This window comes from Dendronephthya gigantea, unplaced genomic scaffold (assembly GCF_004324835.1).
Source record: "Dendronephthya gigantea isolate DGI-Jeju-01 unplaced genomic scaffold, DenGig_1.0 000014F, whole genome shotgun sequence".
Lineage (NCBI taxonomy): Eukaryota > Metazoa > Cnidaria > Anthozoa > Malacalcyonacea > Nephtheidae > Dendronephthya > Dendronephthya gigantea.
Genome location: NW_021163024.1, coordinates 2,295,476 through 2,419,310, shown reverse-complemented (window position 1 = coordinate 2,419,310; position 123,835 = coordinate 2,295,476). Strand labels below are relative to the sequence as shown.

The window sequence follows — 123,835 nt, the reverse complement described above, 5'->3', positions numbered from 1 at the left end:
GTGGTTGTCTACACAAAGATTGCATACACATGTACGAAGAGAAAGACTTTTACTCTTGTCGCAAAAGGTTAGAATAATTTGCTACCGATCAATTTTTTGAGTGTATGTCCGCAGTACATTAAAAAATATCACGAAAGATTGATAAAACCATGATATGATGAAACAATATTTATGAAGCATGATGAAAGAATACGCTTTTGCTTAAATCTCATTTAGCTAATACATTTGATTCATGATTTTTAGTAAAATTAATTTACAGTTTTTCATCTATATATTGAGGCCTTAATTATTGTTATATAAGCACAGAGACATAAGTTAAAGTCCCGTTGTTTACACGACAGTAAATTTGTCAGAGCACAGTACGGCTAAAATTGGTACCTGTGCCCAATTTTATTAGTGTTCACGCTATACCAAAACAAAGGCCGGACTCGGATAAAATGGACACGCGGTAGTGTAGTGTAAACGGGGTAAAATAAATCGAGTGTAAACGGGGCTTAAGATAGGGATTCATATCGTCTTCAGAAGACTGAAGATAGTCGTTTATTTCATGCATGCCATGAAAAACGAAATAAAATTTTCAGTTTTATAACATGTAAATATATAATTATATAGATTTTTATAAAACACTGAATATGTGCACAGCAGTGGGTATGAATAAACGAGCGTCCTAAAATATTATTATGAATGACTGTATATATATATATATAAGGTGTGTAAACAAGCTATAACTGTGTACATAATTTAGAACCCTCGCACGCCTCACTAGAAACGTAGCGTAGACAGGGTATAATATTCATATATATTCGTCTAATTCCCCATTCAATTTTCTGACGAGCTTTTGTTGCGGTATCTCGTCTGTTAGTTCGTGCTATTTCTGTCGAATCCCTTCTTTTTGGGAAAAAAACTATATACGTGAAACAACTTTTCTTTGTTGGCATGCTCGCTCTTTACGATGTTCTCAATATATAGCTACGTTTGTTGCTCCATATCATGTTACGCTGATAAATTAGTGGACGCTAATCTCCTCCGAGTTGTAGCTACTTTTATTTCATTCATTTTACAGCTGTTATGATCTTTTCAAAATTAACAAAATTGTGTAAGTTTTTTGCATTTAAACGAGACAATTCTGGCACTGGGAAGCGCTATTAGCCAGACTGATTTAATTTGCATGTTTTTTAAAACCCGTTGTCCGGAATAACTTAGCGCTACAGCTTTTGATTTATTTTAATTCAGGTTTATTTAAGAATTTTTTCCAATATCTTAAATTTTATTGCTTTAAGATGCATATTCATATAATCTGCTTTGGGGATTTGTTGGTTCATTGCATGACTAAAACGGCTATCTTTAAAACAGGGAACGGGGAATGGGGGAATGGAACGGGGAATGGAAGGGAATGGAATGGCTTCGGGGAATGAGCCGGGGAATGGAATGGCTTCGGGGAATGAGCCGGGGAATGAGCCGGGGAATGGAATGGCTTCGGGGAATGAGCCGGGGAATGGAATGGCTTCGGGGAATGAGCAGCTTGTGCGTCAGTGCGAGTTTGTTTGGCCCATTTGGCGTGATTAAAACCTGTAAACGCTTCCATGTCACGAATCATGAGACAGCTACTCACAGTTTGAATTCCTTGAGGTAAAAGACAAAGCGATTACAAGCTCATAGTATAAATGCGATGTTTGCATTGTCATTGTGATGTACATTGATGTACATTATATAGATAGAATTTGGGTAGGTGGTTCAATGTAAATCCTCCAAAATCTGAAGGCAATTAGTATAATACTGTAATAGTATTTTTTGCAGAAATCTTTTTAGTTCTTAATATGCCTTATAAAGCTCAATGTGTGTGATTAAAAGGTGAATAAAGATACTGACACAGTGTCACTTGTTTGTTTTTTATTTCAGGCTATGTGAACAAGACCTCTGCACAGTTTTGTTTAAGCAGGAATAATGGTTGTGGTGGAAATGTGGTGAATGCATTCTTGACAAGTTAATGGGTTTGCTTCCAAGAATACACTGAAACTTGGAGCAACAATGACTTTGAATATAATTATGTAATTAATATATTATTTATTAATCTTAATTTATATGACTTTTTACCTCACATAATTCAAATAATGTTCAGATAAAGAGGTAAATATTTCACTGTTAATGGTGTAATAAATATTTTATATGTTGATTATTTTCATAATGAATTATTTGTCCTGCTCCATACTTTGGCAATTCTGTTTAAGAAATCCCACCATAGTAGATCTTTTTTGAAAAAGTTACAGTCAAGTTGTTGTCTAGTTTTAGTACAAAATAATACAAGTGCTACAATTAAACAAGGGAAAATAATAAAAATTACATAAGCAAGCACATTTTTTATTTTAAAAAGGTCTATGCACCTGCAGGAATTTCAGTGGGATGTCACTGGGAGTATTGGACAATATTAAAGAACCCACAGTAATAATACAATTGTCTTTAATTAATGCACAAAATTGTTAGTACATGTCATCTCAATTCATAGACCTTTTTAAAATAAAAAATGTGCTTGCTTATGTAATTTTTATTATTTTCCCTTGTTTAATTGTAGCACTTGTATTATTTTGTACTAAAACTAGACAACAACTTGACTGTAACTTTTTCAAAAAAGATCTACTATGGTGGGATTTCTTAAACAGAATTGCCAAAGTATGGAGCAGGACAAATAATTCATTATGAATATAATCAACATATAAAATATTTATTACACCATTAACAGTGAAATATTTACCTCTTTATCTGAACATTATTTGAATTATGTGAGGTAAAAAGTCATATAAATTAAGATTAATAAATAATATATTAATTACATAATTATATTCAAAGTCATTGTTGCTCCAAGTTTCAGTGTATTCTTGGAAGCAAACCCATTAACTTGTCAAGAATGCATTCACCACATTTCCACCACAACCATTATTCCTGCTTAAACAAAACTGTGCAGAGGTCTTGTTCACATAGCCTGAAATAAAAAACAAACAAGTGACACTGTGTCAGTATCTTTATTCACCTTTTAATCACACACATTGAGCTTTATAAGGCATATTAAGAACTAAAAAGATTTCTGCAAAAAATACTATTACAGTATTATACTAATTGCCTTCAGATTTTGGAGGATTTACATTGAACCACCTACCCAAATTCTATCTATATAATGTACATCAATGTACATCACAATGACAATGCAAACATCGCATTTATACTATGAGCTTGTAATCGCTTTGTCTTTTACCTCAAGGAATTCAAACTGTGAGTAGCTGTCTCATGATTCGTGACATGGAAGCGTTTACAGGTTTTAATCACGCCAAATGGGCCAAACAAACTCGCACTGACGCACAAGCTGCTCATTCCCCGAAGCCATTCCATTCCCCGGCTCATTCCCCGAAGCCATTCCATTCCCCGGCTCATTCCCCGGCTCATTCCCCGAAGCCATTCCATTCCCCGGCTCATTCCCCGAAGCCATTCCATTCCCTTCCATTCCCCGTTCCATTCCCCCATTCCCCGTTCCCTGTTTTAAAGATAGCCTGACTAAAACCGCCTGCTGTTTACCGTCTGCAAGATGAAATTGGAAGCAAACGAAATATATTTTTACGTTAATTGAAAGCTCTCAAACAGGCGCATGCATGTAATAGCATTGTCAGAATATGTGAAGGCTGGTGTATTTCACCCAATAATTTCTGTACATGCATTAGTTAGAAACTCTTTTATTCGTTTGGTAATTTGTGTTTTAGGTCACATTTTGAAGAATTGTTTAATAAAAGAAAAAGATGTACACAATTTGTTAGAATGTGCTCTGCTATGTCTGACACTACAACACAAATGCAAATCCATCAATTACCAGGAAAAGAAAACTGAGTCAAATTGCCAACTGAACAACCAGACAAGAACAACCAAACCCGGTGAACTGGCGCAAGCTCTTGATTTCAACTACTATGAACCAATTCCTGTTGTAAGAAAAAATCTTATTTCATTATTCCTTTTACTATCCCTACTACTTTGGTGTCAACTTAAACACAAAAGCGAAAACTTTTTGATCACAGTGATGTTGCAAATGCTTTCCGGGTCAGCGATGAAAGAGTAAAAATCCTCTTATAGATAGGGATTTTGAGAAATGGTCTTTTGGGTTGAAATGCGTTTGTAATAGTCATTCGCGAAATTGTTCTAATTAAAAATAATTTACAAACAATTTGCCATGAGGCTTTATTCCTAACATGAATGCCCTGGGGGGAGAAATCCCCTGAAACTAGGGATGATAGTCTCCTGAAAGTATGCCGGAGATTGTAATAATCTCCGGAAAATTGTCAAAGGGTGGTAATCCCCCTGAATTAAAGATGGGAATGCCAACATTGAACCATCAGTATCTTGGTGGTTTTCGTTTTTAGAAATCGATTATTGCATTTCAAATTTAATTTTTGACACCGGCCAGGCCGTGAAACGGGGTTGTCGAGCTAATTTTATAAAAATTAAAATCAGAATATTTTCCCGACATGCAAAAGTAAATTGTTTTTTATAATATTTTTATCACTCGCGTGTCACTCCTATCACTGATCGGCACCCCCCTATTATCTAAAGTTTTCTTTGAACTGTTTGACTACCGTGGACAGACAATTCTGTTTTTGATGCTGGATTGTCACCAAGACGTCGGCCTCAAGCCCTCGAGATCAACAGCACGTAATTCAGCAATTAATACTTAAATTTGATTTCGCGAGTGCCTTCTTTATTGTTTTTTATATCGTATTTTCATATTCCATACGTGCTCTTTTGCATCGAATAGTTCTGGGACCTGCGTCACAGGAAATTCCCCCCACCCCCGGGCCATATTTCCTAGGAAATTTGGGGGCACTCTTTAGAACCTTCGTCATTTGGAATCTGCGTCGTGCTTCATCTGCGTCATTAATTTCGTCTTTGTTTTCTAAATCCCTGAAATTTGAAATTTGATTCGTTTTCATACAGAGTTTTCTTGTAAGATTGCCCATCTACCTCAACATAGAGGAGTTTCAAACCAAATGCCGTTACACGATGCAATTTTTCTTGGATCCCTTAATACTCCCTATCAAAGAATCCCTTAATACATTGTCAGTTTGTCCCTGTTTTGTTAACATTGATATTCCGATAACATTTTCTCTCTTTATTTAAAAACAATAAATATAGGCATTTCAATGAACTAGATTAACCCCATATAATTATACAGTTCATGTGTATCTTGTATATATAGGTTGAAAGCGCTATCAATGGAAATCTAATGTACGAAAATATCATATTTAAAGGTAAGCTATCACACCAAAAAAGAATGCTTTTTCTACAGAATGCAGTTTTCTTCTACCTAAATGAAATTTTGGTAGTTGCTTGGTCTCTTGGCAATTGATTAACGAACTTAAAAGACAAGCCACAAGTTTGTCATGATAGCATAAGCAAGCAACTAAAGCCATTTGTCGGGCTTTCATTTTTATCATCCGATACGCTTCCCGCCCGGCACATTACAAATGCAAAGAGCATTAAAACAATGAAATAATTACAAAAACACGAAATTTGAAATGCACAGGAAACGTCAAAGTGAATATAATATCTGGGAACTAGTGGCGTAGTCTGCCCGAAGATTAATCCTGCTTTTCTTATATATTATGGTGTGTTTTGAGTTTTGACTGTGAAACTATATTTAATCCAGTTTAAGCAACGAATAATGATGGCAACACATGTAAGCATGCATGTAAGATAGGCTGGTAAAACTAAATATATTTCAAAAATCAACGCCTGTATTTCATATAAAGCACACTTACACTCAAACACATCTAGGACAAAGTTAAAGAGAAGGGGAGTGAAAATTTCATTAAAACTCGTTTTATGTTTCTGGAGGTTTATTCATCATCAAAAGCGTGAAAACAAAAAGATTGTTGTTTTCAAGAGGCACTATCCTGAAAGAGGAACGCGGATCTGAAGGTGGCGCCAAAAATGAAAACGAAATTCTTGGCAGTGCTAATAACTTTTACAATCAAGCGTTCTGGAAAATATCGAAAGATGACCAAGGAAGATACTTATTTGAAAACTATCGAACAAAGCGATATCTTTTCTCAATGGGAGATGAAATACCAGGTGATCGTGGGTGTGAAGGAGGGATAACAGATGCTCCACTTTGCCTCGGTTCTGATGATAATTACGATAACCGCGCTCTTTGGAGGATAATCAACAAAAATGGAAAATATCTTATCGAGAGTGTGGTCAATTTGAGATATGTTTTGTCTGAAGGTGAGCCACCTACTCATCCTGAAGGCGGTTGGATAGGTGCACCAAGATGTGTTATGGCTGATGCGAACTATGAAGATCGTGCTTTATGGGAAATTATAAAAAACTGAAACACAATTTAGATCGAGTGTCAGTATTTGTGATTTACTTGTCTACTGTTGAAAATGTACTGGAAACCAGGCCGAATTGAACCCTTTACTTTATTAATTTGCTGTAATATAATATGTGTATGAGGAATAATGAGGGAAATTAAACCTTGTAAATAACACTGCGTGTCAGAATTATGCAAAGCGTGTTGTAAATCCGGTAGTTTTAAATAAAGAATAATGTAAAGTTTTACGTTATATGCATGGCAACACAAATACACGCGAAGAACTAAAATTTCAAACCGATATACGTAACAGTAAACAGCGGCGACTATTTTTGTCACTCATCCGTGAACAAAACTTTAATGTGATTTTTCGCCCAATCCATCCCCTTCATGTGATATCCATCCTTTAATAGATAGGTCCTTTTAATAGATATCCTTTAATAGATAGCCGATTGCGAACCTCCGGTTTTCTACATTTTGGCACATTAGGAAAGCCAGCGCTTTCAAATACTTTTTTACTAGTTTGAAGAGGGTTACGGCGGACTTCTCTCTTCATCTGATTGCCCGATGCGATACAGGTACTATTTCTTTCCCAAATTAGATACTTTCTTGTAGCGTTTTTGAGCTATTTTGAACTTCTCCTCTTCTCTATAAGTACCTTTACGTCTCATCTTGAATAAAACGTTAGCATACACATGGTAGATTTAAGCAAGACGTCACAAAAATGGCCGCCGTTTGTTTACTTTTACGGATATCGGTGAACATTGGAAAATACCGGAGTTACAACAAAAAATCTATTTGCATATAATTCAGGGATGTAGTGTATATACCAATACTGGATGTCGTTTTATTCCAGCGAAAATTTCATTCCTTCCTAAAAATTTATTCGTGTATCCATATTGTTTTTCTATCATTTTTTTGTGTCAAAATTTTTTTTCCTGTGTCCATTTTTTTTCCTTTCAAAATTTTGTTCTTGTGTCAAAATAGTTTCCTGCCCATTTTATTTTTCGTTGTCATTTTTTATTATTGTGGGAATTTTTTTTAGTGTCCAATTTTTTTAGTGGCAAAATTATTTTCTTTTGGTCCAAATTTTTTTGCTGTTTATTTTAATCGAGACTAAATTTTTTCTTGTCATTTTCTTTTTCTTGTGGCTAATTTTTTCCTGATATTTCTTTTTTCTTATGACGTTTTTTGTATCGAAATTTTGTATCTCGCTAATTTTTTTGGTGTCAAAATTTTTCTCTTGTGCCCCTAAATTTTTTTCCTTGTATACAATTCTTTTTTTCAAACGAATTTTTTTTCATTTCAAAATTTTTCTTCTTTAAAATTTTTCTGTGTCATTTTTTATACTTGTGTCAATATTTTTAATATAGTGTAATTTTTTTTCCTGCGTCGAAATTTTATTCCCGTCAATTCTTTTTCCTGTGGTTAATTTTTTTTCTGTCATTTTTTTTCTGGTGTCAAAATTTTTTTTTGTCAAATTTTGTTTGTTTGGCTCTTCTTTCTTTCGGACTGAGCTGGGTTCAATGGGAGAAAGACAATTATGTTAGCCTGGCTGATTCAAACATGGATTTAAGTAGAGCAATAGTTGCCTTTTATGCCGGCGGTCTTCTACAATCCGCTCTTGTTTTTTTTTTTGAAGTATTAACATCTCAAGGGAATGCTGTTTTGTTGTGAAGTGTAAGTTTAGATTATTAAATTGAAAAAGTTTTAAATTGAAAAAAGTATCCTTTTTTTCTTGTTTCCAAATTTTTTCCAGCCAAAATTGTTTGTCGTTTCGCCAATTTTTTCTCCTATCATTTTTTTCTTGTGCCCAAATTTCTTTTCCTACAATTTTTTTTTCTTGCGTCAACTTTTTTCGTTTCAATTTTTTTTTCTTGTGTCTTTTTTTCCTGTGTCCAAACTTATAGGCCAATTTTTTTGCGCCAAACTTTTTTCTTGGATCGATTTTTTCTCATGATTTTTTTTTCTTTCTTGTTTCAAATTTTTTGGGCCCCAAATGCCTCAAAATATCTAAGATAGCCTAAATTGCCTAAAATGTACTAAAAAGTAAAATCCCCAAAATGCCTAAAACCACTCAAAACGCATAAAATACCCTTAAATCGCCCAAGATACTTAAAATGCCCCCAAATTGTTCTAAAATGCGTATAATCAACCAAAATACCAAAAAGGCGTTAAAATACACAAAATGCCAAAAATGAGGTAAAATGCCCCCAAAAATGTTCTAAGATGGCCTAAAATGCGCGAGAATGGCTAAAATGGTATAAGATCCACTAAATACTCGAAAATTGCCCAGAATACCTAAAACGCCCCGAAATGCCCAAAATGCAGCGAAGTGACCCAAAATGTCTAGAATACCCCAAAATGTCTAAAATTGCCTAAGATGGTATTAAATACCTAAAATGCACCAAGATACGGCATAACATTAAAACATTCTCTTAAAACATCCCAAAATGCTTAAAATGCTCAAAAATGTCTAAAATGCCCTAAAATTTCTAAAATTACCTAAATGCCATGAAATACCTAAAATGCGCCAAAATGGCTAAGACTCGCTAAAATCCATAACATGCCCTGAAACACCCCAAAATGCCTAAAATATCCCCAAAATGTCTCAAATGACATAAAAGATCTAAAATAGCCTAAAATGCCATTAAATGCCTAAAACATGCTAAAATGGCTGAAACACGCCAAAACCCATAAAATACTCAAAAATGCGTTAAAATGCCCCAAAATGCAGTAAAATGTCCCAAAATGCCTATAATTGTCTAAAATACCATTAAATACCTAAAATGCGCCAAAATGCCAAAAATGCCCCCAAATACCCTAGATGCTCAAAATCCTGTAAAATGTCCCAAAATGTTTAAAGTGACATAAAATGTCTATAAATGACTATAAAACGTGCCTAAATTGCTGAAACGCACCAAAATCCATAAAATGCACTAATGTGCCCTGAAGTGCCCCAATATGCCTAAAATTACCTGAAATGGCTTAAATAGCTAAATCTCGCCAAAATCCATAGCATGCCTTAAAATCACCCGAAATACAAAATTAGAAAATCCCCAAAAAACTCAAAATGCCCAAAATAATGTAAAATATGTAAAATGGTTTAAAGTCCGTTAAATCACCCAATATGCCTTAAGGTGGCTCCCTACAAATTTTTAAAATATTGAAAACTTGTGGTTTTGATTTAAAATTTTAGCACGAGATTTCTTGGTAAGGAAAAGAAATTTCCCAGATATATTAACCAACATTCTAACAGTCAGAAATTGCCCATAAGCATGACGTCATTACCGTTGTTATGGTAACAATGGCGATTCAATATGGCAGACATTTTACCTATTCACGCATTTTACTCGAAAACAAGTTCGGTTACCCCAATTTTTTATTTTATAAAAAGTTTTCTTACAAAAAAATAGAAAATATGAGCCAGTTAAAAAAAATTCTATAGAGCCAAAATTATTAAAAATTATAAAACGTGATTTTTCGTTATAGAAATTTTTTGGCTCTATAGAATTTTTTTAACTGGTTCATATTTTCCATTTTTTTGTAAGAAAACTTTTTATAAAATAAAAAATTGTGGTAACCGAACTTGTTTTCGAGTAAAATGCGTGAATAGGTAAAATGTCGGCCATATTGACTCGATATTGTTACCATAACAACGGTGATGACGTCATGCTTATGGGCAATTTCTGACTGTTAGAATGTTGGTTAATATATCTGGGAAATTTCTTTTCCTTACCAAGAAATCTCGTGCTAAAATTTTAAATCAAATCCACAAGTATGGAGCCACCTTAAATGCACTAATTCAAAACAAAATACCTAAACACACTAAAATGCGAAAAATGCATCAACGCCAATACACAAGAATAACTCAAGACACAAATATAATCTCTAGTATAAGATAAGTCTGTTTCGAATGCAATTCGTATGAACGGCAACGAACGTAAGAAAGCGCGCGAAAGCGCCGGAAGTGAGTCTAACATGCTATACTAATTACCTACTTCATGTAACATGCCACAAAGGTGTGGCGCGAAATACCCAAAATGCGGTAAATGTCCCAAAATTCCTAAAATGCCCCAAAATGCTTAAAATTACTTAAAATTCCATTAGATACCTAAAATGCGCAAAAATTGCTAAAACGCACTAAAATCCATAAATGCCCTTAAATCACCTGAAATGCCAAAGATGCAAAAAAATAGTCACGATGCCCAAAATGGTGTAAAATGTCTAAAATGCCCTAATATCCGTTAAATCGCCCAATATGCCAAAAATGCACTAAATCACCACAAAATACCTAAAACGCAGTAGAATGCGAAAAGTGCTTCAAAATATGCCAAATGCGAAAAATGCCTCAAAATGCCTAAAACTACCTAAAATTCTGTTAAATACCTAAAATGGGCAAAAATGGCTAGAACGTGCGAAAATACGTAACATGCCCTAAAATCACCCAAAATGCCAAAAATGCCCAAAAATACTCAACATGCCTAAAATGATGTAAAATTTTTAAAATGCTTAAAATTACTTAAATGCCATTAAACACCAAAACTGCACAAAAATATCTAAAACACGCCAAAATCCATAACGTGCCCTAAATTCAGCCGAAATGCCAAAAATGCCCCAAAATACTCAACATGCCTAAAATGATGTAAAATTTCAAAAATGCTTAAAATTACCTAAATGCCATTAAATACCCAAAATGCACAAAAATGGCTAAAATGCGCCAAAATTCATAACATGCCCTAAAATCACCCGAAATGCCAAAAATATCCCAAAATACCTAACATGCCTAAAATCTTGTAAAACGTCCTAAAATGTTTAAAATGGCATAAAATGTCATCAAAGGCTTAAACGCGCAAAAATCCATAAAATGCCCTAAAATCACCTGAAATGCCAAAAATACCCCAAAATACTCAAAATGCCCAAAATTATGTAAAATGTCTAAAATGCCCTGAAATACCTAAAATTACCTAAATTGAGCCGAAATGCCAAAAATGCCCTAAAATACTCAACATGCCTAAAATGATGTAAAATTTCTAAAATGCTTAAAATTACCTAAAATGCCATTAAATACCTGAAATGCACAAGAATGGCCAAAACGGGCCAAAATGCATAACATGCCCTAAAATCACCCGAAATGCCAAAAATGCCCCAAAATACCTAAGATGCCCAAAATCTTGTAAAACGTTCCAAAATGTTTAAAATTGCTTAAAATGTCATCAAAGGCTTAAACGCGCCAAAGTCCATAACATGCCCTAAAATCACCCGAAATGCCAAAAATGACCCAAAATACTCAAAATGCCCAAAATGATGTAAAATGTCTAAAATGCCCCAAAATGCCTAAAATTACCTGAAATGCTGTTAAACACCTGAAAGCCGCAAAAATCGCTAAAACGCGCTAAAGACTATAACATACCCTAAAATCACCGTAAATGCCAAAAATGTGCCCAAAATACCTGAGATACCTAAAATCTTGTAAAACGTCCCAAAATGTTTAAAATGGCATAAAATGTCAATCAAAGGCTTAAACGCGCCGAAATCCGTAACATGCCCTAAAATCATCCGAAATGCCAAAAATGCCCCAAAATACTAAAAATGCCAAAATTATGTGAAATGTCTAAAATGTCCCAAAATGCCTAAAATTACCTAAAATGCTGTTAAATACATGGAAGCCGCAAAAATGGCTAAAACGCGCTAAAAACCATAACATACTCTAAAATCACCCAAAATGCTGAAAATGCCCCAAAATACCTAAAATTACCAAAAATGCTTTTAAATACCTAAGATACGCAAAAATAGCTAAAACGCACTAAGATCCATAACATGCCCTAAAATCACCCAAAATGTTAAAAATATCCCAAAATACCTAAGATGCCTAAAATCTTGTAAAACGTCCAAAAATGTTTAAAATGGCATAAAATGTCATCACTGGCTTAAACACGCCAAAATCCATAACATGGCCTAAAATCACCCGAAATGCCCAAATGCTCAAAATGCTCAACATGCCCAAAATGATGTAAAATGTCTAAAATGCCCCAAAATTCCTAAAATTACCTAAAATGCTGTTAAATACCTAAAATGCGCAAAAATGGCTAAAACGAGCTAAAATCCATAACATGCCCTAAAATCACCTGAAATGCCAAAAATGCTCCCAAAATACCTAAGATGCCCAAAATCTTGTAAAACGTCCCAAAATTTTTAAAATGGTATAAAATGTCATCAATGGCCAAAACGGGCCAAAATGCATAACATGCCCTAAAATCACCCGAAATGCCAAAAATGCCCCAAAATACCTAAGATGCCCAAAATCTTGTAAAACGTTCCAAAATGTTTAAAATTGCTTAAAATGTCATTAAAGGCTTAAACGCGCCAAAGTCCATAACATGCCCTAAAATCACCCGAAATGCCAAAAATGACCCAAAATACTCAAAATGCCCAAAATGATGTAAAATGTCTAAAATGCCCCAAAATGCCTAAAATTACCTGAAATGCTGTTAAACACCTGAAAGCCGCAAAAATCGCTAAAACGCGCTAAAGACTATAACATACCCTAAAATCACCGTAAATGCCAAAAATGTGCCCAAAATACCTGAGATACCTAAAATCTTGTAAAACGTCCCAAAATGTTTAAAATGGCATAAAATGTCAATCAAAGGCTTAAACGCGCCGAAATCCGTAACATGCCCTAAAATCATCCGAAATGCCAAAAATGCCCCAAAATACTAAAAATGCCAAAATTATGTGAAATGTCTAAAATGTCCCAAAATGCCTAAAATTACCTAAAATGCTGTTAAATACATGGAAGCCGCAAAAATGGCTAAAACGCGCTAAAAACCATAACATACTCTAAAATCACCCAAAATGCTGAAAATGCCCCAAAATACCTAAAATTACCAAAAATGCTTTTAAATACCTAACATACGCAAAAATAGCTAAAACGCACTAAGATCCATAACATGCCCTAAAATCACCCAAAATGTTAAAAATATCCCAAAATACCTAAGATGCCTAAAATCTTGTAAAACGTCCAAAAATGTTTAAAATGGCATAAAATGTCATCACTGGCTTAAACACGCCAAAATCCATAACATGGCCTAAAATCACCCGAAATGCCCAAATGCTCAAAATGCTCAACATGCCCAAAATGATGTAAAATGTCTAAAATGCCCCAAAATTCCTAAAATTACCTAAAATGCTGTTAAATACCTAAAATGCGCAAAAATGGCTAAAACGAGCTAAAATCCATAACATGCCCTAAAATCACCTGAAATGCCAAAAATGCTCCCAAAATACCTAAGATGCCCAAAATCTTGTAAAACGTCCCAAAATTTTTAAAATGGTATAAAATGTCATCAATGGCTTAAACGTGCCAAAATCCATAACATGCCCTAAAATCACCCGAAATGCCACAAATGACCCGAAATACTAAAAAAGCCCAAAATGATGTAAAATGTCTAAAATGACCCATAATACTAAAATTTCCTAAAATGCTGTTAAATACCCGAAAGCTGCAAAAATCGCTTAAACGTGCTAAAAACTATAACATACCCTTAAATCACCCAAAATGCCAAAAATGTGCTCAAAATACCTGAGATGCCTAAAATCTTGTAAAACGTCCAAAAATGTTTAAAATGGCATAAAATGTCATCAATGGCTTAAATACGCCAAAATCCATAACATGCTCTAAAATCACCCGAAATGCCAAAAACATGCTAAAATGGCTAACATGGCCTAAAACGTGTTTATGGCATTTTAGGTAATTTTAGGTATTTTGGGGCATTTTTGGGCATTTTGGGACATTTTACCGAATTTGGGATATTTTGAAGCATTTTTCGCATTCTACGGCGTCTTAGGTACTTTGTCGTGATTTAGTGCATTTTAGGCCATTTTGGTACGTTCTTGGCACTTTAGGGATTTTGGTGTATTTCAGCCATTTAGGCAAGTTTTAGGCATTTGATAATATTTTATGCCATTTTAAACATTTTGGGACATTTTGCATCATTTTGGGCATTTTGAGTATTTTGGGGGCATTTTTGGCATTTCGGGTGATTTTAGGGCATGTTATGGATTTTGGCGCTTTTTAGCCATTTTTGTGCATTTTAGGTATTTAATGGCATTTTAGGTAATTTAAGCATTTTTGAAATTTTACATCATTTTAGGCATGTTGAGTATTTTGGGGAATTTTTAGCATTTCGGCTGATTTTAGGGCATGTTATGAATTTTAGCGCGTTTTAGCTATTTTTGCGCATTTTAGGTATTTAACAGCATTTTAGATAATTTTTGGCATTTGGGAGCATTTTAGACATTTTACATAATTTTTGTGCAATTTTAGGTATTTGATGACATTTTATGCCACTATAAACATTTTAAGACGTTTTTCAAGATTTTGGGCATCTTAGGTATTTTGGCGCATTTTTGGCATTTTGGGTGATTTTTGGACTTGTAATGGATTTTAGCGCGTTTTAGCCATTTTTGCGCATTTTAGGTATTTAACAGCATTTTAGGTAATTTTAGGTATATGGGGGCATTTTAGGCATGTTACATCATTTTGGGGATTTTGAGTACCTCGGAGCATTTTTGGCATTTCGTTTGATTTTAGGGCATTTATGGATTTTAGCGCGTTTCAGCCATTTTTGCGCATTTTCGGTAATTTTAGGCATTTTGGGGCATTTTAGATATCTTACATCATTTTGGGCATTTAGAGTATTTTGAGCATTTTCGGCATATCGGCTGATTTTAGGGCATGTTATGGATTTTGGCGCATTTTAACCATTTTCGTATATTTTAGGTATTTAATGGATTTTAGGTAAATTTAAGCATTTCGAGTGATTTTAGGGCATGTTATGAATTTTGGTCCGTTTTAGCCATATTTTTGCAGTTTAGGTATTTAATGAAATTTTAGGTAATTTTAAGCATTTTCGGGCATTTTAGGCATTTTGGGACATTTACCGCATTTTGGATGTTTTAATGCATTTTTAGCCATTTTCAGTTAGTGTTTTTAAGAATTTTTGGTGATTTAGTGCATTTTAGGCATATTGGGTGATTTAACGGACTTTAGGCCATTTTAGACATTTTACATCATTTGGGCATTTTGAGTATTTTGGTGAATTTTAGGCATTTTGGAACATTTTACCGCATTTGGATGATTTAAATTTTTTTTCCCATTTTAAAGTGTTTTTTGTTTTTTGTGGTGATTTAGTTCATTAATAGGTATATTGAATGATTTAACGCATTTTAAGCCATTTTTACCCATTCTTGCTCGTTTTAGGCATATTGGGTGACTTAACAGACTTTAGGCTATTTTACACATTTTACTTCATTTTGGGCATTTTGAGTATTTTGGGGCATTTTTGGCATATCGGGTGATTTTAGGGCATGTTATGGATTTTGGCGCGTTTAAGCCATTAATGACTTTTTATGCCATTTTAAACATTTTAGGACGTTTTACAAGATTTTGGGCATCTTAGGTAATTTGGGGCATTTTTGCCATTTTGGGTAATTTTAGGGCATTTTATGGATTTTAGCGTGTTTTAACCATTTTTGTGCATTTTATGGATTTAATGGCATTTTAAGTAATTTTAGGCATTTTGGGGCATTTTAGACATTTTAGAAATTTTACATCATTTTAGGCATGTTGAGTATTTTGGGGCATTTTTGAGGGTACCTAAATATCGAGGCAGGATTCAAGTCAGGACTCAAGTCAGGACTCGAGCCAGGACTCGAGTCAGGACTCGAGCCAAGGACTCGAGCCGACAAGCTCCGATTTAATGACTCACCTACGTCTTGCTGATGGAAACTTCTATTGCCATCTTTCCCGCGTGCCTGTTGGCGTAAGCGGGTTCTTCCCAGTTCAACGGTTCTTCCCGTGTGCGGACAAATTTTAAGCGCTTTTGTTCATTCGTTCCAGAATAAAGTGCCACGAATGAACAAAAGCGCTTAAAATTTGTCCGCACAGGAGAAAAATTTGCTTACGCCAACAGCCACGAGTGATTATTAGCTCGGCTAGTCGCTCTCGTGTGCGGCAGGTTTTAAGTAGACTAGAATTTTTCCGAATTCGTTAAATGTGATTATTTATGATACCATTTTTTGAGTCCACAATTTTTAAATCGCTAAATGAATTCAAAAACAGAACTTTGCAAAACTTCTAGTTAGTCAGCAACATTGTATTGGTCGCATAGCGTTAGAAAGGCTAATTCTTTTACCATTACGGTGCATGCACCATTAAATCGTAAAGATTTGAAAGTTAAAACGATGGATAATAGAAACACAATGTGTTTTTATTCTCCATGCCATGGTCAGAAATGAAAATTAACGATTCGCATCCGATATTTTGGACAGCAATTACCTGTTGGTTACGAGTTATGTTACCCCCAATTTTTATTTCATAAAATGATTTATTATAAAATCAACTATATGTCATCCAAATATGGCGGATTGGTCGCACTGCGTGAGAAAGGTTAGTTGACTCGAGTCCTTGACTCGAGTCCTTGACTCGAGTCCTGGCTCGAGTCCTGGCTCGAGTCCTGGCTCGAGTCCTGCCTTGAATCCTGACTCAAGCAATAGTATATCTCGGCATTTTTGGCATTTCGAGTGATTTTAGGGCATGTTATGGATTTTGGCGTGTTTTAGCCATTTTTGCACATTTGAGGTGTTTAAAAGCATTTTAGGTAATTGTAGGCATTTTGGGGCATTTTAGACATTTTACATCATATTGGGCATTTTGAGTATTTTAGGGCACTTTTGGCATTTCGGGTGATTTTAGGGCATGTTATGGGTTTTGGCGCGTTTAAGCCATGGATGACATTTTATGCGATTTTAAACATTTTGGGACGTTTTACAAAATTTTTGGCAGCTTAGGTAATTTGGGACTTTTTTGCTTTATGGCTGATTTTAGGGCATGTTATGGATTTTGGCGCGTTTTAGCCATTTTTGTACATTTTAGGTATTTAATGGCATTTTAGGTAATCTTGAGCATTTTGGAAATTTTACATCATGTTAGGCATGTTGAGTATTTTGGGGCATTTTTGGCATAATTGGGTGATTTTAGGGCATGTTATGGATTTTGGCGTGTCTTAGCCATTTTTGCGCATTTTAGGTATTTAATGGCGCTTTAGGTAATTTTAGGCACTTTGAGGCATTTTAGACATTTTACATCATTTTGGGCATTTTGAGTATTTTGGGGCACTTTTGGCATTTTGGCTGATTTTAGGGCATGTTATGGATTTTGGCGCTTTTTAGCCATTCTGGTGCATTTCTGGTATTTAATGGTATTTTAGGTAATTTTAAGCATTTTAGAAATTTTACATCATTTTGGGTATTTTGAGTATTTTGGGGCACTTTTGGCATTTCGGGTGATTTTAGGGCATGTTATGGGTTTTGACGCGTTTAAGCCGTGGATGACATTTTTTGTGACTTTAAACATTTTGGGACGTTTTACAAGATTTTCGTCAGCTTAGGGTTTTGGGGGCATTTTTGGCATTTCGGGTGATTTTAGGGCATGTTATGGATTTTGTCGCGTTTTAGCCATTTTTGTGCATTTTAGGTATTTAATATTTTAGGCATGTTGAGTGTTTTGAGCAATTTTTGGGATTTTGGGTGATTTTTGGGCATGTTATGGGTTTTAGCACGTTTTAATCCTTATTTGCACATTTGATGTATTTAATTAACAGAAGTTTAGATCATTTTAGGCATTTTGGGGCATTTTAGACATTTTACATCATATTGGTTATTTTGAGTACTTTGGGGAATTTTTGGCATTTCGGATGATTTTAGGGCTTGTTATGGACTTTGGCGCGTTAAAGCCATTAATGACATTTTATGCCATTTTAAACATTTTGGGACGTTTTACATGAATTTGGGCATCTTAGATATCTTGGGGCATTTTTGGCATTTCAGGTGATTTTAGGGCATGTTATGGATTTTGGCGCGTTTAAGCCATTTTAGCGCAGTTTAGGTATTTAATGGCATTTTAGGTAATTTTCAGCATTTTAGAAATTTTACATCACTTAAGGCATGTTGAGTATCTCGGGGTATTTTTGGCATTTTGGGTGACTCTAGGGCATGTCATGGATTTTGGCGTTTTTTAACCATTTTTGTGCATTTTAGGTAGTTAATGGCATTTTAGGTAATTTTAAGCATTTTAGAAATTTTACATCATTTTAGGCAAGTTGAGTGTTTTGGGGCATTTTTGGCATTTTTAATTCATTTTTAGCATTTTAGTGTGTTTAAGAATTTTTTGCTGATTTTGTGCATTTTATTCACATTGGGTGATTTAACAGACTTCAGGCTATTTTAGACATTTTACATCATTTTGAGGAATTTGGGGCATTTTGGGCATTTTCGGTGATTTTAGGCATGTTATGGATTTTGGCGTGTTTAAGCCATTGATGATATTTTGTGCCATTTTAAACATTTTTAGACGTTTTACAAGATCTTAGGTACCTTAGGTATTTCGGGGAATTTTTGGCATTTTGGGTGATTTTAGGGTATGTTATGGTTTTTAGCGCGTTTTAGCCATTTTTGCGGCTTTCAGGCATTTAACAGCATTTTAGCTTTTTGGGTAATTTTAGGCATTTTGGGGCATTTTAGATATTTTACCTCATATTGGGATTTTGAGTATTTTGGGGCATTTTTGGCATTTCGGGTGATTTTAGGGCATGTCATGGATTTTGGCGCTTTTTAGTTTATTCTCCGCACATTTGGTAGTAATGTATTTTAGGCAATATTAGCATTTTGGGCCATTTCGGGACATTTTACAGCATTTTGAGTATTTTAATGCATTGTTGCGTTTTTTGTGTGTTTAGGTATTTTGTGCTGATTTAGTGCATTTTAGGCACATTGGGTTATTTAACAGACTTTAGGCCATTTTAGCCATTTTGGCATGTTTTAGGCATTTTGGGCGATTTTAGGGCATTTTTCGGCTTTTGGTGCGTTTCAGCCATTTTAAGCGTTTTGAGACATTTTGCAAGATTTTGAGCATCTTAGGTATTTTGGGGCATTTTTGGCATTTTGGGTGATTTTAGAGCATGTTATAGATTCTAGCGCGTTTTAGCTATTTTTGCGCATTTTTGGTATTTGACAGCATTTTAGGTAATTTTAGGCATTTTGGGGCATTTTAGGCATTTTACATTTTTGGCATGTTGAGTATTTTGGGGCATTTTTGGCATGACAGGTGATTTTAGGGCATGTTATGGATTTTGGCGCATTTTAACAATTTTGGTGCATTTTAGGTATTTAATGGCATTTTAGGTAATTTTAAGCATTTTAGAAATTTTACATCATTTTAGGCAAGTTGAGTGTTTTGGGGCATTTTTGGCATTTTTAATTCATTTTTAGCATTTTAGTGTGTTTAAGAATTTTTTGCTGATTTTGTGCATTTTATTCACATTGGGTGATTTAACAGACTTCAGGCTATTTTAGACATTTTACATCATTTTGAGGAATTTGGGGCATTTTGGGCATTTTCGGTGATTTTAGGCATGTTATGGATTTTGGCGTGTTTAAGCCATTGATGATATTTTGTGCCATTTTAAACATTTTTAGACGTTTTACAAGATCTTAGGTACCTTAGGTATTTCGGGGAATTTTTGGCATTTTGGGTGATTTTAGGGTATGTTATGGTTTTTAGCGCGTTTTAGCCATTTTTGCGGCTTTCAGGCATTTAACAGCATTTTAGCTTTTTGGGTAATTTTAGGCATTTTGGGGCATTTTAGATATTTTACCTCATATTGGGATTTTGAGTATTTTGGGGCATTTTTGGCATTTCGGGTGATTTTAGGGCATGTCATGGATTTTGGCGCTTTTTAGTTATTTCTCCGCACATTTGGTATGTAATGTTATTTTAGGCAATATTAGGCATTTTGGGCCATTTCGGGACATTTTACAGCATTTTGAGTATTTTAATGCATTTGTTGCGTTTTTGTGTGTGTTTAGGTATTTTGTGCTGATTTAGTGCATTTTAGGCACATTGGGTTATTTAACAGACTTTAGGCCATTTTAGCCATTTTGGCATGTTTTAGGCATTTTGGGCGATTTTAGGGCATTTTTCGGCTTTTGGTGCGTTTCAGCCATTTTAAGCGTTTTGAGACATTTTGCAAGATTTTGAGCATCTTAGGTATTTTGGGGCATTTTTGGCATTTTGGGTGATTTTAGAGCATGTTATAGATTCTAGCGCGTTTTAGCTATTTTTGCGCATTTTTGGTATTTGACAGCATTTTAGGTAATTTTAGGCATTTTGGGGCATTTTAGGCATTTTACATTATTTTTGGCATGTTGAGTATTTTGGGGCATTTTTGGCATGACAGGTGATTTTAGGGCATGTTATGGATTTTGGCGCATTTTAACAATTTTGGTGCATTTTAGGTATTTAATGGCATTTTAGGTAATTGTAAGCATTTTGGAGCTTTTAGGCATTTTGGGACATTTACTGCATTTTGGGTATTTTAATGCATTTTTCGCATTTTAGTGTGTTTAGGAATTTTTTGGTGATTTAGTGCATTTTAGGCACATTGGGTGATTTAACGGACTTTAGGCCTTTCAGACATTTTACATCATTTTGAGCATTTTGAGTATTTTGGGGATTTTTGGCATTTCGGGTGATTTTAGGACATGCTATGGATTTTGGCGCGATTTAGCCATTTTTGCGGATTTTAGCTATTTATGGCATTTTAGGTAATTTTAGTAATTTTGGGGTCTTTTAGGGCATACTAGTGTATTTTATGGATTTTGGTGCGTCTCAGCAATTTAGGCACGTTTAAGTCATTAAACATTTTGGGACATTTCAGAGGATTTTGAGTATCTTGGGTATTTTGGGGCATTTTTGACATTTTGGCGCATTTTAGGTATTTTGGTATTTAATGGTATTTTAGGCAATTTTAGGCTTTTTGAGTGTTTTGGGGCATTTTTGGCACTTCGGCTGATTTTAGGGCTTGTTATGGATTTTGGCGTGTTTAAGCCATTGATGACATTTTATGCCATTTTAAACACTTAGGGACATTTTACAAGATTTTGGGCATCTTAGGTATTTTGAGGCCTTTTTGGCATTTTGGGTGATTTTAAGGCATGTTATGAATTTTGCTGCGTTTTAGCCATTTTTGTGCATTTTAGGTATTTAACAGAATTTTAGGTAATTTTAGGCATTTTGGGGCATTTTAGACATTTTACATCATTTTGGGCATGTTGAGTATTTTGAGCATTTTGATAAAAAAAAATTGTACGCGAGGTAAAATATTGCAGGAAAAAATTGAAACGAAATAAAATTTTGACACAAGGATAAAATATGACAGGACAAAGAGAGCTTTCTGGCGGTTTTATTGACTGTTATTATCTGTGAACTTTCATTATTGGTCAATTTTTCAAAATTTCGAAACTAACTGGAACTATATTCTTTAAATAAGAAAATAACTAGAAATAACTAAAATACGAACAGATAAGATAATGTGATTAAAAAATTCAAATTTCGAAAAATAATGCATGAACGAGGATTTCTATATACAGGGTGTATAAAAAAAATTCGAATCGAAATTTTGCGTGTAATAATGCAAAATATATTTGACGAATTTGGTTGATTTTTGCACCATTGTTAAGTTCATTTATTCCTCTTCAAATGACACGTTGTACGTGTAATTTAGTTGAAGAATGAAGAAGTACTGGTTCGACAAAAAAAGTTCATAAAAATCACAATTTTCCGCCGATGGGAACTGGTCGTTTGTTTTTTTGAAAATTAATCCCAAAGGGTTTTAAAATCTAATCATTACTGAAAACTAAAACGCAAATTTGTCTCAAAAATTCTGCTTAGTCAATGTTCAACGATAGAAGTTTGAAGAAAACATTGCCTCCATTATTTAAATTTGCATTTTCTTTTGTCTGGAGGTCTCATCTCGAATTCCCATCGGCGGAAAAATTTTATTTCGAGCAACAATTTTTAAAAGACGATAACTCGGCCAGTTTTGGTCGTGTCGATATAAGAACGGTATAATCGCAAACTAAATAAGCTAATCTTTGTTGCCATGTAAAATTATATCGTTTACTTTAGTATTTTATACACAGCAGCTTGTCAAAGTTGGATTCGAATTTTTTTATACACACTGTATATAATGGTCCAAAACCCTCGAATACGTGGTAATAAATTTGCGCATGCTTCGCATCTTTGTCCCGTCATCATCAGAGAAAGCAAATCTGCTATCAGGGAACGATTGCAAGAACTCTAAACTCGTACAATTTTATCTACTCTTATCTACATTTCGTTGTTCAAGCTCAAAAAGAAACTATCCAAACTGGTGCTGATTTGGTAACTGAATATAATTAAGAGTCACAATCTTAGTTGATATATATTTTAGAATATATACATTACTAAAGTGCCTTACAGTCGACTAACTACAATTATTACACAAATCGTTGATATATAGAAATACACTTGATTATAACTGCAAAAAATATTTAAAATTACAGTAAAAGAGAATGGTTAACTGTTAACAATTCCGTTTTCATTGAGTTTAAAAACCTATCTAACAAATATTGCACTAGAAATTACTTGATTATAGAAAATGCTTTAAAAAGTAATGTCTTACATATGTTCCTGGATCATTCTGTGAAGAAAAAAGAGTCAGGGTGAGAAAAAATAACTTGATAATATACATTATTACATATTGAAAATAATTCACAGCCTCTGATTGGCTAATAGCCATGACGGAACAATGGAAGGAACAATGTTGTGCTGCCGACATTGTTCAGAGTTGTTATTAACATTGAACAATATTCATTTTCAACAATATTGTTCAATGTTGTTGACAAGTGTGAACAATAATGGCAGCACAACAATGTTCCATGCTGATAAACCGCAGGCTTAGAGTTTTTAGGCGTGTATAAAATACATGTTATACATGACATCAATAACGATTTTTTAATCATGATTGCGTGTTTTACTTCATGTAAGGAAATTATAACGGATCAGCATGCTAATTGTGAATTAGTACCATGAAAAAACACATTTTCGGGTAATCGCGATAATTGCGATGGACTTTTTTCTTGCACGCTATCACGTCATAACGTGTGATAAATCCCACGTTATAATTCCACGTTTGACGTCATAGCAATGGCGAAAAGGAAGCGGAAGAAATGTGCATCAAATAAAGTTGTAATGCTCATTCTTTCAAATCAATAATAAACAATTATTGAATTCAGTTTTCACATGAAATGAAGAATTATCAAGCTTAAGTTTGTTGTTCGGCTTCGGTTGATAACCACAAACCTCAGCTTGATAATTCTTTATTTCATGTGAAAACTGAATTCAATTAAATAGCCCATGATATGAATATCGAAGTACACTTTGTTGTACAAAATCAACTTAACAATGACTCAATTATGATACGCACTTCGCTTCTAATCTTGTTTATAATACCTGTTTAAACTAAAACTTGAGTTAATTAGGGCCTTTCATCCGTAAATTGCATGGCCATTTTGAAAACCGGCTTAGGTGATGATAATCGCGTATAATAATCCAAAGTCGCGCGATCAACTAAAGGCTTCAATTTACAAACGAAGAATCACCTTTGTAATTATACTAAAATGTACTAACTTTGATGTCATCAATATGTAAAGCATTAACATGAAACGGAGTACTTACCTTTGAGAAAGTCTTTCATCTAGATGCAAACACACTCACCATTCTGCCGTGTTGGGCTAGCGCCATTGTCACATTCTACAAATTAGGATTGTAAAAAAAGTTTCAGAAGCAATTCTACTGATTTTGTGTGATGAACGCGTGTCTAATTAGTACAGCCTAAAGCTAATCATGCGATGGCGAAAACAGCTCGGAAATAATAGTACGAGTTGACGTTTTAAAATTGAATTTTTAAAAATCACGAGCACTATTAAACCCTAAGTGTACGAGCAATATCGCATTATTAGTTTATTCACTGCACGAAAATAACTTTTAATGTGATTAATAAAGGCCTGTTTAAAAACAAAAAAGATATTCCACATTTACCTTTCCACTTGCAAAGTGAAATTCTTTTGATTGAACCGCACTCCACTCGAGGAGTTTCGTCTTGTGGTGATCTAAATGCATCTTTTTGAATAGACACGATACCAGCAACATTATCACAATACAGTCGAGACAAGCTGGCTCTTCTGATCTGAACAAGTTGCTCTGCTGTGAAAACACCGTCATTTGCATAGTAGAAACGGTCACCATCTCTAGAACGTAGGAACTGCTCGCGTATGATGCATCGCAATGTTGGACCTACGGTTGCTCCTGGGACTGGGGCCTCGGCGATACCGGCTAACCACAGATCCACTAAATTTGGATCGCCGTACAACCGCTTCAAAATATCTCTGTTGTTTTTGTCCGTAATTTCATTACTCGTTTCATCAAAATTACTTGCACTCGGAAGTCCGCAGTATTTTCTGAATGCATTGTAACCAGGGAGACCATGGTCTCGGGACCTCTGTAGATTCAGCGCTGCAAGGTTCTCTCCGTGCTCGTTTCCACGTTCAAACAAATGTTCCGTGATCTCTGGTGTCAAGTGTACGTCAACTTTTTCTGAACCATTTCCGACAAGCCCCAGCAATATTGGTTCGATCCCCAAGGTTCTCGTGATTGTATTATTGAAGAACAAAAAACGAAGTTTTACAGCCGGAAGGATTGGCTCAAAATATTTGTCCAGGAGTTCAAATCTTGAACGGATGGTACTGTGTCCAAATCTATACGCAGCAGAGGCAAAGGCGTTGGATATGTCTGGTTTAACACTATCATCGTGTCCAGTATACGCAGGAAGCGCGTCTGGACCAAGAATAATCGGCAAATAATCTTGATATACAATCTTTTGTATAATAGCTCCAACGATTTTCCTCGCTTCCTGGAAAATAATTTCGCCACTCCAGTGATTGTTCAATTGTTTAAGCTTTCTTGCAATGCGGTTGTGCTCTCTCAGAAACAGAGTATGGAATGACGTCAATCCTTGCTGTTCATTGGCTCGCAGATCACCAGCCTCGAAGCATCCTTCAATACATATTGGGTCATTGGGATTATCAGGCAAGTACTCTTGCCCATCGCGCAGAGATACACGCATCAGTCCAACGTCGTCTAAAAATAAATCATTCTGTTTACACGCGTAAAAATCATCATGTTGATGCAAGTTGTTAAAAACAGGAGTGAACAATGTTGTCCTGCACCCAGTGAACAGTATTGTTAACAATGTTGTTTAAGCTTTTTGAATCATCAATGTTGTTGCAACTTGTTACAACAATATGCATCAACATTGATGATTCAACAAGCTTCAACAACATTGTTAACAATACTGTTCCCAGGGGGGCAGCACAACATTGTTCACTCCTGATGCGAGAACCTGATCAATTTTTGGCCGTGTAGTAGAACGGAAAGCTAGGGTATACGAGAGGAAGGACTGTCGAACAGTCGAAGGGCATGGTGCTGAGTTGTAAATTCAAATATTGTAAATCTATATTTTTGTAAAGTGTATTGGTAATAAAAATCATTTGTTGGAAAAAAAAATTACTGTCATCATGCATAAGAACGCTTATGTCATTTATACACTTGGGGGTCCCAACAGCGTGCTTATTGGGCATTCAAACTCCAGGTATTACATTGTTATAAGTGATTTCAATGGTTTTCGGTTCTTCTAGGAAACTCTGTATTTTCGGTCTGCATGGGTGGGGAATCCGTCGAAATAAATTTGTCGAGGTCGATTAGTCATCGGAGTCTTTGACCTCCATGCACCTTGACTTAATATTCATAGAGATTATGTAAATAAAGATTAATATCTTAGCATGCTTACTTTCCAAATCTCTTAGGCGGAGAGTTGTGTTTTCTGACGAACCGTAGACATTATTGCCATCAATGACTGCTGTTATGATGTTAACTTGCTCTCTTTTCGTATCTACCGAGTAGTTGTGGCACATTGCAGAAGATCTCACAAATCGTGTGCACGGAGGTTGACCGTGGGCTAACGGGAGTATTGGGTAGCAAGGCGATGCAAAATCGGCGGCAGATCCGTCACATCTGAAGAGAAAAGTAAAAATTATATTCCTGATACTCCAGGGGCCGGTTGTTCGAAAGGCGCTTAGCTTCAACGGTGAATAAGTTCAAAATGGAAAACAAAATGATCTATTTATTGAACAACTGAGCTGAAAAATTTCGATGTAAAAAGTTCAATTGTCAATGAGAGTACATATCAAAGGCATAAATTGCAAGTTCAGTCATTCACAAGATCTATTGGAACAATTTTAAACTTTGGCTTATCCACCGTTTAGGCTAAACGCCTTTTGAACAATTAAAAACAAACTAAAACAAAGGTTTTTATCTATATTAATTGATTCACCAGTCACTCTGAGAAAAACAATACGGCGTTATTTAAAAAATTCGCTTGGGAGTTTGAGTTTAATGAATTATCATAATTTATAATAAATCTGATTAGTATTCGTGTAATAAATTCCACCGCAGAATATAAGACACCAGAACAGTCACTCAAGCTAAACTTGCGGTCTCTATAAAAACAATCTCTATCAAAACAAATCAGTGGGGCATAAGACAAATATATGAATATGCACCCCCTCCACCAGTCTATAGCTTCTAGCAATGTCACTGGGAGAAAAAAATTATCAAATACATACGGTATTGCGTTGCAAGCTGTGCTTCCTTCCCCCCCGGCTGAGAGATCCAAATCATGGTCAAGAAATTGTCCCATTTGCATCACAGCTTGGGTCAGACTTGGGTCAGCAGACGAGGCTACTTCGTCTCTGATGAAATCTCTGCTCACTGCATATGGCGAAGGAATGTTTGGAGCATTTATTTGTCCAGGGAAGCCGATAGGGTCATTCAAGCCATCCGGATCATAGTATATCTGGGAAGAAAAAACCCCAAGAAAATTCAATCGTCACACCCCAAGAATATAATCGTTCTCAATCATGTATATAAAAGCCGGTTGTATGAAAGGTGGATAGCGCTATCCATTGGGTAGTGGTTATTTCAACCGTTCTAAAAATGCTCGAAAAGCGATAAAATTTTATCTTTGGGACCAACAATTATTGAAGAGGATCCTCTATTTAGGAATACTAAGATTTAATCAAAGCTATACCCAATGGCCGATTTTAAAGCGATTGAAAAAGAAACACTATCCGGTGAATAGCGCTATCCAGCTTCCATACAACCGGCTCCAGATAATTAGTTACTCTTTATCCGGAAAACATGTGTGGATTTAACGTATAAAATAAGAGACCTTTAATACGTTACAAAATATGTGCTATATACATATCAAAAGCAAGTAAATTACAGTAACCCTCGTTATATAATAACTACAATGAAACACGCGTTTTGATTGGTTAGTATAGGAGTGCAGGACGAGACAATCTTGCACGGTAGACAAGTTAAAGAAAGGAGTTAGGGTCCCCCGACAAAAAAGCTAACTCTAAGAATTGTAGCAGATTTATAGGGATTTTGATAAATGGTATACGAGTAAATAAGATAATAAGTATAGCATTTGATTAGAGGATTCTTTGGAAGCATGGCCTTGAGTATGAAAGCTTTGATCAAATATGATAAGGCCTGTTACACGATACAATTTTTCTTTCAACGTGCTATGCAATTCTTCTTTTCAGAGATGTAAACTTGAAAACTACCGAAACTTTGCCTTCATTACACTCTCTACAATCTCTAAGAAGTAGAATTGCAATGCAAGTTGCGAGGAAAATTACACCGGCTTCAGTGAGGACTGCGTAACACGGGCTTCAGTGAGGACTGCGATTGAATGATTAGTAGATTAGGGGGGGGGGGGGAGTGAAAAGTGAAAGATAAATTTCGAGGTTACTATTGATTTTCCTGCATTCTGATCGGTCAAGATTCACTGTCTCTCTGAAGTGATGGTCACTGGTCGGGGACTATAGCTTTTTGTTGTTGTTTTTCAACTAAGAAATTTGAATTAGAATTTTTTATGACTTCGAAATTTATGCTAAAACGATTAGTCGATTGTTAACTATAATTGATACAAATTGTTTGATTTCGACGAGAATATTCCTGGATAAGATCTGCCGTACGCGTGGGTTTTACTTTAACCTATAGCCTGTTCATACATATATAAAGCTTTGTAATAATAAATAAACTATCGGTTAAATTAATCTACTTACCGCTTCTAATAGTCTTACGTAAGGCGTGTCTGCTCCGCCAGCCTGGGGAAACCTAAGATTACTGCATCTTCCATCACTTCGCCTATATTTAGCATCTGCTGGGCAGTCTATGACCTCGTTTGTTGCATGACAACCCGATTGGGCGATCAAATGTTGTAAATAGGTTGGGGAGAACAGGTCTTGCAGATGGAAAAAAGCCTGAACTGCTCCTCTGCCATACTCGTTTTCTGCAAATACAAAAAATAAAACGGTCAACGGTTATTATTGCATGCATGAGATAAGTACACGTCCAAAATAAATTACATCTCAAGTTTGAGTGATCCAACCTGAAACTTTATTTGTTGTCTCGATTTGTATCACATGATATTTTTAAGGTCTGTTCACACGATACAATTTTGTTGGACCCAATTCACTTCTCTTGGATGTTTAAGGGTCTGTTGACTTGCAATGAATGTGGGCAACAAATCCACTGAAGCCAATTCAGTAGGGCTTTATCGATAATACACTGCATCCCATACGTCAGAAGTGAATTGGATCGTGTGGACAGACCTTTAAACACCATCGAACGAATGTCTCCAAACGTCCGCTCAAAGATACGTGTAAGGATTTACGATTTCTTAACAAAATACGAGCGACTTTATATCCAAAACGCTGAATATCAAGGGAAGCTTTGTTGGTTTTGACAAACTTGTCAATTATTTCTAGCCACAAAGATTACACACTTAGTTTGGGGGAACAGAAAAATATGTGACAATTCTTTGTCATGTGGGTCTACCCTACCATGCATAAAATCTCATATATTATAGATATGGAATAAGATAGGTTTGGGTATAGGTAAAAAACAAGTGGTGAACAATATCATGCCAAAAATACATAGTCATATTCAATATATCCCCCCATTTCTGTAACCATATAGAGGCCGTCTATTTAACAATTGGTCGCCGATGTGATTACAAGCCAATATTCACTGAGCCGAAGGTGAAGTGGCTTGTAATCAACGAGCCTAAGGCGACTAATTGTTTTAGTATAAATTTCGAGGTGTTTACAAATAATAGTCAGCACAATTTCATAAAAAAATAGAATTATTTCAAATATCTTATTTGAAAAACAACAACAAAAATTGTTCAGACCAGTGACTATATCACTTCAGAGACCCAGTGAACTTCATAGTCGGTCACCCCCGAATTTATACTCTAAGGCTATATAACTCTAGAAAGTCAATCATGCGCCTGCAGTACACTTGCTACAAGAAGTGGACGGAAAATTACTCACCAAATGATCCTATAATTATCACTTCCACCAGTTGTACTGTTCTTTCTTGTGTTGTTGCCTCTACAGCATTACCAGCAATCGGATCATCAGCTGGTATTTGTTTCAGCGATCTGTCCAGTAGCTGTGGTGTTATCTCAGCTGTAGGACCGTAGTTTAGGGTGATAGATTGAGCAGTTGTTTGACCTGTCCGCACAGCTTGCAATGCAGGCAATAACAGAGCATCACCATGATAAAGTGGAAGCACATAAATGACAACTGCAACAACAACCTCCTCAGACGCTATCGTTGCTTTGACAGAAAACCTTGAGTTATTTACCAGATGCACATTTGTCTCATCAACATCTACTGATGTGCTTAGTTCGCCGGTGCTTGGATGAATCCACACAGGGGACGAGCAATCGGTTAAACTGTATCTCACATCTGGATGATCTAACGTGACTGTAATTTTGCCAATTCCTCCCTTCGGGAATTTGTCCGTTAGAAGTATGGCGTATCGTTCCTCTGGGAATCGTAAACCTGGAGAAATAAAAAAACACATTGATATCAAAATTACGCTGTTTCCATCATTAATGGTTACAGAATAAGAACGGAAAATTCCAAATCGAATTTCATCATGATAAGAAAAGGATAAGCTTAAAGAGGACGTTAAGTCAGTTCGGCGCATTGGTTCTGCTCGTTCTCGTACCAGTATGCGAGGTTCAAATTGCTCATGTTTTAAATTTTTCTGAAGATAAACTCTAGTTCAGTTGAAAGCGTAGCGAACCTTAATATGGTGTTAGATATTCCGACAGTATAGCTACAACGCATTTTAAAAAGTATCAAAGTACACAATGAAAGCAAAGCGTTTGTTCACTTGCGAACTAAACTTCTACTTTAACTGTAAATTTGAAGGATTAACTAATCACTTTACAGAAGAAACGAATGAACGTCCGATGATATGATATTGCGATATAAATGGCACTCATTGAAAAAAGGGGTATATTTCCGTTATAAAAAGCAACAGTAGCGGAACATTATTTGAACTAAAATGACCACAACGCCTTCCATGTATTTCCCGATAATTCAGGCAAAGCATGGGATCAATCGATTCTCGTACCTTTCTTACTACGCAGCGTAGCGCAATCATGTTAACAAATAAAATAACCCCCTCCCCCCTTACCCCACTGCTTGCAACTCTGTCTAAACTGATCACTATGCACTTATTATCATTTATAGACCTGGAGCGAGGGGAATTCGACGAAATATTACCCCCAAGGGAAGATATATCCCGAGGGCTTCGCCCAAATTATATATTATATCGAAACAACGTGTAGGCAGCGCAAAAGCTGAAATGGCTTCTTTTGCCTCCATTTTGAAATTGTTGACAACCTCGAGTCGTGTGCGAGGCATTCACGCGTGGTACACGCAAACTCGAATACCCGGGTATTCGACTTTTATAGCATAATGTGAAAAAATTCGATGGAACTCCATGATTAATTTACTGATCACGTGGTACAAATCGAGCTTTCTGATTGGATGATTTACAGTTGAGATATAATATTCTAACTTATCGCACTGTGATAACTGCTTGTGATGCAAATACAACACTCTACTGTATTCTCATGCGCTTAATTCATATAATACTTATTAGTATAAATTTCGTGGTGACTATTGATTTTCCTGCATAATGATTGATCAAAAGTGCTAGCAACCTGTATAGCTTTTTGATTGTAATTTTTTTGAAATTGTGCTGATTTTTTGAAACACCTCGAAATTTATATTAAAACAACTAGTCGCCCCAGGCTTGGTGATTACAAAACTATATTCAAATCGCTTTTGGCGACCAATTGTTAAATATCATCTATCGAGAGAAAATATGAAGAAATATCTCACCAGTAAAGTGATAAATCTTGTCGTTTTGATCAATGGAATAAATGTCTAAAGGCCCAGATGCCACGTGATTTATGGATGGTGGTGCAATGAATTGCTTCCAATGCGTTCCCAATGGACGACTTGGCGTAATACCAAGACGAACGTACATTATCTTCGCACTATTAACTCCATACACATGACCCTCGCTGCTCACCTGTTAAAAATACACAAGCGTTTGAATGAACTTTAGTTTATCTGGATTAAGTGCCTACAAGTTCCATGTCAAATGTGCCCGCACAAATGGTGGTAAAAGGATGTTTTAGTAGCGACTGCAATTACAAGCACGAGAAACGTCATTCGCGAGTTGTTTGCTCACGCCATCAGCCAAAACTCGTAGTCGCCGGGTTTTTAAGTACGAGCTTGTTGGCAAATTTTGTACTCGAAAGAGATCCAGCAACGACCACGAGCTAAAACGCCCTAAAAATAGCCCTCAAGCGCACGCTGGCCGATACCTCAACGACTCTCCATTCGCTATGATTTACCGGTAGGTCAGTTTTGCGGATAAAAAGTTTCTCAATAGAATTCGTCGGCAAATAAAAGTTTTGTGTGCGTTGGCCTTAGAGTTATATATTTATCATTTTTCGTACAGACACATTTTGACCTCGAGCTCTCAGTCCAGATGAACTAATGAATACTCATACATATATAGATCAGTGCTGTGAATATTTGTCAAACTGCTCGATATATCTTCTTGTGACTAATATTTGCAAGATATTAGTAAGCAACAGTCGTGGGAACAGGGTCGTGAATCTTAATCTACCTAATTGCCTAAGGCAGATGTATGAGGTGGGTGTCCTAATTCCGTTTTGCCATCTAAGCGGTGGCGGCGCCAAGTTAAAATGAACGGCAAGGGGGGGGGGGCAAGTACGGGTCAAATAAATATTTTCGGGGTAAATTTTATTATAAGTGAAGCGAACATCGCGTGAACTACTCTCGTTGCATGAAAAGAACGTGGCCAAAAATAGGGGGAAGACGTCAAAAAAGAGGTAAAGAGATCACGCTCTCCCCTCATCCCCCCCAGCGCTGACACTGCGTACACACATATGAACAGAGAAAAGAAAATTAAAGTAGACAACTTCGGTTACATGGCCATTGCTAACTGCCCAGTGTTCATTACTGAATATTTCATCACAGCTATGATACGTCGTACGCGCCCTTACCTCAACCTGACTCAACAGTCCAGGAATTCGAGTCCACTTGAAACCCTGACACCTGTCGGCAGTCATTCCAGTTCGAACCCAGATGTGATAATTCGAATTCACTCCCCAACATCCATAAGGACCGCATGCAACATACTCCAATCGTCCACCCACCTCTACCCAACTGGAACCTTTGAGATTATCGCTAGTTATACCAACTCGACAGTATATATGACCACCATTGTTAACACCATACACAATTCCTGTTGGTCCAGAGTCAATTTGTTTCAAGCCACCTTATATGTAGAAAAGACACGAAAGGATCACTAAATCAGTTTTCAATGCAAAGAAAAACGAATAATTGTAAAGTGCATCAATTATTCTCATATTCTTTTACCGGGTGTTAAATCAGGTCAAAGTACTTTTATTATTATTTATTTAAAGGAAATCGTCATGTCCAACGGGTGACGTCATAACGTGTTATACGACTTTTTTCGTGCACGCTATTACGTCATAACGTGTGATAAATAGTCGTTTTCCACGTTTGACGTCACACCAATGGCGGAGGCATCAACGCAGTGAACTCAAATAAGACTGCAACGCAAGCTCTGCGAAAAATTTGAAGCGAAGATGGCGGAAGCCTTTCTTGTAGGTATGATCCAGGCGTCTGGCGCGGAAATTTCGTAAGTAAAATGGCGGGAATGATGATTTACCTTTGCAATTTCCGCGCCAGAGGCCTGGATCATACCTACAACAAAGGCTTCATGATCCGCCATCTTGGCCTCACTCATTAATGAGGGAAAGTCAGAATCAGCGTTCCAGCGACACCGCGGAAATTGGTATAGGCTTAGCCGCAATTCTCGATACTTAGACTTCAAACTTGGTGAGGAAAAAGATTTATAAATATTCAAGAAAATATGTCTTGCACAAAAGATTTGAAGCTTGCTCACGGTAAAAACGAATCGTCTGAATTAATAACCTTGTGTATACTTTAAGCCTCAAAATGGCCATTTCACAGCGGTCAGATGTGTATGATGAGCTGTCAAAAGATTGCAGAATGCGTATTCAGAAGAAAAATTGAACTTTTTTAAGATATTCAAAAGGTTTCTCTTTGATAGGGCGATACAGAAATGCACAATTGTGAACCAGCGATTAGATTTTCGGGTTGAAACGTCTTAAACACCAATTTCTGCGGTGTCCGTTCCAGCCTTATTTGAGTTCACTTTATCAACGTCCCAAAGGAGCGGGAATGTTAAACCGACAAAAATTCAAGGGAACAATTCAAAGTTTTAATGTTCGTCCTTTTAAATAAATAATAAAAAAATTATTCAATTCGGTTTTCACATGATATGAAGAATTATGAAGCCTAAGTTTGTCATCATCAACCTCACCCTTCGGCTTCGGTTGATAACCACAAGCTTCGGCTTGATAATTCTTCTTATTATATACACAAGCGCCAGATATATGAGGTATGCTGCAATTTCACTGGTTGGCTACTAGACAAATATTAGCTCATATCTGTCTAGTAGAGAAAGTAAACAAAATGGCTGAAAGTTTGGGGAGTTGAGTGAAATAGAAATCCAAGCTTCAGTTGATAACAGCTCACCAAAATGCACCAAAAGGGCGACAAAGTTTGTGTATAAAATACGCGCCGAGTTGGCTATCGGCCATATACGACGAGAGTGAGCAGAATAACTGATAAATATCATGTTCAACCTCATTCAATAATTGTTAAGTATCAGACAATTTTTTGTGAACGAAAAGTGGAGTTGCTGCGGTCCTCAAGATTGAAAGCAGATTGAAAAATTGCAAAGTAGCGGCAAAAGACACACGGTTCTTTCTTCAGCTCCTATCCTACACTATTTTACCCCGTAATCCATGTCTAATGCTCAGAAGACTGTTGTCACAGACTTCAGTGATGTAAATTTTCTTACCAGGTACGTGGGACCAAGATGTTCCTGCAAGATTACTTGATGTGACACCCTCGCGATAAAAGATATGGTTATTGCTATTTACTCCCCACACTCCTGCATTTCCAACTGAAACATGTTTCAGCAGACCAGGAATGCTGCGCCAAGTATCAGGACCATTGAAAATTAAATGTGCACTGTTCACCCCCCAAACAACTCCAAAATGATTGACGTCCAGTTGGTCCAAATTACGGTTAGGAATCAACGTCCATCTTGGGGCGACCACTGAAATGATGATACATATGTTATTCACCGGCAGCAACGTCCGCATAAAAAATATTTTCAGAGGTCTCAAGCTTTTGAGACCGAAGTCAACATTGGGTAGTATTTTAATTATGCAGTCACACTCAGCCACGGTGAAAAACAAAACACTTCCGCATTCGTTTCATTTAGTAAACTTCACTTTTATCGCGTGAAAACAATATTTTAATCCATATATTCAGTAGTGTAAAGTGCTCGAGAGTTGGTAAAGAAAAATTAGGAAAACAAAACAGTCTTCGCCTGAGCATTAAATATATATTCCGGACAATTCTGGACTGTGGTTAGATATTGTAAAATTCTGCGCGCATATACCTACAGCCAGTCAGAATGCGAGATCCGATCCTAACCGAACTGGTCAAGAAATGAAGAAAACGCGGCGGGAAAATGAATTAACGATGACTGCAATATTTCTCGTTTATAGACCTGGAGTGAGGGGGACTCGGCGAAATATTTCCCAAAGTGATGATAGCCCAAGGGAAATATAATTACTCAGGAAAATATCATAAAATGCTAAAATAGGCCTACAAGAAATTTAATTTGTAAGAAAAGAAGGACATGTTCAAAGCGATGGTGCTTCAGTTGTAAATTCAAATATTGTTATCCATATTTGTAAAGTGTGTTGGTAATAAAAATCATTATATGTGGGTATAGAAACAAATTTTTCTGTCATCATGCATAAGAATGCTTATGTCAAACATTTATTTATATACTAAGTCTTGTGGGTCCCAGCAGGGTGCCCAGATATTCAAACTCTTGCTATTACGTTGTTATGGATGATTTCAATGGTTTTGGTCTTTTGGGACACCCTGTATCACAAACTAAATTTTGTAAAAGCAGTAATTTATTACTACAATAACAAAAGTGTGGCATCTTTTTTTCTATAGCTATAGCCCCGTTTAAACTGCACTCGATTTATTGGCAAGGCACGGCTAAAATGGTTACGCGTATACGGGTGTACCCGTCCTTTGTCTCGGTAGCTTGAGCACCAATAAAATTGGGCACGGGTGCCCATTTTAGCCGTGCCATGCCTGTTAATTGAGTGCATGTACAGTGTAAACGGGGCTTATATGCATGAAGATATATCTTACCATTCGTATAGAGTATGTAATCCCCATGGGTTATACCCCATGCAGTATTTTTACCGGGTGAAACATGTTTATATGCACTACCAATAAGTTGCCAGCCTGTTCCATCTGGGTCAGCTGCTGTAATACCCAATCGACGATAGAGGTTGTTTCCAGAATTGACTCCAAGAACAACTCCATTCGCGCCAACCTGTTAAAAGAGTTTAAGAATTATCAACAAGTATAATGCTAGAGCAGATATGAAGTAATTGGAGCTTTAAAATGAAACATACTCTAATAATATTTCAGTTAAAAGAAAAACGTATACAAGACACAATTATTCTAAATTATTCGGAAGTGGAATTGAACTATCGCCAATTGAATAATTGCGTCGTGTCGTAATTACTGTCGCCCGAGTGAACGCCTGAGCAGGCGTCTTGTTGCATCTTTTCCACCCAAATGGTAGCGCTCCTAGTCTTTTTTGCATGTTCCTACCTCAATTTGCTTCAGTTTCCCAGGAATATGCTGCCATGATGAACCTGCGCAGTTTGCAGCTGTAACTCCATGTCTGATAAAAATATCATCGTTACTGTTCACCCCCCAACATCCCAAATTACCACAGCTTATATACTTCAGCTTTCCCACAACATGCCTCCAAGAGTTGCCAAAAGGTAGAGCATGTGATATTCCTGTCCTGCAAAAGATGTCGTTGTTGGAATTCACACCATATACAATTCCCCGCGGTCCTGAATCAATCTGTTTTAGCAAACCTAAAAGTTTTAAAGATATCAAGTTAAATAGTTCTGAAAAAATAATGTGTGATTAGGTTTTAAATTGTGTGAAAATATTTATTACAACAAATTTTTAGCTATAAAAGTGAATTAGCTCGTTGAAACTGGGCTCAAATGAATTGGAAAACATTGATTATTATTACCCGATATATGAATGAACTACTTGTGGTAAACACCTTCAAGTGAAAGTGAAAGTGAAAGTGAAAGTACTATTTATGCTAGGGCAGGGGACGGAGGGAACGCCCTGAAACTGAAATTTTGCCTCCCCCCCTGAGAAAGTGAAGTAAATCATTTTTATGCTGCACAAAAAGTCTGCATGTGATCTTGCCCATCGAAATCGCCATCAATAATGCCACATTAAAATTCTGCCCAGAATATTTAGCATGAACCTTGCATCGAGCAGCCTGACCCCACATAATTTTTGCCTCCCCCCCCCATGCATAAAATCCTGGCTACGCCCCGGGGACAATTTCAGCATTTCATTTACAAACAATCATGCCCTCACCACTCGCTCGTACCCAACCAACACCCGCTGAGTTCTCTACTGATTCGTAGTCTTTACGATAGAAGATGTGATTATCTTTATTTACTCCCCAGACTCCTGCTTCACCAACGGAGACATGATTTAATAATCCTGGAATTCGTTGCCAGTTTTCTTGAGAATGACGATAGTGCCATATTTGGTGTCCAGAACTTACCCCCCAGACCTCATCATCCACTGGACTAACATCAACTTGCATCAGTCTTCCTGGTACAACCGACCAAGTGGCTGAAAATGTATTGAAATATTATATGTCAGTAATTATTTAAAAAGCGCAGAAAACCTGTTTTAAAGACGAGGTGAGAGTCTAAAAAATTGCCTGCTACAGCAAGAATGTTTACGTCACTGTTACGATATTTTACGCACTAGTTAAAATACGAGCGGCTGATCTGTATGGGTATTTACCATAGCAAGTGCGTAGCACGAATAAATCCCGTACAGATCAGCCGTGTAAATCCCATACAGATCGGCCGCGAGTATTTTAACGTGCTGGTGAAATAAATTAAGGTTCACGCATATTAGGGCATGTGTGTGACAAAGTTATGAATACTAATTAAGATTGATTGTATCAAAGTTAATATATGAATTACTAACTTCTTATTAACTGAGCGCGAGGTCTGTACCGAGAAATATCGGACCGAGGTCTTTTTGTAAAGACCGAGCTCGAAGAGCGAGGTTTGTACAAAAAGATCGAGGTCCGATATTTCTCGGTGAAGACCGAGCAAGCGAGTTTAATAAAAAGTTTATTATGTGGCATAAGGCATGTATTTGAACTTGAAACAAACAAGAAATGCATGAATTCGTATTAATAGCCTGGTACGCATTGGATAAAAACAAAATCTCAAATGAATACTTTACCTCCATCGATACTGCTGATCGCGAAAAACAGAAGTAATATGGACAAAATTTTCATCTTGAAACTTGATTTGGACACTGACATTTGACCCAGTTCGAACGGTTGCTTCTATATATGCCTATAAAAGTAATTATGTATATTAAGGAAATCTACTCACGTTTTGCATGCCGAATTGCATGAAAGCAATCATTGACATCAGACTTGTCGAAGTGGGAAGTTGTTGCTAAGATGGAGTGACCGTGTCCAGGATCTGCCGGATACTTTTTTCGATCTACTGAGCGAAAATAGGTCGACAGAGGGTATATTGGGATAAAAGGCGGAACGGAAAAGTAGAAAAACGGGAAACACGTAAGAAAGTTCAGTTTGCTATTGTAAATGTCACAAAATGTTAATTGACACAGCGAAATGAAAAATGCTTAGAAATTACAACCACAAATTTATATGGATAATGTCATAAAATATTCAATGTCGATTTTTAGCAAAAATAATGTTGTACTTCTGTCGGTAATAAGTAAACATAATTTAATAAGCAATTAGGCATTTTTATGGTAGCAAAATGGGAGAATCCGAGGATAATTCAAGATAATTTAGCAAGTAAAAACCATTAAAAGAGTCATATAACTAATTAAGTCGCTTCTAAAGATCTGTGTTTTAAAGAATGAGCCGTCTCTGTATCCAAGGCTGGTTTTAACCGTTGTGACTCATGAAGACGACGTAGCTTGGCGGTTTACAGCTACATCTGAAATGAATCTCTAGTTGAACTTGTCGACTAATCAACTATAATCTTTTATTGGGACATGTCAGCTGCCGAAAAAAGGCTTTTCGGCGTTGTCAGAATTGCCATTAAAATGAAAGCAATTCTATAGAAAATGAGGCGGCTAATCCGGCCTAAACAACGCAAAATAATTTATAATGTTCTCCACTACATGAAGGACCTGGGTTTAGGGCAATATCAAAGATCCGTGGGTGGAAATGAACTATCAATTGATATGGGTAAATCAGTTATGATTTTTGGCACTTCACTCGATGAAATGTGTATAATTCCACTATCATTTGATATGTATATCCGTATTATTTTTTATCTATCCCACCACGCAGTAGCTTAGTCAGCCTAACAATTTAGTCCTACTATGCGGCACGATATGTTTTCGTGTAAATTGACAGTGAAAACAATCAATTTCTAAATTTAAAATTTGACTAGCAGGATCGCCAATAAGCTGACTACGGCACAGCATCGCACCCCCATAAAAGCATCATCATTTTAAACATCCATCCTTAGAAAACATCCCTCGGTAATCCCTTATCAAGCTCTGATACTTATATACTTATAATCGCTTATACTTGTAAAATGCGATATACTTCATGTAAAAATATCTTGATGTTGGCACAAGAAAACGAAGTTTTTTCACTGATTATTAAAAGCAAACAAGTGGAATATTGCGAGAGAGAAACTATACGATGCTACAGTGCTACAGCACTATAGATCTGGTAATTCGAACTGTCGTGGGCGTTTGTTATATTGTAATCGAGAAATACTTAAATACTCATAAGACCTAACCAGAAGCTTAGCAACTATCTGCCTCCGGCGAGAATCGAACCTACGTCTTGTGTTACCGGTGCATTGTTCAGGCCAAGGGTATACGGAAATGACTGCCACTTAGGATGCTACGTTGCACACTATTAAAAGTGGCCTAATGCGAAGTTCAGATTATTATAATTCAAAGTTTGCTACATGCTGTGCGTGGAATTAACTTCACATTCCTCAGTGCTAAGAATAACACAACAGTATCCTGGGCCTGGGTGGTAACACCAGGATGACACATCACTCAGAGCCAGGCACTGCGGTCAAACAACTTCTAAACAGTTTATAAGTACACCAATTGTGGGAAAAAAGTCAATATTGTCTTACAAGTAATAAATTACAATAATTTGATACTAGTGACTACGTGGGAGAATCGATTCAATATATAATGTGATTTCATGCACGTCAATAGCTAACAGTAGAAAAGAGTATTTTTTATTTTTTTCTTGCAATCCGAATTCATATTTTAGCGTTTCCTGCAATCTGATTGGCCGTTGTGATCCGAATTCATATTAGCGTATTATGCAATCTGATTGGCCGTTGTGATCCGAATTCATATTAGCGTGTTCTGCAATCTGATTGGCCGTTGTGATCCGAATTCATATTAGCGTATTCTGCAATCTGATTGGCCGTTGTGATCCGAATTCATATTAGCGTATTCTGCAATCCGTATGAGGCCGCAAGGACCGCGTGAGGTTTAAAAACACGCACACACAGGGCCGCCCCCCTTTAATTAAAAAATATCTATTATTTACCAGTTTAGTCGGTCCGTATAGGGAAATATTATACGGGGAGAGGGGTTGGGGTGGGGGTTAAGCCCTACTCTTTTTACCGAAGATAATTTTTCTACTATTTCTTACACTTGCGGCAAAGTCAGACACCAGGGCGAGGTGAATTTTTTACATCAAAGTTAAGACGTTCCTTTTCGCGTCGTATGTGTCAAATAGTGTTTCATAGTGACTCCTACTATGGTGGGTTCTATGTCCGTCAACTCAACTCCTAGACCTCCCCCGGTTCAATATCGCGGCGCCGTGACTTTATACGTGTTTGGATTTTTTGATCACAAAATTAGGGACTCTAAAGCTTTTTAATTTCCTAATTAATCTTTTCGGTTAGGCCACCCACCCACTTTTTTATAATCATTAATATTCATAACACGCAAAGTCACATGGGAATGTGACTGGATTCTTCCAAACAAGGCCGTCGAAAGGCAGGGAAGGGGGCTGGTAGGAACATCTTAGTCCTTGTCTGTTTGGCTTTCTATTCGTATTTTATTTTTCACAAGATAATACTAAGCACGTCAGGCTCATTTAAATTTATAAGGGAACATAATTATGCGAATTGCGAGATTCAACAAATACTAAAGATTTAAAAGATTAAAAGATTAAATACGTTTAACCCCTCCCACCTATTTCGTCATTATCGACCAGCCCTTGCGCCTCAACATTCACGATAACTCCATATCAGTAAAGCGTATTTAAAATCTATTTTTTTTATTAGGGTTATTCAAGTGTTACGCGTTGTCAATGAGTTATGCACCCCGCAGTTTCTAGTTTTCTTTCATTAGACCTCATCGTCGACACTATAATACATTTTGCTTCTAAATATTACTGAATTACCAAGCGAGGCTAACTGTAACCTTTCCGAAGATTGCGACTCTGTATGGGCAATTTTGTTGAAAGCATGTATATATCTACAGCTGGTTTTTAATTAGCTCAACTAATCAGCGCCTAGCAACCTTCTTCATTTAAATTTAATGCCTGACCAGAGATAGGGAAAGAATGCATAAAACACTCCTAAGATAATTTTAGTGGAAAAATTGCAGTAACGTTTTTGACACTGCTGTTCGCTCTGAGTTCAATCTCCTTGTATCCCTTCCAATGAATACAACTTGAATTTTTAGTTGATTTATCAGTAGGCAATAGCATGCAATGCCGAATTTATCCGCGTTTACACTACATTAAATGTACCAGCACAGCACTACTGTAATTGGAACAAGTTGCAAAGTTTTCTCGTCCAAAGTTCGAGCAAATATGAAAATGGTAGGACACATGATGGGCTTATATCGGTAGTATTGCATGATTTATAATTTAATAGAGATTTAATAAGCTACTGTATAAGTTGTTTGTTCAAATGATACTGATAATCTGGAGACAGTAAGACATCCACAAATGCACGCTGATAAACTTACCAACAAACGCTGCTTATTCTTGAGATGCACTTCGGGACACGACCTTGCATAAAATGAAAAACGCACTTTGGGATTGTGCTATTTCTAGTATTAAATTATTCATGACGTGTCGCATCTCTTAATTGTAAAGGAAAAATGTTTCGTGAAGCATCACACCCCACAACAGGACATCGAGTGATTTTTATACAATTTGTCGACACAATGCCTCCGGATCTTTGTCATGAACGCAGCTTTGTGATTTTATGGTTCTTTATGACTTTTTTAATTGATCAAATTTGCATGCGCGGAATGTCATTATAATTAATATACTGCTTTACAATGATAAAAATATTGAAAAAGTTAAGTATTGAATGCAAATTATGTGCAGCAATAGTTTCATAATAGTATTGCAACAAATATCGTCTTACGCATAACCAGACGGTCAGTTTATTTTGTAACTTATACAAACAGACCTCGCAGATAAACTCCAGGGGCCGGTTGTTCGAAAGGCGATTAGCTTGAACGGGGGATAAGTTCAAAATAGAAAACAAAATCTATCTATTTATTGAACTACTGAACTGAAATATTTCGATGTAAATAGTTCAATTTTCAATGGAAGTAGATATTTAATGCATAAGATGCAGATTCAGTCATTCAAAAGATCTGTGAGAGTATTCATAATCTTTGGCTTATCCACCGTTTAAGCTAAACGCCTTTCGAACAACTGGTCCCTGCATGATATGATATTAACATGCAGTACCAATATAAAATATCTTGATAGGAATATAAAGATAGCTAAGCGAAAACCCATGCAATGCACTAAAATGCCAATATGACTGATATAACGGAGGTGTGTATTGCATAAGATCAGATATTCACAACCATAAAACATACGATATTAGAGTTTGGTATTAAAACGATCGATAACTTGCCATGCAGTGGGGTAATAATGCCCATTAAAAGTTTATTTGTTGGAAATAATAAGGTATAACTTGTTACGTGTAATGGTCATATTAGCTAAGTTTGTGTCTCTCATAGTGAGAACAATTAGCCACTTAAAAGGAGATATATGAAGTTATAATTTATCTAGCTGCATATAATATATCACAGATAAGTAATACTACATACACGCACGCAACCGTTTCGGCATGAATTATGAAACATTTTTATACAACCGCAAACTAATTAATATAGTTATATAATTTATAATTCCTACGCATTGAACGAGGGCAGAGACAGTGTGATATGGCATTCTCAGCTGGTCAATAGAAATTAGGGTGTAGGTAATCTACAGTCATGAAGTTCAAAATTGTTAGACGTAGTTTAATGGACATATGACGAGAATAGCGATAATGGACATAGACGAAGATCGCGAGATTGCAGTGCGTGTAAAATAAAGCTCTTTTTCAATTCAGTTGAGAATTTTGATGATGCCAATCTATTCAAATTAAAATAAGGATTAGTCGCAAGTTTAATTGTTTTTACATAGCTTAATTATCTTTTTAACTGCTCAATAACCTTGTTGCTAAGAGCCGTTAAAAATAGCTCTTTCTTCCCGTATTCATGCATGTCAATAATTGTCAACGTGGATGATAAACTGTTCAAACTTTCTAGAGATTTTAGATCGATTAAATTGTTATTTTGAGGACTGTTGACTCCTATATCCTTTGTTATGGACATCCTTTCATTATTAATAATAAGCTCATGCAGTGGCTCAGCTAACAAAACAGTACTAAATATACGTATCGCGGCATGCGCATCCTCGGAAATATATAAAAGATTCTGTAGATGAAGAAGAACTAGGATACTTAGCACATTTATAAGCGATTTTCCAAGCGCAGAATACGTTATTAAATCAATTTGAATCGAGGTCACGTTCTTCAGACGTGATTCCTAATCACGACTGGATAAAAAAAACAGGGTTTTGTAAATAGAACGTCAATGAGGATTACGAATCCTCTCTAGAGCATTGAACACAATTGACTGTTGTTAGTATTGGGGGTATATGTATTCTTGTTACTATAGGGGGTACGTGTATGTATGTATATTATTATTATTATTGTTATTGCACGTATAGTTGACTCATTCTTCCTTCAACTGTTCCCGGCTTGAATTTGCAGTGTGAATAATTCCACTCGAACTTAAAACCATTTTAAACCCTAGAATTATTGTTATAGTTTATATATGTATTCTTGTTAGTAAAAAAAATTATACAGTGGCAGTGATCCTATATCAGGTGTAAAAAGCATGCATAAAATATCATAGGTTCCTAATCATAACCTGTTAAATATACCGTTAGTACACGGCATTATACAGGATTTTCAGTGTTTACAAATTAGCTAGTGAGCCTTTGAGATACAAATTAACATCTTTAAGTTCAATTACAAGCTATATTTAAGTCACAATAAATACAAATTCAAAGCTTTTGATACACACACGTTATAGAAGCCAACCGGCAATTCCTACGCACTTTTTTTACCTGCATTTGTTTGCGTTTATCCCTACGCATTTTTTTTGGCTGCGTTTGTGGTAAAAATGTAACACGTTTCACCGGGCAAAATATTTCCCAATTAAAGATTGAACAAAGACTGTTTGTACTTTGACGTCTTTGATGTCTAGTGGGACTTCAACCGCCTCCGCATTTCACAGGAAGGGGTTAAGACGCTCTTGAAATATGTTCTCAGCAACAAAAAAGAAGGAAACGAAAGAAGGTTGAAATCACTGGATTACGTGCTCATTCAGAGCGATTAAATTATGCACATAAAAATGATATTAGTTTATAAATAGCCATGCAGAGGGAGGGGTTGTATAAAACTACTTGACTACATTTTGACATATAGTTAATTAACTCAGAAATACGCAACTCTAAAATTTAACTAGTCTTTCATACAACTGGGGCTAGAAGGCATCGTTTTGGTATCTTTAAATCATCTGATGTGCTTCGAGCTTAAAATACACTATAATTATGTAGTAACTATAATTATGAACGTAAAGTGTTTATATTCTCTTGGCAAGCCCCTTTGTCGATACCATTTTATTATTATTAGTTTATTGAACATTTCATTATCTAGAGTTTTTAAAATTCCTAAGACTGTTCTCGATGAACAATCCCATGCGTCATTAATTCGTTCTCAACTTTTAATAAAACCGATGTGAATTTCGACACTCACCACAATACTGCAAACTTTCTTCAAAGAAAACTATTTTAGTCGCATGCAAAATATGGATACAAATTTCATTTTTGCAATGCTCTCTGAAGTACTAGTTTCTCCGAGAGAAAATTCGCAAATTATATATAGACTATACCGACTATTCCAAACAGTAGGGTTGCAAGAATAAAGAAAATATTAGATGAATATATCTCTATAACTTTTCATTTCTTTGTTCGAAACAAAAAAAAATCAAACCTACGCCCGCCATAATATACAACAATGTTTGACCTGATTATAATGTCTGGCAACCATGGATTTGATACAGAATATTGACACTATATATATATATATATATATATATATATATATATATATAAATATATATATTATATATATATTATAATATATATATATATATATATATATATAATAATATATATATATATATATATATACAATTAAGTAAAGTATCCAAGAAGAAAGAGTGCTCGATATCAAAATTTAATAGAGCGATTAAAATAAAATCAATGAAATATTACAAAATTTTGAATATATTGTTCGCTACACTCACAGAGTGTAGCGAACAATATATTCAAAATTTTGTAATATTTCATTGATTTTATATATATATATATATATATATATATATATATATATATATATATATATATATATATATATATATATACACCCATTTGCAAAAACGTTGGCCGCAGATAGATATATAGATAGATAGTCGAAATCTAATTAGAATTGCATATGTTGTGTAATATGATTGAAATCCCATGCAAATGTATTCATATGCAATTCTAATTAGATTTCGAGTATCTATCTATCTATCTATCTGCGGCCAACGTTTTTGCAAATGGGTGTATATATATATATATATATATATATATATATAATATATATATTATATATATACTATATATATATATAATATATATATATTAATATATATATATATATATATATATATATATTACGGACTAATATGAAATATCACATTACAGAAGCCTCTTGTATTAGGCCCGGAACACTGGAAATTTGATATTATGTATCAACAACACTGTAAATAACAAAAAAATATTTTGCTGCACGATTGAATGAGAATACAATTGCCAGTTAGATCACGATAAGGTAATAACCCTGGAGGAAACCAATGTGGGTCTCGGTACTTGAACGTAATTATTTTTTATGTTTTATAATTAGGACAATTGTGGTTTGTTTACTTTGTTATGAATTGCACGACAAACAACTTAGCACTTGCACTCAAGAGTGATTCCTTTCGGCATGACTCTTGATAAAAAGACAAAAACACTTTTTCTTTGAGTAATTAAAAATATCTTTTACTCTTTCAAACGTGCAAATAACTGGATTTGAGTGTATTTTTATCAGTTTCATTGTTAGCGATTTACGTAGGCGATCCAGGGAAGCACATGCCAAGAATTTCTAAGGGGGGAGGGGGGTGCTTGGCATTATCATTATCCTAAGGACATTTCACTACACAAGTGTCTGTTTGTTTTATGTTAAATTATGCGCTGTAATGATGTGGCATGCATCTTTTCATGACTTTATTTAACGGACAACCGAGCCTGGTACGAAATTTCCCGCCGAACTTGTCAAGCGAAGTAATGTAATGAGAATTTGTAATTGAATCGAATTACAATATTTGTACAAAATCTTTTTATTGAGCTGTGTTTCTATACAGTTATAGAAACACTTGTGGGAGTTTAGGAGGACTCGAAATAACATCCTACGGGCTCGTTTTCCCATTGATTATTTCTCGTTCTCCCAAATTCCCAGGCGTGTTTCTATAACTGTATGAGAACACGGAAAATGTTTTCTATTTCTTAAATATAGTTCAAATAATAATAATCATGAAACGAATGTTACGATTTATTTTCTGTCTTTGCGTTCAATTTGATGCCAAATCGTCAGGATTTCTATCATATCAGCTTTCTATCCAAAATTGAGCGACTATATTTGCCGAAGACGTGCATATTTTGTTATTAAGATTGGAAAATGTAAAACTGCAGGGATATACTGTAAGCCACAAATTTCGAAATTTTGAATACAGGAAAGTTTGAAATTTTTTTTTCAAAACAAACAAAACCACAATATGGCGCATGCAGCTTTTTAAACACATTTCGATTCAGTAAATAACTTTAGTTGCACCAATTCTCACGTGAGCTAGTACCAATTTGACAATTTCTGTCTCGGCCATGACAGAATCATGGGCTTTACACAATAAGATCATGCAATGAAAGGCTACTTAAGAAAAAATTGTATATTATTTTAAAACGCTTGCTAACACGTATCCGTACTTATACAAGCGGTTGTTCAAAAGACGGTTAGCTTAACCAGATCTTTACATCAATTATTTTAATTGATTGTTTTCAAAGTTGAATATCTTTTTCCATAAATATTTTTTTTGGACCGACAAAAGCCATATTTTGTAAAAGGTTTTAAAACGAACAGTGGTTCAGAAGCACCTAAACCAAAACAGTGGATAATAATTTAACCCAGGGTTAGCGCTAACCTAGCTTTGAACAACTGCGGTGCCCTCTAGCCATTTTGAAGCTAATTGCATGTATAAAACTGTTAGCCACTTCTCGTTATCTCCTTCTGTCGCTAACTATAGCTGAAAGATAACTATAAATACCTAGCTTTTTATGCACCCTGGGGCCAGTTGTATAAAAGACAAGTTAACTTTTGACTGTAGTTAAGGACAAAAGTGGCGAATCAGAGTTGTGTATTTCTGAGTTAACTGTGATTTAACTATGCAAAATGCAGTTAAAGACTTTAATATAAGTCTGGTTATTTATAAACGAATATAATTTATATGTGCATAATTTAATCGCTCCGAATGTATGAGCACGTAACCCAGTGATTTCAAGCGCAGTTTTTATTTTTTTATTTAGGTCATGGGATTTCTGGTAACCTTTACGTGCTCTCTTAAGAATGATTAGCGAAAGATTTGATTGTTTTTGAATAAGCCAGAAACCGTTCAGTCGTAGACGGTGTTTTATTATTGTAATATGATGGCCCGGGTTTTGAGCTTATGGTAACAGAAGACTTCCTAGTGAAGCAACGATCTACCAGAGAGCTCGTGTTAAATGCTACTTTATATAACAGCCCACTCTCCTATACAGAACTCGTAAAAATTCGTGAAAAACGAATTCGCGAAAACGTTTGTGTCAAGATCATCTCAAACTACATGTTATGGAACAAATTGAAATCAAATAAATTGAAGCAAGTATTTCACTTTTGACAATGTATATAGCGAGACGCTTTCCTGACAAGAACATATGCAGCGATGATTTCATAAACACCGATTATTATGCGGTGTCTGCATAGGCCCTGTCTACATGAACGAACACATGAACCCCGATTCGTTTGGATGAGCAAACGTTTTGTTGAAGGTTCAAACGTTTATGCCCCCACATGCATACGCGAAAAACTGGTCCGCAATGTATGTAGTTGCTCGTTATCAAATGCGTCTGTTTAAAAAAACAGTAAATCGAAATAATTAATTAACAAAAAGCAAAAGTCCTTAATGTTGCCGTTTTTTGTTCAGTTGTTTTAATCCAACATTTCCGGTCAAATAGGATTGTAAGGAGCGATACTAGTGCCGTGCTTTGTTATACCCAGCATTATACAGGGTGTCTAAAAAAAACCGAAAACTATTGAAATCACTCATTAAAATTTAAATGCCGTGCTCACGAATTTTAGCCCATGGGGGTTTAATGCAACTTATAAGATGCTAAATACGAAAAATTTGAAATTGTGAATTTAAATTGGCCTTGTTCTTGCTTCGAAGGAAAATGGTACAGCTAACCGCGGAACAACAGTTTTTATTGTGATAAATTATACGCGTACCCAAAGTACAACGGAAGTGCGAAACGCTTTTCAACAAAGTCGACAAAGGGGTACAAACAAATTTTACTGCATCATATGCATACATAAAAATGCTTATGGCAAACATTTATACACCAGTGGGTCCCAACAGAGTGCTGAGGCATTCAAACTCTAACAATTACATTGTTATGAGTCATTTCAATAGTTTTCGGGTTTTTTGGCACCCTGTAGTGAAGAAATGCGATATTTGATTGAAAAAAAAGACAAGAATGCAGGAAATTAATCACAAATTAATGCACATCGTTTTTAAATAATCGTGATTGCAGTGCGTTCTCACGTATCCGGATTCATCGCCTTTTTAAAAGTTTCCACTTTAAGAGCAGTTTCAAAAGTTTCCCGATTTGCATCTTTTCGACTAAGAAATAAACATTAGGTATAAAAACTCATACATGCAGTAGCTATATAATAAATCCTGGTTCTCATGTGCCACCAACAGTCTGCGACGTATTGTTTGTGGCCGGTGACGAAGAAAATATAATCAAAATAAAAGCAGTATTTGAGTTCCCAGGTTCACACGCTATGGGTTTACCAAATGTCAGGTGCGTCAAATGGGAGATAGCTATATAGCACTGGTATATGCTGTTAACAGTGCAAGTGCCTTTTACGAACGGCTTTTGTCATTCGTAGCTACGACGACAGAAAATGTTAAACATGTTTGGTAATTTCTGTCTTGCGTGATAAAATCTTTCCGTGCGGCGAACAAAATCTTCTGTGATAACACCGCAAGGGTTTCTGCACGCAAGATAAAAATTTTCAATGTTATAATATTTGCCGTATGTGGCACGAATGAAGTAAAGGCACTTGCACTATTGCATACGAGAGCTATCTCCCATTTGGCACGTCTGATATTTTGGTAAGCACATGCATATATAGCTCTTGTCAGTCTAGTGTGTGCCAGGCTTTGATGTTTGTGAAGGCTGCATAGACTTAATATATAGCTATAAAAAATGAAGATGGATGCTATTATCAATTACCTTGTTCATAGAAGACATGATCCAGTAAAAACTCTTGGAATTTTTTTCTTTTTTTTTTAATTTCGACCCTTACATTGAACGAGCTCTTCCATCACAACAATACTCTTCAAAGCTAACGGAAACTCTCTTAGTTCCACGTGCTTCGTGAAAAATTCTGCATACATTCTTGGAACAATGGCAAAGACAGGTCTTGGATTATTATTGTTCAGCGCTACGCTCGTTTCCTCCAGGTTATCTACAGCGCAGCATCCTGATTGCCTTTTTGTGAAACAAGGATAGCGCATTCTGGGTTTCCAACTACAATCGGAATCATGGAGATCGATATAATCATACGAAATATTATTTCACGTGAAAAATACTTATGAAGACATATGCAAGTCCAAAAGACCGTCGAGGAAGATCAGTTTCCTCACACACAACTGAAGCAATAACTGAAGACAAATTATGTTCAACCATGACGCCTGCTGTGCAATGTTCCCTGACGTCGTATATATTCTACTGTTCGTTTAACGCATTCGTTAAGAAAACCTGGCTTTTTATCCTTGACTTCCTCCAAGTTGTGAAGGAAATGATTATTCCGTAATTTGGTAAAGTCCAGTGAATTTTGACAAACATTCCATGGCGATTGCTACATAAGCAAAAAAACATTAGATACTGTACATGCATTGTTGAAATCACTGACATAGCTTAGAAGCTATAACGATATGATATTTTGACATTGATCAAGGTCGCGTGACTTATTAATTAGACTTTCATATGCATGGGGCATTGTTCGCCCACTATATATAATTTAGGTAGATCGGGCGGTTGTTATATATTTTTCTCTGCTCGCTGTAATGTAAGGACTATGTAAAAAAACAAGTATAAAATATATCTTTATAAAACTTGGCTACATCAGTAAACGAAACAGAAGCTTCGTTGCAGAGTGCACATTTTTCAAGATAAATCGTTCCTGGCCAATCCTTGGTCACATCAACATGAGTATTATGGCGCATGCATATACAACCCCACCCCTAATCATATACACCCCACCCCCCCAATCAACCACCATCATGGCTGAAATTTCTAATTTTAGTCAGTTGTATTAGATGTGTTTATTTTCTGCAGTTTAATTTGTTGGATAGTGAGAGATGAACAATTGATAGTACCATTTTATGGTTGTTTTAAACTTTATATTCATATCAAATAGTGGTGAAAATAGCTGATTAGCAAAATAAATCTATACAAGTTACACTGTTTTTGATATGGATGACTGTTTATGTTTGCAGTCAGACCAGTCAGACTTGCAAAAATTTTACAGGTGATATTTGGCTAATAAACAGAATTTCAAGCATTTTAGTCTTCAAGGAGACTATAATTTTGAGGGTAACGGTAATGAGGTTTTAGAAATTGTAACATTCAAACAAGACTTGAGTGTCTCAAGAAACATGCCAGTACATTCTTCTTAATCTTTGTGATTATTGTAATTCAATTATAAGGGTTCTTATTGGGTATGTGGATAATCTTGTTCACGGCTGTGAAATAGGAAGATCGATCTTGAAATTTTGCCTTATCTACAAGATTTCTTATTGATAACAAATTAAATAAAGTTCTAATAAATAAATGAATTACTCAGTACGGGTACTACATCATAGCATTAAATAGCACAGACAAACCAATGATTTACAAAACTGAAATAAATATAGTTTTATCTACAGCTGGCATCAACTTGTTTGCACAAAGCTGGATAAATTAAGTGTCAATTGATTGACTGACCACAACAGTTTGTACAGCAACAGTACAAGACCTGATGCCTTAGTTGTGTCCCAGCCTTGATAAATCATTCCTGCGAAAATAAATCATGCTCCTACGAAATAAATTCCCTTAAAAGAGAAGACCAAAATCCTGCATGCAAGGTGGTCTTACTATTTTAACTGTTTAAGGTATTAATAAGTTAGTTCTAGTTCATGGAATTTTGAATGATCTAGTAATTATATACCTACATTATAAGACCTAACCAGAAACAGTTGCAAAACTTATATCCAACTATATAAATTGACTTCTGGCAAAAATCAAACTTGCGGTCATACAATTTCAATGCACTAGCTGTGTTCTAACCATTGACCTATAGAGCCAGTTATCAGCTATTGCCAGAATAATTTGAATAATGTTTATGTGTGGTTAGAATGAAGCAAAAGAGCTAACTCTTAGCATGTAATTTGTCCTTTGGTAAATAATTATGTTGTGTTAATTGATGTAGCCCTAAAACTTTAGTAGTTTTAGGGTATAGGGGTGCAAAATATATCCATACAGTATACACATAAACATTTCTGATATATTTGCAGGGTTCATGTATTGTGTGTCAATTCAGGAACCTCTCAAGTCCTCAGGAACTTAAAAAAAGGCCACAAAATCCATTCCAAGGAGTACAAGGTGGACAAGCCACTTCGGTGTTAAATAGCGAGGCAATCATGTCAGCAACAGGCTCAACCCAGCATATGTACCCTGTACTCTAATACCTTGCATAAACTGGTACCACAAATCACATGCACAGATAGTGTAATTGTTTAATTCTAAGATTGAAATTATAAAACCTTGATAAATTATAAAAGCTGGGCTGAGCCTCTTGCAAATATTCTCTTGATTTAATAACCAGTTCAGGTTTAGATTTATAATGTTGCCCCCTGTTAAATTTACATCCAGTATAGTGTGAAAACATTCTTTGAAAAGTTCTACTGACTACAGCAAATCAAACATATTAATTGGGTACAAATACTCACCATATATTATTATTATACATTCGTGAAACGTCTGCCAAACGCTTTTATACGCATTCAACTGCTGCAAAGATCACAACACGACTTGAGATAAATTCTAAACCTGATTCATTTCATGATTTCCTTATTTTCAGCTTTCACCTTTCATGTCCAAGTGTCACTGAATAAGTCTGAATTACAAATTGTATTAAAGTGAAATGCTGCGGAGTGAATACACGTAGTGCCTTTATCTTCCTCAGTCATCTCTTCGGTAGCCTTCAGGTAAGTAATGGCAATATTGCGTGCCAAAAAACTTGATCTTGTTTATTATGATAAACGTAAACAAAATTTATATTGTGGATTTGTGGTTTGTGCTCATGAGAATTCTCTCCCGACTCCCGAGTAAAGTTCGCACAAAAGTGCGAATATGAAGTATCACGTATTCGCATAGGATGAAACCGCAGTACTATGGTACGTGTGCTCAAAAAATCATCATGACAAACAAAAAACGCTGAAATCGAGATGCACAATGCACAGTCAAAAATTTCCACTAGGAATGACGAAGCAAAATATATTTACAAAAAAGCACCATTTAGATAAAAAATGGTGAAAAGAACCCAATGCAAGTCTATTATTGTTTTTGTTTTCTGATTCTGAAAATTACGGTAAAATTGCTCATCAATCTGGCCATATTTCATAGTTTAAGGATACTGAATGGAACGAGAATTACGTTACCAAACATTCCCGATAAGGGCTTCGTTAAGAATGTCAGTGTCGCATTTCAGTACAAACTTTAATTGAAGTTTCGTCTGGTCACGGTAAACATGAGAGAAGTTTCAAAAAATGATTTACACAATGCATCATCATTTAGACAAAACACAAAGAAAGGTATGGAAAGCAAAGGCTATTATAGTTGTTTCTGTTTCAAAAAACTTCGGTCCAATAAAGGACCAAAAAAAATTGCTCAGCTGGCCATATTTCAGGCCATCTGGCGGGGTATTGGTATAAGTTTTCAATCAGCAATAATCGCGCCTCGGATGTTCCTCATCAGCTACGATAATGCCACTGCGCAAAGCTATCGAATAACTTCAGAAAATCAGTACTTACGTTCGACACAATTCTCATGGCATGTGGGAGATTGATGTATGCGCGCGCATTGCTTTGAGTAACAATGGTTAATTATAGAATATGCAAGATTCGCAAGATCTTCTACAATAATTAACAAAAACTGAGAGAAATGAAAAAAATGTTCATCAAGGAACGAAGAAGCAGGAAAATTTAAAGCAACGATATTGAAAATACATTAACACAATAGCATCATTAAGATAAAACACGATAAAATGAATACAACATATAAGTCTTTTATTTTTGTTTCAGAAAATATCGGTCCATTGAAGGACCAAAAAATTGCTCAGCCGACCATATTTCAGGCCATCTGGCGGGGTATTGGTATAAGTTTTCAATCAGCAATAATCGCGCCTCGGATGTTCCTCATCAGCTACGATACTGCCACTGCGCAAAGCTATCGAATAACAGCAGAAAATCAGTACTTACGCTCGACACGATTTTCACAGCATGTGGGATATACAGAGATGCGCGCGCATGGTTTTGACAGTCAATATTACATCTTCTAAATCGTCAAAATATTTATACATTGTAGCTGTTCACCTCCGATTTTTTACAATTATTCTAATGACCATCATATCAGTGCAATAATTTACCTGTATATAAAAACGGAAATACATTACCAAACATTCGACATAAGAGCTTCGTTAAGAATGTCAGTGTCGCATTTGTTTCTCCGAAATATTACATTCAAATACATACTCTAATTGGTTTTCTCCAAGATTCAAGTTAATCCTGATCAAGGTAAAAGGAAAGAAGTTTCAAAAAATCATTTACACAATGCATTATCATTAAGATAAAACACGAACTGAATGATATACAATGGAAATTCTATTATTTTGGTTTCTGTTTAAAAAAAACTTCGGTCCAATGAAGGACCAGAAAAAATTGCTCAGCTGGCCATATTTCAGGCCATCTGGCGGGGTATTGGTATAAGTTTTCAATCAGCAATAATCGCGCCTCGGATGTTCCTCATCAGCTACGATAATGCCACTGCGCAAAGCTATCGAATAATTTCAGAAAATCAGTACTTACGCTCGACATGATTGTCACGGCATGTGGGAGAATGATGTTTGCGCGCGCATTAATTCGACTGGGGTGAACAGGGCAGGATAGTGTTTAATATTACACTATTACGAGATGATCCAGTCACAAGGATTAACCTCACTGCTATTGAGAAAATAATATAATATTTAAATCTAAATGAGGTTTCGATTGTTCTTTTTGTCCTTCTGCTGAGTCTGACAACACAATTATAGTAGTTTCCTGCAGATGAGGCATATAATAAATCTATTGACTATGCTTTGGTCTAAATTCTGGTTACAGGGTAATATCTCAAAAGCAACAAAGTTTAGCAAAAGAATCCTCACTCCCGATCCACCTTTTATTTAATGCGGTGAGAAGAACAAAACCCGAACGATCCTTTTTTATTTTTCGTTTTAAGAAACACCGGTCCATTAAAGGACCAAAAAAAATTGCTCAGCTGGCTAGCTATATTTCAGGCCATCTGGCGGGGTATTGGTATAAGTTTTCAATCAGCAATTATCGCGCCTCGGATATTCCTCATCAGCTACGATAATGCCACCGCGCAAAGCTGTCGAATGACTTCAGAAAATCAGTACTTACGCTCGACATGATTGTAACGGCATGTGGGAGAATGATGTATGCGCGCGCATTATTTTCAATAACCATGGTTAATTATAGAATATGCAAGATTTGCAAGAAGATCTTCTACAATAATTAACAAAAAGCGAAGTAAGAAAAATGTTCATCAGGAACGAAGAAACAGGAAAATTTAAAGGAACGATGCTTAAAAATATATTAAAACAATGGCTCCATTTAGATAAAATACGGTAAAAAGCATACAACGCAAGTCCATTTTATTATTTTGTTATCTGCTTCGGAAAAAAATCGGTCCAATAAAGGAGCAAAAAAAATTGCTCAGCTGGCCATATTTCAGGCCATCTGGCGGGGTATTGGTATAAGTTTTCAATCAGCAATAATCGCGCCTCGGATTTTCCTCATCGGCTAAGATAATGCCACTGCGCAAAGCTATCGAGTAACTTCAAAAAATCAGTACTTACGACATGTTTGTCACGGCATGTGGGAGAATGATATATGCGCGCACATTGATTTGAATAACAATGGTTAATTATAGAAAATGCAAGATTTGCAAGAAGATCTTCTACAATAATTAACAAAAAGCGAAATGAGAAAAATGTTCATCAAGGAACGAAGAAACAGGAAAATTTAAAGCAACGATGTTTAAAAATACATCAACACAATGGCACCATTCAGACAAAATACGGTGAAAAGAATACAACATATAAGTCTTTTATTTTTGTTTCAGAAAATATCGGTCCAATGAAGGACCAAAAAAAATTGCTCAGCTGGCCATATTTCAGGCCATCTGGCGGGGTATTGGTATAAGTTTTCAATCAGCAATAATCGCGCCTCGGATGTTCCTCATCAGCTACGATAATGCCACTGCGCAAAGCTATCGAATAACTTCAGAAAATCAGTACTTACGCTCGACATGATTGTCACGGCATGTGGGAGAATGATGTATGCGCGCGCATTGATTCGACTGGGGTGAACAGGGCAGGACAGTGTTTAATATTACACTATTACGAGATGATCCAGTCACAAGGATTAACCTCACTGCTATTGAGAAAATAATATAATATTTAAATCTAAATGAGGTTTCGATTGTTCTTTTTGTCCTTCTGCTGAGTCTGACAACACATGCAATTATAGTAGTTTCCTGCAAATGACTGAGATGAGACATATAAGACATATAATAAATCTATTGCTGTAGTCTAAATTCTGTTACAGGGTAATATCTGAAAAGCAACAAAGTTTAGAAAATGATTTCTCACACACGATGCACTTTTATTTAACGCGGTGAGAAGAACAGAAATCCGAACGATTATTTTTATTTTTCATTTTAAGAAACACCGGCCCATTGAAGGACCAAAAAAATTGCTCAGCTGGCCATATTTCAGGCCATCTGGCGGGGTATTGGTATAAGTTTTCAATCAGCAATAATCGCGCCTCGGATGTTCCTCATCAGCTACGATAATACCACTGCGCAAAGCTATCGAATAACTTCAGAAAATCAGTACTTACGCTTGACAAATATAAACATTTATTCAATAATAGCAATCTATTTTAAAAACTACGTACATATTGGTGATAAAATTGTTATAATAACAAATATAACAGTTAAAAAACATTTAAACTATATATACCACAATGCTAATCCATATCCATTTATAACAAACGCAGACAAAATCTAACATCTATTAATGTGCAAAATCAAAAAGCTAAAAATTTATACTATAGTAAAATTCGTAGACAGTTTTAAAAAACTTGTGCTGTTATAGAGTTTAATTTGAAATCGTCAATATGTTCGTCCTTCGCACGAAATGGCGTTCTTGAACCTCTCGTACATAAATGCACTGATTTCAGAATTTCAAAGGACAATCTAGTTCTAATCCACGTAATCACAGTTGAGTAATCTTCTCCATTTTTTCTCGACAATTTATCCGCTAGATTCTTCAAGAATTTCTCACGCTTACGCTTGACATGATTGTAACGGCATGTGGGAGATTAAGAAATGCGCGCGCATTGTTTTGATAGTTAAATATAACATCATCTAAATCTTTGTAGACATTACATTGTAGGCGTTCAAGTCAAAATAAGAATTCAATTTTTTACTACATTTGACCATCTGCAATAATTTACCAGTTTTACCTCAAAGCAATTAAGCAAACGAGAAAGTATTGGAGATAAGGGCCTCGGTATAAGACCACACTTTAATGTTCATTAGAATCAAAGCAGGAAAGGAAAATTTAAAGAAACGATGCATGTTTAAAAAACACAATGCATCATTTAGAAAAAAAAACATAGCCCAACTTGCCAAGAACAAGTTTCCAAAAATGAGTGTTGCAGACGCCAGACGTGTAAATTATACAGGGTGTATAAAAACAGATTGGGATAGATCAGGCTTTTAACGTTCGAATGACATGTTTTTATAACTAAGAGTAAAAAAAATGAGAAAGTACGAGGCTGATACAAAATGTTAGTAAGAATCGCATATTTTCACCTCTGCGAGTTTCGACTGAAACCATTAAAAACTATTGAAATCACTCATTGTTAAAATTTGAATGCCGTGTGCACGAATTTTAGCTCGTGGGGATTTGATGCAACTGAGTAAAATGCTAAATGCTTTGTGTTGCTAGAGAAAGGGGACATGACGAAGGTAGTGGTGATTGAGACGCACATTTATTGTTAATAAATATCATTTTCGCGTACGAGCAAATTATACCGGATTCGGATGGTGACGAATCTAAATTAGCTTTGCAATCGGAAAGCGAGTTTTACTCTTAACGTATCTATATCATGATTGCTTTAACATGATCTGTCAAATCTTTAGCGTGGCCAACATGACGTTCGTCCCGCTATGTTAATATTTCAGTGTTCATTGACTGTGAAAGATATGAATAATTATAATGACTCGAAATTCACGTCGCAGTTAGACAAAATCCTCAGTCTAGCTATGCCTTTCTGCGAAATGAAAAATTTCTGTAGACAAAGACACCGTAAAACAACTTGACACGTAAACTCCGTATTGTTTTTTAAAGGGGGTCTTAACTCCCTGTTACCTGTACCCTCATTACATGTACATGAATGTCCTCTCAGGTAATCCAAAGATAAGTACATAAACATTACACAGTTAAAGACACGGCCAAGAATGATTTTACGGCGCGTTAACAAGTGCCGATCGTGCAATAAAAAGGTTATCCGCTCAGATTCAACAGTAGATGAATAAATATTGATGCATTAGGAGCATTACATATTTATATTGGCCCATTAAAAGTCAGATCACACACTAAGCACACTTTTCTGGCACATAGCAAACTTTCCACATCAAACACTTGAAACACTGGCTGCGAGTGTTGTCGGTCTGACTACACTTGAAACGAACAACTTCATTAGCAGTTATGACTAGCAGAAGCAATGTGACTTAACGCCTGGCAGTGGAAACATTTGGGAACTGGGCCTTTGTACCGAACCTCTATAGGAAAAGAATTTACTCTCAAACGACGAGGAATCTCATAGTGTATTTCCTACATCTTCTATGGGATATACTTCAACCGGCTTATCGTTTACAACGAACTGTTCCGAGAGAAATAATAACTTCGCTTCGTTAGATCTAAACGTTACTCTAGTGTGTCCCTGTGGCATCGGTTGAACTGCTTTGACAACGTCCACACCAACCACCTTAACGATCGCGTCGATCAGTTGTATCACTGACGCATCAACCTGCTCCGTATGTACGATTACAGTATTTGGACGACGCAATCTAGGTTCCTCCAAACGAAGAAGGCGAAACCTTTCTTCTGCAGCCTGTGCACCAGGTCGAACTGCCTCCGAACCAATCCTAACCGAACTCGATACTGGACTCGCGACCACTCGACCATCGACTTGATTCGCCACGGGAATTTGACCAGCTTCTGGACTCGCCACCCCACGACCAACTCGACCACTGTCTGCCTCCATAGTTGCTTCCATATCTGAACCATCAACGACCACGTCTTCTCCAGTGACCGACTCACTCCACTGTTGCTCTTCGAAAACTTGAGATACTTCCAGCTTGACTCTGTTGTCTTCTCTTCTTTTTCTCGAACAGTAGCTTTGATAACGCCACAGCGCAAAGCTGCCAACTTTTTCGAGAGAATCAGTACTTATGGTCGAATAGCTTGTCACGGCATGTGGGAGATTAAGAGATGCGCACGCATGGCTAAATTTTTGAGAGTCAATATTACATGTTCTAAATCGTCAAAATATTTATAGATTGCAGTTATTCAGCTGAGAATCCGATTTTTTACAATAATTTTAATGACCATGTAGCATCTGCAATAATTTACCTCAATACAAACGAGAAATACATTACCAAACATTAGAGATAAGGGCTTCGTTAAGAATGTCAGTGTCGCATGCACCATTGGTCATTGGATAAATAAACACGACGAAAATTATACAATGCAAGTTTATTATTTTTGTTTCTTTTACAGAAAATAACGGTCCAATGAAGGACAAAAAAAAATTGCTCAGCTGGCCATATTTCAGGCCATCAGGCGGGGTATTGGTTTAAGTTTTCAATCAGCAATAATCGCTTTTCGGATGTCCCTCTACGACCGAAGTTTTTGGAAACAGAAACAACTATAATAGCCTTTGCATTCTATACCTTTTTTCGTGTTCATTTTTTTTTTTATTTATTTACCGCCAATCGACTTCCTCATTGCATACTTTTCATCAATTCAATCAACATCGTCCCTTCAATTTTATCTTCGTTGTTTATGAACATTTTTTCATTTGCTTGTGGTAAATTTTTAAGAGAATTTGTCTACGTTTTCAGACTAAATATTCAGGAACCAATGTTCGTCGAATCAACCCAGTCGAATCAATGCGCGCGCATCCATCAATCTCCCACCTGCCGTGACAATCGTGTCGAGCGTAAGTACTGTTCGATACTGCTATTATTTGATAGCTTTGCGCAGTGGCATTATCGTAGCTGATGAGGTTTTATCCGAGGCGCGATTATTGCTGATTGAAAACTTATACCAATACCCCGCCAGATGGCCTGAAATATGGTCAACTGAGCAATTTTTTTTGGTCCTTTATTGGGCCGGTGTTTCTTAAAACGAAAAAGAAAAATAATCTTTCGGATTACTGTTCTTGTCACCGCGTTAAATAAAAGGTACATCGTGTGTGAGTAATCTTTTTGCTAAAATTTGTTGCTTTTCGGATATTACCCTGTAACCAGAACTGAGACAAAAGCAATAGTTCATTATATGTCTGAATTGCACGAAACATTCGAGATACAGCCAGGTCCAGACACGGAGCCGAGTATACGGCCACCGGCCGGATATGGGTTTTACAGACCTCTCGGCAACCAATCAGAATAGAGGATTTTCAAAAGCCATATAATAAATATACGTCTTTACTTGCTTTGGAATAATTATACAGAATACATAAAATAGTAAAGTATTTTTTAAACGAAAGTCAAGGTTGAGTCGTATTCTAATTGTGTTGTCAGACTCAGCAGAGGGACAAAAAAAATGATCAAAACGTCATTTAGATGTTAATATTATATTCTTTTCTCAATAGCAGTGAGGTTAATCATTGTACAGGATCATCTCGTAATAGCGTAATGTTAATCACTGTCCTGCCGTGTTCACCCCAGTCAAATCAATTAATGCGCGCGCATACAGCAATCTCCCACATGCCGTGACAATCGTGTCGAGCGTAAGTACTGATTTTCTGAAGTTATTTGATTGCTTTGCGAAGTTTCATTATCGCAGCTACGATAATGCCGATAATGCCACTGCGCAAAGCTATCGAATGACTTCCTTTGCAAAGGAAACAAAATCTTTGGCATCTTTAAAAATATCATGAAATAATGTAACTACTGACAGACATCGATTATTCCTAGTTTTTATCTTAATACTTACATGTTTATTCGTTTACATTATAATACTATTTTTAATACTTTTATACATATATGTATTCTTAATCTATTATAATTGTGTGACGCCCTTCATGAAAACCATCGACGATGATGAGGGTAGCATGGTTAAATAAAGTTTTATTGATTGATTGAATGACTTCAGAAAATCAGTATTTACGCTCGACATGAAACTGACAGCATGTGGAGATTAAAAGAAGCGCGCGCATTGTTTTGACATCTTCTAAATCGTCAAAATATTTATACATTGAGAAAACGATTTTCTACAATAATTTTAATGACCATCTGCAATAATTCACCTCAATACAAACGAGAAATACATCACCAAACATTCGAGAGTAAAATTTCTTTCTCTGAAATATTACATTCAGGTACATACTGAATTAGTTTTCTCCAAAAATAAATTATTTCTGGTCAAGGTAAAAGGAAAGAAGTTTCAAAAAGTTATTTACACAATGCATTATCATTTGGATAAAACGCGAACAAGGGTAGAGAATGCAGAGGCTATCATAGTTGTTTCGGTTTCAAAAAACTTCGGTCCAATAAAGGACCAAAAAAAAATTGCTCAGCTGACCATATCTCAGGACACCTGGGGGGGTATTGGTATAAGTTTTCAATCAGCAATAATCGCGCCTCGGATGTTCCTCATCAGCTACGATAATGCCACTGCGCAAAGCTCTCGAACAACTGCAGAAAATCAGTATTTACGCTCGACATGATTGTCACAGCATGTGGGAGATTAATGTATGCGCGCGCATTGATTCGACTGGGGTGAACCCGGCAAGACAGTGATTAATATTACACCATTACGAGATGATCCTGTCACAAGGATTAACCTCACTGCTATTGAGAAAAGAATAAATATAATATTTAAATCCAAATGAGGTTTTGAATTTTTTTTGTCCCTCTGCTGAGTCTGACAACACAATTATAGTAGTTTGTTGCAGTGACTGAGATGAGACATATAATGAACCTATCGCTTTCGTCTAAATTCTGGTACAGGATAATATCTGAAAAGCAACAAAGTTTAGCAAAAGATTACTCACACACGATGCACCTTTTATTTAACGCGGAGAAAAGAACAGAAATCCGAACGATTATTTTTATTTTATTTTTGTTTCTGTTTCAGAAAATATCGGTCCATTAAAGGACCAAAAAAAATTGCTCAGCTGGCCATATTTCAGGCCATCTGGCGGGATATTGGTATAAGTTTTCAATCAGCAATAATCGCGCCTCGGATATTCCTCATCAGCTGCGATAATGCCACTGCGCAAAGCTATCGAATAATTTCAGAAAATCAGTACTTACGCTCAACACGATTGTCATGGCATGTGGGAGAATGATGTATGCGCGCGCATTGATTTGAATAATAATGGTTCATTATAGCATATGGGAGATTCACAAGAAGATCTTCTACAATAATTCACAAAAAGCGAAAAAGAAAAATGTTCATCAAAAACGAAGAAATATAGAAAAATTTAAAGGACCGATGCTTGAAATATACTAAAACAATGGCACCATTTCGATAAAACACAGGGAAAAGCATGCAACGCAAGTCTATTATTTTTGTTTTCGACTTCAGTAAAAATCGGTCCAATGAAGGACCAAAAAAAATTGCTCAGCTGGCCATATTTCAGGCCATCTGGCGGGGTATTGGTATAAGTTTTCAATCAGCAATAATCGCGCCTCGGATATTCCTCATCAGCTACGATAATGCCACTGCGCAAAGCTATCGAATGATTTCAGAAAATCAGTACTTACGCTCAACACGATTGTCATGGCATGTGGGAGAATGATGTATGCGCGCGCATTATTATTATTATTATTATTATTATTATTAGTTTATTAAAATCGTATCGCAGTACAAACTGAATTACACGATTATCGTTACATAGGGTATTAAATATTGTAAGGTGTTACAGAATATTAATAATAATTTATAAAATAATCATCAATATAGTCTACATAGGTAGGCCTAATTGAGAAGTTATATACAACAGTAAAAAGACTTATTTACATACTTAGCTAGATTAAAATGGAATTTAAATATTGTAATTCAATATTATTTTTTTTTAAATATTATACTTAACTGTAACAAAGTTACGAAATCGCTCAGTGCATATAAGCGGTGGAGATCGAATATTGTTTTGATTTCGTAGATAATAATCATGAGCGGGTTCTTGGGATTCTACTTTAACAATAGATTCTAATGGATTACAAAAGTGTGTCTTGGATTCCCTTAACCTATGAACGAACAGTTTGCAAGCCACGTCTCTACGATTTATCAAATTATCAAGTCCTGTAACAACAAGCGCATCAGCATATGACAACGTCGGATAAATAATTTTGAGAGCACGCAGTTGGATAGATTCAATTTCATCTGACAATGTGGATGACAAGGTAGCCCACGATGGCGATGCATACTCCAGTAGCGAACGGACGAAGGAACAATATACCATGGTCAGGTCGGATTGTTTTAAACCAGCTTTCCGTAATTTGCGAAGAGAATATAATCGTGAATTAGCCTTTTTAATTATATAATCAACGTGGGTATTCCATGTAAGATCATTAGACAAATGAACGCCGAGTAACTTGAATGTTGACACAAGCTCTATAGGAACTCCTGCAACGTAGATAGGACTGAAGGAGGTATGGTTATATTTCAAGAAGCTTATAATCATCTCCTTACATTTTTTTGGATTGAGTTCCATTCCTCTTTTCATGGCGAACAGGGAAATCTCATTTACAATTATGGGTAGAAAACTAGGCGAACCCCGCGGGATGATCTCAAAAGCTGTCGAATCGTCTACAAATTTGATACGGCCCTGCCAGTTATTTAGAAGCTGGTTGACGAGAATTGCAAACAAAATGGGTCCAAGTTTGGTACCTTGCGGTAAACCACCATTAGTTTTCTTCCATGAGGAATAGCAATTGTCAATTTTTACACGTTGTTCGCGGCCAGTAAGAAAATCCTTGATCCACCGAACAATAGAAGGATGGACATCAAGACGCTTTAATTCTTCAATTATAATATTATGGTCAACCAGGTCAAAACCTTTTCTAAAATCTGCAAAGAATATTCTAATAGAGCACTGGCCTGACTCGAGAGCTGCTAAGACTGAGTGTAATAGGTAGACCAAGGCATGGGTTGTGGATTTTCTCGGAAGGGAAAATTGTTTAGGGTCCATTTTGTTAGCAACTTGCGACAACAAGGATTTAAGGGTAAAACCTTCTAGAACCTTTGCCACTTGGGATGTTAGAGAAATTGGACGCAGATCGTTCTCGAGGGTTGCTGGGGGTGACACTTTCGGAACTGGAATAACGACAGCACGTTTTAGCTGATGTGGAAAAATTCCTTGTTGTATTGATGAATTGTATATATCAGCCAGAACAGGAGCAAATTCGATAGCAAACATTTTGAGCAGTATATTAGGAATTCTATCTGGTCCTGTGGACTTATTGGTCTTAATCTGACGAAGGGATGACAAAACAATCCCAGGATTGACGAGGAACTGGTGAGGTACGTCGGGGACGATGGAGCTGGTATCACGTGTAAGCGGGGAAAAGTGAGAGGTAAGGTTAACCAGGAAATCATTAAATGACTCAGCCAGATGTGTTACAGAAGGGTTGTCATCACCTATTAACTGTTGGTGCCATGTATTAGTAGACGACAAACCACCCAAGCTTTTAACTTCTCTCCACCACTTAGATGGATTACCGTCTTTCAGTTTTTCTACTGATTTCCAATAATATTTAGCTCGTGCAATTTTAACATCATGTTGGACTAAATTTCGCCAATATTTAAAGGCTTTCGACGTCTTCCCATATTTGAAAAATGCTTTTTGACGTTTGGATATTGCAACTTTTAAGGCAGGGGTCATCCACCGTTTGTCTGACTTTTTAATTTTAGTTTTCTTAACTGGAGAAAAGTAATCAACTGCAAAAGTAATCATTTCGTCAAAGCTAACAACCCTATCCATAGAACACTACTTACGCTCGAAATGAGCGTTACGGCATGTGGGAGATAAAAATATGCGCGCGCATTGTTTTCAAAGTTATCATCACATATTTTAAATTTTCATTATATTTATACCTTCTCGTTCAGCTAAGAATCATACAAGAGTAAGAGTTTCAGTGACTTTCCAAAATATTTCATTCACTGAAGTATAATTGGTTTCCTCTAAAATTCAAGTTATCAATACGGTAAAAAGAACGAAGTTTGTATCTGTTATTTTTCTCGGCCCAGAGAAATATCAGTTCAATGAAGGAGCAAAAAAATTGCTCAGCTGGCCATAATTCGGGCGACGATATTTAGAATAACAATACGCCTGTTCTGGCGTTAACTCCGGTGTGCCTCACACGTGCCAGTCTTCAATATAAAAATATAAAGCTTCTGAACATAAACAATACAGTTCATACTCATTTAGATGCCTTGCGAACCTAAATGTTGTTCGATCGCGACATTCAGAGGCACATCGTACTTTAAAAAGTATAGAAGTTCAATTGTTCAAAAATGTAAATAAACCGCGTGATACGTTCACTTTTTCTTACACTTTGAAATTCGCGCTTGTATTAAATCTTCAATCCTGTGCAAACTGCGACGTGTCAAGGCACCCATACATGATCACATCTTGTTAAATGGCGAAATAGCAGCGATATTAGTAAAATAGGACCAGAATCTACGTGTAATAAATATATTCTTACCCGCCGAATTCAATCTAAGCTTAATCGAATTGCTAGCATCAAAAGAACCGTTTATTTGTTCCTCTTGGAGGAATTGCCATATCATGCGAGCGAAATCGAATCGCGCAGGCGGAAAATTAGCCAAAGCTGTGCACCACAACTCTTGGGAGACAAAACTGTGACGTAGATAAATACGGTCACATATACATTTCAAATGCTAGTATATTTAGTACAACTCGTCACTGACGCCGAAGAAATTATTTAGACAATGCACCCTTTTCCTAAAAAACGATTGCTTTTTTTAAAAGTAATATATTCATTTGCTCAGACCATTTTGAAGGTATTGTAAAGTTTTCAGTCAACAATAACGTGCCTCGAATGTGCCTGGCAATGAAGGCAACGCAATGACCCTGAGTTAACACACTGCAAACTATCTAGACGAACTACGTAGACGAACTATTTCAGTAGACGAATATGTCAAACGAAGCAGAATCGCGCGTTTAGAAAGTGCACCAGAATTCGGAAATTACTTATGTGGTAAAAAGAGTACGGCACAACAGCCTGAAATTTAAAACTACTTTGAGTTGTTCCAGCACTTTGTGTGCAGTATATTTCTTACTAAACTTTTGAAAACTCATAATACTATAGAGCTGTCCTTTGTATCATTGCCAAGATCATTCCATAATTTAGTGTACAAAAAAAGGAGCGCTGTCCCACAGCTGTGCGATAAACTTTGGGACATCTAACTGATTGATTTGTCTTGTAACCCGTTCGACCATGGTTGTTCATACATATTTCGGAGATACGATCATGGTTAGTATGCCAAACTGGTTTTCTATTGGCCCATCTTTATCACGTGACCCACTTTTGCCCCAATACAAAGGGACTTGTCGCAGCTCTCGAAGCTTTCATCCAATTGGATAATGCTTTTCTATACTTTCTACAGAACGAAGCTATGCTATTGGTTGAAACAGAAATGTATTGTAAAGTTCAGCCAATGCAAATCATTCTTGCGATGAGCTGCGACACTACCCGATACAAAACATTTATTCTCCCCTATTTATTTTTATACTTCAACTCTCTTAACGAAGGTCCTTAGGTCGAGAAGTCGTCGAGAAGAACGTCAAGAAGTGTTTTGTCTATTTTAGGCAGTTGTTATACCACATTTGATGCTAAGCTCTTTACAAATTGATTGTATTCGCAGTGAGTAAACACCAAAATATTAGCATAATACCAGCATCGGGCTGGCTGCGAGTGAAATTTGTTTGTTTAATGGCATTTGGAACCGGTTTGAATTGCAGAACAGTCGATTAGTTTTGGATACCGAAACCAGGTTGGCCTTGTGTCCTGACGAACAAGACTTGTGGACAAGAAAACAGTTGTAATATGACGATATTATAAGGACCTAAACCTGTAATGCAGCTCGCAGAATCTCACTTAATATGGCAGATAACATTTGGAACCGGTTTGCCCATTCAAAATACGTTTTATTTTGACCCCTTGCTATCGTTTGAACACTGCTCTATAAACTGAGCCTTGTAGAAAACATTGGTGAGAGAATATCAAAGACAGATGAAGAGGTAGGTCGGATTTTCTTATATATATCTCATGTTTTGACTCTGTGAACAGTCTAATTAGATATGCGATTTTTATGCCTCGTGCAATGTGGCATTTAATTTATGGTCATGCATATAGAAAATATATTAATAACAGTTTGCAAGGCGTAATCTTTTCAAAGAACCAATTTGCTTTCACGAAGAAACACTATTTGACATTTATTGCAACTATACTCATAAATATTTTGTGGGCCAATAGAAGTATTATTCTTGTAAAGTTTTGAAACAAATAGCGGTGCAGAAGCACATAAACCAAAACAGCGGAGTAAAATTTAACCATGGGTTAGCGCTAAATTAGCTTTAAACAACCGACCCCAGGGTTAATCGCAAAACAGATTTTCAGAACACATACAATCCCACATATCTTTTACAGAAAACCAACGCATGTGAAAGGCTCTCTCAACAACTAATGAAGTACAATTTCAAACGATTTTCAACGTGCGATCGAAAATAGGTCAAACATGCAATCTTGCTGGTGCCGTGAAAATGGTACGAGTTCTGCTTCTTTCCAGGCTGCAAACTTCCCCATCAAGACAAGATAACGCACCACAGAACCACTTTGCTCAGAACCAAAACCCCCCAGCAAAATACTTTTCTCCGATAACGATGAAACACCAAGGTTGATCGCATTGCATAGTCTCAGGACAATTCTATAGATATCACAGAACAGAAAACCAACGCATGCGACAGGATCTCCCAAGAACCAGTACATCTGGAACAAGTCGTCGGTATACGATGATTCAAAACTAAAAGGAATAGAACGCCCGATGAAATCACGTAGATTCGTCTTCTCTAACCCGAAATGAACGCGCGACCAAATCTCTTTCCAGTTTAAACTGATAAACGCAAAGTCCCACAGATCTGTGACGCCCGCTGGTAGCTTTATACTTTATGGTCAAGGGGTTATAAACGACAGATGACCTCGTAACGGAGAGATCCACATTAAACTGAAGAATGACGCTCAGTAAATACCGCTAGAAATCAAAAGGAATATCACAGTTCGGCCGACTAGTGTCATTGACTCCGATTGATCTTCCATTGTCCTTCCTTCGAAGAAGCAAAACAAACGAGGGAGGAGTTAAAACTTGTTTTTAATCGTAATATCAACGCCTTTTAACCTGCCAAAGTCTAATTCGGATTTATACAGACCTTTCGACGTTGGGTATTGCACGACCAGATGAACTACCACATCTTCTTCCGTAGCCGTCCTATAATTTCCTTCCCAGGCAGATAGATCAATCCTAGCCAGACGCCACACCTCAAACGCTGCCAGGTTTTCCCCAAGTTACCACACGACATTTTCCACGTAATGTTAATGTTAATGTACTTCCACTCTGACAACGTGTTCAGAAATTTTTTCACACCTGCATCCTATGTTTTGGATTATCATGTGAGATGATTGCCACACGAAGGATGTTGGTAATTAACTGACCACCGTACACTTTCCACATAACCTCAAAAACCGAGACTTCCACTCTACAATGTCTTCTTTTTCATGAACAACCAATCCATTGAGTCAAAGGCTTTCTCCTCATCCAACACAATGAATGCACAACGAAGATTCTTGGCGTTTACGAAGTCCGAAACATCTCTCAGTAAAGAAGCTTTGTCCTCCGACGAACGCCCATGCAGGTACCGCACAGATCTGATCAGGATGGATCAAAGAAGGCATAACGTAGATTGTTTACTTTTCCACCGCTTCTTGCCAGATTTTAGTAATAGCAGAAGCATATCTTTAATGTAGTAAGCATCGATTTTAATGGAATTGTTCGCCCACTTCAGTCCTTCGGACAATCAAATCTTTCCACCGACCAAACCAGACGTCTTTTGCCGCAGCTTTGTCATTGGCATGAAACCAGTTTTGGTCTCACACGATTATTAGTGTTCATATAATCCGCAATATCTTTGAATAGGGATGCTTTATCTGTAAATATATAAAAAGAAATATAAATAAATGAATATGTAAAAAAATAAATAAATAAATACATACAAAAGTAAATTAATATAAAAATAAATAAATATAGCCATATAATAATAAAAAATATAAAATTAAATAAATATAAAAATAAATAAAATATATAAATATAAAAATAAATAAATATAAAGATTAATAAATAAAATTAAACATGTAAAACTAGATGGATGGAACGCCAGATGAAATACTTCTTGCCGCACACACTGCGACTCGTAGGACCAGATGAACTGCTACATAGCTTTTCAAAGGGCTTCCAGAATTTCCTTTTTGGATGGATGGATATATCCTGGTGAGATGCTATACTGACGATGCTGCCAACGAATTAACCGCCGCCAAATGAAATCGCGTAAATTAGACTCTTCCAACCCGGAACTAACTCGAGGCCAAATTTCTTTCCAGTTTAAACCTTGGAACGACAAATCCCGTTTAATTTGGTACGTCGGACGAAGCAGGGTAACTTTGTTTTGCACGGTTAAGGTATAACATACTGCAGAAGCACGAGGAACCGAGAGATCAACATTTAGCTCACGAATGACGCTCAACAAATATCGATAAAATTCCGATGGAATGTCACAATTTGGTCTCGTATTGTCATTAACTCCAACGGATCTTCCGGCATAGTATCTCATCATTTCTTTCCATGGAGCCACTGAATCATCGAAAAAGCGAGATAAACGAGGAAGAAGCAAGCATTTACTTTTAATCTCAATGTCCAACGCTCCGAGTCCACCGTCATTCAGTTCCGATATGCACACTTCCTGCCTAACACGCTGCGTCTTATAAGACCAGATGAACTGCCACATAGCTTTTCGTAAGGTTTCTAAAATCTCCTTTTTGGGCGGGTAAATCCTGGTTAAATGCCATATTGACGAAGCTGCTAACGAATTGACCACTAAACATTTCCCTCGCAACGTCAGGAACCGAGATTTCCATTCGAACAAGGTCTTATTGAACTTCTCCACGCCTTCTTTCCAGGTACTGCGGAATAATCTCCAAAGTAAAATCCGACGATCTTAATCGAAGCACTCGACCACTTCAGGCCACCTGGACAGTCCGATCTTTCTTTCCAACGACCAAGCCAGAGACCTTTCGACTTTTTGCGGTTCAATTTTGCCCCGCTCGCTTTCCCGTATTCTTCAAACACCTCCAATACTTTAATGAGACTATGGTCGTCTACCACGAGGCACGTATTATCGTCCGCATACTGGCTAATGGCAACGTGACGACCACCAGGCAGCTTGAAACAACGAATTTCTTTACAGGAACTAATCATTTGGCCAAAACATTCAGAGACAAGAACAAACAGCAAAGGAGAAAGAGGACATTCTTGACGAACACCACGATAAACATAAAAAAATTCTGACAAAGTTCCGTTGCTCAAGATCGCACTTTGAACATTCCTGTATAAGCATCCAATGAATCGGCGGATTATCGGGCCAAAGTTTACACGTTCTAAGGTCTTGTTCATGAACGTCACGATGTATGTCCGACATCTTGGCCATCCTCGTCCCCGTCTCTATGGAATTAAACTCTTTCGGCTTCTGATACAGATCTCTGGCAATCGATTCCACTTTTCCATAATTACTAAGGAGGTCCCCAACTTCTCGGTTTGACACTTCGTTCGGAACTTTGAGAACTTTTACTTCAACGACTGGACTTTCAATGGGATACACTTCAATCGGCTGATCGTTCACAACGAACTGTTCCGAGAGAAATAATAACTTCGCTTCGTTAGATCAAAATGTTACTCTGGTGTGTCCCTGCGGCATCGGTTGAACTGCTTTGACAGCGTCCACCTTAACGATAGCGTCGATCAGTTGTATCACCGACGCATCAACCTGTTCCGTATGTACGATCACAGTATTTGGACGACGCAATTTGGATTCCCCCAAACAAAGTGGGCGAAACCTTTCTTCACCAGTTCGAACCGCCCCTGCAAAATTCATCGCAACCGGACTCATCACCATGAATCATCGAAAAAGTGAGATAAACGAGGAAGAAGCAAGCATTTACTTTTAATCTCAATGTCCAACGCTCCGATCGAGTCCACCGTCATTCAGTTCCGATACGCACACTTCCTGCCTAACACGCTGCGTCTTATAAGACCAAATGAATTGCCACATGGCTTTTCTTAGGGCTTCTAAAATATCCTTTTTGGACGGATAAATCCTCGTTAGATGCCACACTGAAGATGCTGCCAACGAATTGACCACCAAGCATTTCCCACGCAACGTCAGGAACCGAGATTTCCATTCGAACAAGATCTTGTTGAACTTCTCCACGCCTTCTTTTAGGTCTTAACTACTGCGGAATGATCTCCAAAGTAAAATCCGACGATCTTAACTGAACCACTCGACCACTCGCACTTTAAACATTCTTGTAAAGGCACCCAATGAACTGGCGGATTATCGGACCAAAGTTCATTCGTTCCAAGGTCTTGCTCATGAACTGCCAATCTACCGAGTCAAAGGTTTTCTCCTGATCTAATACGATAAATGTCCCCGTTACTCAAGATCGCACTTTGAACGTTCGTATAAAGGCAGCCAATGATACTACGGATTATCGTACCAAAGTTCATACGTTGTAAGGTCTTCATATTCATGAACAATCAATCCACCGAGTCAAACGCTTTCTCCTGATCCAACACGATAAAATAATGCACAACGAAGATTGTTAGCGTTTACGAAGTCCAGGTACTCCACAAGTTTGAACAGTGTGAACCAGAGGTGGCATGCATGACCGCACGAAGGTGCTGAGAAATAACTTTGACAATGATCTTATAGTCCACATTCAACAAAGAGATCGGTCTCCAGTTCTTAAGTTCCTCAGGATCATCCTATTTAAACTGCAACGTAATAACAGCTCGACGAAGAGATAAAGGCAATTCACCTTGATCTAGACACGAATTTGCCATTGACACAAAATCTTTCTTCAGAATATCCCAAAAGCAAACGTAAAATTCCTTCGGTAGGCAAATAACTTTGGCAATGATCTTATAGTCCACATTCAACAAAGAGATCGGTCTCCAGTACATAAGTTCCTCAGGACTTTTAAAACGATCAATCTCGACTATCCAGAAGCAAGTTCTACTCGAATCACGCTTTTGTAACTATTCTTATAACGGGACAGTTTTCTTGTTTGGCTGTGTCGGGGGATTGCCCTTACGGGTTGTCACCCAATCTAGCAGTGCGTCTTGTAAGTTTCCTTGGTTGACCATGCTAGGGAGGGACATTATGGTCCTGAGAGCGTGGTTCTGGCTGATGGTCCTAGAGCTTTTGTTCCACATCATGCGAAACACGATTTTGCCTTTTTTGTTTTGCAATGTCATTTTGTACCTCAACGGCCTGGCGGTGACTCTTCCTGGTCAACCAACGAGGTTCTGCAGAATACCTTTCGTCTCTTTTTGTTCTGTTTCGTCTTTTTTTTGAAGATGTAACGTAATTAATTAGCTGATCGGCCGACTATTATCATTGATACCAATTTATCTCCCTAAATAATACCTTATCATGACCTTAATTCCATGGCGCTATCATCGAGAAATCCAAACAACCGAATTGACAAGTTGGCCGTACTGGGGTAACTTTGTTCTGAAAATATCAGAGCGTGGATGAAACCACTCTCCTCCTGTCTGCCCACCAGCACGGACAGCTGCAGCGAAGTCCATTGGCGTTGCTTTCCCCCAAGAACTGTACCACGAACCATTTGATTCTCCTTGCTGCACCAACCTCAACTACTCCACTGGTCGCTTCCACTGTTGCTTCCATGGCTGCCCCACAAATTACCACGTGTGCACCAATAACCGAACAGGAAGTGTTTACTCAACATGTGGTCGTTGTTCTTGTTGATGTAACGTTTTGCAGTTTTGTGTCTCCTTCCAGATGCTTGCCATTGTCTGGTTGGAATTGTGATTTTTTTTTGTTGTTTCGTTGTTTCATATGATCGCCCTGAACTTTGTTCCTGATTATCAAGTTGACTTTTGGGTTCTGGTTCGGTCGGCGTCGGTTCGTCTAAGTGGTACAGTAGCCGTTGCCTTTTATAATTTTTTAATGTAATTTTGGCCTGTGGCTCCTTTCTGACTGGGCTCCACAGGTATCTTGTGTCTTCGGGGTCGCTCGCGTTGTTCCGTCTAAAATACCATAATCTCCGTCCATTCACCATCATTAGTTTACCACTCATGGTTGTATCATGGCACAGGGGAGAGGCTCACACCCTCTGACGATCTTCGTCGCTAGGTAGCGGCCCCCTTGGGTGCGGCGATATCACGGGTCCAGGCTCTATTGCACAGTCAGAGTCGATAAGCCCTTCGTCGTTCAACTCAAAATAAGATCAATCAATGCTGTCATTTTCAAACAGCCTTCTTGGTAAATGGTGAAATGATATGCCCTTTGTCTAATTGAAAGTTTTGTCGGAAAAGTGAAGGTATGTTTTCTTCAGATGAAGTGTCCACTGGCTAATTACAGACTTCCTACTAATTATGGAAAAGTGCATGTAGCCGATAGCGAGAAACATCAGACAGAGTGTCTGGTACAAGAATTCCAAGACTGGTACAAAAATTGCAAGACTGGTACCAGATTTCCAAGAAAGCTTCCTGAACAATTCCAGAATCTTTTTAAATTGTATATTTCTGTTTTTTGTTTCATGAAAATATATGGATCCCATAAAGGACGAAAGAAAACTGCTCAAATGGCCATATTTCAAGTATCAAGTGAAGTATCACTCGACTCCAGAGTAAACAACCGTGACAATTTGTTTAAATGACTTTTCAAGATCAAATGTGGTTTCGCAGCTGCCAAAATTATGGAAGAGAAGCATTGTTGACAGCTCGAGCTTAGCCGTTACGTCAGTTCTGACGACGATCCTTAAGTCGAAACTTTGAGAAGCATTTTTTTGTATATTTTTGATAGTGTCGAATATTTGACTGAGTTCAGAGCAGAAGTTGGTGCGTGAAAAATAACATGTATGCGTATGAACGTGAGGTCACTGATCTGGTTTGTATATTCAACACCTAAGTACTTCACCAACCAACCAACAAGCGAGCAAAGCTTCCATCTCAGTTCCCTGGAGGGGCCCGGGAATAAATAAGGAATTTTAGTATTGTCATCGCTAAGTTCCAATGATCAAATCTGGTTCTTAGTTCTCACCACGTAAGGATAAGCAACAGCAAAGTGAGAGAGAGGAATCTGTTCTAGAGGAAAAATTAAGGAAAACAAAAAACCTGTTTCCTCCGGGTGTATTTTTTTGGGAGCTTTAGCAGGAAATAGGAGAACGACTACGAAGTATAAGATTCGTCATAGTTGCCTCGCTTACGCCATTTGCCAAAACTTTTATTCGTCGCGTTTTTTACTACGAGTTTGTTGATGCAATTTCGCATTCAAAATCACAACGACTATACAGTCAGCAGCGGGATTTTGAAAAGGTGCATGACTATAACTGGCTGAATCTGAGCCATTAAATGTATTTCCTCTCCTCCGAACCTGCATGAGGTGGCTAAGTCATAGACAATAGATGTTTTAGTGAATACATGAACAAATCATACTGTTTTACCAGTCTCATTTCCACAGTATTTGTCTTACTATTTGCGCCCTACGACTGATTATGGAATGGCATAAATTGATTGAACCACATTCTGATATTTCATATCAAAATTCAGTTAATCAACAGCCACTCTATCTCGGATCACTGCATGAAAAGACATTGATGCTCAAAAATTATGCTGACCGACAGCTAGAACACGGACAAGGAGGAAGCTAAATAATCCCCTGGCCGATCTTCCGAGAACACAAACAAGCTCTGCAAGGCTATAATCCTGTTAATGCGGCATTCAGATGTATCCATGAAAGAAACCTTTCAACAAAACCCCACGATTTCAACTTACTGAACGATCAGGGGTTAGTTACAGACTGAAATTCACAGCCGACATTTTGTGTATTCAAAACGGAATTTACTTCACGATTCAAAAATTCTGAAAAATACCGCTCAAAACGAGCAAGAAAGTTTTTCGTGGCTTCGATGCATGAGGGTCTTTGTTAGAAAAGGTTGTATGACGAAATCTAACCCTAAGTCGAAACCCCCAGAAGATTTTTCATGAGTCCAGCCTGTACGTGCCATGATGAACATAAATATATAATGTTTAAGCTTTTACCTGAGCATCAGTACATTCAAAATGATAGGTGACTGCTAAAAATATGATGATAGAATACGTGTCAGTTTGAAGCATGTCTGACACGTTTTCTGGAAACGTTTAGTCAATATAATTACAACGTCGAAAATTCGTGCATCGCTCAGAATGCTTAGGATCGATTGAGTGTGAAGTACTTGCTTAGAAAGATTCTAGTATTGGAATTGAAAAAAAACAGCAAGAAACATGGGTATTGCGACAATCAGTACCGTCCGGCAGTCTTATTTTTTCATCACCTCACTCTAAAAAATAATGTGTTCTAAAACACACCAAGATGTGTTTTTAAACACACTAAGGTGTGTCATTATGACACACATGAAAAGAAAACATGGCCTTGTGTGTTATAAAACACACCACACTGTGTGCCAAAACACACGAAGGTGTGTCGTAAAACATAAGCTGGTGTGCCACAAAACACACCTTGGTGTAACACACAGTTTTACAACACACGTTTGTATTAACAAGGCGTGTCATGTAACACACCTATTTCAGAAAAACACACTTTCGTCTTAAACACACCTTTGTGGAAGATCATCGAACACACGTTGGTGTGTTACAAAACACACCATGACATAGCACACCCTCAAAAAACACTCCCTTTTACGTACAACACACTTTAATCTTAAAGTGTGATTTATACATACTTATATTGATATAACCAGAAATGCTATAGTGCGAAAAGAACCCTTATATATACTAATATTTACATGCTTTCAATATTTACAGTATCTTTTTCGACAACGAACATCTGCGCATTTTTCTTAACAACGTTCAAAACACCATGCCAGGGTAAGTTGTCAAGTACAACTACTGCACATTTGTCGGTGAAATTTACTTCATACGACATGAAGTGATGGTGGAAAGCAATTGTTTCTAACACTTTTACGACAAAGAACTTGCCATCTTCCCAGATTAGGATTTCTTCCACTATTCCATAACATGGATAGTCTCTTTCACCAAGATCATCCATCTCTTGTAACCGCAATGCACAACCTGGCCTGTACCTGACTCCATGAATCTCAACATGTTTTACCCTTAACAGGAATAACTAATATTTTTTTACATGCATAACGCTTTTGCAAATATAAGTTCAGCAAATAATTTGGAATCTACAGTAGTATTGTCCACACAAATGTAAAATGGCAAACTTTAAAACCCAGAAGGACAACTTCTACTTGAACTTGTTGACTTACCTACTTCCGGTACATGGTTGTGGCAGTTGACTCAAACCAGCAGCTGCAGCTAGCATGTTTGAATAATATTGTCCATTTAAATCAATATCATAATCACCTAATATAGGAAACACAATTTTATAACCATATAAAATAGAAAACTGGTTGACTGAGGAAATAAGGCACATTGTACAAATGTGACTCCTTCTACTCTGTAATGCGAGTACAGCGATGCGATAATAGCCAATGTTCAATGATTTGAGTATTGTAGACTTCATGTAATATATACAATATACCTGGGCCGACAACATCACCACTGTAAAGATAATTTGTCATGGTCTGCTCAGGAGAGGCCATAAGGTTCCAACACATTTCCCTAGATGATAAATAATAATTAAAACACATTTTATGTAATGTACACTTGCATTGGTGGCAGAAAGTTGTTGTACCTAGGGTATACTGTAGAATAGTACTTCATCAATTTATTATACACAGTAAAAAGGAAATATTCAAAATTATTATACCGCTGATGTGCAAATGCCACAGATTTGGGAACATTCTTGAAATTTTTTGTGATTGAACTTTTAAGGAAACTGTGCTTAGCTTCAAAGCGCATTGTCCATATATTACGTGGTGGGCCAAATCTAGAAAATGCCATTAAAAGAACACTATTTAACAATTTATCGACAAAACAATTGACAAAAACAATGATATTTTTCTGAAGTTCACTTATGCGAATTTTAGTGAAAAACTGAATTAAATTAGCTTAATTAGGACATTGGCTCTACCTTAGGATCTCATCAGGTACATGGATTAAGTAGTGCATCTTTGGTATGATTGATGCATGGGGATACAGCCTCTTGAACATCACGTGATGCTCACTGATAATAACTTTTAAGCAGGCAACATCAACCTGTGTTATTGCTGGGGCAACACAAATTTGGACAATGTTCCACAGCTTCAGAAAGCATTGCCAATACTCCAGGTTACTGTCCACTTTATCACCAATCATATTAGGCAAAAACCGGCATAAGCACCATGTTTGCGATGCTATAAAGTGATAATTATACATTTGTCATTGAGGAAGGATTGTGACTTTCTATAAACAAACCCAAATATAACATCACTGTATATTTCAGAATATCAATATAGAATTATGGGTTTGGGTATTGTTAAAATGTTTTTTTCTATTGAATAATCATAAGAGGAAGTTTCTGTAAGCTTAATTTGTTTTGCAACTGTCTATCTTGTCTTTTTTACCTTATAAAAGATTTTTGATGAGGAGGTATTGTTTGATAATTAGCAAAAATACATTTAATTGCTATGACAGCTCCATTATTATGCAAAAAAGAACTGCAAAAAGGGATTTATACCTGTTTGTTTGAGCTTTGTGTCATTTAAGCCACTCAACGTCTCTCTGGTGATGTTTGTTGGCTTATTTTTACAGTTCATGTACCCATAGTCAAAGCTATCTATTCTGTGATTGAGTTCCCTCAGCGTTAAACATCTAACTTCATCAATTAACTCTTTTAACAGTAACTTCATTTCATATGGTACTAAACCTTCCAATAAGATATGCATTATGTCCTCTGGGAAGCACTTGCAGACATCAAAATGCTCCACTTTGTTTAATACGCTCAAACGATTCACTCCATAGGTTTTGGACAGCCGGTTACAGATTTCTCTTGCATTATCTTCATCCTCAATGAAACTACAAATTTGTCGATGGGCTGTCAAATTTCTCTCTTGAAATTCCTCAGAAAGAAACTAAAACAAAAATGCTTATGATGAGATTTTCTAGACATTGCGTCTGCACTGCAAACTACTTAGTCTAGGACCTGTAAAGGAGTTTGCATGCATTTCACTTAGGACAGATTATCTCAAATGTTTTAAGGTAAAATGACCATGGCGGTCAACATATGGCATATGTGTCAAAACCTGACTCCGGGACGAATGTGCTGAAAATTACCACACCCAGAAACAGCACTGTCGACATAGCTCTAAATCCTGAACCATCAAAGCTATGGTCTTCCAGGTCAACTGCTAATTATGGATAAAATTACACATTCACCGAGCAAAGTCCAATTTCTAGAAATGTCTATCCTAAATAACATAATCCGACTCCTAAATGAAATGTATACAAACTCCTTTACAGGTTCTAGACTTGCTAAGATCTGTCTCCCCACCAATTATGTTGCTTTAATTGGTTGCTTGGTTATACATTGACTGGCAACCAGAGTTGACCTACAGTAGGCATATACCCTACGGTTGTTCCTCTTTTTATGACTCTTTGACAAGTAAAATTATAGGAATTTGATAAACACAATAATCAAATATAAATAAATTGCCACTGTAAGTATGTAGTTTAAAGTATAAAGTGCAAAGTACAGAACAAGTATTGAAATAAAATACTAGTTTCATGGAAAACATGAAGTTTTACCTTATGGTTACATTCTTCCCTTGTTCCCATACAATGTCTGCAAATCCTGAAAGCTCCACCAACACCTTCCTTAAAGCCACTTACATGGTTACTACCCAAGGTATCACCTGTCCATAGCAAAAGACTGCCACGAAAAACCCTTTCAGTACCACTTATACTAAAGCAATAGCCATCAACCTGAAGAAAGAACAAGAACTATTGAATTGGTTCTTTTCAATAAATTAAAAAAATTACCCAATGATGCAGTAAAAACATTTGACTAATTTGGTGGCCATTGGCCAAGTAATTACACTTATGTTAGAAAACAGGTGGTAACAAGATTAAGGGGGAGAATTAAGAGCCTATTCATAAGCAAAAGCATCCTTATACTTTTTGTGCCCTTATATAGTGCAAACCATACATTCAATACCTTAGCTAAAGTATTAACATCCTTGATGAAAGGCTCAAGAAGACCATCAATTGCAAATTTTTTTATATCATTTGTTCTTGCAACACCAATTAGTTGAATACATCGAACAGTTGACCTAAATATAGGTCGGATATTGCCAAGTACAAAGTAGAAGACACCTAAAAATGCAACATAGTTGAACAGTTTTGAATAATAGGTAAAGGCGTTGAAACAGTTAAACAGGAGTGATGAGTTAAACAGGAATGAGTTAAACAGGAATCAATTAATTGAAAAATAAAGCCAGTACAATAATATATACCTATCTTATGTATCTTTGCTTTTGAGCCCAAAGGATTGGCTATTTCAAGGTCGTCATAATACCCAAATAGCTGAAGGGCATCTTTATGGCATGAGAAGATAGGATGACTCCTAAAAAATTCACCATCCATAACATCACGAAGAACATCATCATCAGAACAGTGAGCATTATCAACTTCCTTCAAAATATCAGGATTTTGAAGGAGGGCCTATAAGATAAAATTTGCCAATATTCCAATGATTAAAAGTTTCACACCAGTTAAAATGTGGACTTAAAGTCCAGGTCCGCTTTACCAACATTTGCCTGTTTTTAATAATCTATGGTATATAACATGGTTTTAATAATCTATGGTATATAACATGGTTTCTAAATGGTCAGGTTTAAGCCATGGCCCTCTTTAAAGTATATGAGACCATGGTCAATATAAGAGAGGAAGCTTATATATAAGGGGATGGACTTACACTTGATAGTCAACATTGATAGGCAGAAATACACAAATGGAGCTAATGTATTTTGGGAGGTTGGGACTTATATATATGGATTAACAGCAGCTATTTACATTGTTTTGCCAAATAATTTTGATTTATTAATTACATTATTGTGGGGGTCTTCATCATATGATGTTAGACATGATAAAAGAAAACATGTAGGTGCAATATGTTTCCAGAATTCCAGTCAACTTCAGGTTATAATTTAACCGTAAATGCCGGCAAAGCATATTAAAGATAGCAGATTGATTTCAGTATTAAACACTAGCTATATAAACATATCCAAAAAATTTTTTCCCTTAGCATGTTCATCTGGATTTTGTTCATTATGTGCTTTAATTTTACCTCTAGGCTTTTTAATAATGGAATTTGGTAACCAAGTACAGAAACACGCTTGAGTTTTTTCCTTCCTCCTGAAAAAACATATTTCCATTCTTTTCCCAATTCCACTTCCACAGGTTCCTACAAACATAAAAAATTAAATCACTTTCATAAACCTTGTTTATAATTAGTCTTGGCAAGTTATGGCAGCAGTAATTAATATTAATGGCAGCTTTATTTTGCATGTTACTTGGACTTCATATGCTTGCCTGATGTCAGTGTCAATTTATAATAAGAAAGTCATTAGCAAATCAGTTTAGATTCAAATTAAGTAAACCTATTGTGCAAGTACAGATTTAATAATAAATTGATGTAAACTATGGAAACTATCAAACACCTACCACAAGATTAAAATTTTTCGAATAGTAGGATCTTTGCTGGTAAGCTGAATCCAAGCCATTAAATATATCATCTGCGGAGAACAATTCTTCCATGTCGTGAGAAAACTGAAACTCCTGATCCCCATTTTCATGTATTTTAGCGACAAGGGATTTTTTTACAATGTCCAGATACTCTGCAAGCAGATTCTTGGTCGAGTCCTTGACCAAATCCAAGGCATTTTGTGTAAGCTTTCCTTGTGCTTCTGCGCAAAGAAGGAACTTGGCGGCATGGAGTTGCATGTTGCTTCGGGCTGTCCTTTCTTCGAATTCCTCGGTTCCATCCGCCTGAGAATTGTTTTCATGTTGTTCTATGTTCGGTTGTCGTCTAAGATCCGCAGCTTTATGTTTTCTTGTGTAATGTTTCTGAAGAGTGTTTACTTTCTTAAACGATCTCGGACAACTACCACAATATACTTTAAAATTTGGTTCGTTTGAGTGAAATTTTACTAAATGTGCAAAAAATAATGTACTATCAGCACTGCAACACACAAAGTTGCAGTAATCACAACGAAAATCATTTAATTCGTCCATACAAAGTGATAAAAACAAAGCAAAGCTATATACTCTGCAGACTAGCCACCATGTTCTCCCAATAATATTGTTATTTTGTTATGCAATATATCCACTGAGCTATATAGGAAGCGAAGGTTCTAGATCTGAAACTAACCATCCCGAACCATCCCGAAACATCCCGAACCATCCCGTATATGGTACGACATTAGCATGTGGTGTAAAATCAGCCAATAAGAGACACGTATTTTCGAGGGGTTAATTCAACCTTTGCGTCCTTGAGAAGAACGTGTCCTTTCCAGCAGTCTTTTCCGTTTCCGATTTCAACATTTAAAAACCTAGAAAACTAGTTTATAGACTTTACACCTTGGTGTACAGACTTTTAATACTGAGACTATGGATCTGAAAGCAATGTGCGTAGACGAACTTGTTGTTTTTTTATCTTCCAAAGGAATTTCTAAAGAAATTTGCGAACAACTGGAAGGTAAGATCCTATAATTATACGTATTAAATTTTGTACGACTTTGTAGTTTGTACGTTTTAACCACACTTTTTCATACGCTTTTAATACCAGGATAAAACACTCTTATTCTAGCTGTGGATATTATAAATTAAGGCCCATTAGGCATTACAATCCATGCTAGATTATAGATATTATAACACAAGATGCGTTCCCATGCTCCTAGAGGCATAGTAGAGGAGCGAAAATCACTGTTTTTCCCCATATTCCGACAAAATAACGCAATAAATATAATCTTCGCCGATGAAAAATGTTAAATGGTTTTTGTACGAGGCGAGTTTAACAAATAAAAGTCATAAAATTACGTTTTTCAGCAGTTTTTCGGCGTAAAATTTTCCATAGCAACCACTTAGCAACGGAACGAAGCACGGCGATTTTTGTGTCAAAACACACAAATACCTTTCATTACAGATTTTATAGAGTTTAGAAAAGACTTTTACGAGCTGGACGTAGTATGTGCTGAAGTATTTATTTAAAATCATTCTTGCATTGGTCTTGTTTTGTGATATTTGAGCACTTTTTCGAAAAAGGGATTTTTGGCAGGAAAAATGAACCTTGACCTCTTGGCAGATGCAGCCAATAGGCGTGCGTTTTTGCATCCTGGACTTGCATCAGGAATCAGGATGCCGCCAAAATTTAGCAGTCAATCAATTTTTATATTATTCAAGCATCTATAGGTCATGATATTAAAATGTATCTTTCGTATAGAAAATGCTATTGACGGTCAGACCTTAGGAGCGTTGATCGACGATAACGACGAATTCGTAAGCGTAATACCAAAAGGTGGTCATCGCCTTCAATTGAAAAAAGTGGTCAAAGCTCTTGTTGACATTGAAGAGGAAAAAGATAAGGTATTAAAGTTCTTTTAAATTAATTTTCTTCTTTAACTGTGTTAATTAGTAATATACGTTTTAATGTTATAAATAACAAAAGAATGATAGTGAAGTGTTAGAGCTTGTTGTGAATAAACAAGTATTGTTTAGTTATGCCTTGTTTTCATTTTGATCAATAGAGCGACCTTACCACAAGCATGACATTTTCACCAGACAACGCTCTGAAGACTATACCTTCCAAACCAATTTCTAATACCCCCTCCAAACCGATTGTTATGCAAACACTTGATTTCTGTGGCTTTGAAGTTAGAAATGAAGAATGTGCGGAAAGTTGTGAACAGAAAACTGGGAAAGAAAAATGTAATTACCAGTCAGATAAGTCTCCTAACAGCGTTGATACTCTGCCCCAGAACTTACCATTTCCAGAGAGACTGTCTATCAAAGTGGAGGCTGCAATAAATAATGGATCCGTCGCCTCCGAGCGGACCCAGCTTATTGCTGATATTGGCACATTTTACTTCGGATTGTCACATCATCCAAGACAAGGAGATTATAAGAGAATTGCGATATTGGTTTGTGAAAGGTTCCCAGAATTAAGGGATTCTAATCCTTCAAATTACTGGGTAAGGTACAGTGCATTTCTTTCAGACATTAAAACCATTGAGCAATAACCAACCAATGTTGCTGTGCTTCTAATTTTACGTCAGAACTATTGAAAGAAAATAAAGTTTGCAGGGTATCATTTTTATTCTATGAATATATTTTTTAGGTGTCAATACAAAGGCAGCTAAGTCAATACTTTCGCAACCTTCGTCGCAGAACTGCCGTGAAAGCATCAATATGTGACAATACAAAAGAAAGCAGTGCTAAAAAAGCTAAACTTTCTGCCAGTGTACAAGATGACGAGCAGACACAGCGACAGAACCTTGAGCTTCTTCGAGATGCAAAGAAAGGGTCAATGTCCACAAAAACCTATGTTGGTTTGTTTGAAGATACCTTTCATTATAGAAGAACGTTTGTCCAAACATTGGTTACTTCAGCAACAGAAGTCCTACAAATGTGCCCTTACTTTAGTGAGCCAAAATTTGTAAGTAATTTTTTTTCCCCGTATTTGTCTCAATGGTTTTCAGCATATTATATGTAAGAATGCTGTTGTGCTATTATTAGTCAGGGATTAGATGTTTAAATGTTATAGTCTAGTGATAAATGACTGACGAAACTAGCTACAGCTAGTTTTAATAACTGAGAACTTATATGCATTGTTTAATTGCATGTCTTCATTAAATCACCCTAAGTTAAATTAAGCCATTGAGGCAACTGGCAAGACTTTTACTTTTAGGAGTAGGATTATCTGGCATTTTTTATGGTTTCTGATGGTGTTTCTTTAAATTAATGTCTTGATTTTGTCTTTTTGTTTGACTGCAGCTAAGAAAGGAAGTTTTCAGAATGCTTGGTCGAGATGAAAAAGTGAAAGACCATGTGAATGATGCTAAATTATCGTTAAAGCAGGCATTTAACATTGCTATGAACCATGCAAAAGACTATGATATGTCCAGCGAAGAGCTCATCAATGCTGTTGAACTTGTGGAGAGAAAAACCAAAAATAAGAAGGGGTTGCATACAAGTATCCTTAAGTTTAAAGATGTAAGTATTTACCGTGTCTCTTCGGTTACCATATAACTTGGGCCTTGATAGTTTAAACCATTGACTAGCAATCCGCCCAAATTATCTACCAAGTCTATTTCTCTATTATGGACAGTAAATTACATGAATCAAGTGAGTTACATCAGATTTGTTCTAATGTATCAAAACATATTTTGTATAGCCAAGCACCAAGCCAGATGTCTTGTTCAAAGACAAAATAGTCCAGTTTCGTCTTGTTGCATTGGGGTCACCGAGCAAGATTGAGCAATTATTCATAGCTGGGGAAGATCAAGCCTTCGTTGAGTGTGAAAACGATGACCTCCTTTCCGCATTTGTTGACCTCATTGCAGCGTATTATGTGTTTGATGTGAAATATCCTGATAGCATGGCCGGATTTCTGTTGTTTCTTCAGGATATTGCCCTTAAGGCTACAGACAATGTTTATAGAGGTACCAAATACTCAGCATTTATGTCAAAATTGCGTGTGTGATAATGCATGCATGGTAAGAGTTAAAGGCGTTTCCAACCTTTAGGTTAATATATTGTTTTATAGAACGTTTCAATGCATTATTTTTTATTTATATGCATTAAGTTATATCATATTTAGCTTTTTAGCCTTTTAACCAGAGACGTAACTAAAACCATAATTGGAAGGATGTATATTCATATATGCTAATCAGTTCTGCATTTTTTGTAATCTGTTTCACTTACAAAAGAAATCCGTCGGGCAGAGCTGAATATAATGTAGATCATTATACACCCCCCTAATTATCGTTTTGTTTATGCCTCTGCTTTTAACTTAGTATATTGTTCTACAGATTGGATTGAAACGTTATTTATTGCATTATGTATCCATAAAGTTATAGTATATTAAAATACTAATTTTGATTATTGCATTTTTTTAACTTGCATGCAGTTATATAACTTCAGTACTTCCTGCTTGCAAATTGATTACCTTCTGCGTAAATTAACCATGCAAAGTTACTCAGGGCATCTAATAACACAACTTGGGTATATAACTTTTTCTAGGGAATGATTGTGTCTACGAACACACCATGGTGTGCTGTAAAATACACCTTTGTGTTTCAAAGAGCACGTCATGATGGGTCGCAGAACACATCTTGGTGTGTTTAAAAACACGCCTTTCCAAGAACACACCATAAGGAGTGTCATTTTCGTGACAAACTGAAGACACACCTTAAGGTGTGTCACAATGACACACCTAAAGGTGTGCCAACACACCTTACGGTGTGTCAAATTGAGGACAAAAAAGGTGTGTTTCAGAACACATAATTTTTTAGAGTGCTCTGAGCAACCTTAACTAAATTTTAATGAGCAGATTTTTTGGCGTGTTTCTTTCAAGATTTTTTTACGGAATAGTCAAGAATTGAAAATATTAAAAAAATTCCTCAAATTAGACGTTAATTTCTATAGAGTGAAAGCAAGAAAGCCGAAACGAAAGATCCCATTAATTTTTTTATTTTTTTTCGTGCTAAATAAGTGAACCTCAGAGCCATTATTATAAACAGACGCCTTATATAACTTAGTTATTTGTAAATCAGTTAGTATATAGGTATATGCCATGGGTAAAAAATACGAGTATTACAGTAGGCATAGAACATATGTAAAGCAGATTATTTACTAAGCTGAAAAAATATCGTATCAATAGCCGTATGTCGACTTCATTCCAAAATTTTATTTCAGACCACGCGATCCGTGGTTTTATGGTAATAGGTCCGAGGTCGGTTTATTGATTAACGTTACGTTTAATGGGGGTTTAATTGATAAAACAATATTAAAGAGAGGTATTGAAGCCAGTGCTTTTTAGTTAATTTCTGAGTTTTCACATAATAATAGAGATATCACACAAACGCTTGATCGATGTTGTAAACTGTAGTGCTTGATTTTGCATCACTTCCTAAAATTTGAGAGCGTCGTAAGGGCTGCTTTCCACTGTCACGTTTTATGCGCGTACGGGCACGCAGTCACGCACGTAAAAGCTTAAAACATTCTAAGTTGTTGTATAATCAATTTCATGCCAGAAAAAGCGCAACAAATCGTTAACAGAATCCAACCCTATGAATCTATTCAATCGTTAATTTCATAAGTATATCATGGAAATGATTTTAAATTTTTACGTGTGTATCACGTACGCACATATTAAAACGCAACAGTGGAGAACATGCAGTCGTAACGTCACTTAACGTAAGCTAAATACTGTGCGCAAGCACACGCATTCACTCTATCTCTTTCTATTTTGCTCACGTCATTCTATTGTGTGTAGGAATTTTTTCATGGGGTACAAAGTTCCGTGCACACATGAAAATATGAAAATTTGAAAATCTCGGAACAAAAAACATTAGGAAAATACATGGAGTGAGACAGTGGAAAAAGCACCATTTTGTGGAAAAAGCACCCAGCAAACACCAGGAACTGTGTAAGATACAGTCGTACAGTGTGCCACAGTGATTGCGTGTGTTTGCGTCCTTAGCTTGCGTCACACTCTCAAGATATTTCCTACGCAAATTTGCACTTTAAGCCCGGTTTACACGCCCTTATTGCCCTACATTTTGTTTATTAAAATTGTTGCCCTTGCTCATATAGGAATACAAAGGCCGAAAATGGAAGAAATTAGTACGGTCACCCATTTCAGCCGTGTGAAGGATCTGAATGTAGCGATGTAAACGTGTTTTTAATTTGACATCAACTTGGTAGGGTTGGCAAAGACTAGAATTTCAGCTAAAAAAATGGCACGCTCATTTCTAGGTATCATTCTATAGTTGGACTGCATCAACATGGCTCATATATAAGCCCCGTTTACACTACAGTCAATTTATTGGCACGGCACGGTTAAGATGCGTACGCGTACCCAATTTTATTAGTCTTCAGTTCAGGCTATCATTATACAAAGGCTGGCGCGAATAAAAAGGGCACGCGGGTACCCATTTTAGCCGTGCCGTGCCGATAAATTAAGTGTAGTGTAAACCGGGCTATATACGCGCTTTAAAGAAGGGTCACGTCAACTTAAAATATTCAACGGAGTTCAATTATAGGAAAAAAACTCGTGTATTAATGCCTTAAAGTTAAAACCTCCGTGCATGGGTTCAGTTTTAAACCAAGTGGAGAAGGCAGATGCCTTAAAGTTTATAACAAATATTTTATGTTGGCGCAAGCAAATCGGACTTTTGGTCCCATATCGTCATGTATTTTGTTGCATAGACTAATGTCTGGAATATGTATACTGCATGACTTTCGTACGAATGTCAACCGGATTTGGTTTTTGAAAACTCGCGAGAAATTCCTAAGGTTCTTGTCCCTCGCGATTGTTCTCATCCTATGAAAATCTTTCTGTGTTCATCTTGATTTAATGCAAGCGCTTCAGTGCGCTTGCGAGTGGGTTTTTGCGATCAATAGAACAGGCAGTTTACTGAAAACAGGACAACTGTCATCTCAAATTATCATCGACTGACATTATTCATTAACATGCACCAAAATCTAAAATTAAGCCGACGAATGCATGGCAACTCAGACAAGTTACACCTGGGTATGCAGCTATTACAACTGTTTTACAATATGTTCACAAAGTTTACTAAACCTCATGGTTACCCTTGTCAACAAATCCTGAAACGCCAGCCAGATTTGGTATAATGAAACAGACTTGTAACAACATTCATACATGAATTTAGCAATTCCGTTTGCAATTTTAGGATTTCACGTTTTGACGTGCCCGGAGATTCACTCATCGCTTTGTCAGAATAACCAAAACACATTCCATGGAAAGGGAATATAAAAGCGTCCACGAGCAGTTAGATGATTGACTAACTATAGGGGGCGGCTATTTTCAGTATATTTCAGTCCCATAAATGGACGAACAGTAAAAAGCCGAGCATTTTTAAATATGCCACATGTTAACTTAGAACTTTCCATATATGCTTTTATCTATGCAATTGAGACGCACACGGCAACCGATGGCGATTTATTTGCACAGCAGAACAGCATTAGTTATAACGAACAAGCGATAAAAATATCCTTGTAACAAATCATATAAATGATAACCCGTTAACAGCTCAGCCAACCTTATTACACAGAAAATGTAAACTGTATTGAGAAAAGTGTAAGAAGTGTTTACAACAAAGTTAAAAATATTCATTTATGCATGTCAGTGTTGGTAGTTATATTCCTACAAATGCGTCTATTTCCACGCGTTGAAAATCTTATACACCGAAGGTATACGCATACTGAGGTATACCGTATACGCGTTTAAGGTATACCACAATTGAAACTTGTAATTTTTTTTACAAATTGTGATATTCTGCTCAAATAATATCGGCCTGATCTGACTGTAAGGTACTGGTCTAATATATTCGACCCAAATCAGGAACGATTTCAATGCGATCTGAACATGACAGAGAAGTGTTTATACGAAAATCGGTTTTGTGACGTTATAAATTCATCATTTAAGATAATTAAATGATTTCGTGTATACTTTGCATGTAGAACGAAGGAAATTTACTCGGTCGAAAGGATTTAAGCACTAAGCTCACTGTTTGTTTTAGATTTAAATCATATTTGACAGTTTCACTTTGCTCGGGACGATATAGCATAATTATGGTATATAATTTCTATATACGTGGCTGGTATAATGTGATAAGCATATTACGTCGAATACAGTTTTCCTTTGACTGACTATGTGGCAGTTCCCTCAACAAAAGCTTGGTACGATTAGATAAACTACCTTATTAAGTCCGTCTGTCGCCCGCCATCTTTTCATATTTTTCACTACAGTCAATTGAAAATAAAGATAACACTCAGTCTCAGGCCAATTTAGTAAGGAGAGAACATTTAGCTAAATCTGGCATTAGAAATACGAAGATACACGTTTACAAAGAAATAATTCTGTCAATATACTATTTCGCTCACCACCAGTAACTAGATATATTATTTAACACTCCGGAATATATAGCGATTGTTATCTAATATTATTCGCCTACAATTAACGTTTAGAAGATTCGCATAGCTACTTTATACCGTTACAATATATTGAATAAAAGGGCGGGTTGAGAGTATGCATGATTTCTTCATCTTGCCGTAACTGAAAACTCCATCATGAACGACCATGGTATGAGACAAATTATCAAATATGAAATGAATATTTGCGCATATAATGAATGTCTATTATAATATAGTGGATATAAATTAACCCGAATTATAGATCATTTGACCAAATCTCAACGGAGCTGTTCAGTATCTAAATAATTACACAGAGATTGCTGCGCGAGTTTCAGGCTATTTTTAACCGCATATTTTGTTTTCGTGTGTCAAGTAAATTTGTTTTAAGAGCAGCAATGCTGTCATCAATCAAATGATGCTTTTGGCACGGGTGGTCAAAATCATTATTACAACTTTTTCTTCTCTACAAATAGCGACGGTGAATACCAGTCGCGGTTTCCTTAAAAAACTAAATCACAAAATGTTGGAGAGGATATAAGCAGTTATAAACTTCATTACGAATCTGTCAATTACGTTTTTATAAAATGTGCGGAAAGTATCAAAATGGCCTCAAGATACTAGGATTAGTTTACATTAATATATTTAAGCATTCCTATGAAGTCTAATTATAGCCAACATATGCGAAAGGTGATTGGCTGAGGTTCAGCTTGGATTCCAGGGGTCAATTTTAAGACCTAAGTGGTATTTGTAAAGAAATTTAATACCTCTACATTTCCTCTCTCGTATTTCATGCTTGGCATTATCCCAGTCAGACTTCGTCAAGGATTGGTTAATCATTCGCGATGGAAACAGCTTCGACGCAAAGTGTTTAGTCGCTTCGTCAGCGTGCGTTGAATCTCTGTGTCGAATATGGCGTATCTAAGACATTTTTTGGTCTTCTGTTCAATTGTATATGTGTTGAGTAATTCAAAGGATTGTAAGCTCGATGAAATGGAAAGTAATTGTTGCTCAGAATGCCGTTGCGAATATACTTATTCATATTATGGCGAGAAACAGGATTGGGAAGTGGATTGCTCAAACAGGAGCCTGACTGAAGTACCTAACTGTCCATGGGAGAATTTTACTCGTGTGTAAGTATTCATAAGAACGGTTTAAAACAAGGAAAATCGTACAATCCTTTTCAATAATCTTTATCTTAGTAACATCTGGTTCAATTCATAATTGTAAGGCGATTGTTGTTGCTTTTCAAAGCAGGGTCAGCTGTCAGCTACTTGTTCAATTATCATTCGACGCTCAAGCAAAGTACACTTATTGCGCATAGCGAACACTTGTCTTGGCTACAAATTACACATTGCCATTTGTTAGGTTCATTTCATACTTATCGATAATTGAAGACTACTTGGTAAACTTATAGTACACGCCATCTGGTCATATTACCAACGCAAATTATAGACCATTAAATTGGGAAAAAGCTTAACCCGACCTAACAAATGGCAATCTATGAAAGTTTCACTCATTTATTTGATTTATGGTAATAACCTCGAAGACGTCTAACATTAGAAAGGCTCAACATACATCATTGAGTTTACTCCGATATATTTATTTACTCACGATGTCGCAAGTTTGTATTATGCCGTTGTTAGTTTAGTTATCACAATCACAATTGAATTCCTTGTTTATTCGGGATATTTCGCCAGCGAAGGCATTTACACACACCGACTTTGAGAGACTAGGCCCTTTTTTACAATTCATTATGTGGATTAAACGCAAAACCATCAACTTAGAATTATTACGATACTAAATTAAGGATATCAACATTCGGTCACAAGTGTTCACAATTTGAATGTCTATAAAGATGATGTCTATAAAGACGAATATGTTTGAGTTTGTAAAGCGCAAGGTTTATGAAACAATGCGTCGGCTGTTTGATGCATTTCAAGCAGTACGTCTGCGCGGTCAACAGGAAATTCTCCATGCGAAATAAAACATCAGAGCGCAATGAAGCACGCGGTGTAGCAGGACAGCTGGTAATGAAATGCGGTTTCGCATATCACAACGATTCCGTAATATGCAAGCGCATAAATTGCGTCGCCTTCCAAGGAATCCAAGCGCGTTTGGCGTTGTCATTAGAATGCATTTGAATACATAGCATTCCTTCGATATGGCTGCATTAGCGCTCAATTGCGTATTTCGATATCACCCAGATCATTTAAGACACATCTCAGTTTTTGACTCCCACTCTTTTCATATTTCAGTCACTATTGCAATGATAACAACGCTATTCATGTTAACACTTTCAATGCGTAACGACAATTGCTTTAATTTATCCCTTAGGCAGAGGAGATACTGGTTTTTACTATAAATATATCGGCTTTTCTGTAATGGACGTTGATACGTATGTTTGCGCGTCTAGTGAAACTCGAACGCAATACCCGAGACAACTTCGGTGCCTCTTACATAGCGCACGCGAGCCAAGAGTCCATCATGCAGCGTTTTCTCTGGTTTATATCTTACAAAAATAACTTTACTTTAATATCAGGGAACGAAAATAAGCAGAATATCTGATTCGTGATGGTGTTTCTGTGGTAGGCTTCCCCGCTTCCAAAAAATACTCCCTACACGCCACAACTATCAGCCACTTGTAGCATGATTTTACTAAATAATACCATTACGAGGACACGACATTATGTATGTTGCAAAAAAACTCCGCGCGACTAAAATAATTTGTAATATCGTAGCTTATTAGTAGCTTACAAAATACAGCTACATATCATAAAGTAATGGCTTGTTTGACGTCTAGGTCATTAAGATATGGGCTTTTTGATTGTGCATAAAAAAGTAACCATCTTATACTGGTCGCACCTAACCATAGAGCGTTTTAGATTGAGCAATGCCAATTATACAGGAAAACATACAAATTTCACATTTTTGTTCATTGCTGCTTTCTTTTCCTAGTGATTTACGTCGCAACAAAATTAAGAAGATCCCCAAGGACACTTTCCAAAGATTTAAAAACATTCGAGTTCTGTAAGTATAGCTGTTTAGATACAATTGTCATTATGTTTTCTGTATCGTGTTTGCATATTTGTTAATTTACTGTTGACTTGTTACTGATGTGTTGGAGATTTAGAGATACACGTTTGCCATTCTACGATGGTAAAAAAAATACATTCCGCGGTTTATACGATGCGTATAGAGTGCACGTGCACACCCCCATCGCTAAATATATGTATAACTGACATGAGAAATATGTACTATAATACAATATTGTTATTTCAAAGCTAAAAACGAGATTGCTAGAATATTCCACGCCTAATTCAAAGAATATAAAGCAACAATGTAAAGAGTGATAAAGCTTTAGCAGTGTTCATGCCGTGTGGAAGTGTCTGCTGATGCGAATAATTTTTCATCAAATATGCCTGAGCAACCTAAAATATACAACAAATCTCGCCTCCAAAAGCCTTCGGCAAAAGTATTTCATTTTATCTCTCCTCATGATAAAGCCCCGAGGTCCAGACGTTGGGATTTTTTTAATATCTCTCAGGTAGTTACTAAACCACAATTTTACATATATTTATACATATTGTACAAAATATTTAAATGCGAAAAGTATCAAAAGCAAGTAATTTTATTGAAACACTTTACTGCTAAGATAGACAGAAATAGTTGCCGAAAAGGCGTAACGATCAACATTAGCATAATTATGGTTATTGAGGTACTTCTGTGTAGTATTATGTCTCTAAAACAGCGATTATTTCTTCCGCGGAGAAAAAACGCTCCAGGCAATATTCTAAAATTCTTATCATTAGAGTCTTGTGTTATGAAAATATTTCAAACATAGCTGCAAAGCCGCGTTTTATTTTGAAAAAAATAGTAAATAATTAAAACTATGTGCTAAAACTAAGTGTTAAAAACACTGGATAATGTCGACTGTGATTATCAAAGATGATTGTACAGATAAAGTGCTCCGCCTTTTATTTTCGTCATGAATTGTAGCGAAATAACTTTACAGGAGTTGATCTGTTTTGATCAATTATAAACAATGTTTGTTTCATATCTGCTGGGTACGTATTTGTAACTAAGCATAATTTGAGAGATAAAAATGACAAGTTTGACCAAAATTTTGGCAAATACATTTATGTGGTAAATACAAATACATTTATGCACAAGAATAAAATGTCCCTGGGCACTGTATGTAGCTAATGGCCATAGTCACTGTCCCTTGGGCAAGTCGTTTAACCTGTGAATCGGCTTTGTTTATTCTAGAATAAGTGATGTTCACTCTCAAAGTTAATAGTTAATATTTCAAGTTAATTTTGATAGCGGTTCCCTGCATCGAGCTTTTTAAAACGTAAAAAATCGTAAAGAATTCAATATATACTTGGATTATTGCACTATAGTTTTTAACAAATGTCAAGGAGGAAGAAGGTGTTCTAAATATGCCATATCAAGTATTTTTCACAAATTTTCCATCTTTAAGCATTTGCACTATAAAGATTTGATGTTAAAAAAAATGCGAGTCAAGTGCTCTTGTTTTTTCCTCTTTTGCGGTTGCATTACTGAGATTATAGTACTGATGTCAAGTCTGACAGTGAGTATGAATGCAATATAGAAAGACTTTTCGATAATTCTTTAATACAGTGACAAAATGAAAATCGATTTTATAACCAGTATCATGCTGTATACAAATGTGGTGATATGTGGACAGGCTAATTTTAGATCCAATCCATGCACAAGTGTCTACAATACGAAATATAGAAGCTATTAAGAGTACATACAATAATAAAACAATGATTCTGCTCCTGCGTTTTGTTTTAATGATGGACAAAATCGTGATGTTAAAAGCAGGGTATTAACATTAGTCCATAATCCGCAAGTATCAGTTTGTTATATTCAAGAGGACGTGATAATCCTCAATCCAATTTTCCACGGAGTCTCGCGTAATCTTTTCAGTCGACTGAGAAGGAACTTCGAAGATATTAGAAAATAATTATCTTTGCACTAAATTCGTTGCACTTTTGATTTCTGCAATATTTTTTTGTTTTTTTCAAATTCTGGCAGGTCAATTTCGGTGAACCTATATTCAAAACATCCCAGTCATGATTGACTGTAGTATTTCGCTTTTTTCCTGAATGAATCATCAAATTTATACCTGGGAAAAAATTCTGGGAAATTATTGCTCGTGTTAAAAGTCTTGAATTGTGGTTTTTATTTCAATTATTTCATCTGCACTAAACAGATGGTCGGTGTCGATGGAAAATCCGGTCACTTTTATTGATATGTCATTCATTCGAGCGATATACCCGCCCAACACTTCAAATTATTGTATTTCATCTGCAGCTAGCGCTGCACTGAACTCGAATCTCTTTTTTCCAATTGGCAAAAATCGGCGAGGCTTTTTGAAACAACGTATACGCGTATCAATTTCAGCGATTTCTGACAGCAAGTACGATTACGTGTCATTAGATGAATTTTTTGTTTTGATTTAATTTGACAAATATTAACTTCCGCAGTTTGCTTGAAAGCAGCCATAACAATAACCGCAGCTATTTTTGGATTGGCAAGGAACAATAGGCATGCAATATAGATGATGAGCAAATATGTCTTATGACTTATTATACCAAATATAGTCGGAAAACTAGTAGCAAATATACAGTAATAGATTCAATCTTCTTGCACATACATTTATTTTAAGTATTTTGCTTCTGGATATCGGAATTTGGTGTCGAAACGAATGCCCCACTATATTAGGACAACGATAGTGCCACATCATGTATTTTCCGTTGCAAATAGATCAACACTAATTAAATGATGCGCAAACGCTTCAAATTTGTTGATACAAAATTTTAGTATTTCTAGCATTCAGGGGCAAGTTGTTCAAATTAAAAGCAGGTTAGCTTAACCCTGTGTTAAAGCAAATCTCTACATTCATTTTTTTAATCGCTTGTTTACAAAGCTGAATATCTTTTTTCATAAATATTTTGTGAACCGATAGAAGTCATATTTTCGAAAGTTATAAAACGAACAGTGGTTGAGAAGCATATAAACTGAAAGACTGAATTAAAATTTAACCTATAGGGTTGGCGCTAACCTAGCTTTGAACAACTGGCCGCATACCGATTTTGCTGGTAGGAAAAGTTGTCCAGGGATTTTTCGTGTGTTAGACATGAGTATAATTACAAAAATTCGTATTTTAAACCAACCTTTTGCCACTTTCCATAGCAATTCTAATTATGTAAAAGAGATAAATGTGATATAATTTGTCTCAAATTGTATATAGCTAGTACCAAAAGAAATACATAAAGCAATTACATAGTTATAATCAATTAGGGAGTTTTCTTAGCCATTTTTAAAATGAAAGGTGGAAACCGTTTTCATGTTTTATTGTAGTTTCATTAATGCAAAAGTTGACAACAAAATTATTTATAAATTGAGGTGAAAAAAGGAATTCTGTGATTGTATTTAATTTCATCGTTTAACGACGAATAGCCAGTTACATGAAATTCAAATGATCAATAACTCTCTTGATATAATAACCTGTCAGATGACTTTACCAGAACACTGTTAATCTGAATTTCTAAAGCTTAAACTCTCCATGATGATTGAATATATTGCTTATACAGAATTCTAAATAAAAAACCCCTGCAAACATACAGTTCTGCAGCAAATAGCATCTCATCGTCAGTTCAACTATAGCAGTGCATCTGGTATTAGAAAATTCGTTTTATCTTCTTCATGAATTAACGCATCGAAAGGTGTTACGGCGGATATAGGACATTCTACCACAAAGGCCGCAATATGTGATAAGAATAATTCCAAACAAATTACATCTAGTCTGCGGATGGTTTAGCGAAGTCAAACCTTCACACCGGAGACGTAATACTTGGCCTTAAGGGACAGTACAACATAATATTTATCAAGCTTTCATTTTAGCTTTAACACATTTTAATAATAGAAGAATTCGCTTAATTTGTCGACCAGATGGAAAACTAATCCCTCTTGTATATACATTTGCACAGATTATTCCAGAATCGTGTCATTAGGCTAACCATATATATGCCATACATGTCGTCCACACTTTCACGTACTGGACAGGTTATCAAACACTCATGAATCATTATAATTTCATTGCGAAGACAATATACTCTACAACACATGCATATTGTATTTTCATTTCATGAACCGAATCTTTGACGGCAATTTAGGTTATTCTTGGCAAGTAATGTGATTATAAAGAGCATTGCGACATGATAATTGGAAGTCTGTGTTGTTGTTTGGCATCAAGGTGTTTAGATTTGTAGCGCACGACGATGTACATAGTGAAAAACCTGCAGCGGGCGGGGCGCGCCACAAACTCGAACCCCTTGAAACCAAACCCCAGCACTTACCCCAAGCCCTTAAAACTGCCGGCCACACAATATCGGTATAATTATGCGATGAAAAATTAATTGAGTTTGCATCAATTCCATCTTCCAGGATTAGGTTACATGCTCAAACCATATCATACATTCAAAGCTTATGTATTTCTTTGTAGTGATTTACATAACAAACTTGTTCACCTTGAAAGTTCACTGCATGGTGTAGGCCCCTCGTGTATTCTCAAGAATCTATCATACTTTCAACCCTTTAATTATAATGATAGGTCTACGTGTATGTGAAAACGATCAAATACAAAACAACGTATAATATAATATTCCACGCTTCTTTCCACCTCTTTTGCTTGGTTAAAAATCTGTTAAGTTGTGTCACGTGACTAACACCCCACAGGCTTATTCCACCGCAATATTTCCACCGTGTTTATTCCCAAAGATCAATTATCAACTATGTGAAATCCAATTTATTGTGCATGGAAACCTATTGTAATCTATGCTGCATCATTTTTCAAGCATGTAGCCCCCATGCTTTGTTAGCGACAGTGAGAACAATCCTGCCTAGCATTTCCTTAATTCCCTCCATACATAATAACCCTAAATTATTGTATAATCACTAATTTCGTCATAGAAAATTAAACCGGTAATCAGCGCTTCAATATTTCATAATTATCCTTAGGGATATGACAAACCACACTTGTGTGTGTTAATCTGCTGGCACCGTATTGTCAGAATAATAGATTCGTTTTTTCGGTGTATATAAATTGAGGAAATCTTTGTAATCACTTGGCGATATTTGCTCACCTTGAGGCAGGCTAAATGAAATTTTGATGATCGGAGGATGTCCTAATTGGAACTAACTCACCACTGACATATGATCAGTTTACCATATGTTTGATGCCTTGATAATGAGATGTCCTGTTGCTTCACACGCTCCTCCCGACGTACATTTTTATTCATTTGATTATTATTTAATTATGATTCAAATTCACCTACTAAGATGGATTCAAGTATCCAGTAGCTCAGCTAACCTTGGGAAAATAAACTAGGAACAACCTTTCAGCATTTCTTAGACTATTTACTTTTCTAATGATATATTGCTTTCATATATATTTGCAGTAATGTCTGGCGTGGCAAAAGAATATTTATACCACTAGGAATATCTGAAAAAAAATAGGTTCGCAAAGAGTACGTGCTTTAATCATGGTCTCATTTCTTCCAAATTTGAACTTCCAATTTTTGTTACGATTGCATTGAAATCTTGCCAATAAAATATTTATTAGAGGCACACCTTAGTGCTTAATACACAAGCTTACAGCATTTGTCATCCATTTTTGGTATAGGCTGTATTAAATATTGAGGAAGAAGAAATGTGTATTTTTCTGTATCTTATATCACTGTAAGAGTAAGCGGCAAGAGTAATGGTAGATATCAATTAATATTAATTATCTTTTCGGCCTCATGCTGTGTTGGAATGAATCTAAACCACAGACAAAACACGAATAAATTAGTTGTATTAAACTAATAACAAAACAGAAAACACTAAACGAGAGGATTTTTAAAAGTGAAACAAGTCGAATTGTATGCAACCTTAGCATGCTAATACCAATTTGCCTCCTAATCTTTTAGTAATAGTTTAGTAATCTTTTAGCAGTAAAATAGGTTAGTAGTCAATTGCAAATTAAAGATTAATTTAGCCCATTTATAATTTTTGCGAGAAGATCGAACAAATTCCTTGGTAGTTCACTGGTGCTCCATATCGTAATCCAGCTGAGACGTCATGTAACAACTTGATCAGACATCCCAATTGAATATTTCAAATTATTTTACATGTATGTTTTATTTCGATTGTTCTAAATTTTTTTTTAAATTTAAAGAAATAAGATTTAAACAAATTTGAGTCCATTGCCAGAGTAAACAGGGGTATTTTACGTATTGCCTCCAAAATTTGGAATTTTTTTTATTTCTCTGTAATATTAATAGATACCTACGTGGCTACAGTGAACTGAATTAAGACTGGAAAGTTCACTCTCTGACTTTGCTTCAAGCTTCCGACAGAGTGAACGTTCTAGTCTTATTCGAGTTCACTGCGTAGCTATAAGACGCAACTAATATAAACATATCAGTTCATATTTTAATATTTTTAATCCGTCGAACATATATTTACACTCCTCCGGATATACCTTTTGGATGAAAATTATTTGCAGATGTATGCAAAAGCATTAAAACTTTAAAATTTTTATAAAGTTCACACCCATGGATTTTAGCAGCACTATATTTGGCTACTTCTTAATTTGGTCATACTAAATTTTGATTATGGATACTTCTGTCAAAAGTTTTCTAAGTACAAAATGCTTATAGAAATTCAAAGATTGGTTTCATACTATTCATGATAAGAATTGTGCAGAGTAATGTATAGGCCTAATCATACCAGAGTATTCAAAAGTAACAATTGTGCAGATCTGAGAGTTGAAATTCAACAAAATTTATATACTACTTTCTATATAGACACCACTTTGAAAACTGTTCATCGTGTTTCAACTACGTATAAATATAGAACCATAAAAAACAGAGTGGCAATGTATTCTAACAACTTCGCATCCAATGTGGTTAACAACAGCCTAAAAATAGACAAAAATCGCTTCTCGACTTTTCGGAGAGTTCATTCACCGATAAAATACTTTATTTAGTTTTTCTAATTCTTCTACCACGCAATAACACTCTATATAGATGCAATAACACACTCATGCATGCGTCGTGACACAGCAAGTCTTCTAAGTACAAGACTTGTCATGATTTGTTATGAGGAGGAATGCAGTTTAATTAATTAAATAGATATCTTCGTCAAAATGTGATGACTTAAAAATGTTGTAATATAATACGATTTTGCCTTGAATATAGTTGTAGGATGTATCACGATCATATCTGATAATATAAATTTAGGCAGATGAGATTGATGACACATTTATATACTAAAATGGGATTTTCAAAACATGGTAAAGCTTGTTATTCATTGCTAATTATAGAGTGCAGCGAAAGTGATTTATCTTCATTTCAACACAAATGTTCAAGCCATTCGTTATTATTTCCTAATCTTCATTAATTAAGACCGTATTAACACCGTATAGATTTAAATCCCTAAAGTTCTTTCTTGACCTAAACAGTAAGTTAATTTTCTTCAAAATTTATAACACGATATACGACCTATAGGGTTGCAAGCGGCGACTATGACCGAAGATCGGTGAAGCCGAAAATATGGATTAAATTTTTAGCATGCATATATATGAACACATGAATACATGCGTATGACAATTAGCTTCGTGCTTTGAAGAATCGGTTTCAGAATAAGTGAATGTTGAACGTTGTGAAATGAGTTACAAGACTTTTTAATAAAGGAAGGATTTGTCAAATCAGCTACAAACCTTCTTAATGAAGAAGGATTTGTTCACTTCTACACTTTTTCAGTCACTAGAGAAGAAAACAAAGGGATACGATTCAAAGCATTGTTTTTATTCAAAGCAACGCGGATGAGAAAGGAAATGATTTTTTTTGAAGAAGAATGCATGACTATAGTATGAACACAGAGAAAGATTAATTAATTCAATTTCGGCCGTTGTTCTTCAATCGTTACTAGACGACAGGTGTTGCCAAAAAGAACAATAAGATCTGCGAAATCAGAGAATTGGGCCATTAAAAAGGAAATGGACGTAACAGATTTATTTATTCGCGTCGTAAGTCGGCTCTATATAAGAAGCTTTTTTCTGCACCGCACGATACAAACACAATGCCTTCCTATGTAAAATAAAGCTTGTGTGTTGAGTCTATTGGTTTTATGTGTTAAGTCTATTCAACAAGTTTCAAGCGTTGTGGGGGAGTGGGTGTCAACCTTCGCAAAGAGATTATTACAGAAATTATTCATTCCTCAATTTTATAGCCAATAGTCTCCATTCAGAATATACCCAAGATATTTTAGCTGATTTTTTTTTACTTTCCAATCCTTCCTTTATAACTAGTGACTTGCCTTAGTACAAGTGAGATTTTTCATTGAATGTACTTTAAAATCTGCATGCAAGCCGTGAATGTTGTACATGTTTATATGGAAAAAAATGCGAAAACCGCTTTGAGCTTCTAATTTGCAAAATTAAAGTTCGTCTGACCTGATAAAACTGTATTGTTTATGGTGGAAGAATAGCCAGCATAGATAGTTCATGTAAATATTTGTATAAAACCTATTTACATTCACAATTGTATATTGACTAAAAATTTTCTCATAGATCTAACCTTGTCATATATCAAGTTACAAATTAAATGCTTAACAATGATCAATGTCATTTTAACTGTTTATTACCGTCTAAAAAAATTAAGCATATCTTAGCTACATCTATCGCTGTTTCGCTTTCATCAAAATGAGTATACAAATTAAAGGGGAAATGGGCCTACATAGCTGTTTTTAGTGAGACGTACTCCAGAGAAGTTGATATATAAATAGAGAAACGGGAAGTATGGCTTATCAAATTTGGATACGTTTGAGTACTAATTTCCTCTAATGCAGACAGATTGGCCATGGGAAACAGGATCGGATGAACAACACGTTCTAGGAATGCAAAAATGTGGCTTTCCTTTCGGAATAGTGTACTTTATATATGTTAGTACGGTAGCTCAACTACTTATAAATAATGAACCTCTTATAGGTTGGCCTATAGGCTATAAACGACATCAGGGGCGTTTGTCATTACTGCCGTAAATCTCCTTTCCTGGGTATTTTCACTTATACACGTTATTACCATAGCTTGTGCAATATCATATTATCTAACTATTAAATTACCGATTTATTAAAAATAGAATAAGCTATATTTATCTGAACTTTAATCCTCTGAACAGTGGGTAGGTGCCGAGTGGTCTGTCTTTGGAATGTTGTTATGACCAACCTATGATAACTCAATGGAATTTTAAACAAACTGCCCTGTAGTTAATAGCGAGATTTAGTGGTGACAACGACTACGACTGCAAGCTTTGTTTGATTACGCCATCGTGAAAAACTATGCTTTTGACTGCTTTCTTCGTCAATTTCGAGCCAAAATCTGGAGGATAATACGTGTTTTCGCGCGAAAATGACAAATATCGTATTCGTGCTATTTGTATAGAGCTCGAAATACAGCTAACGTGAAGCATTTATTTACCAATGTTTTCATCGATGAAAACTTTATTTTATGTACTATATGTGCGTGACTAATCTAAATTGTGCAACTTTTAATCATATAGATATAAACTCTGTTTAAACTTTCAATCCGATCAGGGATTAAGAGATATACGGAGGTGGCCAAGAATAACAGTTTAGAACTGTATATTTAATGTGGATAGAGTATATAATGTTATTATTTAGTTCACTAATAATAAAAATTCAATTAGGAAGTCAAGCGGTATGTACACACAGCGGAACACACATAAAGATAGGAAAACCTAACTGCATTGTTTGCCAATGTCTGCGTTCTGTTTGGATAAAAAGCTTACTAAATTGGCTTCAAAACCCATCTTTAACTGAAAACCCTCATTTAAACTATATATCGGATGTTATATATCACCCCATTACTATTTTACCACTTCGATATATCTGTCACTACCTAATGTTCCTGTTATTAACCAAGTATGTTGTAAGAAGAAACAAAGTTATAAAAAATCCAACCCTTATTCATTGGTTTACTGTCAAATGCTTGTTATATAAAATAGCCCTTGGACATATGGGTAAGGATCCTTTATGGATCCTTAGTAAGTTGAGACATATATTTAAAAAACAAAATAATAAATTTCTCCTGTTATTCTCTGTTTGTAATGTAGGTTAGTGATTGAGTTTCCACATAGCTACTAATGTTGATTGTTGAACAGCCTATACTATTAAAGTCCAAAATCACCAAATATGATCTTATATAAATATTTTATGGCAATAATCGCATATTGCATCCCGGGCCTCCAGGGAGAACAGCGTTAAACTAATGGGAATACACTTTCGAAAATAAATTAAACCTCATTCATCCATTCAATGGCAGTGTAGTAGAAACAGACCGCAATGAAATCTTTCTTGACATTCCTTGAAATTATAGCATGATAATTCGGAGAACGTTTTGACTAAGCATCGGCATTCCAATCGGCAAGTTAAAAGGAATTGCCTTAAGCTACACTATGCTTTTTCACATGACTAGGTACAGTACCTAAATGAGATTATTCCACGTAGTCTTTGGATTGTGATTAACATGTACCTCATCGGTCGGGAATTATCAAATCTCTCACTTCATTATAATATTTCATAGGTTAGAGCCAAACAGCAAACTTAATTGATTCAATCCGGCTGCCCATATCTCAATTATGAATACTTTGGACATGTGAATCATATACTTATCTATACTTTATTCTTTTTAATGAAGAAAAAACACTCAAACTAGTCGCCCAAGTAATCTAGCTTTCGAGTCCACTTCGAAGTGAACTGAGTAAAATCTTTTGGAAACTTAAAGTGACTTTACTGTCCGTCTTTTGTAACTTGAGCTGCACACACTGTGTGATGTCATGTTTGTCATATTAAAGTGGCTATTAATGCATTCATTAAGGTTTATATATGTACATAAATAGGCAAAGGTTCAAATATGATGATACTTTTCACTGTGCGAAGAAATTTTGTAAAATTCACGGGCTTGAAGGTAGAAATGAGGATGAGGGATAGAAGGTTGAGAGGATGAATCAATATTCGGTCATTTCTTTCGATTTAGGATAATATCCAAACACAACTTAAATTCAAGCCATGCAGGAAAAGTTGAGAAAGACATGTTAACTATCGGTCCTCCAGTCGAAATTGAAACTACGCCATTGCGATACCAGTGCAATGTTCTTGCCACGGAGCGAAAGAGGAGGCCGACAAGCATCGCAATGGCGTTGGCGTGAGATTTTCGCTAGAGGACCGATACTTGATACATTTTCTTAACTGTTCCAGCTTTAATTTGATTTGTGTCTGATTTCCACACGAAATTTGGACCATTAATTAAACCATATAAGTATAGAGAACACACAATGGTTGATCAAATTACTGGAAAAGGAGCCAGCTTCCAGTTACCAGCCTGTCCTGGATACTCAAGCCATTGCCATTGGCACCCTGGCCTTTGTTCTGAATTATTTCGTGATATCATGTTATATGTGCGTATAACGTTTGTATAGAAAGTTATTATAAATATGTATCCACCTCTCGAGGTATGTTGACAAAGAAGACTTGATTTACGTAACGAAATTTAACGAGGGTTTAAACATCTCTTTAATTTCTTAAAGGTGCAAGTTACATCAGCTGCTCCACGCAATTGGGTACATTAATTACGTATCGAATTAGGTTCGTCGCGTGGTTTATCAATTTTTTTGCATCTTTAGCCATTTGTGTGCAATTTTTATCCAACATTGCATGTGGTGATTTCACGTTAAGCTTTGAAAAGTAACAATTACACATGGCATGTATTCGCAAAGGTATAAAACCTGTGTCGAAGCAATAAAAAATGTATAATTACACTCGCTAGAATGTTACATCAAGTGATGCTTGTCGCATTAGGCTGGATTTCCACTTAGAGAAATAGTCAGCTAGCGAAATATTTGCATCTTTTTTTTATGAATTTTTACAGCATAAATAAATTATTTCAACATGACTCATGCTCATTTCAAACGAAAACACGCAAACATCGTATTTCAATGCTATATGCTAGCACTCCAATGCATGCTGTAGATTTTATGTAAACTTGAACAGCTGAAATTCGAATACGACTTTAGCAGTCTGTCTAAATTAACACTCTATTTTGTTTTTTTGTGTTCCTGTTTCCTTGGTGGGACAAAAGGCAATGCACCTATCATCAAATCTTGTGCAAAATGTATTGGTAATGACGTAGGAAAATCTCGCTTTAGCTCAATTGCGCCACCAGGTCTTTATGGCTGCGGTTTATATCCCCTTGTGTCTTTAAAATATCCAATGCAAAATCGATACGAATTTCATTGCGTTAATGTCGAAACAGGTTAGAGCTAAAATGATATGAATACAATACCTCGGGGTAAAGTTAATGTGTATATATATAATGCACATCCTGAGGGCTATAAAAAAGTCCAGACATTTGAAGTATTATCTTACTTATTTATTTTACCATTCAGTTTTCTTTCGTATTTTACGCTTCTTTTCGTATTGCGATCTAATAAGTAATCACAGATTGTATGCAAGTGATTCACAGCCTACAGTACGTTTAAAAAAACCTTGATCTTGTGAATAATGGCCTTCATTACACCCGCCTAGCCTGTACATGAATACCGTTCATCTATGAGATTGCGTTCTTTAGTCAGAATTATAGTAAAAGCTAAGGTATTTCTCAGTGGTTCTCGTCATGTTTACGGCTGGAGCCCTTTAATCTACAGTCAATCGTCACTTTCATTGCTTTTACGTATGCTCTCTGATTCCTTCTTCCGGTGTATGGTCAAGTACATAGCACAGACAAGGGCTCTAACAATGCATTTAAAAATGGTCCCTCAAATTGATGACAAACTGATGATTTTCCGTCACACTCTAGTGGGATGTCAAATGCCATGGAATGAGATCTTTCTTGGTTGAGTGACGAGGCAGAACCGTTGCCTTATGCTGCCCAAATTTTGATATAAATACATAACGCAATCTATTCAAAATATTCACACAATTTCAGGAAAGAGTCACGCGTCTGTCAACTACGCCATAATTCACTTTATCAAAAAATGTGATAAGAACTTGTGTGATTTTAAAATCCCTCACTTGCCATATCTGATGAGAAAAATATGCCGAAGGTATTCGAGAAATTGTAGGTATCTGCTTGTTGGTTTTAAAACCTGAATTTATTGAATTATTTAAACTTTTTAGTATTTTTAATAGTTTCAATTATTGCTAACCGCGACACTTGGAAAGCATTTTATTTCCGTGTAAATCAAATGATTTAATATTGAAATTAGGCTTCAATTGGCTTGAATCTTTATGGTTATTTTTGATTATATAGCTTTAGCTGTTATTTTCTTTGCCTAAGAATTATCTTAGAGATTCAACACTTTGTAAATTTTGCGCGTATGACGTGCAACATTGTTTTTAATGGTGTTTCGTTATGTCCACTCTTCTTTTTATAAACTTTAAGTACATGAAAATGCGCATGTAGTTGTGTTTTCTGGTCGTATGCCACGTTAAATAGGCCGGGCATACTAAAGACAGCTGTTCAACAAAAAGTTTAAGCTCGTCAATTTTCGATTCGTATCTCTGTCATCGACACATATAAATCGAAATAGATTCAAACTGAGCATGTAAATCTTTTGGCACGAGACATGTTTCATGCAATTATCTCGCCCCTTAAGGCAACGCCCTTTTCTAATTAGCCAACGGTAAACGCGTTAAAGCGGTATCTTCATGCACATATTCTACCAATTTCGATGCCAATTTTAGCATAAATACGTCCGTTCATCCCATATACCAATTCTATTCAGGTATGCAATTAATATTTCAATAATCCTACTGTTTATATGCATGAATGGAGTGCCGCAATGATTAATTAGGGCATCAGTTCAACACGTTTCCTGATTTCAACAATATGCATGTATTTATTGTTTTATCAATATAAAAATGCAGACAGGTTCTGCGGGCATTATGACCATGGTATGCAGCAGCTGGGGACAGAAAAAACAGATTTTAGAAGTAAAATAGAAATTTAATCCTATGCACTTTATCACAATAACATTTACATCCATTAGCGACTATTCGCAGTCATTCCAGTCATTCTAGTCATTACATAGACGCCCTTATTTTTCATTGTAATTATGTAGTTTTTTATCAAATTTTATAAACACACTATAATTCAAATTTTTGCGAATATCTGTTAATAAACACGACTTATTATTATTATGCAATGTTCCTAATCATTTGCCTCTCGTTATTCCAATGAAAAAGCAATCTCGATGTGTCTGACAAATCATATATGTGTAACTCAAAGAGTAAAATATATGGGAAAATGTTTTTTAAGAAATTTGATAAATTCGCGTCAGTAGCTATAAAAACGAGCGTCCTATGAACTCGCGCTTGTGGTATATTAGATTTATAGAGCAAAATACGTATATACTTGTGACAAAGGTTCGTTGCAGCCTTTAAAACCTGTCGTTATAATATCATTACATGAAGTAAATAGACAAATGTTCATGTTTTCATATATAAAATAACCAGAGAGCAGCGTGGCAGCGTCTTAGAGCAACTTCGCATCAAATATGGTGGTCAATAACAATTTCCTAAAATACACAAAAAAACGTCTTGACGTTTCGACCTGATAGCCGTCATCAGGAAAGATAGTGTGCATGGAGAAAAAAAGGGAGATCTCATGTTTTGTATTAAGAAAAAACACTTGACGTACATGCATATTATAGGTTGCCAGGATTTGCCAAAAAAGCTTATAATGAATAATTAGGTTATGATCATTTTCGGTAACTTCTTTGAACAATCTAAATATTTGAAATAGATTCAAAGATATTGAAAATTTAATCTGCGTTACGATATAAAATAAACAGTGTGAGATAATGGAGTTGCTACCAGGATCGCTCCATGCACGCAGTGAGTTATAAACAATTTTGCAAGTCTTTCTTGTTGCCTCTCACAAGACATGTCGCCATAGTGTCTACCTCATGCAATTGCTATATATAATCGTTTCTTTGACGCCCGCTTGAACAACGGGAAGTTAATTAGGTCGTATTTTTTAGATATAACAATATACTTATGCTTTCATTGTTCTTATGGGAGTTCTCTTAAATATTGACGTCATGTCACCGGATATAATTTGAAATATGGCAGCGACGATGACAAAACAACGGTAACCACAATTTGCTTTTCGGTCACCTTTATATTGCGTGGAAACTGATATATGTATATAAAGACAGCTGTCTTGAAACCTCATATCCAGTCTAACGGTGTAAACACGTCAACGGACGTTGTAGAGGACATTAGAGGAACACAACGCCCGGTAGGCGTTATTAACTCGGGCTCAATAAATACACTACACTGAAACTGAGCTATATTGATACACTGTGGTCTGTGAATACGCCACTGTCCGCGCGGAATACAAAGCCTGCGCCACGAAAAATAAGAGTAATAGCGAAACCTAGACACGGCTACCACAGTAGAGTCAGTAGAAAGCATTGTAGTATTAAGTGAAAAGGTGCATATTAAATGCATAAGATGCAGGTTCAGTCATTCACAAGACCCATGAAGTATTTTTAAACATAGGCTAATATCCACCATAAATGGTGTTAACCGGCCCCAGGTCGCCAAAGTTCCGTATTGAAAAATTGGATCGTTTCCTACTTCCCGTCTGTCCAAGGAAAGCACTCGTGACTTTCCAGACAAAAACATGATAAGATATGCCGGTTAACGTAAAAGGAATTCCTAATCAAACTACCGGGTACCATGTGCCGAAACCACAACCACATAAACAGGCATGACTACGTAAAAAAATGATTTAAATAAACGGAGCTAATGTTTCACTTCCTAACCCATAATTACGTTCGCACTAGTAACTATTTAACTAACCAACGCATACTTGCGATACATCTTATAAGGGAAATTCAATAGTTTTTATTTTCTCTGGTATCTTGTGCAACCTTTTTTTGTTGATATACACATCTCACGGTGAATAAATACTTCATTTTGCGATGATTAATATCAAAAATTTACTTAACGTATTAGTCACGTGTGTGAGATATAAGTCACGTGTATGAGATATAAGTGTATGTAAAATCGCCCAATTCGTGCTCTAACTTTATAGGATTGCAATCCGTTAGTGTCGCCGTCTTGAAGAGTTAGTTCCGCTAAGATTTTGGTGTTCATTAACTTGCGATAGCAATCGATTTCAAAAGAAATGAATAAATTGACATTTACATAGCGCATGACTAAATCTGGCCAGCTACGCCACTGGTTCTGCTTTTTATATCTTTGAGGCCAAAATTGGTCAATATGTTCATCAATTAATATTCATATACATGCATTATATTGGCGTTGAAATCTAGCTATGTTGCGCCTTGAAATACTTCAATGGTAAAAATTTCCATTTATAGTAATGATGCTCAGTCAGTGCATGTGTAAAATCGCAATAAATAAATATAACAGAATGCGCATGTAGAAATCTTAGGTCTGCAATAACTGATTCCTAATAATCAAATTAGTGAAAAAAACAGACGCAGGATATTGTTGTTTGCCTGTAACAAATACAATATACAGATGTTGTTTTCTGTGTTTTGTTTTGTTACATTACGTTTCTCTTTTGCTAATTTAGTATAAGTGTACGTAACTGCTTGTCCTTTTCTAAATTTCATCAGCAAACCCGTTTTGGAGAATAACATTCTGGTAGAAACCACGGACCTAGTGCAATTCATTTATACATTCAAAGTTATACATTCAAAGTTATACATTCAAATATTTTACTTCAGGCAGTATATGAACTGCGGTAATTCTGCACGAGGTAATTATGAATATTGTGTGTCTATAGAGAGGCGAAGAATATAAAGCTGTAAACAAGATGATTAATGAAAATGGGAAAGGGTTTTGTATTCGTTGATGAATCTTGATAATATCTTTATAGTGCTAACATATTGACAATGATAATGAGTAAACAATGTCGGGAATTGAGTGTGCAAGAGGCAACTTGTGTGGCATCACCATTAGAAAAGAAAAAATTGTTTTATTGTGTCAGCGCCTCTTATCAAAGATACTCAGGTGCGACAATGTCAGATTTTTAGCGCAGGTGCACAGTGCAGGGGCGTCCATAGACGCTTAATTTCTACAGGGGTGTACATTAAAATATTCATGTTCCTACACAGTAAATACACAATCCTCTTGTACCGAAATAAGTCCGGAATTACCCGCTTCTCTTTAAATACTAGTCCAGAAACAGGCTCTGATCTCGCTTGCATCCATTTACTAGGTTAAAAAATCTGAATGGAAACGAGTCAGTTAATTAACATGAAACCACGTCAATAGGAACCAAAAAGGACAAAAGAATGTGTTTAAAAATACAGTTATTATATTTGACAAACGATCTTGATTAATCATGAGTGTACACAATGTACATTTATACAACACGAAGAACTTGGATCAGATATAGCCGCCCACATTTTAGTCTACTTTCATACCTATATTTAAGGAAATATATCAACAAACACACCCGTTCAAAGGCCACGAAAATGCTAAAAGACGTTTCACGTTTAGTTTTATGTCGTGAAAAATTGAACCCATGCCAAGATCTAAGATTTCAGAAACGTAATTTATCCTGGAGTTGAAGCGAACGAAATAAAGCATCAAAACATGATAAGAAAGCATTAGGAATGGAACCTTAAAATACCTCAAGGGCGGTAATAATCTACAGATGGATTGTTAATCCAAGAGCTGCTTAAAAATTGTGATTAGTGCGATGTTTTGAGAGTCATTATTACATTAAAAGAAAGACTATTTTATGACTTTAAATAAACGCCCATCACAACCGCTCCAATCAGTGAATAAGCACAAAACCGCAGGCAAATTGGTTCTCTTTCATTTATTTTTCTCTGTCTTCTGCTTCTGAATTGCACAGAGGGAAAAGGAGTAACCAGCCGCGGTCGGCTTAGGTTATGCCCTTTGCCTATTTTTAAGTTGAATCATTAGCTGTTTAAGGACAAAATCCAAGATTTTGATCTTTGAAAATGATGAACAAAATCATGGATTTTGATGTATGAAAATGATCATCAATCACAGCAAATGTACATTTGGTTATCTGCAGATGACAAACCATAACATTGCTTCTTAAATAGCCATGGACATGAGCCAGTTTACACATCATTGACGTACATTATAGAATGTTGTTGAAAGATGAGCAAAGCATAATCCAGACAATTTCACTGTTGAATAAATTATACGAAACAACACGAGTAGGTGAAAGTGGCGTCGAAACGTGAAATGGGAAATCGTGGAAGTGTAAGATCACGGCGATATCTTTGTCTGCATTGTGATACATTCGTACGAGATTAATATTTGAAATTAAACACGCGATTATTATTAAAAAAAAACTCCATTTAAAGTGTCTCATTTCTCTGCAGCTTGGTCAAACGAGCTTAAATCAATTGGATTAGAGCAAATAATTGCTTTGAGACGTATCCAATATGGCGATTATTTGGATTTACTTTAATGCAATTAAAACTGAAGCCTGTCCATCAGGAAATGTATTAAAATATGAACCGTTCGAGTTAAAAGATTAATCAGGATTAATTGAAATTGTCGTTGTATGTATTTCTGAGTTTAAAAGCAATTAAGAATGAAAAATCATGATGTTGACTTTAATACTACGTTTGATGAAAATCAACGATGATTAATCACCGTGAGGAGATCAAGCTAATGAATAATCTTTAAAACGAAACTTATTTTCAGCGCATTTTAAGAAAAATTATAAGAATTTTTTCTTAAAAAGGCCAGAGAAAAGAGGTTGCTTGCAACCTTGAGGATTAATGAAGATTAGTGAGTGGAGAAAAGTATTTAATTAATTTCCAACAATACATCATTTCAATGCACTAATCCTTTGCATCATCAAATCTCTTTTGTTCACATTACCCATGGCATTATCGAAAAGTCAACTATATTTCATTGACCTTAAAGCAAGGTGAAATTTGCATTTTTAGCGGTTTCAAATTCCAGTCGGAAATTAACGAGCGACAACGCATACCGCGCGCTATGCATAATTACTATTCACAACATTAACACATGTTGAAGCATTTAACGTAATTAGTGAGATGCTACAAATATAGGCGAACAAATTCAGGTAATCACACGACCATACTTGGATTAACTAATTTTACGTCTGGCCTTACGCAATTCTGCCAATAGCGGTCATATTCAATACTCAGCATGTTCCCTTTCGATGGGTTGTCAAGCAAATTAAGCATAGATTTTAGCAATTTGTATACGAGGGATACAACACCGTGCCGGGATAAAGGCTAAAGATCAAAAGGGAGCTGCCAAGTTTCATTTGGCGACTGAAAATTGATTTTTAAGCTGTCTGCGGCCCTTAATTATGTATCATTGAACATGACTGTGTTGCGCAAAACATTTGCGTTATGTTGAAGTGGTATGAAAAAAAATTCGAATCCGAGGTCTGAGTGACAAGATCTATAGTCTTTTATATCAGCAGGAAACTAAGTATTGATCTATTAAAGTTTGAAATAATTATAAGTATACAATATACTCTAGCATTTGCTCTAAATCTATTGAACTCTTTTCAACTCATTCGTATAACCGGCATACATGCAAAATGCCCTAAGGAAATGAGGGACCTTATATAGCTTGTCCCCCCCCCAAACGATCACGAAAACTCCCACCATCTGCCAATTTGAACCCCTTCTCCCTCGCGGTGACAACTTTTTAAATGTTTATACCTGCCCCAGGATTAGCTGATCAGATGCGTCTGATAAAGTATCGTCTATGGGGTATCTACTCTTAGGTCTAAACCATAATTCCGAGTGGGGGTCAGTCAGCAATTGATTCACAACGGATTTTGTTTTAATGCTTTTTGACACGTTAAGATACTTACGAGAAAATTGTTTGCAGGCATTCATTAGTATACTAGAAATACATGCATGCAGCAACCCCTCGCCATTTTAAACGAAGAAAAATAATTCGTGCGCTACATAGACCTAACTTTTACGCTAATATTATGAAATAACTCGTGAAAATTTTCCTGAAACAAAGACAGTCGTAATGTCGTATGTCCTATGTCCTTTTTCTGATTCTTACTCCAATGTAAAGATACAAGTTTGCGTTTGAAGAACGAGGGAATAGAGATATCTGTACAAATCTCTTTAAATGCAACACCTGTTCTTCGGAACTGTAATTGGATAGTAGCTATGTACGGTTGACTTTCCATTAACGAAACACCCACTGATAAGGCAGGTTAACAAGTTTTTGTCTTGTGTTTATATTTATTTTTATTCATATTTATTTTAGGGATCTAAGTGAAAATCAGCTCAGTTACCTACCAGAGCCGAACATTACGATGGGAAAGCTGAAGGACCTGTATGTACCGTATTCTCCCTATCTACCTCCATCTACTACCTCTTCGCAATTATTAGGAATACGTTTATCACTTACACACTCTATTTTTCAAAATACATACCTGATTTTATAAGGTTTATCGTTATTTGAATCTTTAAGATATATTTGTTATTTACCGGGTGCGATCTCTGGATAGAAAAATATTGTCCCGACTCTCGAGGTATCAAAAACGACCCGAGGCCGCAGGCTGAGGGACGTTTTTGAGACCGAGGGGAAATATTTTTCTATCTGGACCGATGAAACGGTAAATACCGTATTTATTTATTTTTTTTTACAAAAAGCGGCGTTCGGTCGTAGGTATTATAATTGTGCAGTCAGACTTAGCAGTAGCGAAAAGAACAAACAATCAAAACCTCAAAACCTAATTTACAAAAATTCACTTCAACTTATCGTCATAATCATTTGGTCCATATATTTGAAATAAAAAAGTCAAAAGTTTGCGAGTAAATCTTTAGAAAAACAAACATTACGCTGTCGCTTAATTGAGCATAAAATATAGGATTCCGGACCGGGTTAGATATCGTAAAATTCTGTCTGCTGCTACAGCCAATTAGATCGCAGGAAAGCCTAGGATTCCGCCCGCTGCTTATTCGTAAAAAAATAATCATATTTATTTAATTTTCTTTGGAAAACTTCTCTAATGCAGTTACATTTTATTAATAAACAAAAGGCAAATTTAATAACATGGTTCATTTATAATTTGCAGAGATATATGATTTGCTGATAAAAAAAATATAGCCCCATGCATTTCCTCCCTTTTAAAATCGTGTTTTAAAGATTTGTTGTTCAAACCAACTCTCACTTCATAATTGTATTTTGTTTAAACAGAAATTTAAATCAAAACAAATTCACGGAAATACCAGCTATCGCGTTGTCAAGAATGCCCAATTTGAAACTTCTGTAAGTTATATATAATCACATTCGTATTGTATGTTTTACTAAATAGGCATATTTTCCTAGTTTTTAGCTACGTTGTCAAGACAAAATCACATCATTTTGAGGGTAGAAAGGGTGATTGTAAATTTAATGCAATATTCATACAATATTCTTCCAAGATATCTCTTATACAAATTTCGGTCGCCAATTCTGTCGAATGCCGTGGTAATCATAAATGAAAACCCCTGATAGATTAGTTGCTGTATATTAAAATCTAACTTACGTTTTAATAAATTTCAAAGCAAATTTCCTCACATTTTATTAAGTCCGACAACGAACTCCTAAACAACTGATGGGGGACGTTTGAGAAAAATATCTCCAATGCAATATTCCAGTGACAGTAAATGTATGATTCGTTAAAAATCCAGCCCATAGTCAAGGGCATTCCCTTTTTTAAATACCTGATTACAAAAAATGAGGGCTAAAGCACCAAGGCCACGATTTTTTTATGTTTTTACAGTCTTATTGTTTAGCAAGAAGGTGTTATTGATCGTAAAGGTGTTATTGATCAAACTCTTTATTTCCAGGTACATGAAGAATAATTGTATTCCGGAAATTCCGTCCACTTGGAAACAGCAAAAGTTGATATCTCTGTAAGTTCATTTTGTGTGCATGCAAATAAAGCAATATGAGCGAAAACATAATTAATCAGATAAACAATACATCTGAATGATGAAAAATATGAGCTAAACGAAAAACGACGTCAAGAATAAACATGTATATATATACACACACCTTCACGATGTTCGGAAAGTTCACATTGTTATAACGGCCTCAGCGTCTCATGAATTTGCCATCAATTCCTAATTGTTGTGAATGATTTATAACGACAATTTCTTCTCTCTTGTTATTTAGAGAATTGGATCATAACAAATTCGAAAAGTTTCCTTTTATTGGACCGAAAATGATGCCAAATTTAGAAATACTGTAAGAAATACTTTGTATCGTCATTTTAATTTTGGTAACTAGGATCAGTGCTTGAACGAGGGAGAAAGAGGGATTCTGCATTCAAATGTTTGATTATTTCAAAAATTGACCGACCTATCTTGCAAAATTGGCTCTTTGTTTCATCTTTACTGGAAATAAACGCATGCCATTTTCTCACTTTTGCTTCCATGCATCGGCAATATGAATTTGATAAAATTTGACGAAAGCTTATTTTTGGATAATTGAATTGAATATCTTTGAATCTTTTAGGTATCTTCGTTCAAACAAAATAACTGAGATTCCAGAAAATGCTCTCGGATATATTAAAAATATTCAGTCATTGTAAGTATGAATGTATTTGCAAAGAATTATTAATATTCATTGGTATTCAATTTTGCGTTGATATTGGCGTTCACAAATAAGATTGTATAATATATATGTAATATATATAAAGATCGACAGATGACCGCTCAGATCCGGGTCATTTTGATTCGTTATTGGATGTTTCTTTCCGTGAAATACGTCATATATGTAAACGTTTCTGCCTTTGATGAGTTTTGTCATTGAAACTAAAATCGACTATCAAATCGCAATACATAGCAAAACATACGTGTTAACGCACAATATTGTTAAGGTATAGTTTTAATCTTCATCAAATAATAAATACACTTTACGGATCATTTAGGATACTACATAATAATCGTTTGGAGTCCATCCATCCAAATTTTCCTGGAAATAACACCGAAAGTTTATTATATTTGTGAGTATATATATTTTGCAATGGAATATTTGTGACTATATGTATAGCAATGGAATGCGAAAAATAAGTAATTTTTGAATGAAATATAGCCTTTCACTGCTATATGCATGAGCAGCACTGGTAACATATGCATGAAGCTCACAAATCTTGTGTGGATATCATGCAATAACCAAATATCAAAGAAATATGATAGGTAAAACATTCATACTGATCCAAGGATGCAAATTTCTTTTCTAGCGATTTCTCTGATAACAAAAACCTGTCCACCATCAAATTTGAAACTTTTAGAAAATTAAGAAATTTAAGACGATTGTAAGTAGAAATCAAGTTATTTCATTTTTACTATCATATATTTATCAGGACCTAGTGAACGCGGATCAAATATTTCACTAATTATCTTTTATGAACGAAATTGCAAGTTGTATCTTGTATTATTTAACATTTTAGACGTTTTGCAAATACAAATATTATGGAGATACCTGATTTAGCATTTGAAGGTTTAAATTACCTAAAAACGATGTAAGTAGTATTTTATTCTGTCCGGCTAGGAATAAACTCACTTTAAATTTAGGGAATGTTCGTACAGTACATTATATATTATTTATAATATTATACATGCTATATAGTATCATTATCCAATATTAATATATTACCTGCAAATATGCAAATATAAATTAATCCATTTCTTGTTTGTTTCAAGTGTAAATGGTTGCCTTATTTACTGAAATTTATTTTCAAAATCCATAATACGGAAATATGCTATACCAATTATGTTTCCATTTACTATGGATATTGCAATTATATAATATTATATAATATTATTCATCATATGGATTTAAAAAAAAATCCAGTGTATTCTTCATCTCTCCTGAGAAATATCGAGACCTTTAGCTCACTCGGTTAATAAGAATTAAGTTATTGTTGGGGAGCTCTCATTCAGTGTAGGTCTATCTAAGATAATTTTATATTTTTTTAAAACTTTTTGTTTTGTGTTTCAGCGACCTATCAGCACAAACAGGAAAAGCGAGTAAAATTGGGAAAAGGGCCTTTGCAAACTTGCCTCAGCTTGACACCCTGTAAGTAATGTACATTTCTTGACCACACAAGATATTTCCAGAATACTATTTCGCCTCTTTTTCAAAAAGAAAAATCCTTCATGCTATTGCATGCATAAATTGGTGGGTTGCACTAAGAATTTTTATTTAGTGATTTAAGTGACTAGTGATGGAGCACAAATGACCAAGATTGCATATATTTGCAACCATGCAAGTGCAAAGCAAACTCATTCATGTACCACAAAGAACGAATGGATTCCACGATTTGGATTTTGAGTTAACCACCACTGGGTTTTATGCATGCATGACATCACTTCTAACCTATAAAAGTTTTCAGAAGATGTGAGAGAAAACCGAAATCAAATTTATCATTGTTTAACTTGCACTTCAATCCCTTGAGTTGTTCTGAAATATTTTTGTTCGTTTCCTTAGGTCATTGTCAGATTTTGGCCTAAACCACTTTCCAAATCTCACAGGAACAACCAAACTAGAAAACCTGTAAGTATTTACTACACATTATTCAATGAATAGAACTTTCCGGAACGATTTGAAGCACTGCAAGAAGCAGCAGTCACTTCTTCTTAAGCGTAAATATTGTAGCAAGATACATTGTAACCTTGTGTTGAAAAAAGTTCCCTCAAATATTAGCCAGGGCCGTATGTAGCTCGAAGCCTAAATGGGGGGGGGGGCTTGTCTCTAGTCAAGTCCCTTCCCGTCTTCTTTCCTGAGTAATTTTTTAACCTAATATACTCTTATTCTTCTCACGCGTAAATATTGTAGCAAGATACATTGTAACCTTGTGTTGAAAAAAGTTCCCTCAAATATTAGCCAGGGCCGTATGTAGCTCGAAGCCTAAATGGGGGGGGGGCTTGTCTCTAGTCAAGTCCCTTCCCGTCTTCTTTCCTGAGTAATTTTTTAACCTAATATACTCTTATTCTTCTCACATTCATCTAGAATTTTGAGGACGAACAATATAAAAAGATTACCGGACAACCTTTGCGATATTCTTCCTGAATTAGAAGATTTGTAAGTATAATTGTTTAAAATCATTGCGCAGTATTTTGGTCACATGTATACATCTGTAATTTCCATAAAGGTCTTATGAATTAGTAATTCATATATTAATTAACTTTCATACAACTAATATTAATTAGTATTCTTAACTTTATTACACACATGCCCTAATATGCATGAAGCATTTAAGCTTAATTCATTCATTTCACATCTCGTATCTCATTGAGAGGCTTGTTTCGCCTGTTTCTTGAAACAAAGTCTGTATAGACCACCATGATCCGTTCAAGATCATTTTACATATATGTTTACCATGATAACTACGATAACACCGTCTTCATTATACAGGGATCTTACCTCGAATAAATTAACAGTTTTACCAAGCCTATCGCGCTGTAAGAAACTGCTAATTCTGTAAGTTCAACTTTTTTTTCAAAATATTTACTTTTTTCATTTACAAAGGGATTTGTTTTAAACTCTCCCTGTTGGATTATACTTGTTCGACACTTACTTGGCCTTCAGCTGTGTTTTTTTAATTTTGAAAAGCTGTCCAAAGAACGGTTATATGGTACTCGGTATATAGATTTCGTGTGAAAATCTTCACAATGCGTCTCACTTCAAGAAATCTCTTTTGAGCAATGAAAGTGTTAGGGCACAGGTCGCATCCTAAGAAAAAGTTAGAACTGGCCATTTCATCCTGTTTTAAGATGCTTTCTGAGTCAAGGGTACACGGAAAATACTGAAAATTTAATTCAATTTAATTTTCCTGGTCTAATATTCCTATTGAATGAGCTGATATCCGATTATTTCTTTTTTATTACACCGATTTGGACCCAATCAGTGCGCGCTCTCGATCTGCCATATGAAAAAAACCTTTAACCCATTTATCCTTTGACCATTTGAAGTATCATTTTAACTTAGAGGCAACGTATGTATTATTTATGTTTCAATGATTAATAAAACATCCCTTTTATAGAAAACTAAGCAGCAATCAGCTTAAATCCTTCGGTGATTCACTGCAGGGCTTGGAGTCACTTTTGGATATGTAAGTGTAACATATGAATGTTAGTGTTATGTATGATCAAACGTATGGCAGCAGAGCTGTTTGGGAAAAACTATCAAACTTAAGAAATTTTTTTTTGAATTTTCCTCAACAGAATTTGGAATTTTATGTTACAAAATTCGACTATATTTGTAATTAAAATTAGTTAGAAAGTTCAGAAGAGAGTAGCTGGGAAGGATCGATGCAGGAATATTGGCATTGTAAAGAATAAATCTGGGTCAAAATAAATGTACAAGCCCTGAGAACGTTTAGTCCTAGTAGTATTAAAAAAAATGCCCTGGTTATTCGGGGAAAACGCTCTTCAGTTCTGTATGTCTGAATGACTGTACTGGTTCTCTGGGTTTAATCAAAGCAATCAAACAGTAGGCGCGTGTTTTTTTCATACAAATTTTGTTTTATCATAGAGAAGCAAAGTACAATAAGATTGAGTCAATTGGGGAAAACACTTTCAAAGGACTTACTCAACTGGAGAGCCTGTAAGTAAAGAAACGATTGTGGGAGCAATTTATGATTCCATGCAGATTTATTCGCATGCGCGTATTTTTCATTTATATCCTGTTTTCTATATAGGTTCCTCCAAGATAACGAAATATCAAAGATTGACAAGAATGCATTTTCCGACCTGCAGAGACTTAAAATATTGTAAGTGTCCAAAAGTTGTTTTATTTTAAATCTTGAAAGTAGCACCGCTTTTTTCTTTATTATTTTCACGATCACGACCTTATCATTATACTTCATGTAAGCGCATGCCTCGGATACCGAGCAGCGCACAAACCTAGATTGATTTGGATTGTTTAATTTAGATACCTGTCAAATAACGAGTTTCCTGAACTACCATCTCTGGGTATGGGGAATGTTGAGCGACTTTCAATTAAAGGAAACTCTATACTCACAAAATTTCCGTCCCGGAGGAATTTTCCAAATATCAAAACATTGCATCTTTATTACCCGTATCACTGTTGTGCATTCCTCAATGAAAGAAAAGAATCACCGTTGCTGACTAACCTTACTTGGGTACGTATTGCATAGATTGTATAAAATTTGTAGTGTAAGAATTTGGAGGATTTACTACAACTACGAGATTAGGCTTCCTTTACTGCTGATATAGATACTTTCAATTTGTTTGAGTGCAAACAAAACAATATCTTGGAAACGAGGCGGGGGCAATGTAATCTATTGCTATTGGGATGATTTTCATTACCTAAAAACATGTTTCTATTCTTTCAAATGCAACACCATTTTCATTCATAATTGTGTTTTGAAATCTTAGGCATGTGCACACGAGCGTCGTTTTCGAGCGTTTTTAAAATCGTTTTTGTCTATCTTATTGCTTAGGCCACGCGATTCAAGGAAAAACATGCGAAATATATTAATTTAGCTTCAACTTCTATTGTAAATTGATGGTGTTTAGAATTGTTTCGGCATGAAAAAAATGTAAAAACGCTCAAAAACGTTACTGTGTGCACATAGCCTTTGTGAAGATATATGTTCGTAGTTAAAGATGTTTAGTTGATTATGTTTTTTTTCTATCTCAGCCTCATGAAGAAAATTTGAAATTCACCTGGACTTGGGTATCACAGAACAACACACAAGACCCCTTTCAAGATTTTTCTGCCAGTGGCGGAGAGGAAGGGGACTCAGAGCCTGATGATGATTTAACATATAATGTTGAATGCACTCCTGAGCCTGGCCCGTTTGTTCCGTGTGATGATCTCATGGGGGACTGGGTACTACGATGCGGAGTATGGATCGTGTTTGTGCTGGCGCTGTGTGGAAATGCGACGGTGATTATTGTCATTCTTGCTAGCCATACCAAGATAGATGTCTCGCGGTTCTTAATCAGTAATCTTGCTTTCGCCGATCTTTTTATGGGAATTTACTTGGGTTTCCTGGCTGTTGTGGACATTTCAACATTGGGAAACTTTCGAAGCTATGGCGTCGAATGGCAATTGAGCGCAGGATGTCGAACTGCTGGCTTCCTCGCTACACTTTCAAGTGAACTTTCAGTATTTACACTAACTGTAATAACACTGGAAAGATACATTGCAATCAAGAATGCCATTCGTGTAAATCGGAGATTACAGTTGAAAACTGCCATAATAGTTATGCTTGTTGGCTGGACCTTCGCCCTTGTCACTGCAACGCTTCCCTTACTTGAAATCAACAGTTATGGAAGATTTAGTATTTGTTTACCGTTCGAAATTGGTGATCTTAAATCCATCGTGTACGTGGTGTTCCTCCTTTGCCTTAATGCTGCTGCTTTTGTCATAATTCTTTTCTGTTACATCCTAATGTATTGTTCAATTCGTGGATCCAACGCGTGGAACGCGAGTGACCTTCGCGTAGCAAAGCGTATGGCATTATTGGTATTCACTGACTTTGCGTGTTGGGCTCCAATAGTGTTTTTCTCTCTATCTGCTACCTTTGGATCAACTATTATAAACCTCAACCAGGCAAAAATCTTCACTGTCTTCGTGTTTCCACTTAACAGTTGTGCCAATCCATTCCTTTACGCGATATTTACTTCCCATTTCAAGAAAGATCTCTTAGCGATATGTAAGAGAGTGGAAGAGAAGTACCCCTTTCTGAAAATAACGAAGCATCGATTGTCGTTCAGTCGTCGTAGTTCGTACAGCGGTGCTGTTTCCGAGAATGCGAACATGTACCTGCGAATTCGCAGGTTTTCACTACCGGTGTTTCCGAAAGGTTTCACTAATTCTATAACAACCAACGGTAGAACATCGGACTCGTCAAACTCCAACAAGAATAGTTCGGACACGAATGCGCTCGCCCATGATTGTAACGAGCAATTATTAACAGAAAGGGAAACGTCTGTTTAGATGGAAAGAAGAAAAGACGCCTTCCTGTAAAGATTCCGCCTCGTAAATTTCGCGCTGGTATGAAGATCTCTTTTATAAAATCGGGGTGAACTGAATGTTCGTATTTAGTGCTTGAAAATAGCCCGGATAAAGAATTGAAAAACAACTTCATATGTTCTCAAATCGTTCTCGTTGAAGAAAATATCTTGAGGCATCGTTCATCCTCCAGTGTACATACTATTGAATGAAAACAGAATTTCCAGTATACGAATTAATGCAATCCAAAACAATCTTCCCGAACATATAAACAATTGAGTTCCTTTTGGCGCTAAGGAGCATAAACTGCATATGAAAGCAATGGCTGTAGTAGTCTACACATGTGTAAAAAGAAAAGAACTATAACAAATGAAACATATAAAATGAAAGGGTAAAGAAACAAAAGATTGAAAACCGTTTGGTGCAACCGTGATATGTTCATAGAATCACCAGACCTCCACAAGCGACGCATCGGAAACAAACATCGTCGATTATGATATTCCCAAAACAATCTTTGCCCTAAATAAATTATTTATGAAAAGTGTACAGTGTAATATATTGAACGATGAAAACGTTGTAGAAAGATGCAAAAAAACGAAATATTTTATTATAATATAAACTTTTTTTAATCATTGTAGAATGTAGCCAAATGAAAAATTGTGGTTTTTGAGATAAAACCTCGTACAGTCGTATAGTCGCATGAACAAACTTGAATTTAAACACTCGAACGTGTCGGCCATCTTGTAATTTTGAGATCAATTTTATTGGTCTCGTGGTTACTATATGCATGACCTAGTTATCGTCACAAATGTTCCATATTCACAGTTAGAATTTTGAGATAATCCTAAGTCATAACGCATTTGTAGAAAAAATTAGCATTAGCGGCAGAATTTTTGCGTAATGTTGAAAGACTGCCATGTGCACGCTTTTATGTGGTCAAAACTTAATTAGCCCTCGACTGTGTTCAAAGCCATTTCGAATTATGCAATTTTCATCGTTAGATCGATCTTGTACTTTTGACATGGCATAATAGTGCGATAATTTATCTCATTTCATTCACCAAAACTCCTTATTTTACGTTGTAGAGCTAGTTTTACTAGCATTTCCTAATATCGTTAGCTTATATAATATGCATGTATATCCTGTAAATAGTATAAAAAACTTTACCCTGCGCTTCGTTATAGATGTGCAATCAATTGGAATGTTTAATATATAATCACTTTCACAATTGATAATTCAGAGAGTAGAAAATTGAATTAGTAATAAAAATTGCTGGAATTTTGCATTTCAACTTTTCTACAGCTTCTGAGCGATCATAAAAATAAAAAAAATATTCAACGATACAGTCCGTACACCCATGGGCCCGTTTATGCTTTACCGGATTCGCATGCATGGTCAAGACACGAAAATTATCCATGTCAAAGCAAGTTTTACCCCAGCTCAAATTATGATAGCATATTTGTATAACGTGATCTACCAAATGAAAAGTTGTAAGAACGTCTAGTGATATCGTAAAACCGCATTTCATGACCATCTATAAAGCTGGTATGACGTGCAGAAAACCTACCAACAGTCGGCATTTTGTTTTACAAAAAAATTTTTACGTATTCGGGAGAGGGAGCTTATTTTCTCCCAGTTCTTCCACCTGTGGAGCATTTGTAAAAGTAAAGCAATTTTGGAATGTACCAAAAGGTAATATAGTTGTGGTGTAATGTGGCGGGCCGTTGTGTAATGTTGCGGGTTGTACTGTAATGTGGCGGGTGGTGGTGTAATG

At 36.0% G+C, this 123,835-nt stretch overlaps 5 protein-coding genes and 11 non-coding genes across 17 annotated transcripts; 4 read left to right on the top strand and 12 right to left on the bottom strand.

The window, feature by feature from the left end:
- The first annotated feature begins 3,757 nt into the window (after positions 1–3,757).
- On the top strand, positions 3,758–6,603 carry LOC114519861. Its single transcript, XM_028540044.1, has 3 exons — positions 3,758–3,964; positions 5,231–5,282; positions 5,869–6,603. Exons 2-3 carry the CDS (start codon positions 5,258–5,260, stop codon positions 6,363–6,365), a joined length of 522 nt encoding a protein of 173 aa, XP_028395845.1. The 5' UTR covers positions 3,758–3,964; positions 5,231–5,257; the 3' UTR covers positions 6,366–6,603.
- A 16,020-nt stretch (positions 6,604–22,623) lies between these two features.
- Positions 22,624–53,203, bottom strand: LOC114519877. Of its 2 annotated transcripts, XM_028540058.1 has the most exons (16): positions 52,844–53,203; positions 50,085–50,712; positions 38,288–38,403; positions 37,394–37,657; positions 36,593–36,867; positions 36,122–36,308; positions 34,737–34,997; positions 32,824–33,098; positions 31,625–31,817; positions 29,753–30,268; positions 28,481–28,707; positions 26,972–27,201; positions 26,137–26,360; positions 24,330–25,427; positions 23,967–24,041; positions 22,624–22,929 (listed from the first exon to the last, which is right to left on the bottom strand). In XM_028540058.1, the coding sequence occupies exons 3-15, from the start codon at positions 38,367–38,369 to the stop codon at positions 23,986–23,988; spliced, it is 3,888 nt and encodes a 1,295-aa protein (XP_028395859.1). In that variant the 5' UTR covers positions 38,370–38,403; positions 50,085–50,712; positions 52,844–53,203; the 3' UTR covers positions 22,624–22,929; positions 23,967–23,985. The 2 variants fall into 2 exon arrangements, with proteins under 2 accessions (XP_028395859.1, XP_028395858.1); XM_028540057.1 differs by lacking the exons at positions 50,085–50,712; positions 52,844–53,203 and adding an exon at positions 42,059–42,107.
- Positions 53,204–53,757: 554 nt separating this feature from the next.
- LOC114519887 lies at positions 53,758–53,896 on the bottom strand. The gene has a single exon (XR_003686642.1). It is a non-coding gene; the product is annotated as a U4 spliceosomal RNA (small nuclear RNA).
- A 310-nt stretch (positions 53,897–54,206) lies between these two features.
- LOC114519881 lies at positions 54,207–54,343 on the bottom strand. Its single transcript, XR_003686636.1, has one exon. It is a non-coding gene; the product is annotated as a U4 spliceosomal RNA (small nuclear RNA).
- Positions 54,344–54,810: 467 nt separating this feature from the next.
- Positions 54,811–54,949, bottom strand: LOC114519879. Its single transcript, XR_003686634.1, has one exon. It is a non-coding gene; the product is annotated as a U4 spliceosomal RNA (small nuclear RNA).
- A 448-nt stretch (positions 54,950–55,397) lies between these two features.
- LOC114519883 lies at positions 55,398–55,540 on the bottom strand. Its single transcript, XR_003686638.1, has one exon. It is a non-coding gene; the product is annotated as a U4 spliceosomal RNA (small nuclear RNA).
- Positions 55,541–55,859: 319 nt separating this feature from the next.
- LOC114519880 lies at positions 55,860–55,998 on the bottom strand. The gene has a single exon (XR_003686635.1). It is a non-coding gene; the product is annotated as a U4 spliceosomal RNA (small nuclear RNA).
- A 306-nt stretch (positions 55,999–56,304) lies between these two features.
- On the bottom strand, positions 56,305–56,443 carry LOC114519888. Its single transcript, XR_003686643.1, has one exon. It is a non-coding gene; the product is annotated as a U4 spliceosomal RNA (small nuclear RNA).
- Positions 56,444–56,905: 462 nt separating this feature from the next.
- Positions 56,906–57,043, bottom strand: LOC114519882. Its single transcript, XR_003686637.1, has one exon. It is a non-coding gene; the product is annotated as a U4 spliceosomal RNA (small nuclear RNA).
- Positions 57,044–60,498: 3,455 nt separating this feature from the next.
- Positions 60,499–60,638, top strand: LOC114519885. The gene has a single exon (XR_003686640.1). It is a non-coding gene; the product is annotated as a U4 spliceosomal RNA (small nuclear RNA).
- A 1,378-nt stretch (positions 60,639–62,016) lies between these two features.
- LOC114519884 lies at positions 62,017–62,156 on the bottom strand. Its single transcript, XR_003686639.1, has one exon. It is a non-coding gene; the product is annotated as a U4 spliceosomal RNA (small nuclear RNA).
- A 461-nt stretch (positions 62,157–62,617) lies between these two features.
- Positions 62,618–62,756, bottom strand: LOC114519878. The gene has a single exon (XR_003686633.1). It is a non-coding gene; the product is annotated as a U4 spliceosomal RNA (small nuclear RNA).
- Positions 62,757–63,070: 314 nt separating this feature from the next.
- LOC114519886 lies at positions 63,071–63,209 on the bottom strand. The gene has a single exon (XR_003686641.1). It is a non-coding gene; the product is annotated as a U4 spliceosomal RNA (small nuclear RNA).
- A 12,962-nt stretch (positions 63,210–76,171) lies between these two features.
- Positions 76,172–82,311, bottom strand: LOC114519789. The gene is made up of 11 exons (XM_028539966.1): positions 81,460–82,311; positions 81,083–81,199; positions 80,250–80,457; positions 79,952–80,109; positions 79,543–79,719; positions 78,476–78,869; positions 77,891–78,152; positions 77,627–77,746; positions 77,399–77,478; positions 77,124–77,220; positions 76,172–76,964 (listed from the first exon to the last, which is right to left on the bottom strand). The coding sequence occupies exons 1-11, from the start codon at positions 82,027–82,029 to the stop codon at positions 76,634–76,636; spliced, it is 2,514 nt and encodes an 837-aa protein (XP_028395767.1). The 5' UTR covers positions 82,030–82,311; the 3' UTR covers positions 76,172–76,633.
- A 68-nt stretch (positions 82,312–82,379) lies between these two features.
- LOC114519757 lies at positions 82,380–84,244 on the top strand (the record flags this gene model as incomplete). Its single annotated transcript, XM_028539927.1, has 4 exons — positions 82,380–82,492; positions 83,237–83,379; positions 83,541–83,984; positions 84,131–84,244. Coding segments are annotated over exons 1-4 (789 nt in total), but the record flags the coding sequence as incomplete, so codon positions are not given.
- Positions 84,245–90,722: 6,478 nt separating this feature from the next.
- LOC114519799 (lutropin-choriogonadotropic hormone receptor-like) lies at positions 90,723–123,302 on the top strand. The gene is made up of 19 exons (XM_028539975.1): positions 90,723–91,085; positions 92,911–92,982; positions 113,347–113,415; positions 114,283–114,354; positions 114,918–114,983; positions 115,246–115,317; positions 115,588–115,659; positions 116,003–116,077; positions 116,315–116,389; positions 116,525–116,596; positions 117,076–117,153; positions 117,565–117,630; positions 118,087–118,158; positions 118,492–118,557; positions 119,120–119,188; positions 119,611–119,682; positions 119,777–119,848; positions 120,010–120,220; positions 120,742–123,302. Exons 1-19 carry the CDS (start codon positions 90,865–90,867, stop codon positions 122,044–122,046), a joined length of 2,877 nt encoding a protein of 958 aa, XP_028395776.1. The 5' UTR covers positions 90,723–90,864; the 3' UTR covers positions 122,047–123,302.
- Positions 123,303–123,835: the final 533 nt, after the last annotated feature.

Excerpts from the sequence above, each read along its gene's own strand:
- LOC114519861 (XM_028540044.1), top strand. The coding sequence starts at position 5,258 with ATGTACGAAAATATCATATTTAAAG. Across the intron at positions 5,283-5,868 it reads CGAAAATATCATATTTAAAG|GTTTATTCATCATCAAAAGC; the intron begins GTAAGCTATCAC and ends ATGTTTCTGGAG.
- LOC114519877 (XM_028540058.1), bottom strand. The coding sequence starts at position 38,369 with ATGTCAGTGTCCAAATCAAGTTTCAAGATGAAAATTTTGTCCATATTA. Across the intron at positions 28,708-29,752 it reads GATAATTATAGGATCATTTG|AAAACGAGTATGGCAGAGGA; the intron begins GTGAGTAATTTT and ends TTGTATTTGCAG. Across the intron at positions 24,042-24,329 it reads TTCACTTTGCAAGTGGAAAG|AATGTGACAATGGCGCTAGC; the intron begins GTAAATGTGGAA and ends CCTAATTTGTAG.
- LOC114519789 (XM_028539966.1), bottom strand. The coding sequence starts at position 82,029 with ATGGACGAATTAAATGATTTTCGTTGTGATTACTGCAACTTTGTGTGT. Across the intron at positions 81,200-81,459 it reads CGAAAAATTTTAATCTTGTG|GAACCTGTGGAAGTGGAATT; the intron begins GTAGGTGTTTGA and ends TTATGTTTGTAG. Across the intron at positions 77,747-77,890 it reads GTACCTGATGAGATCCTAAG|ATTTGGCCCACCACGTAATA; the intron begins GTAGAGCCAATG and ends GGCATTTTCTAG.
- LOC114519799 (XM_028539975.1), top strand. The coding sequence starts at position 90,865 with ATGGCGTATCTAAGACATTTTTTGGTCTTCTGTTCAATTGTATATGTG. Across the intron at positions 115,660-116,002 it reads ATTAAAAATATTCAGTCATT|GATACTACATAATAATCGTT; the intron begins GTAAGTATGAAT and ends CGGATCATTTAG. Across the intron at positions 119,189-119,610 it reads TTGGAGTCACTTTTGGATAT|AGAAGCAAAGTACAATAAGA; the intron begins GTAAGTGTAACA and ends GTTTTATCATAG.